The sequence below is a fragment of the Dromiciops gliroides genome, chromosome 3 (assembly GCF_019393635.1).
Source record: "Dromiciops gliroides isolate mDroGli1 chromosome 3, mDroGli1.pri, whole genome shotgun sequence".
Lineage (NCBI taxonomy): Eukaryota > Metazoa > Chordata > Mammalia > Microbiotheria > Microbiotheriidae > Dromiciops > Dromiciops gliroides.
Genome location: NC_057863.1, coordinates 618,258,712 through 618,396,264, shown reverse-complemented (window position 1 = coordinate 618,396,264; position 137,553 = coordinate 618,258,712). Strand labels below are relative to the sequence as shown.

At 42.2% G+C, this 137,553-nt stretch overlaps 1 protein-coding gene and 1 pseudogene across 3 annotated transcripts; both read right to left on the bottom strand.

Annotated features, from left to right (window-relative positions):
• Nucleotides 1-23,027: 23,027 nt before the first annotated feature.
• On the bottom strand, nt 23,028-129,682 carry FBXO42 (F-box protein 42). 3 transcript variants are annotated; one of them, XM_043995119.1, is made up of 11 exons: nt 129,449-129,682; nt 113,104-113,162; nt 86,404-86,670; nt 84,568-84,684; nt 68,624-68,758; nt 32,338-32,491; nt 31,231-31,341; nt 28,757-28,853; nt 28,037-28,093; nt 27,300-27,416; nt 23,028-25,029 (listed from the first exon to the last, which is right to left on the bottom strand). In XM_043995119.1, the coding sequence occupies exons 3-11, from the start codon at nt 86,651-86,653 to the stop codon at nt 23,914-23,916; spliced, it is 2,154 nt and encodes a 717-aa protein (XP_043851054.1). In that variant the 5' UTR covers nt 86,654-86,670; nt 113,104-113,162; nt 129,449-129,682; the 3' UTR covers nt 23,028-23,913. The 3 variants fall into 3 exon arrangements, with proteins under 3 accessions (XP_043851054.1, XP_043851053.1, XP_043851055.1); XM_043995118.1 differs by lacking the exon at nt 113,104-113,162; XM_043995120.1 differs by lacking the exons at nt 113,104-113,162; nt 129,449-129,682 and adding an exon at nt 97,592-97,601.
• Nucleotides 73,540-73,852, bottom strand: LOC122748987 (annotated as a pseudogene).
• Nucleotides 129,683-137,553: the final 7,871 nt, after the last annotated feature.

Below are 137,553 nucleotides of genomic sequence, written 5' to 3'. Positions count from 1 at the left end.
GACTTTAATTCTCCAAAATGTCTGGCGTTAGACCAATAACTACACCATCACAGTTGTCAGTGATGTTAATATCTTTCTTTATAGTTCTGTATATTCCTTGCCACCTCTTCTTAATCTCTTCTGTTTCTGTTAATTCCTACCATTTTTGTCTTTTATTATTCCCAATTTGGAATGAAACATCCCCTTGCTATCTCTAATTTTCTTGAAGAGATCTCTGGTCCTTTCCCACTCTATCGTTTTCTTCTATTTCTTTGCATTGTCTCATTTAAGAAAACTTTCTTATCTCTTCTTGCTATTCTCTGGAATTCTGCATTCAGTTGGGCCTATCTTTCCCTTTCCATCTTTCTTCAGCTATTTGTAAAGCCTCATCAAGACAGCCATTTTGCTTTTTTTGCTCTTCTTTTTCTTTGGGATGTTTTTTTGTTGCTGCTTCCTGCACCATAATGTGACCTCTGTCCATAGTTCTTTAGGCACTCTGTCTACCAGATCTATGCTTAAATCTATTCATCACTTCTTCTTCTTCTTCTTCTTCTTCTTCTTTTAGTGAGTCAATTGGGGTTAAGTGACTTGCCCAGGTCATACAGCTAGTAAGTGTTATGTGTCTGAGGCCAGATTTGAACTCAGGTCCTCCTGACTCCAGGGCCTGGTGCTCTATCCACTGCGCCACCTAGCTGCCCCCATCACTTCTACTCAATTCATAGAGATATTATTTAGGTCATACTTATATGGTCTAGAGTTTTTCCTACTTTTTGGGGGTAGGGCATGGGTAATGAGGGTTAAGTGACTTGCCCAAGGTCATACAGCTAGTAGTGTCAAGTGACTGAGGCCTGATTTGAACTCAGGTCCCCCTGAATCCAGGCCGGTGCTTTATTCACTGCACCACCTAGCTGCCCCCTATGATCAGTCTGATTTCATGGTGTCCACCTGTTGATGCCCAGACGTAGAGTCACCTTTTGGGCTGCTGAAAAAGAGTGTTTGCTATGATTAGGAGTTAGAGGTAAGTGAAAATAAAGGTGGAATTTGTATGTTGGGGATTAACTCATACAAATTCTTGGACCCCCTGAAATCTATTCCTAGATCCCTTAGGAAGTCTGTGGACTGAAGGTTAATAGCTCTTTCTCTAGGATTTGGACCTCTTTCCCATCTCTGAGCCCTCCATGGCAACTCCCTTTGAGAAGGCTAGCTAAAGGAAGCATCAGGCCAGGGCATCACAGAATCTGAGGGCTAGCCAGGATCTGTAAGCATCTTGAGTCCAACCCCTAACTAGACAGGAAAGTTCTGTAACATCCCTGACAAGTGGTCATCTGGCCTCTATTGAACTCCAATGATGAGGAATTCACCTCCTCCTGAGGCAACCTCACTCCATTTTCAGCCTAATCCCAGAATTCTAGCCCTTTCCCCCAACCACTAGCCAAGCACTCCCTGTCTATAGTTCCCTGTCCCCACTCCCCAATATCAGCTCCTGGTGGCTCTTCCATATCCCTTACCTCCTGAAGTATTGGTTGGAGCTGGTCACCCAGTGATCATGGACAACCCAATACCAATATGAGATAAGATTTCCCCCTTAAACTCAGAGCCATAAGTGGGAAATTTTGTGACTGGGGGCACAGGATATGTGAATGGATGATACTTGCCAGAGATTGCAGTCACAAAGGAGGTAGATTCCTAGGACAAAGTTGCTATCATCAAGGATGCGGCCAGATGGGGAGGAGCCGTGGGATGGAAAAAAGTTTACTTGGTGGCAATGCTGTCAGTACCCTGAAAATGTTCTCCCCTGGTTAAAAGCTCCATTTGACCCACCCTGGAACTTTCTGAGTTTCTCTCTATTCTGGGTGACTCCCTTCAAGAGACAGCCCGCCTGGACTGGGTTAACCACTTATCTATGCTAGTTAATCTTTTCACTCATCTCTTATGCAATCTCATACATCAGCAGTTCTCAAGCCCCCAAAACTAATCTCGGCCCCCCTCTCTCTCAACGCATGACCGGGTCTTGAGCTTTCTTGAAGGTATGCAACCTGAGCTCTGTCACCTCCCCATTTCTACGGGTTCTTATCCTCTTGCTGACCTCACCCATCTTCTCTTTCCCCTCCAACCTCAGGGGAAGAGGTGCCTCTCTCCTTGGCACAGCTACTCCCTCTCACCATATGTACCTTGGTTCCATTCCCTGCCATCTCTGTGACCCTGCTTCATAAATACCCCTTCTCACGTGGATTTCCAGAGGTCTTTCTATCAGGAATACTTACCTTCAACCTGCAAACATGTTCAGGTCTTCACTATAGAACAAAATGAACGAACGAACGAACGAATGAATGAATGAATGAATGAATGAATGAATGATTGAATGAATGAACAAATAAGTATGAATGAATGAATAAACAAATAATAGTTTCCTTTCACCCTAAGACACCCCCCCCAAACTTCAATCCTATTTTTTTTCTTTTGTTCACTGACATAATCTGATGGTCCTTCTTTACTACCCACTCACCCCAACACCTTGAAGTCTGACTTCTATCCCCACCACTCAACCAAACAGCTTTCTCCTGATCACTGCACAGAAATGGGTCTTCCCCAAGGGTCCACTCACGATCTCATTGCCAAATCCAAAGGTATTTTTTTTTAGTCATCCTCCATGACCCCTCTTCGTGATGTGACACAGTGGATTGTCCCCTCTTCCTTCATACCCTGCTCAAACTAGACATATAAGCTCTCAAGGTAAACATGTCCAGAATAAATAGAATTTCATTATCATCTCCCCACCACCACCAACCTTCCTTCTTCCCAACTTCACTATTATTGTCAAGGGCACCACCAGCCTCCCAGTTGCCCAGGATCATACCCTCAGTTCATCCTGTCTCTTTGTTTTCAAATCTTGCCCTTTTTAGTTTCACAAGATCTCTCTAGTTCAGGCCCTCATCATCTCTCACTCGAACTGTTATAACAGCCTTCTAACTGGCTCTCCTGCTCAGCTGCCAGGGTGATTTTTCTAGGTACTCGGACTGACCTCATCAATCCAACTTCCAACAAGAGTGGCTCTCTACTACCTCTAGGATTAAGTAGAAAATCCTCTGTTTAGCATTTAAAGCTCTGCTGCCCCCCGCCCCAGTCTTCTTATATTCTGCTTCCCTCCATGAACTGGCCTATACTAACACCATACTACTTCTCCCATCTCCTGACTGACTATCCCCTATGCCAGAGACACTCTGCTCCACTTCCCCTCTGCCCCTTGGAATCCCTGGGTTTAAGATAACTCAAGGGGGGGGGCCAGCTAAGTGGTGCAGTGGATATACAGCAGCCCTGGATTCAGAAGTACCTGGGTTCAAATCGCCTCTGACACTTGTGTAACGATTGAATAACGCCACCTGCTGGATTACTTACTGTAGAAGAGTTCTGCCCATGAGGGGAAGGTCTTTGAGGGCAAGACCAGAGTCAGGAGTGACGCGAGCTAGTGGGAGGAGGAAGGAAGAGTCTGGCGCTCAGTCTCCCTGCTCTTTCCTCTGGACTCTGGCGGAGAAGGGAGCTAGAAATGTGCTCTCCCTTTATATAGATAGGAATCTAGGCCTTTCTCTCTCTCTTTAACCAAATTCTTATTCTCCTTAATAAATGCTTAAAAGTCTACTCTTGCTTAAAGCTTATAATTTATTGCGACCACTCATGAGATATTTTAGACAGACTAGCTAGAATTTTACCCCTAAACACTTGACACTTACTAGCTGTGTGACCCTGGGCAAGTCACTTAACCCCCATTGCCCCGCAAAAAAAAAAAGATAACTCAAAGTCAGCTTCTAGATGAAACCTTTCTTGACTTCCTATTAGTGTTGAGGTACCGCCATCCTTCCAGTTACCAGCATAGGCATCATCCTGGATTCCTGATTTTTTCACACACACCCATATGCATGTTGTTGCCAAGGCTGCCCGATTTTTCCCTTTGGGCATCTCTCGAATACACCCCCTTCTGTCTCCTTACCCTGCCGCCCACTACTGGCCCTCAGCCCCTCATGCCTAAACTATTACAATAGCTGCTGGTCTGTCTGTCTGCCTCAGATCTCTCCCCTTCCTAATCCATCCTCCATTCAGCCACTAAAGTGATTTTGAAGGGGGGGGGGAGCAATGAAGGTTAGGTGGCTTGCCCAGGGTCACACAGCCAGTAAATGTCAAGTGTCTGAGGCCAGATTTGAACTCAGATCCTCCTGAATCCAGGCCCAGTGCTTCATCCACTGTGCCACCTAGCTGCCCCAACTAAAGTGATTTCCTGAAGCTCGGGTCCTACTACGTCATCCCCTATTCAATAAACTCCAGCAGCTTCCTGTTGCCTCCAGGATGGAATACAAACTGCCCTGTTTGGCCCTCAAAGCCCTTCACAATGTAGTCCCTTCCTAACTTTCCACTCTTTTTCTTTTTTTTTTTTTGGTGAGGCAATTGGGGTTAAGTGACTTGCCCAGGGTCACACAGTTAGTAAGTGTCAAGTGTCTGGGGTCAGATTTGAACTCAGATCCTCTGATCCAGGGCCCGTGCTCTATCCACTGAGCCACCTATCTGCCCCTCTTTCCACTCTTCTTACATCAGACTTCCCTCAGTGACTCTGGCCTCCTGGTTCACGGTGGAAGAAGAGTCTCTGGATCTCAAGCCAGAATTTTCTCTGCTGCCCTCCTTGGGAGGAACTCTCCTCATCTCCACCTCCCTGGTCTTCTCAGACTACTTTCAAATTGCAGCTAAAATCCCACTTCTTCAAGAAGGCTTTCCTAATCTGCCTTAATTCTAGCGCATTGTCTCTGCTGATGATCTCCTACTTGTCCTGTATAGCGCTTCTACAGAGCCTTGTACACGTTGTTTGCATGTTGTCTCACCCATTAGACTGTGAGCTCCTTGAGGGCAGGCGCTCTTTGTACCTTTCTTTTAAGGTATTGAACATACCTTGCTAAATTCTGGGGCTAGCTTTTTCACTTTTGTTGTTGTTCAGTCATTTTTTCAGTCATGTCTTGCTCTTGTAACCCCATTTTGGGGGCTTTCTTGGCAGCCATTTCCATTCCAGCTCATTTTACAGATGAAAAAACTGAGACAAACAGGGTCAAGTGACTTGCCCAGGGTCACACAGCCAGTAAGTGCCTGACACTGGATTGGAACTGATGAAGATGAATCTTCCTGAATCCAAGGCAACCCTCCATCCACTGCTCCACCTAGCTGGCCTGACTATTTCATAGTAGTCATTTAATAAATGCTTGTTGACTTGAGGTTACTGATCCCTGCCCCTAGCTGCTCGCACCCTCCCTCCCCAAACTACCAAGTATTCTTCTTCTACGCATTCTGAATATGCTTTTATGTATTCATGTCATCTCCCCATTAGAATGCAAGCTCTTTGAGGGCAGGAACTATCTTTCCTTTAGTCTCTGAATCCCCAGGCACATGGATAGAGAATTGGCCCTGAAGTTGTGAGGACCTTCATTCAAATCTTACCTCAGACACTTACTAGCTGTGTGACACTGGGCAAATCACTTAACCCCAATTGCCTTAAACATCCAGAGTCATCTCCAATTGTCCTGATATATATCTTGCCACTGGACCCAGATGGCTCTGGAGGAGAGAATGAGGTTGGTGACCTTGCATAGCCCTCCCTCACTTAAATCCAATTCAGTGCAAGTCATGATATCACTCTGATGTCACAGTCCTCTTCAAGAATAAAGGACAAATGGGGACAGCTAGGTGGCACAGTGGATAAAGCGCTGGCCCTGGATTCAGGAGGACCTGAGTTCAAATCCACCCTCAGACACTTGACTCTTACTGGCTATGTGACCCTGGGCAAGTCACTTCACCCTCATTGCCCTGCAAAAAAAGAGGAAAAAAAAGAATAAAGAATAAACAACAACAACACAATCCCCAGAGATTAGCCCAGTGCCCAGTTTATAGAAAACTCTCATCCATTGATTATTTGTCATCCTCTGAAGCTCTGACCTTAGTCTCCTGCTCCTCCTTCTTTATACCTGCCCCCTCCCCTTGGTGACCTCATCCACTTATGTGACCTGTTATCACCTTGCAGAGGACCCTCAAATCTGCCTCTCCCAAGACGTCCAGTCCCCTGTTTCTAACCCATCTGCTGCAAATCCTCTCAGCACCTCACACCAAGTAAGTTCACAACTAAATAATTTCCTTCCTTATCCTGCCTCTCTCCTCCCAGCACTTTTAACTTTGATTAATGACCCCACCCAGGTCCATAACCTCCGAGTCACCTTTGCCTTCTCCCTCCACCCCCAACTGAACAGCTGCCAAGCCCTATTGTTTCCACCACCACAATGATGCTTCACCCCTTCTCTCCCACTGTTACCGCCCTTGTTTTAGGTCCTCTTTTCACCTAAAGTGTTGCAACTGCTTCCTAACTAGTCTTTCTGCTTCCAGTCTAAGCCTTCTGAAGTCCACCCTCCAAATTGTTGTTCAAGTTATCTTCCAAAGGTAGTGAAGGCAGGGCTCTGATCAGGTCACTCGTCCTCTCCAAAGCTTTCTGGAGCTCCCTCTTGTCTATGGCATCTATTATAATATAAACGCTCCCTGGGTGTTCAGTCAATAAATATTTCTTAGGGGCAGTTAGGTGGCGCAGTGGATAAAGCACCGGCCCTGGATTCAGGAGTACCTGAGTTCAAATCCGACCTCAGACACTTGACACTTACTAGCTGTGTGACCCTGGGGCAAGTCACTTAACCCCCACTGCCCCGCAAAAAAAAAAAAAAAATTTCTTAAACCATTCACTATGTGCTAGGCACTGTGCTAAGTGCTGGGAATTGAAAGAAAGGTAAAAAAGCATGATTTCTGACCTAGAAGCTCACATTCTTTTTCATATGTGAGTCAACAGTCAATAAACATTTTTTAAGTTAAAAAAAAAAAGCATGCTTCAATCTATATCCAAACACTATCAGTTCTTTCTTTGGGGATGGATAGCATTTTTCATCTTAAGTCCTTAAGAGTTGTCTTGGATCGGTGTATTACTAAGAATAGCCAAGTCATTCACAGCTGATCATCTTACAATGTTGCTGTTACTTTATTGCTGTTACTTTGTACACAGTACATTTCACTTTGCATCAGCCCATCTAAGTCTTTCCAGGTTTTTCTAAGAGCATCCAGCTCTCATTTCTTATAGTACAATAGTGTTCCATCATAATCACATCCCACAATTGGTTCAGCCATTCCCCAGTTGATGGGAATTCCCTCAATTTCAAATTCTTTACCACCAGAAAAGAGCTGCTACAAATGTTTTTGTAATATTGGTCCTTTTCCTTTTTGATTTTGATCTCTTTTTGGATACAGACCTACTTGTGGTGTTGAAGAGGCCCACATTGTACTGGGAGAAAGACAACATACAAATTACTACTTCAAACAAGATCCACACTGTGTAAATAGAAGGTAACATCCAAGGGTGGAGGATGGAAGTGGATGTTTCAACTTTTTATCCTCAGGACTTAACACATAGTCTACACCTAAGAGATGGTTAATTGATCAATTCCTCTTCCCAGCAGTCAAGGCTTTACCCAATCTGTCTCCCAAATCTCTGTTCAAATGTTTCTCCTACAATTCTCCCTTCAGGTATTCTACAGACCTGGCAAAAGGAATTCTCAACCTACTCGGCTCCATTCTTTTATTCACCCCCCCCCCACCAGGCTTGGAAAAGCCTCCAAAGATCAACTCAGACGCCTTTCCCTCCTGTGAAAGTGACCACTTCCTCCTCGAACTTGTTTTTTGGGGGAGATTACAATGAAAAAATATTTTTAAAAAAAGATTGTCCAGTCTTAGCCAACATTCCATTCAGTGAAATTCCTACACAGCAAAAAAGGGGTTCTTTAAACCTGAGATTTGATCTGTAGTTCAAAACAGCTAGGTGGTACAGTGGATAGAATGTGGGAATTATAGTCAGAAGAAGAATTCAAATTCTGCCTCAGACACTTTTTAGCCGTGTGGCCTCGGCTTCCCCATTTGTCAAATGGGGATGATAATAGCCTCAATCTCCCAGGGTTATTGTGAAGATTAAATGAGATGATATTTGTAAAGTGCTTTGCCAACCTTATGTTGTTCAGTCATTTTTCAGTTGTGTCCAACTCTTTGTGACCCCATTTGAAGTTTTCTTGGTAGAGATACTGGAGTGGTTTACCATTTCCTCTCCAGCTCATTGTACAAATGAGGAAATTGAAGCAAACAGAGTAAAGTGACTTGCCCAGGGTCACACAGCTAGTAAGTGCCTGAGGCCAGATTTGATCTCAAGATGTCTTCCTGACTCCAGGGCCAGTACTCTGTGCACTCTGGCGCCATCTAGCTGCCCATGTAAAGTGCTTTACTAACCTTATAATGCTATGTAAATACTAGCATCTAAAAGCTTCACCTAGGGGCTCTTTAGTCCAATTCCAGCCTTCTTTCTGCTCCCCCATGCTGCATTTTTACCCCGTCTTCTCTCAGGACTTGGCATGAGATACCTTCTGTAACACAAAGGGTTGGCCCCTTAGGGGAGTATCCATCCTCCTGGGTCATAGAGGCCTTGGGAACTGTGCCTATGATGTGGTGGGGGGATTCTCACACCTGTGAGATGATGGATCCATTCAATTGTAAAAGCATAAAGATCTCTGAGGTTTACCCCCAACTGAGATGTTGTGACTCAATGGCCAGAGGAGGCCAGGGGAGAGTTAATGTCTCTCCCCTCAATGTGGCCTCTGAGAAACTCAGTTAGCAAAGGAGGAGAGGGGCAGCTAGGTGGTGCAGTGGATAAAGTACTGGCCTTGGATTCAGGAGGAACTGAGTTCAAATCCAGCCACAGACACTTGACACTTAATAGCTATGTGACCCTAGGCAAGTCACTTAACCCCAATTGCCTCACCAAAAAAAAGAAAGAAAGAAACCAGGAAAGGAGGAGAAGTAAAAGACTGGAGTCTAAGAATTCCTCTGTGGAGTGGGAAAGGCTTCAGCATGGCCAGGACCACCAAGAACTCCCATTTGCACCAGGGTTCCCTAGAATGGGACAAAGTCTTCCCATAGGCTTGCTGGGGGAGCCGTGGTGGCAGCCCAGATCAGAGTCTGCACGTCTATGGAGCCTTACCCAACCCTTCTGCTTCCTCCCTGACCTCTGTGTCATTCATTACTGCTCATTTTGGAGCCAGATGACCCAGATTCACACCCAACCTATGCCACTTACTACCTCTGTGACCCTAGGCAAGCCTCTTCATGACTCTAGACCTCATCCTCCTCTTCTGTAAAATGACAGAGTTGGGGCAGCTAGGTGGTGCAGTGGATAGAGCACTGGCCCTGCATTCAGAAGGACCTGAGTTCAAATCCAGCCTCAGACACATGACACTTACTAGCTGTGTGACCCTGGGCAAGTCACTTAATCCTTACTGCCCTGAAAAAAATAATAATAAAATAAAATAAAATGCCAAAGTTGGACTAGATGACCCCATGGTCCTTTCTAGCTCTAAACCTATGATCTTGTGATGGTGTGTGCTATGCCCCTGGAATCTGGAACCTCCCTGGCCTAAGCCAAAACAGCTCTTGTCTCGAAGAATGGGAATGGTAAGGAACAGATGGGTTCCCAGCCTAGAGTGTGGAAGAGCCAAGTGGACTTGGCCAAGACACCTAGGCTTTTACTAAAGATGGCTACACGGTCACTGCAGGGCAGGTACCCTGGGCCAGAAACTTCCCAAGTGCAAAGCAGTTTTCCCCAAATCTGGGGCTGCCATCAGCTTGGAGACAAGGCAAAATAAAGCCTTCTCTCTCCATTCCCTGATTTAGTATTTTTCAGATGGGAAGGATTCAAAAGTAGAAGGTTTGAGTTCTGATGCTAATCTTGGGCCAATCTCTTTATCTGTTGGATCTTTAACGTCCTTGTCAGTAAAATGGAAATAAAAGTCCCTGCCGGCTTCAGAGGAGAGTTCAAAGGAGACGATGTATGGGAGAGCCCCTTGCAAACTATAAAGCATCTCATGGGTGCAAGGGGATTTCTTTTACTATGAGATGCTGTAGTATAATGCTAATTGGGGTTTGTCCTCCATTCTCCAAGAGGACCACAACATCAGGGTGATATCATGACTTGAGTGAATTGAATTTAAGTGAGGTAGGGCTGTGCAAAATCACCAACCTCACTCCTCCAGCATCATTTGTATCCAGTGGCAGGATATACATTAGGACCACTGGAGATGGTCCCCGATGTTTGAAGCAAATTGAGGTTAAGTGACATGCCCAAGGTCATACTTAATGACCACTGTGCTGAAAGGAAAGAGAACTGGGTACTAGTCCTGGTTCTGCTACTGAATGATGCAATGGGCAGGTTCCTTCTCATCTCTGGTCCTAAGTTTCTCCTTCTGATAAAATATAAGCTCTTTCAGGACAGGGGGGCCTGATTCATTTTTCTCTTTCTATTCCCTGGTACACTAGCTTAGGGGCCATGCTAAGCGTTTAATAATTATTTGTTGATTGACCAAATCTTCCTCTGGAAGATCCCTTTCTCTGACATTATATGCCACTAACCTTCAACCATGATGGAGTGGTATGTGATGGATAGAGTACTGGGCTTGGAGCCCAGAGATGTCAGATCCAATCCTGTTTCAGATATTTACTGGCTGTGACTGTAGGTTAAAGCACAAGCTCTCCAAGCCTCAGTTGCCCCTTCTGGTGAATGGGGATAATCACACTGGCACACACAGTTACTATGAGAAAAGGCCAAAGCACCCAGGATTATTTTTTAATCAAATCTCAGCTAGGAGTGGAGTTTAAAACAGTTCTTGGGTGCCCCATGTGGCTGCTTTGAGAACTCCACCTGCCTGGCCATTGATGCTTTTTCTAGCTATTTCCTTTTTCCATCATCTAAATGTTTTGTTCCTTTTCCATATCAAAAATCAAGCTTAAAATGCTCATCAGGTGGGAAACGTGACCCAAATATTGCTCCTCCCCTTCCTTTTCTTATGGGCCGAAGTCATCAAGTGCCTGAAGACAAATGAGGATGGTTTCGATTTCTGAGGTTTGCCTCTGTGTGTGTGTGTGTGTGTGTGTGTGTGTGTGTGTGTGTGTGTGTGTGTCCCTGAGCAAATCACTGTGAGCAAAATATTTCCAGGTCACAGTTTCATACTCTGTAAAATGAGGGAGTTAGACTAGATTTCTAAGGTTACTCTAAGCTTGGATCCTGGGTGTAAAAGCTTTCTTTCTACCACCTCACATCTAAACCACTCAAGAGGTCTGGGCTGCAGGCAGGTGCACATTTGTATCAAGGACTTGGAGGAATAACTGTCGAGCTTAAATTTGCAGATACCACCAAATTAGGAAAGCTAGCCATTACCATAAGTGCTGGAATGTTGGACCGAATCAAATAATGTGACATCTAGCAAATGATAAGTTTTACATTTGGATTTTTAAAAATCAGCTTCACAAATATAGGTTGGGGGCGTTGTGGGGGAAGAGGCAGAGCTAAAGAAAAGGATTTATGGGTTTTACTGGGCTGCCAACTCAATGGGCTAAAGACACCTTAGGCTGCCGATTGACATTGATTGCCTCCAATGCTCTGGCTATATAGAAGTGCTAGGGGCTCTGCTAAGTACCGGGGATACAAGGAAAGGCAAAATAAACAGTCCCTCATAGTCTCGGGAGGGAGACAACATGCAAAGAATTCTGAGCAAACGAGCTCATTTTCTCACAGGATACACTGGAGATAATCAACAGAGGGCAGGTGCTAAGACTAAGTGAGATCAGGACAGGCTTCCTGTAGGAAGGGAGGATGTTAGCTGAGACTTGAAGGAAGAAGCCAGGGCTGCGAGGAGGTCGGAGATGAGGAGGGAGGGAGAGCATGCTAGGCATGGGCCATACCGGAGCGTCTTGTTAGGGGAACGGCCAGGAGGCCAGTGTCGCTGCATCTCACTGCAAAGCCCAGCGCCCTGGAACAAGGAGACAGAGATCCTATTGCAGCCTGTACCTTTCTCTGCATATGAAGTCATACACATGGAGTAAGTGGGCACCTCTGGGCACATTTTAAGAAGAAAGCTGATCAATTGGAGAGTGAAGAAGAGGGCAGTGAGGATGGCAAAGGGTCATATAACCATAGCTTATTGACTGACTGATGTGAAGATGAATCAGAGGGTCAAAGCAGGGAGAGGGAGGCCATGATACCTGTCTTCAAACCTTTGCAGGGTTGCTATGAGGAAGAGGAATTATATAGGCCAGAGAACAGGACAGGTAGCAATTCCAGATTTAAACTTGATGGAAGAGGGAAAAAACATTCATTAAAGCTACCTTAAAAATAGAATGGGAGGGGGCAGCTATGTGGCACTGCAGTGGATAGAGCACCGGCCCTGGATTCAGGAGGATCTGAGTTCAAAGCTGGCCTCAGACACTTGACACTTACTAGCTGTGTAACCCTGGACAAGTCACTTAACCCTCATTGCCCTGCCCTCCCCCCCAAAAAAATATAGGGTGGATTAGAGGACCTCTGAGGTCCTGTGGACCTTGTAAAAGGAGACCACCATGTAATCCTAGCATCTTCCTTCTTAATTATTTCCTACTTAACCTGACTATAGCTTGTTTTACATATAGATTTGCCTGTACATTGCCTCCCCCATTATATTCTAAGCTCTTGAAGGCAGAAATCATCTTTCAGCTCTTTTTTTCATACTGAGTGCTTAGCACTGTAATGATTGGAATGACGCCACCTACTGGAGACTTGCTGTGGAGAGCTCCACCATGAGGAAAATGCCTCAGAGGCATTGTGGCTTTTCCTTGGCGTCAGGAAATGACGTTTGCTCATGGGTGCTGTCTATCAAGTCTACCAGCCAATCAACTGGAGGAGCCTCCTATGGTCTGGGAGGAGACAGGAAGGAGGAAAGGGAGCCTGCGCAGAGAGGGTTGGCCTTTTGGCTTCCGTACTTGATGGTGGTGGCGGCAGAGGACTTCACAGGAAATTTGAGGAAAGATAGGAATGCTAGGCTGTTAGAATTCTGTTCTCAATCCTTTTCTTTCTATTTTCCAATAAACCGTTAAAAACCTAAACTCGTTTTATCAGTGATTTTTAGTCAGTTTCCCCCATACTGGGGGAACACATTAGAATCCACATTTAGAATCTTAAATTACACAGCACCATGCTTGGCACACAGTAGGTACTTAATAAATGCTTGGTACACAGTAGGCATTTAATAAATGTTTACTGATTGATTAAAAGAATGTGAGGCAGTTCTTATAGTGAGAATGAACTCCTGGGTTCTATAGGCCCAACATCCCAAGTTTGCCATTTTGTAGACTGGATATGAGGAGGTGAAGTGATTTACCCAACATCATAGGGCAAGGGCTCTTAACCTTTGTGTCATGGAGTTCCCCTTTGGAGATGTAATGGAGCCTATGGATCCCTTCTAAGAATCCTATTCTTTATGCCCAAAGGGCGATAAAGCTGTGCATACCCTTTGACCCAGCAATTCCACTTTTAGGTCTTTTTCCCAAAGAAATCATAGAAGGGGGAAAGGGACCCACATGTACAAAAATATTTATAGCTGCTCTTTACGTGGTGGCAAAGAATTGGAAGTTGAGGGGGTGCCCATCAATTGGGGAATGGCTGGACAAGTTGTGGTATATGAATACAATGGAATACTATTGTGCTGTAAGAAATGATGAGCTGGAGGAGTTCAGAGAAACCTGGAGGGTGTGAGCTGATGATGAGTGAGATGAGCAGAACCAGAAGAACATTGTACACAGTATCATCAACATTGAGTGTTGACCTACTGTGATGGACTATATTCTTCTCACCAATGCAATGGTACAGAAGGGTTCCAGGGAACTCATGATAGAAGAGGATCTCCAAATCCAAGAAAAAAAAAAAGAAAGAACTGTGGAGTATAGATGCTGATTGAACCATACTATTTCTTTTGTTTTGGGTGATGGTTTTTTTTTCTATTTTGAGGTTTTGCATCACCGCTCTGATTTTTTCTCTTGTAACAGGATTAATGCAGAAATAGGATTAACGTTATTATGTGTGTATATATATACATATATATATGTGTGTATATATATCTATATCTATATGTATATGTATATAGATATAACCTATATCAGATTACCTGCTGTCTAGGGGAGTGGGGAGGGAGGGAGGGAGGGAGAAAAATTTGAAATTGTAAGCTTGTATAAACATAAGTTGAGAACTATCTTTACATGTAATGGAAAAAATAAAATACCTTATACAAGAAAAAAATTAATTAATTAATTTTTTAAAAAGAATCCTATTCTTATTTTATTAATTAATCCATTCATTCATACATTAATTAATTTATTTTTTGTGGGACAATGAGGGTTGAGTGACTTGCCCAGGGTCACACAGCTAGTAAGTGTCAAGTGTCTGAGGCTGGATTTGAACTCGTGTCCTCTTGAATCCAGGGCTGGTGCTTTATCCACTGTGCCACCTAGCTGCCCATATATATATATATATATATATATATATTAGAGAGGCAATTGGGGGTTAAGTGACTTGCCCAGGGTCACACAGCTAATAAGTGTTAAGTGTCTTCCTTCCCCTCCCTCTTCTGTTACTGAATTTCTGGACTTCAAAACCATGTCCTGTGGATACACCCATTCCCTTACCACTTCTTCTACTCCCTCTTGTGTGTTGTTTATCCTCATCAGAATGCAAGCTCCTTGAGGGAAGGGAATTTTCTTTCTTTTTACTTGTTTCAAAAGTGCTGGGACTATGGCAAATGCTTAATAAACGCTTGTCCCCTTCCAGGGTATTTCTGCTCAATATTCTTTTTTCCCTCAATTCCATTTTCAAGGATAATTATTAAAATAAGTCTGTCTTGTCATATTAGCAGAGAAGAGCCTTGAATGAGCTTGGGGGACTGCTATGAAATTCAATGAGATTCTAAAATGCAAAAATGCTTGTTGCATTCTCTGATATCTGTAATCAGGGCAGAACCTTTACTAATTAGCTTTGGGACTAGGCATAAACAAACAAAATTAAGAAATTTACTAATTGTCCTCCCCTACTGTAACTGGGGTAGTTTTTTCCTTCAATGTTTTATTCATAGGTTTGCGTAGGTCATAGGATTTAAAACTGGAAAAAAATCAAAGATCCGTCTATAATCTAGTCCAATTTCCATATTTTTACATGAGTAAACAGGCCCAGAAAGCTGAGATTAGGGGTGCCTAAAATCATCCTCATGGTTAAGCAGTAACTGACAGGATTTTCTCTGTTCTATGTCTAGCTCCAGTACCAGGCAATTTGTCTTTGAACACAAATTCTACAGGGCAAGGATTGTCAATGTCATTCTTCCCCCTTCTGGTGCTGCATGAATTAAATGTTTACTAAGGGTTTTCTCACGTTAGCTCAGCACAATCTTTGCTCCCGAAGCCCACAGAAGGTTCACGACTGCACAGAACAGGAAGCCCAAGGATTTGATTAAACAAACCAGACCGACTTTGCCCCAGCTCTCAGCACAGAGAGGGGTGGCCCTCTTCCCACAACTGTTTTCCTTCCGTGCCTACAGAAAGCCCAAGGAACCCTTACTCCTACTGGCGTTTAGTGTCTTGATATGCCCCTGTTTAAAAAGCCTTGAGAGTGTGGCAGTTCCAGCATCTTCTAAAGACTCAGGCTTGCCCACTTCGCCTCTTGGAGAGGACAGATCCTTGAATAAAAACTGGCTGGTTTCCAAGTGGCTGGTTTTATAGTGTCTCATCAGCTATTTTTTACTTTTTTTTTTTTGCAGGACAATGAAGGTTAAGTGACTTGCCCAGGGTCATACAGCTAGTGTCAAGTGTCTGAGGCTGGATTTGAACTCAGGTCCTCCTGAATCCAGGGCCAGTGCATTATCTACTATGCCACCTAGCTGCCCCTTTTTTTAACAGAGAATGTCCTGAATTTCATTTGAAAGTCTTGAAATGAATATGCGATCACCAGTCATAGTTTTAGGGCCAGACACCTCTACCAGACCTGAGGATAGGCTAATCCTGGACTGGGAAGTCATGGTATCAACAAGAAGGCCATGTATGGTGGCAAGAGCCTTTAGTTTGGAGTCAAAAGGATTGGGCTTTGAGTCTCTGCTCTGATACCTCATGCGTTGGAAAGACTGGATTGGGGGTCAAAGGCCTTTTCTGACACCACCTGTGTATCCTGGAGCAAGGCACATTAGTTCTCTAGCCCTTGGTTTCTTCATCTGTAAAATGGGTGAGATGCCTCTAAGGTCTCTTTCAGCTCTAAAGCTGTGACCTCATCATTCCATTTGTGTGACCTTGGAAGTCACTTGAGGAATGCATGATGTAAGCTATGAAAGGAAGCATGAGCCATATGGTCATCACCAGTTTTTATAGCAAGCTCAAATCTAAGTTCAAATCAGGCCTCAGAGACTCTCTAGCTGGGTGACCCTGGACAAGTCACTTCACCCCTTGTTTTCCTTAGTTTCCTCATCTGTGAAATGAGCAGGAGAAGGAAATGACAAAGATACTCCAGTATCTCTGCCAAGAAGACCCCCTGAAAACACGACTAAAAAATGACTGAAAAGGGGCTTTCCCAACAACCACCTAGGATCCCAGTGCCAGGTTAAAGCACCAGAGAGGACAAAGAGTGAATAAGGGTTGGAGCTGGGACTCTTAACTCTTGATTTCAAACACGCTGCTCACTTCTGCATGCCTTCCCTCAGGTTTTGAGCACCATCCCGACCTAAACCATTGGAGAAGGAAGGGCTTGGCTTGGAATGTTCCAAGAGCACTCCTACACAAGGAGTCAGGGGGTGTGGGTTCTAGTTAGGCGGCTACAAGGTCTTTGCATAAGCCAACCTCTAAAGCCTCAGTTTCATTATCCATAAAATCAAAATGATACACAAGCATTGCCCACCTCACAGCTTTGGCTTGTGTTTGTTTTTTTAAGCTTTGTGTATTTCTTATTTATTTCTCTGGGTATGTTTTTCATGAGTAGAAGTTTCTTGAGGGCAGGGGTGGTTTTTATTTTTGTCTTTATCTCTAGCACTAAACAGTGCCTGGCACATAGTAGGTGTTTAAGGCTCCTCAGACTGAACTGCTGGTACTATCACATTGAACTCCTGTCTTCAAGAGTCTCCTGGGGTTGGGGGGGGGCAGCTAGGTGGCGCAGTGGATAGAGCACCAGCCCTGGATTCAGGAGGACCTGAGTTCAAATCCGACCTCAGACACTTGACACTAGCTGTGTGACCCTGGGCAAGTCACTTAACCCTCATTGCCCCACAAAAAAAAAAAAAAGACTACTGGAACAAAGGGAGCTTATCAAATACAGCTTATTACTGCAGTTTTGGAGTTGGAATGAAGCTTAGCAATCAAATCCAACCTCCTTATTTTATCTATTTATTTATTTACTTGTCTTGTGGGGCAATGAGGGTTAAGTGACTTACACAGCTAGTAAGTGTCAAGTGTCTGAGACTGGATTTTAACTCAAATCTTCCTGAATCCAGGGTCGGTGCTTTATCCACTGTGCCACCTAGCTGCCCCTTCCAAGCTCCTTATTTTAAATGAGGAAACTGTTAATGGGTTCACCTCATCTGTGTCCAGCTGCCATTTCCAGAATGGGAGCTGATCAAACACCTGATGGGGAGACAGTGTCTAGAGAAAGAGAGTACTGGGCTAGGAGTTAAGAGGATCTAGGTTCTGATTCTATCTCTGCCACTTACACATTGTGTGACCTGAGGGAGGCCCCCTTCCTCGTGTAAAATTGGGGGGGGGCCCTAGATGACTTCTACACACGTCTAGCTGACACTAAGCAGAAGAGAGCCACAGTCATTGCTTGGGGTGTGACAAAACCAGGAATTTATCAGCTGGAATGTTGGTGGGCTCTGATCAGCTCACCAAAATGGGAAGAGGCAAGACATTTGGGGCTTCTTTTGGTGACCTCTTGCCAGAGGTTCAAGACATCAGTTTCCCTCTCCCACCTAACCTGACTGTTCCTCTTACCACTTATTAGTCACCACTGCCTGGGAGCCTTTCTCTTCCTCCACCTCCTCACCTTCTGATTTCAACTCAAAAGTTCCCTCCCCTCTGGACCCTGAGAAGTGTGCCCACCTCTCTAACACAAGTAACAAACAATGACAAAATTATTTGTATGGCTACCCCATCCTCCCCTAGGCTGTGAGCTCAATTTTTGGAGATCTCCAGGGCCCAGGTCAGTGCTATCTGTATAATATGTACTTAAAATGACAACCAAACACTGGCTTGGATGCAAATAGAAAAAGAGAAGTGTGTGTGGGCGTGTGTGCATGCACGCATGTATGTGTGCACATGCACATGTTCAAGGGGAAGTAGGTAAAATATTGCATGCTAATTTCAGAACACTGTAACCAATACTTTCCACCAAAGTTTCAAGATATAATCACTATTTTTTTAGAAAAGGGTCTCTGGATGACTAATGTGGAAACATGTTTAACATGATTGTAATATATAACCTATATCAGATTGCTTGCTGGCTTTGGGAGGGAGGGAAGGGAAAAAAATTGGAACTCAAAAATATCTTTACATGTAATTGGAAAAAAATGTTTAATTAAAGTTTAAAAAAAAAAGAATTAGATGATCAAGTCAATGCTGGGGGAAAAAAGAAAAGTATCTCTGGGCTCAGTCCTTGGATATGCCCCCTTTCTCAACAGACACAGTGCTTCTGATCTTCTTAGGACTTTTTCCATCATATCCTGATATCTCCCTCCCCTTCCTTCTCTGTGTTGTCTGTCTACATTAGATTATAAGATCCTCAAGTGCAGAGATGGTCTTTAAAAACACACACACAACAATTCATATTTGCATCCCCAGTGCTTACTGCAGTGCCTGACACACAGTAGGTGCTTAGCGTTTACTGACTGACTCTCCCCTTCCACAGCCACCACCTTAGCTCAGGCCGTCATCCCTCTGTGTGGCCTACTGCACATCCCTTAAGTGGCAACCCTGCCTGCAGTAACTATTCCCATCCATCCTCCATAAAGGAGATTTTCCTAAAGCCCAGGTCTGCACACATTATTTCCTTTCTCAATAAATTACAGTAGCTCCCTGTTACTTCTGGGATCAATGACAAATTCCTCCATTGGGCATTTCCGGTTCTTCCCAAGCCACCGTGCCACTCTCACTGCACAGAACTCCCCGCTGGACATGCTGTAGTCCAAGCTGGTCTTTTACCATTTCTCACGCACAGGATGTACTGTCCCCCACACCTCGAAGTCGCACTTCCCTACTCTCTTCCCCTTCCTTCCTCTCAGAAGACCTAGTTGGCTTCAAAGACTCGGTTCTTTTTACCTGAAACCTTTCCCAATTCCCCCAGCTGCTATGCCCTCTTTACCAAAACCCCCTGTATCTGTTTGGTTAACATCTATACCTTAAGCTCCTTAAAAATAGGGATTGTTTCACTTTTGTTTTGTATTTAGCACCTAGAATCCTACAGATGCTTATTAGATGGTTTTTTCCACTTAATTTTGTTCTAGCTCAAACCCAGATAGAGAGAAGCACAGCACATCCTCATATCCAGGACCCTTGTTCTAATCCCTGCATCATCTCTCTCCGCACTGCCCTGAAGCTTGGAAGGGTGATTGTCATGGAGAGGGAGGGAGAGCTCACACCTCTCTTCCTCACCCCAGTAGACGAAAAGTTCCTTCAATTAACATAGTTGTGAAATAGGTGGAAATGACCTAACTTCAATTGCTCTCACAGTATCCAAAGCCCCCCCTCCTCCCCATTTTGTTTATAAATGATACAAAATGGTCTTTGGTTTTATGGGGACTGGGGAGCAAGGAAGAAATCCAGGACCCAATGGCCAGTCTAGTGGTGATGAGCCTGTCTGCTCTTGGGCAAGAGGTAGCATCAGGGAGGCAGAAGCCTCTGCTGACTGGAAGGATCTGCCAAATCTTCTGCCCCAGTAGCACCATCCAGAAGAACCGAGTCAACGCCATGCCATGAACAGAGGAGGGCCTTTTAATGTAATAACAATAAATGGAAACTATTCTCTCCATAGTTCCTTTTTATTTGTTAAATTGCTAAAAATTCATCAGGGGAAAACATGAACAAAAAAAATGAAACTGACACCGATTTAAATACCAATGAGATCATTCCTACACGTGTGTGCCTAAAATGACTATTCCAGGGTAAGTCATCTGGTACCCTGAGGTGAATGGGAGAACTCACACCAACCAGCTCTATCAGAGCTCAGACTGTATGCACAACAGGAGCCCTGGCTGGTGAGAAGGGAGTGAAATGGATAGAGAAGTCCATACTAACGGTTCTCTGCCCTTTTACAATGAACCACTGTGGGAGTCATTTACTGGTGACCATGCAGAACATGCCTTCTGCAACACATGGTGGGAGGGAGTGGGGGAAGGAGCAGAGCAGGAGACAGGAAGAGGGGAGTCCTGACTCCCTCTGATTTGGGCTGGGGAGCTGGTAAGAGACCACACATGATGCAAAGCAGGGTACATCACCATGCCCGGATCACCACAGGGACGAGGACTGATGGAACATCACTTGTAGGGTGAAGTAAAGGAGAAAAGCAGAAAGAGACCCAGAGAGCCAGGTAAGGGGAAGGCATTCATTCTCCACTGACTATTCAGAGGTCACTGACTCTTTAAGTGAATAAAACAAAATGTAGAAGTCTCTACCGCCATTCTTAGGTTACTTTTTATAGTTTCATCTTTTGTTGTAAACCTCAAGCATTCAAAAATGAAGTTATGCAAACAACAGAAGCCTGGGAGAATGCTAAGTCCAGCTTTGCCTTAAAAGGAAATAAAAACGGGGAGGGGAATCTTATTTCTATGTAGACATACTCTCCCCAAAGAGGCAAAACTCCCACTACCCCTATTTGGAAGAACAATGGAGATGTGCAACGAAACCTTCCCACCCTCCCCCCTCTTCCCCAAGCCCATGCTGCATATGTCACTCGGGATGAAAGAATCTTAAGTCCTGTCCACGGGAGGGTGGGAACATACTGAAAATTTTGCTACAGAGTCAATGAGGTGAATTTCAAAGTCAATGCAATGCCGGGAATCTTGAAGGCACTCTTGCAGGAATGGAAGGGGTTAAAGCTTCAAGTATAGCTTCAGATTTCTCTTAAATATTTAAATACTGATAAATATTCATTTTAAGTGCTCCTGAGGTGTGTTTAAAAATAAGTTTTGTCTCATTTTCTCAGTTGATCTTAAGACAAAATTGGCGCAGATAGTGTTGAGACAGAGTGACGGTGAAGTCTCATCTAGCGGAGACTCTGTCCAATGCACCATGGAAACACTCGCCTCGGCCCATCCACCTGAAGTGCCACACACACATGTGGCTTTCAAGTGGTCCTGAGGAGACAACCATCTTGGTTAGGTTGGCTTTCTGTCCACACTGTCCAGCTTGACGAGGCTCAAGTTTCTTGACCAGCCCCTGATGACACTTGGCAATGGTGCTGTTGGAGTTTGGTGGCAACAAGATGGAAGGAACATTAAGCAGGTGTCACCTAGCCAATACCAAGACTGACGTGTGGGGACAAGGAAGATGCCTTGAAGAGCTGTAAACAGATGCTGGGTTTTGTTTTGGATTGTGTGTGCAACACTGTATGCCCTCAGATCCCAAAGGAACCAAGATAACTTTCTGGGGCAGAAGGAATGAATACACACACACACACACACACACTCACTCACACACACACACACACACACACACACACACACACACACACTCACACATGCATGAGCACGCACACCCCTCTACCCCTCCTCTGTCTGCCTCCTCTCTGAGGATATAGGAGCAATAATGGCCAGTTATAAAGTTAACAGAGCAGAATTATGGGGTTTCTTTTAAAGGTGTGATTTCAACCCTTCATGGAGATTCCTGCCCTCCCCCACCCCACCCCACTCCACTCCTAATCTTCTAGATGCTTAATTATGTTTAGGAACTGGGTGTGGAGACAACTGCTCACAAACACAATTTCATGGATAAAGCTGCTCTCTATTAAGTAACCATGGCTAAATAACTATTATTCTAGTACATATTCGCAATCTGACTGGAGCCCCCATACAACCTAACAGTCCTTGCCAAATGGGAACTGGGAAAAGCCCCCTAAACAGGTTATCTAGGGGAGATGCATGCTGAGAGTTAATCAGTCAGATAATACAGTAAGTAGGCACGCGTGAGGGTTACTCAGTTTGGATGCAACAGCTTCTCAGACACACATGTCCCACTGATGGGAACCGGCTCCTAATGGGACTTGGCAACAGGAGAGCTTTTCTACCAGCACCAGACGTTACAGGTTGGGGGGTAGTGAGAAAGGAAGATTCTGCATACTGTACCATGAGGAAAGAGATAACCCCTTTTAATCAATTAAATTCCAAGGGTTAGATAAAAACCAAGCCCCCAGAACCAGCAGAAATCAAGTCTCTTTGATCACTTGCATTTGGGAAACTCTAACAAGATTAAAGGGGGAGGGAGCAACTCTTCATTTTTACAAATTCAGACTTGAAATGTTAAGGGGAAAAACACTTCTCCTTCCATCAGATGGTAAAAATCACTAATAATCACAATGAAGTGATCAGCCCAAAGCCTGCTGACAGCATGAGTTAAGTTTTTGCCAGTATTTTCTGGGTCCAGGCTATGGTTTGAGAGATTTCCTGAGTCTCTCATCCACCTGAGAACAATCTCTTCAGAAAGAGAGGAGAGAAGTGCCCAAGCTGTGCTTGCCTGGTGCTGGCGCTACCCGCAGGACTGTGTCGGACAGACTTCCTAACCACGGCAGAGTCAGCTTCACCAGACGCCATGACTTGACCTGAATCTCTCGTCTGATGGCACACCGGAAAACACAGCTGCATGAGAAGACCCAACAATTCCTGGGCAAAGAACCCTTTCCTATCCACCTAATAAGACAAACCCTTTCCAAGAAGGAAAAACATCTGCCCTTCTTACATCCTCTACAAATGTGGCTGCATCCCCTGATGCTCATTGGCAGGGAAAAAATATGTAGAAGACAGCAATTTTAAGGTGCTAAAAATATCTTGTGTCAAGCCTCTGATGATTCAAAGCATCTCTGAATCTTCCACAGGCTTGCTAAGGATGCTGGGAAAAGCTCAACACCCCCCCCACCCAATATTTCTGAGAAGTGCGTGATCATCTTAGGCTCCCAAGCCTCAATCTTACTTTCATCTGCAAAGTGTTGAAGGGCAGGGCTTTAAACAACCCCAAATATCCACATTTGCATAGAAATCCTACAAGAAGGAAAGGCAGATTCCACAAGACTGACATCTTAAGGGAGAGCGTGTTTAAGGAAGGGGATGTGGGTTTGGGCAGCTCCCAACCAAAGGTGCCAGAGATTTCACAAGCAGAAACCAGTGATTTAGCCCTGCTCCTTCCGACCAGGGCAGGCCCTGTGGCCTGAGCCCAAACACACCATTTCACGACAATCCTGGCACAAAGATATGGGACAACCGCCCCTCCTCACTGTCTCCTCCGTTTCTCACCATCATCCCTCTTTCCTACAGCCCCTGGAGGAGACCCTGGGTCTGGCCCTGCACACACTGACCTAGCGGGACATGAGCTCCCAGCCCTCCCTCATGCAGCTCTTTTTACCTGGGACCCTTCAGTTCTCTTGGAAGGGAACTGATAGCAGGTGACCTGTTCCCTAAATTCTTGGTCTAATTACCAGCAGAATAGAAAAAGGCAGCAGAGCCTCTGCTAAAACACAGCAACAACTTTATCGGAACCAGCACGGAGATTTCTGCCCTTTTGTAAACAGAGTTGGCTATAGAATATAGATAGAGATATAGATAAAGACATTTATATAATTTGTTTTTTAGATGGGGATCTGACCCTAGCCCAGAGCGAGCATTAGATTGGGAATTGGAGTTTTGGCTTGTGGGGCTATTGAATTCTTTGTTTGCCCAATTCACAGTTTGAATGCCTGCGTGACAGTGTAAAATTCAAAATTAAAAGCCACAGAAGGAAAAAGGTTGGAACCAAGTGTTTGCCATATTATCTTTTTGCTCGCACAAAGTACAAGGCATTTGTTTTGGGATAGTACTTCACATTCTGTTTCTTGTCCATGAGGCCACCAAAGATGATGAGCTCCCCCCTGCCCTGCACCACTGTGTGCAGACTGGTCTCGGGTGGGCCAACCACAGAATTGCTGTTAAATACTTTCCATTTGACACGCCCTTTCTCTTTCGTGTCTTTAATGTCTAGCACATACATCTGCATGGGCTTGCAGTTCATACTCTGGTACAAGGGCTTGCCAACGTTCAGAGACTGTGGTGGGTGGTGGCCCAAGCGCCGGGCGATGGGAGGTAAGGAGTGCCCGTCACCCTGGGCGGGTCCTGGGCGAGGGATGGGCACCGTCTCGACGCTGCTCATGCTCTGACTCCCTGGGGAGCCGGGGGAAGACACCAGCGGGGGACTCAGTGCTGCAGGGGCTGGTGGGCCCTTAGAGGAAAGGGCTTTGACAGCTTCTAGGCTCCGTCGCAGAGCACCCGGAGACACAGCTCCCGTAAGAGCGCTGGCCATGTGGGGAGGAGTGTGCACTCCATTGGTCTGTTCTGGAGGATTCCTCATGCTCCCCCCGACTGTCCTGGCATCCATGCCGTCCATCTGACTACTGCTGGAAGTGGGTTTTAGATCCCAATTCAAATCCATCGATCCCAACCTTAGGTCTTTCTGATCTGGCAGGGAGCCTCGCCGGGGTGCCAGTGAAAGCCCCATTTTGAGGTCATATCCCTCAGCTGATGATGGGGTACTTGGAGAGACTGCCTGAACAGGGCTGTCCAGGGAGGCCCCACCAACTGCTGCTGCTCCTGGGGATAAATTCCCACCATTGAGGACAGGTGAGCCATCACCCCTGGCAGGGGAAAGGCTCCCTTCCCGGGATCCTGATGGGGTCTGCCTCGGTGCCCTCGGGCGTAAGGTTCCCCAACGACCATTGACGCAAGGAGCTTCATCCATATTCCTTACTGGAGACTGGGAGCGGTATTCCCGGGTTTCAGGAACCAGAGCCGGTGGAGTGGCACTGATGGGAGATGGGCGGGAGTTCAGACTTGGGCTGAGTGGTGCTCTTCCACTGGGAGCCTGGCTGAAGACCACCACACACTGGCCCACCTGAAAGACAAAGAAATATTTATCGGCTCTGCTACTGCACCTAACAGGCTGACTCTGTGAAGATGAAAGTTAACAGGAATCAATGTGAGAGTCTACAGGAATTAAAAAATCCAGCCAACCAGCTGCAGAAGTGGAGGGCAGGGAAGTGTGGCTCAAGCACGCTAATCCTTTCTGCACCTCTCCCACCTAAAGCACAGTGACAAAGGCAGCTCACAGGGAACCTCAGCCAAGGCTACAAGACCATTCATTGCTCAGATGAAACCTAGGGGGAAATTTCAACAGACTTCAAGTTCAATGAGTCAACAGTCTGACCCAGACCCTGTCAGAGCGTCGGGAGCAGGGAAGGTGACCATCCCACTGTCTTCCACCAGGATTAGACTGTGTCTTCAATATCGTGCAGAGTTAAGGCACCACAAGGGAAATGGCCCCCAGACCATGTCATGGGAGAACTTGCTGAAAGAACTAGGGGTGTTTAGCTTGGAGAAGAAAGACACGATCACTGTCTTCAACTACTTGAAAGGTTATGGAAGGGAGTTATTAGGTTTTGCTTGGCCTCACAGGTCAGAATGAAGCGGGATATAAGGGGACATTCCCGAGAGCTTTCCAGAAGCTAAACAGGCAGCTTCAGAAGGCCCTGGGTCCATCTGGCACTGGTTAAAAATAGACAAGTACATAAGTGGAAGAGCACAGACACAGAAGAACCAGGAACAATGATATTTAATAAACCATTCTCCAATAAACTGGGAAACATAAAGTACTTAGGAAAGAACTCCCTACTTGATAAAAACTGTCAGGAAAAGTGAAAAGCAGTGTGGCTGAAACAGGCTTAGACCAACACAATACACTATAGTCTATGATACCCATTGTCTATAATATTTAACATTAAAATCATACCATTAAAATTAAAAGAAAAGCAGGTCATATACCTTTTACAGCTATGGGTCGGAGATATATTCTTAAGCAAACAAGGGAGAGAGGCAATTACAAAAGGTAAAAAAGATTACTTCAATTATATGAAACCGAAAAGCTTCTACACAAACAAAATTAATGTACCAAGAATGAGAAGGGAAGAAGCCAAACACAGAAAAAAATCTTTGTATCAGATCTGTTAGCTTATAGTTTGGCAATCTAGATAAAGAAACAACCCATCCCCCAATAGTCAAAGGCTAATAAACCGTTCTAAAAAGAATTTCAAACTATTGAACAACCATGTGAAAGAATCACTACTAGTGGAAGAAATGAAAATCTAAACAAGCCTGATACCCAGCAAACCGGCAAAAACGACAGAATACGGGAACAGACCGTGCTGGAGGAGCTGTGGGAAGACAGGCATGCTGTGCACTGTTGGCGTAGCCAGGAAGCAGCACTACCGACTGTAGTGGAGAAAAAATGTCATTACACAAACAGTGACCATGACTCAGAGACTCTACTAGCAGGTACAGACCCCAAGGAAATCACTGCTAAGAAGCTCCCGCATACACCAGAATATCAACGCAGCACTTTATGTGGTAGCAAACAACTGAGTGACAAAGCAGATGCTCTCAGAGTTGGAAAATTACTGTGCTTGAGAAATGACAACTACAAAGAAGTATGAAAAGATCTACATGGACCGATGCTGAGAAAAATCAGCAGAGCCAAGGAGACAATAGACACAACAATTACGACAATGTAAATGCAAACCCACTACCAAAAAACACCCCACCAAAAGTGAATGTTGCAAAACTATAAATAACAAAAAAGAGACGAGAAGAAACCTCTGATTTACTCCTTTGCAGAGATGGGAGGGCCATGAGTGTGGGACACTGTATGTATTTTCTGACTTGTCCAGCACTGATTAGTTTTGCTGATTTTTTTCTTTTTCCCTTTTTTATTCCGTTAAAAACATTCTTTGTAATTGGCCTTGCTCTGTGGGTGGGGAGGGAGAAGGAACACCAGGAGAAATTATGGTGACATCAATGAAGAGAATGTCCAAGAAGCCAGAGGGTTCTCTTTGATTGGGGGTATTGAAGCAGTACCAGGGATACTGTAGAAGAGAACCTTGTTATGCTATGGGTCAGGCCAGGCTAACTCTGAGGTCCCTTCCAGCTCTTTCATGAGTCAGAGTGAAATCAAAGCAGTGCCCGGTGGAGCTGGTACAGGCCTGGAGTCAGTGGCCGTCTATTCGCCTAGTGAGAAAGAGAGGCTACCAGATCACCTTGCCACGTCCCCCACAGACTTCTTCTAATGCCCAGAAAGCTCCTTCCCACACCTCAGTTCCTTCCTAGGCTTACCCGGCAGGCTGGGTGGCACCACAGCTCGGGGGCTCCATGGTCTTCATTCTCTACCCTGAGGGGTTGCCAGGTCCAGGGGCTGGAGTGCATGTGAAGTAACCAAGCGTCCTTAAAGAGCTGTAAGGAAAACCCCAGACAGGGCCACCACTCAGGCTTGATGTGTGATATTTCATGAAAAGGCACACAACACAGGGGACCCCCAGGGACACGGGGCTATGGGATAGGCCCTCTCAAAGAATAGACAAATTCTAGGTCAGAGACACCTAGTTTATGACTTGTGAACAAAAGATGATCAAAATGTCACATCTTGCCCAATTCAACAAATACTTGCAAAACACCTACTGTGTACAAGACACTGCTACGCAAGGCCTTTGTGAAATAAAGGGGGAGAAAGTCTCAAGGACGGGAGAAAAGAGCCAGGAACCCGATTCGTTACTAAAGTTCCCAACAATACCTACTCCTATTTCTCGAGTCCTTGCCGTTGCCCTATGGGCGAAGGAGCTGGGCCCCAAGCCATAGGCTTCCTGTCATGCCCAGGATGCCGATCCCAGCACCTTCGGTGCTCTCAGCCAATACCTCACTGCCTCTCAGCCGTCAGCGAGGCTCAGCTTTCCCAAAGGAACGCTAGGCCAAGGGAAGGGGAGGACAAAGCCCTCCCAGCGGCTTGGTGTTTAATAAGCACATTTCCAAGCAGCTTCCCAGGCAGCGGGCTCACAGGCAGTGCTCTCTGTACTTACTGCGTTCGGGCCACCACATCCTCCAAGGATCAGGATAGTTTCATCATCTACGACAATCTGGAAAAGCCAAAGGAAGGTGGAAAGAGAAGACATTTAAAATAGCCTTGTTGTCTGCTTTCAACCTGGCTGCTACGTCCTTAATACCCAAAGCACTCCCGAAATAGAGCATTCGACCATCCTGGCTGCTAAAAGCTCCCCATAATTATGAAAAGTCTAGCTACTTAATGTGAAAAGATTGCTGGCAATTCACTTGATATGTGAATCCCAGGACTTCAGAGTTGGAAAGGCCTCAGAGGCTATCTTAGTTAATGTGCAACTGAAAGGGATCTATCTGCTCTACAGTGTCCCTAACAAGGTCACTCAGCCTCTGCTCACCAAGTCCACTGAAGGGAAACCAGGAAATTTTCCCTTACAAAGAAGTGAAATATGCCTCCTTATAACCTTTTTTTGGGTGGGTCATATGTTAAATAGAAATGCAGGTCACATACAATGAAGCAGCTCTTGCCAAAAGAGATAAGTGAACCCAAGGCTTTGGGAGAGGCACAACTGATGCCCACTGTAATAAGCAAGATCCATTGGTAGCTAGAAATGTAATGCACACAGAAGAGCACAATGACTTCTCAGCAGAAGGCACATTATAATTGGGTGGTAGCAGCTTCAAGAGCCCCCCCCCCCCGCCCCACCACCCCTACTCCCAACCCAACTGTAACTACTAGGCACCTGAGACTGGCCCCCTCGAGGGTGGGGGCTGGGGCCAGAGACATTAGGCTTGGACCAGACCCACTGCTCCAGGTCAAGGACCCAAACATCATTGCTCCTAGAAGATAAGAACACAATCACCAGCTGATTAGACAAGATCATGGCTAGTGGAACAAGCAGGACAGACCCCCCTGAGCAAGCCTGTCACCCTGGTGAGTGTCTCTGCAGAGCACAGAAAGCCAGAGCTGACATCGTGTCTGGAGAACACACAAACAATCCCCGCACGTTTCGTCCCAGAGGTGAGACAAGAGGCTTAGAAGGAAGGGCATTGTTTTCCTGGTCACTCAGAGGCCTCTCAGTCCCCAGTCCAGTGCTCTCTCCATTACATGAAGCTGCCTCTTTCTGACATAAAATCTATTCACTAACTGATAGCCAAAGGAACTTATCCAAGAGCAGGGTCAATGATGATTCTCCATAAGAAGCTTTTGGAAGAGCCCAAACAATTTCTTTTCAAGGCAAAGGCCAGAAGAAAGAAAATGAAAACCACCAAACACCAGGCCCCATCTCCTTCTAGGAGCTCAAAGGACTCAATGACTTTTTCCTTAAGGAGGAAAAAAGAGAGAATTTCATAAAGACTACAGAAGACCAGATGGGCCTCCACACAACATGCTGGCATGAAACCTTCACAGGAACAATGGAGTAGAGGCTGGTCCACTACGAGCAGCAATTTCCATTTTATTATGAATAATCACCTCTAGAGTATCCTGTTTCATGAATTCAAAGGATCAGAGAATTAGAGCTAGAAGGAATGTTAGGGGTCATCTAAAACCCTCTTGTTTTACTGATGAGGAAACTGAGGCCCAGAGAGGTTAGGTGACTTGCCCATGGTCATGCTGGTAGCCAGTGGCAAGGCTAGAATTTGAACTCAGATCCTCTGACTCTGAACTCTCTCCATTGCATCACCCCGCCTTCCTCATTTAAATGTAAAATAACTTTCAATAAATTAAAACGACCTTCCTGAATACATAAGGGTAAGCTTGGCAACCTCTCCCTGGGTTAGTTCAACATATAAAGATGAGAATACACCTGTCTAGGGTGACATTTCTAGCCATCATGGGGTTTTCTAGAAAACCCTTTCTAGAATGGTTTTACTCCTGGAAATTTCACAACAGAATATCAGGCAGAGTTATTGAGGTGCTCCTGGGCTTGACAGCTACCGACAGAGAATGACATGGGTGGCTTCCACCGACTCTTGGTCCTAGACTATGCCCTCCCCACAGTAATAGGGAAGAGGAGACCCAGGAAGCCCTGATAAAGATGACACCTTCTAACCTGCCCTTGCTCCCAGTCTCCCTCCTGTCCTTCCCAACCAGCCTCACAGTCCTCCCTGACCATCAGCTGAGCTCCGACCTATCCTTTAAAGTTCCCTTCAAACTCTGCCCATCTCCAGGAAGCCTCCCCAGTCCCTCTTAGGTGACAAAACTGACCCTCACAAAGAAACCAATGGATTTAACCATAATACATCAGAGCAAATGATACTATCCAGGGCCGTGTCTCATCCTTGTACCCCCTGTACCCTTCCAGGAGAGGCTGTGCTTTTCCCCCAGTGCTGAGCACAGTGCTCTCTCTAGACCCAGTATGAACTTAGTAAATGAACTGAACTGTCCATAATCTGCATCCTATGGCCCTCTTGTACTTACTGCACAAAATCACAGCCTCCTCCTTTTACAGTGTAGGACACTGTGGCTCAGAGAAGGTTGTGCCCCAGTATCATCAACATTATGTGTTGATCAACTGTAATAGACTTGATTCTTCTCAGCAATACAATGGTCCAAGATAGTTCCAAAGGACTCATGATGGAAAATGCTCTCCAAATCCAGGAAAAAAAAGAACTGTGGAATATGGATATAGATTGAACCATACTATTTCTTTTGTTTTTGGTGCTGTTGTTTTTCTTTTTTGAGGCTTTTCCTTTTTGCTCTGATTCTTCTTTCACAGAAAGACTAATGCAGAAATGTGTTTAATGTGATTATACATATATAACCTATATCAGATTACCTGCTGTCTTGGGGAGGGGGGGAGAAAAATTTGAAACTAAAAATCCTATAAAAACAAATATTGAAAACTATTTGTACATGTAACTGGAAAATAATAAAATATTTTTATAATTTAAAAAAAAAGAGAGAGAGAGAAGGCTGTACCCTGGCCAGAGCCACACAGCTGGTAAATGACTTGGGGCCCATTCTTTGTGCTCCCAAAAGCAGCACTCTATGCACTGCCCTGCCTCACTGCCTCCACACACAAAGCTGAGATCAGCCACGCCTCTGAGGTCCAGCTACTTTCAGAACAGTGCAAAGAGAAGACTACCAGTACAGATCACTAACTGATGGAGAGGGATACAGACTATTTCAAGACAACATACTCTGGTGAGGGACAGGGGTACACCCTATGGTCTCTGGCAGGAACAGCTGAAGGAACAAGCCGTACATACTTACATTTGCCGGGATCCTAGGGAACCACCAAAGACAATCATCTTGTCCTCTATCACACAGGAGGAGTGGCCTGCCATAGGCGGCGGTCCATGTGTTGTCACTATGCAATTCCACCTATGGAAATATGACAGAAAGCCATCAGACTATCTGGTTTAAACACCAGAAGCCATTCATCTTCAGGGCAGACTATCGGCTTCCCAACTCCATGCTGCCTTATTCCTTAAACCTAAATCGACATTCTCATTGTAGGAGCTCACAGCAAACATCTCAATGCCTTCAAACTAGCTTGCCGGATGAGCCCTGCTGGATGAACAAAGAACAACTTCTCCTCATTTTCCCTTGATGAGCCAATCACACATTTAGCAATTATTCCTGTGCTCAGTAGTTGTTTCATTGTAGAGAAAGGGAATTGTTTTCATTTGGAAAGGAAAACATTTTCAAGCTGTTAAGAGTCTAGGAAAATACAGAAGGGGATAAGGACTCATCTGTTTTCAAACTGCCAGATTCTCAACATACAAGGCACTCCAAGAATAAGAGCAAACAAGGTCTTGGGACACGAACAGGGTTCTTATCACTTCACGCTGACTTTTTGACTACAAAAAATTTTTATTAATCTCAAAGGGCAAGTATAGATATGGGTCACTGTTCTCTTTTATTTTTCCATTTTTACTACATTTTGGTTTTCTATCACCTTCATTTATGAATATACTTCTTTCCCTCACCACCAAGCTAATTTTGTAACAGAGAATAAAGGGGGAGAGGGAGGAGTTCAGCAAAACTGACCAACACATCAGTGGACAATTCAATACAACATCCCTACCCACAGTCTTTGATCTCTTCCAAGAAGGGATGAATTCCATCTCTTCTTGGGGGATGGCACTGGTTCTGCCTTTATTCTGGCTACGTGCATAGCTGTACTCATTATGTCTACTGTTGTCCTGGTGCTGGCTGCCTTACTGCATTAGTTCATGTAAATATTCCCAAGCCCTTCTGATTTCTTAATATTCAGAATTTCTTATGATAAAGTAAATTCCAATATCAATTTGTTTAAGCCCTTCCTCATTGTAAAAGCTTTCAGAAAAAGAGGCTCCTGACCTCTGCAATGCTTACCAATTTTTAGAGGGAGAGTAAGTGTGTATTTCATCAAAGAACCTCTCAGGTTGGTGCAGAGGATAAGGGCTCGGCCGTGTCCAGCCCCCAAACAACACAAGCAAGTCCTTGTACACCACTAGAGTGGCTCCAGCTTTAGGGGAGGGATAAGAACCTAGAAGGAGTCAAAAACAGTTTGGTTAGAGAACAATGTCTTCTCATAAACAAAAGTGTTTGGGCTGTTTATGGATCATCATGCCCCTGAAGAGAGATTGAACTTATGCCACGAAGTCCAGAAAACAAGAACATGGAACCGAGTTTTGAAGTGCCAAGAGAAAATCAAACTGTATATCTTCATAATTACCCAAAGCTTGAAAGCAGATCTCATTTGTGGGCAAAACATCTGTCAGTCAGTGACAGGAAATTACTAGCTTTCTAACACAGGTCCTTAAATATACGTGTTTGGTACTAAGTAAAAAAACATAATTACCTCAAAACATTCAGTAACTTTTGTCTATGGAGGGTTGGAGTTAAAATGCTAACACAACCAGGTTTATTCACATCAGGAATGAGTTGGAAGCATAAGAGGTAAACATGCTGCATACTTTATTTTCAAGAAATAGAAAATATTTAATTAATCATCATGGGTATCCAGGATGGAACAGACCAGGAATACTTACGATCTGATATGGTTTCAAAGCAGTGCACCGCCTAACCTCCAAACACGAGAGAAATATGTGCAAATCGTTCACAAATTAATGTTAATGCTAAGCTACAATGTTCTACTAAGAGACTTTCATTATAGCCTGATCCTGAGCCAGCAGCAATGGACAAGACACTCAAGGGGTTCCTCATGTCACTTGGTCTGAGACTCAGATGAATTAGGTTCTCTTTATTTGTATTGATCTATTTCTCTGTGTGGTATTCTTGACAAGTGCCAAATGATTAGAAATCGGCTTAAGTTTCCCAAACTTTCAGTATAATGACTATCCCTTAAAAACAAAATCTTGCTGGGTTTTTTCTCCTTGAACTTATCAAACATGTTTGACCTTTGTAAGAATTAACAGAAAGCAATACTCTCTAAGGCAGAGATGTCATACTTTCTAAGGCCAGAAACAGATGAAAATGCACTTGGGAAATGTTTAACAAAATAAACAAATATATCAACACAACGCAGATAATGTTAATTTGGAGTTTTTGAAGTCACTATGGAGCCTCCAGGTCCTACTTGAGTTTGATACACTGATTTAAAACCGTTTCTTAGTTGGTTTTGATATAACTAACTGCCTAATTTGCTGTAACTGTCCAGTTAAGAATCCTCTAAATTAACACTTCAATTAAATTGCCTCCAAAGAATCAGACAAGTTGTGAAAAATGGGGAAAGGGTGACATGCTGTAGAAAAGAGACATCCTTCCCAATACATTATTCCAAGAGAAGCAACCTTTCACTCTCACCAGGTCCCTGAAACAAAGCCGGCTCCGGTCGTCTACCAAGCCGAGCTTCCTGCAACACTCTAAGATGTGGCCATTGTGGAGCCTTTCCTGATCAAAAGCTGCCCCAGACAATTTTGCCATGGTAATTAATGATCCATCCCATTGCTCCCACATCAAGCAACAACTTTTAAAAAGACTGGCGTGGGGCATCTCTAAGGTGCAATGCCCAATCCTAGGTACTACTAAGAAATCCTCAAACAAGCTTCCTGATGCTCTTCCAGCATCAGCCTGATCAGGCTCCTGAGAACTAATTTTTTATTTTTTAACCTGACTAGATATGGCTTTTCCCAACATCTCTGGAAAACCCAACATATAAATCTAATTGTATGATGGCTCTACACCCCCCCACCCCCACAGAAGACTTCATGTATGAACTACTTAAGAAGCCAGCCTAACGTCTTATATTTCACAATCAATTCCTACATACTGAGAAAGCTTATGGAAAATCAAAAGCATGGTAGTAACACAGGATTCCACATCTGGCGTACTGTATCTAAGTTTGGACATCACATTCTAGGAAGGACATTAAAACGGAAGCATCTTTGTTGGAGGGAGGACAGAACAGAGAAGGGATGGAAGCAAACACCATGCTGCCATGGTTGGAGAAAGCAGGGACATCTACCTGAAGAGGAGCATAATGACTGCCTTTAGTATTCAGAAGATTGTCACGTGGAATCACTCACCAAGCATTCAGGTAAGTGCTTTGTGGCAGGCACTGTGCTAGGTCCTGAACGATAGAAAGACAAGAGCGAAATAGTCCCTGCCTCAAATGGTGGACATTATATGGGAAGAGACAATAGTTTAGTACCTCTGGAGTACACACAAAATGAATAAAAGTTAGTTTTGAGAAGGAGGGCACTAGTGGTTGTGGGATCAGGAAAGACTTCATGCAGAAGGTGGGATTTGAGCTGAGTCTTTAAAAACAGAATTTCATGAGCTGGGGGAAGGTAGATTCCATGCATGGAGGACAATCGATGAAAAGGGGAAGAGACAAGAGCTGATGTTAATGTGTGCAGGCAGTGAGCAGGCCAGGCCAGGCCAGCTGGACTCCAGGTGTGTGACAAGATGCTGACCAGTCCCTGGAGAACAGACTGCAGGGTTCAAGCCAAAGTGAAGAGCGACAAAGGTTCGGGTCAAGTGTGCATTGAGGGGGCAGCTAGTGCGAAGTGGTTAAAGCGCTGCCCTGATTCAGGAGTACCTGAGTTCAAATCCAGCCTCAGACTCTTGACACTTACTAGCTGGTGTGACCCTGGGAAAGCCACTTAACCCCCATTGCCCGCAAAAAAACAAAAAACCAAAAAAACCAAGTGTGCATTAGAGGTCCCCCCCCCTCAATTCTAGAAGATTGAACTGGGAGGGAAGGGCAGTGGACAAAACAAAGTGAGAGTAACCAGCAGTCACAATTGGCTACTGCCACTGGAACAAACGGAAAGCTTAAAGCAAGCATCTCTCTCTCTCTCTCTCTCTCTCCTCTTCTCCTCTCTCTCCTCTCTCTCTCCTCTCTCTCTCTCTCAACACACACACACACACACACACAACACACACAAAGAAATACTGCCCTGGCCCCTACAATTTTTTCATCATTTATTTAAAAATTTATATCGAATATTAACAACAAATTTCATATCTGATCTAATACCCTCAGGGTCAAGATGGGGTCCCTTCCAACTCTACAATTCTTCTGAGCTCATCTTCACTCAAAGGGAACACACTGAAAATTCTAATTCTCAATGTTCTAACTACCATAAAGTGAACTGAATAGAAATTTTAAATGAGAACAAGTGTCATGGAAGGGAGGTGTGGTAGCAGATCACCTACTAGGCTGGACTGGTTTTTACCTAAAAGGCAGAGAGGCTATCCTGGAGACTTCACTATTCCAGAGGGATACAGTTAAATACCAATGTGGCTTCCTGATTGTCCATTAGCACAAAAGGCCCAGATGATGACGGATGTTCAATTGCTGTGTGAATCGAAATACCCTTCCACTCAGATGAGGGGAACTGCGTTTACCTGAACCTTGTTGCATCCCTGCTGAATATCCTTTCTGTGGTATTGTTAAATAAACTTCTTTTTATTAAATGTTAGTCTATGATGTCTCATTTTATTCCAATTCTGAGCCTAAAGCATCAGACTGGCCCAAGTAAGGCCTGGGTTCCAGAAAATAAGGGAAAAGTAAAGAATAATTAAGGTGTAGTTACAAATTAAAATTGCCAAAGGCTCTTTCTTATGTAAAATGTGTTCCCTTGCAATATTCTGGAATACATACTGCAAAATTAGACTGGTAGAAGAGCATTTAAGAATTCTGAATTTTAGGCTACTGTAAGAGGAAAGACCATAAAAGCACGAAAAAGCTCTGAAGAAAGTTGAAAAAAAAAATTTATATATATATAATATTGATGTTATATCAGTAATATATAGGATGCCAGCAGAACATCATGTGTACATACGTACACACACACACACACACAGGTAAAGCACTCCAGTATCTTTCCCAAGAAAACCCCAAACGGGGTCATGAAGAGCTGGACATGACTGAAAAGTGACTGAACAAAAAATATTCTAAAATATTTACATCAAATTTTTAAAAATAACAATATGGCAAAATAAGAAAAATATACATCACAGTCTCATTTTAATTATAAATGGCAAAAATATTTAATAAATGACTAATAACAGGAAAGCTCTGGAAAATCTGGACAGCATACTAACAGGCAGAGACCTTGTCATCAAATGCCCCACATAGTCAAAGCTATGGGTTTTTCCTAGTAGCAGTGTATGGATGGCTGTGAGAGTGGAATGGATACTTTCGATTGTGATGCTAGAGAAGACTTCTGAGAATTCCCTGGTCAGGCAGATCAAATCAGGTCAATACTTAAAGAAATTAATTCAGGATATTCACGGAAGGTCAAATAGTGAAGCTTGAATCTATTTACTCTTGGCCACATAAGGAGAAAATGAGACTTACTAGAAAAGACCCTGATGTTCGGAAAGACTGAAGGCAAAAGGAGAAGGGGATGGCAGAGGACAAGATGGATAGATAGGCTCATGGAAGCAACAAACATGAGCTTGGACAGACTTTGGAAGATGGTAGAGACAGGAGGCCCTGGTGTGCTGTGGTCCTTGGGTTACATCGAGTCAGGAATGACTAAACAATGACAAAAAAACAGAAATAGTACAGTTGTTCCAAAAATCTCAGTGCAGTTTTAAGCACCAAGATTTGGGGGACACCCAATATATCAGGGTCAATTTGACATAATCGTTATCCAATCCTCAAGTTTTACCTTTAAAATGAAAGAGATCTGAGAGAGAAAGTGAGTGAGTGAGTGAGTGAGTGAGTACTGGAAGTTAAGGGAGCAGCAAGTGGTTTGGGGTATGAGATTGTTTTTTTTATTAAAGAGAAATACATTTATACTACTATATGTCTCAACGAAACAGCAGGATTTTTCTGAAGAAAAAAATTCTGGTGCTTATACACAGATAATCATAACAATGGTGAGGTAGAGCACATAAAAATTCTTTGGAGCTTTGAATGTGAAAGGACATGGGTTGAAGCACTTTTAAAACCTTAAATGAGACAGACAAAAGCAAAGTGAACTAAATGTAATTAGACAGAATCTAGGTAGTTCTGATATTTTCTGTCGTTCAGTGACCTTGCTTAGTAACATTTGAGGATCAAATATGCTCTTTCCTCAAACTAGGACTGTCTGGTTATATTCTGGACTCTCTATACAAGTCTGCTACGTGACTTGCAAACTGAAGATGTCCTATAATAATCAACATGTGGCAATCTCACTAATCCACTCTGGGGATAAGGCTTTCCTCAAAACAAAAACCCTTTCTTAGGAGCAGGTAAAGTAGGTGATGAGGTCTCCCAGTCCGTCCTCAATCCCGAAACAGCAAGCCATCTCAATGCACGTTGCATTCCCCAAGAGTCTCTTCTGGTCCTGCAGGAGTGGGACAGCAGCACCTCTGACTTTACACTCTTGTTTCATGCCACTCCAAGTACTCGTCTCATCTGCCATCAGGGCATCAAAGTTATCTCAAATCTTCTTGTAAGTCTATGCTGGTCAAGCACCAGCTTTGGCAGACTGTATAAAACTAGAAAATGTCCTAGCATGGTTTCACATGATGTCTTTTCTGTCTTATCTTAAGACCAGACTAAGTTCAAGAGAGGTTTATCACCTTGCTGGCCATAGTGTGAGCCAATTAACAACCTCACCTGTTAAAAAAGAGCTTCTACCCAAAAGTCATAAAGGGAATATAAGCTGTATTCTAGACAGGTAACTCTACATGAGGAAAGTCCCTCTACTAATGTCAGATCATCCCCTGCTCTTGCCTATGAGCACTGAGAGGTTAATTTTTTTTAATCCATATATGTCAGAGGTGAAACTTGAACTCAGCTCTTCTTGACTCTTGAGGCTGTCTCTCACCCTGAACCAGGGATCAAGGAAATGCATAATACAGTCTATTTCCCACATGTGGTTTGGCAGCCATAGGACAAGAATACAGGTGTATCATATCTTATCCAATAGATTAATTAGTTCATAAAAATGAGAGTATGAATCAAATTATCAATTCCTACCTCCCTAAAGAATTACTTATAAAAATGTGACATTTCTCAGTGTTTGTTTAAAGCAAAGTGGATGGGCCGGGGCAGCTAGGTGGTGCAGTGGATAAAGCACCAGCCCTGGATTCAGGAGGACCTGGGTTCAAATCTGACCTTAGACACTCGACACTTACTAGCCATGTGACCCTGGGCAAGTCACTTAACCCTCATGGCCCAGCCAAAACCAAAAAAGATCACCTAGTCCTATATCCTCGCTCTGTGTATGAGAAAATGAAAGTACTCCTAAAGCAAAGCGGACGCGAGCAATGGATTTTAAGGTAGAAGCTCAATGATGAGCACGCCCTAAGTATCCTATACACACTGCTACCATTTCTACAAGTTAACAATGTCCCCAGAGGAAGAGGACAACAGAGCCCGCAGTGTAACTGAGTTAGGGTCGCCACTGTGGAGTAGTACTACTAGCACAACAACAAAGCACAGCTAATTACCAATTGCTCTTGTCCCAGCCTTGCAGACTCACAACAGCCCTGGGACACTGATTATGCAATGCTCTGAACAAATGAAATGATTGGTCCAAGGTCACACAGCAAATAAGTATCTGAAGTCTGATTTGAGCCCATGTCTCCTCATCTAGCACTCTTTTAATGGTCTCTGAATTACAGTTCCAAGGAACATCAATGGTCATCAATCAATCAGTAAACATTTATTAAGCTCAGGCACTGTGCCAAGCACTGGGGATACAAAAGGAGGCAAAAGACAGTCCCTTTCTTCACAGAGCTTACAGTCTAATGGGGGAGACAACGTGTAAGCAAATATATGCAAAGCAAGCTACATACAGGATAAATAGAAGATAATTAATGAAGTCACTAGAATTAAGAGGGAAGGCTTCTAGTTAAAGATGGGATTTGGGGCTAGAACTTAAAGAAATCCAGGGAGATCAGCAGCAGGAGGAGAGGGAAAGCACTCCAGGCAGGAGGGGTTGCCCAGAATCAAGATATGGAATGTCTTGTTTTGTGGAACAGTCAGGAGGCCGATGGCACAAGACTGAAGTAAAGTGTAAGAAGACCAGAAAGGGAGGAGGGGGCTGGGTTAGGAAGAGCTCTGAATGCCAAACAAAGTGTTTTATGTTTTTTCCTGGAGGCAGGACAGGATCAGACCTGTGCTTTAGGTTAATCTAACCTGAACCTAAACAGGAAACGTCATAGACCTACTCTTAAGCAGACATGCTATAGAACTGTTGTTGCCTGTCTTAATTTCAATACATGTCCTTGTTATTGTCTGTCAAAACTTCCATGCTTGAAGATGACCATGACATAGGAAGGTGATGTCATGACTTGCAATGAATTGAATTTAAGTGAGGGAGGGCTGTGCAAGGTCACCAACCTCATAATATAGAATATGATATTCTTGTAGGAGAAGCAAGGAAATTGTCAAGAAGGGAAATAGATGAACCAGGGTCTAATACTATGTACTATATATGTGTTTCTTTCTGGTCCTCAGAACCTGAGAGAACATTTAAATCAACTCATCCCTGAGCAGGAATTCCCTCAACTATACTACAGGCTACTAGTCATTCAACTTACACCTGAAGAATTCTAATTACTTACTGCCTTATGAACTCAGCCCTACACATAATGAGTTATTTAATGAGAGCTCTGGGGTGAAGATTAAATACTTTGGCAAATAAAAAGCACAGCATAACCATCATAATAATACGATGAAATTCAACTTCCATGCCCAAGCAATCCTATAAAAGGTCTTGTTAGGGAAATGGAATTGGCTAACCTTCAAAATGACAACACCACTGGATTTAAGGACAATATAATACATACATCAAAACAAAACAAAAAAATTAAGAATTATATACATATGTATATATGTTCACACACACATATATAAATAAACTCAATAATCTTTATCAAGGATCATGGATGAAAAAATAAAATCTTGTTTTATAGTAGAAAAGCCACATGAGCATATCCCCAGTAGAATAAATTATCTACATGTGCTCTATTTTCCAAAGTAACCAACATTTTCCTAATCTCACCCCAGATATAATGTGCTGATGTTATATTTCAAAACAGGACAAAAGCTAATGAGGCAGATTGGCACTCCACACAACAATCAATGTTCTAGAAAAATCACTTTTAGATTCTTTATTATTTTAGATTGTGTTTCAACGTGTCCCAAGATTTCTGCTTCTCCATGGAATCAGAGAAAGGATTCTCCACATGAACAGCTGTGGCAGGACAGTATTGGATGGCATTTCTAGAAAGTCGGATACGACTGTAAAGCAATTCTATATCCCACTTTGGTTTCTCTGCTATTCTCCTGCCATCTTGCATTCTCTCACACCTTGGGCCTCAAAAACCATCTGATGACAAGATAAAACAAACAGCCATCTGTGGTGGTATGGATACTATTTACATGGTTGGAGTTGTTCTTTGAGCCTTTCTATACATTTCATGTACTTAAATCACAAGAGTGCCAAATCTAAGTGGCAGGTGAAATGCTGAATCTTGACAAATTGCATCATTCTGCAAATGGCTTGTTCCCAAAACTAAGCGGAAACCCATTAACAGGAGAATGGCTGAAAGAGTTGGAAATAGAGGACTTCCGGGGCAGAGACAAGATGGCGGAGGAAAGAGTGAGCTCTCAAACTCGTGACGTGATCACTCCAAAAAATATCCAAATAATGCCATAGGAGAATTTCTGGAGCAGCAAGACCCACAGAAGAATGTACTGAAATCATCTTCCACCAAGAATGCCTTGGAAGGTCGGAAGGAGGGAGCTGCTGTGCTGAGACAGGAGTGGAGCCCAACCCCACAGTCACCCTGACACAGATCCAGTCCCAGAAAGGCCTCTCCAGAGGAAGAGACACCTCCCTCCCCCCACCCGAGTCTCTGAATCAGCTGCAGCGCCAGTGTTGTCTGGAACTAAGCTCACAGTCTGATGAGAGGGCTGAGCCCTTGGCAGGGGGGAGATTACATGGGTCTATGCTGGTGCTGAGGCAGAACTTCCGTTTTCATCCCTGCTGGGAACCAGGAGGTAGGCTTGAGTAGCAGTGGCTCAGGTGGGGGAGGGGCACAGAATCATCAGAGCTGACAACCACAACACACAAAGCTGGTTGATTAGAAAGTTGGTTTGGGGTCATCTACAGACCAAGGAATAGGCCAGGTGAGTGAAGAACCTGCTCCTCCTTAAATCATACCACCTAGGAACTTCTAAAGCTTGGGATAGTGCAGCCTGGAAACAGTGCCCCACTTAAAGGAGCTAAAAATAAAGTAAAAGGCAAGATGAGCAGACAGAGAAAGGTGAGGACCATAGAAAGTTTCTTCAGTAACAAGGAAGACCAAGGGGCAGCCTCAGAGGAAGATGTCAAAGTCAGGACCCCTACATCTAAAGCTTCCAAGAAAAATATGAATTGGTCTCAGGCCATAGAGGTGTTCAAAAAGGACTTTGAAGATAAAGTTAGAGAGATAGAGGAAAAAATGGAAAGAGAAATGAGGGTGATGCAGGAAAGACATGAGAAAAAAGTCAACAGCTTGCACAGCCAAACTGGCCAAATGGAGAGGTACAAAAGCTCTCTGATGAAAATAACTGCCTAAGAATTAGGACTGAACAAATGGAAGCTAGTGACTTTATGAGAAACCAAGACACAATAAAGCAAATCCAAATGAATGAAAAACTAGAGGGCAATGTGAAATTATCTTCTTGAAAAACTGCTGACCTGAAAAATAGGTCCAGGAGAGATAATTTGAAAATTATTGGTCTACCTGAAAGCCATGATCAAGGAAATAGCTTAGACAACATCTTCCAAGAAATTGTCAGGGAAAATTGCCCTGATATTCTAGAAGCAGAAGGTAAAATAGAAATTGAAAGAATCCACTGATCACCTCCTGAAAGAGATCCCAAAAGGAAAACTCCTGAAATGACTGAACAATAACAAAAACAGAATTTATTATTTTGCCCCTCAAATTTGCCCCTTCCAAATGTCCCTTTTATTTCTTTTTCTTTCTTTTTTTTGGCAGGGCAATGAGGGGTTAAGTTACTTGCCCAGAGTCATACAGCTAGTAAGTGTCAAGTGTCTGAGGCTGGATTTGAACTCAGGTTCTCCTGAATCCAGGGCCGGTGCTCTGTCCACTGCACCACCTAGCTGCCCCAAGACTATAGGTGTTAAAAGAGAGTGACTTCTGCAACATAAAGCAACTAAGAATCACTGAAAACCCTGAACAATGAATGTGTCATATGAGGTCCAGCTCAATTGCATTACATAATAATTTCCTGGCCTCCAAACTGAGATAAGACAACATAAAATATGGTACAGAGTAAAGCAGAGATGTCAAGCTCAAATAGAAATGAATGCCAGTCACTAATTTCTTTTTTTTTTGGTGAGGCAATTGGGGTTAAGTGACTTGCCCAGGGTCACACAGCTAGTAAGTGTTAAGTGTCTGAGGTCGGATTTGAACTCAGGTCCTCCTGACTCCAAGACCAGAGCTCTATACACTGCGCCATCTAGCTGCCCCTCACTCACTAAATTCTACCTAAGAAACTCTGTGCACCCCACACTGACTTAGAAAACTACAAATTAACCTTATCTATGTTTTATTGCATTTTAAAATCTATTTTGTTAACTCTTTCCCAATTCTATTTTAATCTGGTCCAGACAGAGTGTTATCTGTAGTGTAAAAAACATTAGATTTGGGTTTAGAAGACCTAGGTTTGAATTCTGGCTCTAAGCCTTTATTCCTCATTTGTAAAATGATGAAATTGTTTTTGTTTTTGTTTTTTTGCAGGGCAATGGAGGTTAAGTGACTTGCCCAGGGTCACACAGCTGGTATGTGTCAAGTGTGTGAGGCCGGATTTGAACTCAGGTCCTCCTGAATCCAGGGCTGGTGCTTTATCCACTGCGCCACCTAGCTGCCCCAAAATGATGAAATTGAGTTAGAGCATTTCTAAGTTTCCTTCAAACTTTAAATCTTTTGAAAAATTCCTTCAATCTATATTATTGGGAATAGTAAATCATTAGAAGGAACGCTGTCCTTTTATCTCCTGGCAACAGCCAAAGGAACATGTAGCAAAGTTCCTTTCCCTCCATCCTCTGCCCTGGGCTGTTGGCAGTTTCCATCTAACTGTATGGATCCAGCAAATACCAGCTCAGTGCTTACTAGTGGAATGAACAGGGATGAGTCGCACAGTTTAGAGTCACTCCTGTGTCCTTTGCCTTTCATATCTGAAGGCTAGGCTAGACAGACTCGATGACTGTCCAACTCCTAGGCCCTGTGATTCTGGGCTCACCCACACAGGAGCAACTCCCTGGATTCTTCATTTCTAAACATAGTAAGTGGATGTCCTCGGGCTCTCACAAATGTGAGCACTTTACCTGTGCAGATCATCTGTGCCTTCTCCTTCCAAACGCTTCCTGTGCACAGCTTCTTACACTATGCTCACTGGAAGCCTTCTTCAGAGTCTCCATGTTGTATGTAGACAAAAGAAATACTCAGCAATGCCACCTACAGGTTCTGGCTCTATGAGGACATCAGCCCCTCTTCTAGTCATCCCTCCTCACACACATCATGTAGCATTCTACTGACCCATGGCTCAACTGCATTTGTCATTCTTCTGAGATCACTGTGCTTCACAGCTTATAGCCATATGAAGTACCCAGATGAATACATGTGCTAAGAAGATAGGGCTTTTATGGCAAAAAGGAATAAATCACATTAAATATCTTTGCAATTTGCAATTTTTAAGGTAATCAATAACCAAGACTGGCCTGCTCACTTTCTCTTCAGGCCACTGGAGATCCATTTCATATAACAAAGTCAGAGATGTCCTAAGGTAGTGAAGTCATATTTATTTAAACTGAGAAGGGTAAATTAAGGCGCCCCCCTCTATTATAGTTTTTGCTATTTCTTCCTGTAATTCATTTAACTTTTCCTTTAAGAATTTAGATACAACACCATTTGATGTCTATATTTAGTACCTCTATTTTCAAACTGTTGATTATCTTTCCCTATAGTTCCTTCCTAGTTCTTGTCTCTTCCCATCCTTTCCTCAACAGCTCTCAAATGGTTTTTATAAATCTTTTTTTGTTTGTTTGTTTGTTTTTTTTGGTGGGGCAATGAGGGTTAAGTGACTTGCACAGGGTCACACAGCTAGTAAGTATCAAGTGTCTGAGGCAGGATTTGAACTCAGGTCCTCCTGGATCCAGGGCCAATGCTTTATCCACTGTGCCACCTAGCTGCCCCCTGAAATGGTTTTAAAAATATTTTTTAACACCTTTTTTAATTCTTGCTTTAACTCTTCTGGGAATTCTTGTTAGATTTTTCTCAAACTGCATTTTTCTTTGAGTCTTTGCTAGTATATGTTTTTAAGTAAGTCCCTTTGTCTATATTTATGTCCTGAACTTCAGTGTCACCATACTAGTTTTTTATGGTCAGGTTCTTTTCTTGTTTGCTTTTTCTTCCAACCTACTTCTTGACTTTGGACTTATTGTTAGTGTTGGGCTGCCCATACTTCTTGTATGAGCGGGAAGCAGGATATCTGGACTGAGCTTCTATCCTCTTACATCTTTCTGCTGCAGCTCTAGATGGGAGCCTGCAATATTTCACTCTCCACCAAAGTGGTACAATCTCGGTGGAGATCTATTTACTGAGCTGGTCGGAGCTGTACAAGTAGTTTTGAGTCTACTGGCTTGTTTCTGGTTGGAAGTTTTAGCAGGCTGCTGCTCAACTCAGCCATCACTGGTCTGCTGGAAGGCTCTTCAGCTTCAAAGCAACTAAGATACTGGCTCTCCTATGGTCTGAAACAGTGCATCCTGCTCCAGGGATCACAGCCGCCCAACACAGCTTCTGTTTGGTTCCCAGAACTTGTCCCATGTTCAGTGTGCAGCTAAGGTCAGCAACCCTCTCCACCCAGACCCCAGCACTGGGAGGTAGGTGACCAACCTGCCAGATAGTACATGTTCCTCCACCCAGAGCTTGCTCAGGAATCTTTCTGGTACTTTGCCTTGGCTCTCTCTCAGTCTTTAGACAGTAGAATGCTCATTGCTGTAGCCACACACTCCTAGCCAAACCCCCTCTGCAGAGTCTGCAGACTTCTCTATCGATTTTCCTAAGCCACCATGGGCTGGAGAAATAACTGCTATGAATTCTAGGCTTTTCTATTCAGAATTCAGTCTGGTGCATTCTCTAGATCACTGTCAAGGAGGCTGGGAGATCTAGACTCTAATGCTTCCTTCCATCATCTTAGTTCCACCTCTCCATGTGTGTTCCAAAAGCATATCCCAATAAAAGGTTGATTTTTTAGTCTGAAAACTATGATATCTTAATGAGGCTTCAAAAACATCCTTTACTTATTCCTATACTAATTCATTTTATAACGGTGATTTGAATAGTGTCAATGAACATTATTTGAAAGTTTCTTGAGGTTGGAGCTATATGGGTCACTAAAAAAAAAAGTCCATTTTCTTTGTGGGGTTTTAACCCATGTCAATGCCTGTATTTTAGAAGAAATGCAATAGACCAGGATTTAAAAGTTTTTCTAGGATATAAATCAGTTTAATTAAATAAGCCACTGTCTCTTCTGTGTCATTCATAATTCATTGGGAATGTGACAGAGATAAGGGTGAGTGATAGAGGTGAAATGCTGATAGAACTGAGGCTGTGTCTCAGGAAGGTTTTTCCCCAAGAATTAGATTTTGTGAAATGTTATAATGATAGATAGTTTGAATTAGCTAACCTGGGACAGCAACAGTTCAGAGGTAAGAAAGTAAATAATTCTGAGAAAGCATTTTCCAGAATACATTTGTATCAGAATTTGAAAACATGGTGGAAAAGGCAACAGCAGAGGGCATAAGAGAAAAATGCTTCTAGTTCCTGGGGAATTAAATGCTCGTTAAGACACAACTCAGAAATCAAGAATTCTTAAGGAAAAACTCTAACACAGTTACAATTTAGCTATTTAATATGAGGGTGCATATAAGTGCATAAAATGAGTCCCTGTCTTCAAGGAGTTCACAGTCTAATGGGGGAAACAATATGCAAATAATTATGCACAAACAAGTTCTATATAGGACAATAGGAAATAATCAAGAGAGGGAATGGCCCGGAATTAGGAGCAATTGAAAAAGGTTTCATGCAGAAGATGGGATTCAGAAAAGGCAAAAGATAGAGATGAAGAGGGAGAACACTCCAGGCATGGGGAAAAGCCAGTGGAAACGCCTCGAGTCCTGTTCAAGGAACATCAAAAGGAGGCCAGTGCGACAAGCTAGCAGAGTAAATGACAGGAGAAGGATCGTGGGGGCCAGAAGGTAAAGCAGAGAGTATAAAAACCCTGGAAGGAGTGGGGGAGGGGGCAGACTATTAAGGGGAAATGACATGGTCAAACCTGTACTTCAGGAAAATGACTTTGACAAGGGAGTGGAGAATGGGCTATAGCAGACAGGAGGCTACTGTAGTACCCAGGCATGAAGACATGGAGGCCTGTACCAGGGGATGGCAATATGAGAGGAGATAAGAGGATATATTAGAGAGAAGGTTTTGTTGGGTTTGTTTTTTAATCGCCAAATGCTCTTGGAATGACTGCTTACCTGGATCTCTTTCCAAGCTTTCTTTAAACTAATTTTATACCTCATGATCTCTTTTTGCTTTATTAGGCAATACTGCTCATAATGATTCATCATTCATTTTAAGACCACAAATGTTCTAAAGTGGCTTTGCCTTTGGCCATCATCTCTGTCTACTTGGCAAATCAATCAAATAATTACTAATACACTTTCTGAGCTCTTTTGGTCTTGCAGCAATAGATCTACATCATTAAATTTCTGTATAAAAGTATTATAATCAGTGTACTTTGTTTCTAACAAGCATTTCCCATTTTTCATTTCTGGTCATTAAAATACACACATACATATTTGACCAATTACATGTTAAAACAATTTTTTTTTAACATTTTTAAAAAAGGGGCAGCTAGGTGGCGCAGTGGATAATGCACTGGCCCTGGATTCAGGAGGACATGAGTTCAAATCTGACCTCAGACACTTAACACTTACTAGCTGTGTGACCCTGGGCAAGTCACTTAACCCCAATTGCCTCACCAAAAAAAAATTTTTTTTTTTAAGTATTGAGTTCTAAATTCTATCCTTCCCTCCCCCCTCCCAGATACAGTAAGCAATCAGATATAGGTTATACATGTGCTATTATGTAAAACATTTCCATTAGTCATTTTATATAAGAAGACTTGAACAAAAGAAAACGAATGAAAAAAAAATAAAAGTGAAAAACAGCACACTTCAGTCTGTATTCAAACAAGATCAGTTTTTTCCCTGAAGGCAGATAATATGCTTTATCATTAGTCCTTTGGGTTTTTCTTGGATCATTGTATTGCTCAGAATAGCTAAGTCATTCACAGTTCTTCATAGAACAATATTCCTGTTGTGTATAATATTCTCCTGGTTCTGCTCATTTCACTTTGTATCAGTTATATAAGTCTTTCCAGGTTTTTCTGAAGTCACCCTGCTTGTCATTTCTTTTAATACAATAAAATTTCACTACAATAAGATACCATGGCTTGCTCAGCCATTCCTCAGTTGATGGGCATCTCTCTGATCATTAAATTCTTATGCTCCTAAATAAATATTTAAAAGCCTAAACTCTTGCTAAATTTATCAGTGATTTTAGCCAGCTTCCTCCCAAGACTTGGGGGGGCGCAGATTAGAACCCACAATTTAGATTTTAAACAACACACCTTAGATTTCCAATTAGTTGTTTGGTCACTTTTTTTGGGGGGGGGGGTGGGGGGGGAGAGGCAGTTGGGGTTAAGTGACTTGCCCAGAGTCACACAGCCAGTAAGTGTTAAGTGTCTGAGGCCACATTTGAACTCAGGTCCTCCTGACTCCAAGACCGGAGCTCTATACGCTGTGCCATCTAGCTACCCCCTGTTTGGTCACTTTTTAAAAAATAGTTCAAAATTTATTCCATGCCATATATTTTTCTCATTATTCTTCTTTCTCTTTGCTTTTTGCTAATTCTGATCTTTACCCTGACAATTTAGTGGTCATGCTGTACAAAGACAATGGAACCAGGAATAATACCAAATCAGATATTATTCTTTTCTTGTCTTAAAAGAAAATGTTTCATTTTTCTGAAGTTATTTGGTGCCTGCCTGATTCTTTTCTCAAAGAACATGTTCATGACACAAAGGTACGAGTTTTCTGGGTAGTCGACAAGTCTTTGGTTGCTAGTACTTTTTTTCTTGAATCATGCTCTCCCTATGTGCTTCTCTTCATCTTTTCCCACTTTTTCCCTGAAGTCATGAGGTATCAGAATATATGGAGGCCTTGGAGAAAGAAGGAAGTGGCAGTGAAATTGTGGGATGTGTCCAGGACTGTGCTAGAGCCAGAGTGAGTCTGCTCTCAAGAGCCAAATGTTAATTTTTCAGGATGAGCATTTACAACTCACAAATCAGGGCTTGGTGCATTGTTTTGTCGATTGTCTAGGCTTAAGAAAGGGATAGAGAGGGGCAATTAGGTGGCACAAGGGATAAAGCACTGGCTCTGGATTCAGGAAGACCTGAGTTCAAATCCACCCTCAGACAATTGACACTTACTAGCTGTGTCACCCTGGGCAAGTCACTTAACCCTCATTGCCCCCCCCCCCAAAGTGATAGAGAATAGTAATAATGCAGATTGAGCTTAAGTGTGTTGTGCATACAACCCCTGCCCCCAGAGTCTATCACTAAACATTTACCAGCACATCCCCATATGTATCATCAGTGTTCCTAAGAGAGGCAAAGGAGCTGCAGAGTTGATTTTATCATACATCTAAAAGCAAAATGAAACATTTACGTCTTGGGTCCAGTGTCAGTTTTCAGCCAACTTGTATTATAATAATGATAAGTATTGCAAAAAGTCCACCATGAACTAACTTTAGTTTATGTACCAACACTGGTTGTTGAGGATGAAGAGGAAGAGAAATTTTATGAACTCAACAAGACCTTACAAAGCTCTAGAGATATGAACTAATGTTATTAGTCTCATTTTGCAGAAAGGAAATCCAAAGCAAATCAAAGGAGAACTCTGGTTTTTGGGGGGTTTTTTTGGATTTCCAAGTCCTAGTTTAAGGAAGAACTTCATTTAACTCCGTCTAATGCCACTAAGAATGTGCAAGGGACAGCTAGGTGGTGCAGTGAATAGAGCACTGGCCCTGGGAGGACCTGAGTTCAAATCTCACCTCAGACACTTACTAGCTGTATGACCCCAGGCATGTCACTTAACCCCAATCACCTTAAACTTCCGGGGCCATCTCCAATCGTCCTGATAATGTATCTTGCCATTAGACCCAGATGGCTCTGGAGGTAAGAGTGAGTTGGTGACCTTGCACAGCCCTTCCTCACTTAAATCTAATTCACTGCAAGTAATGACATCACCCCAATGTCATGGTTCTCTTCAAGAAATGAAGGACAAAAACAAGAATAAAAATGTGCAAAGAAAAAAGGATCTCTTTTTCGTCACCTGGGAGAGAGACTTAGTCTGATGAACAATGGATTGCCCAAAATGGGAGGAGACAAACACTTTGAGATCCAGCCCTCAGCAAAACTACCAGCAGAAGAGAGGGAGTCAGAAAGTAAGCAATAGAGAAAAAATAAAGGGAGAAAAAAGACTGAAATTACCAAAGATCTCAAGAAGAAGAAAACTCAAAGACCTTCAGCTTAAGCAGATAGAGTAATAGGAAAGCCTTCAACAGCAAGAGGAAATATGAGTTCCAGATCTAGAAAATGAGTTCAGGCATCTATGAATAAATACTACAAAAGAAAGGAAAACAATACTTGATGAGACAGAGGACCCTGTGGAATCTGAGAAGAGTATGGAATTGCTGTTTATGAGTGGTTCAAAAGAGAAATGAGAATTATGAGAGAATTTATGGCCTGGATAACAAAAATAATGGGCAGAATGGAAAAACTTGAATCTGTTATGGCAAGTGTCACCAAAGAAAGAAAAGTGATTGGGAATGCAAATATACAGAAGTGAAGGTCAGTCTAGAAGAGAAGCAAACCCCAATAATATTAAAATAAAATATGCTCTCAGTCCAAGTAAAATATACTAATCTCAAAGACAGGATGTATAGGAAAACTTAAGGATCACAGGTCTCCCAGAAGATGACAAGTCAAAAAACCCGAACAGTAGAATGCAAGAAAAAATATGAGAACTGTCCAAAACTTCTAAACACAGTTATTGGTGCCAAAGTCCTTGGCACTGTCAAATGATGCAGGATTAGGAATGGATACAGCTTTGTAAGTGGAAATAACATCAAAGAAGATGAATTAACCCCTTATATGGTTCACTGCTACACCCTCAGAACCAGAGGACAGACCCTTTCTATCTGACTTGCAGGCAAAAACCTCCTCCATATATTGTCTCTCCTATTAGACGCAACTCCTACTAGAAATCAGAGCTTGCCTTTCTATTTGTATCTCCGGTGTTTAGCACAGTGCTTTATATAGAATGTTTTTCATTCATTCATTTACCTTGTATAATCTGATAATTTATTAATTATAGCTTTTGGGGGCTTTTATGTATACACAAAGAAAGTGTTAAAAAAAAAGTTTGCAGAATTGAATGAGAACTGCTTAGAAGTGAAAACAATGGTGCTGATCTTGGGTTTCAGGCAAGGGTTCAAGGAAAAGTCCCTCTTTTCCTAAAAGGCCCAACTCAGTTGCTACCTCCTCCATAATCCTTCGCTGTCTCTGACCTCTCTACCATCCCAATTCCTCACAGCCCTTTGCCCCACCCCCCCCTCTCTCCCCCTCCCTCCCTCCCTCCCTCCTTCCTCTCTCCCCCTCTCCCTCTCCCTCTGTAGAATAGTTATTTGTATATAGACAACCCTCCCCCCTGTGTGGTAAGTTCCTTAGGGGCAGGGACTCTGCTGTGTTTCCATCTTCTTTCCCCAGTGACTAACATTGGGCCTCACACACGACAGTCACTTAATAAATGTTTGCTGAGTAAAAAGTCAGTCAGTCCTATTCAGTGGAGAATGAGCCAAGATAAGCATTATGTAGTTCGATCTTGTTACCCTGCCTATTTGGCTCTGCTCAGTTTATCCAAACTACTCAGCGGAGACACCACATAAGAGCATGCTGTCACATGCTCACCACACTGAAAAGTTATTCCTGCTCTCAGGAAAAGGTAGGGCACAGAATGGCACTGACTGTAAACTATCAGACAAGATTAGAGTGCTTGGTTTTGCTTAATTGTTTTGGGGTTTTCTGCAAGAAGGGAGAGTCCTATGGGGTCAGAGGAGATACTGGATAATGACTATGGTATGAAAAACAGAAGACATCCACAAAACTAATTTTTTAAACAACAGAAACCCAGACATGTTGGAAAGGGTCCAGTGTCAGTTTTCAAAAGAGAATGTCTGCAAGGGATAAAGGGCTAGGCCCAAAGTCAGAGAAACCTGAGTTTAAACCCAGCCTCAGACACTTGGTAGCCATGTGACACTGGGCAAGTCACTCACCCTCTGCCTGTTTTTTCATCTTTAAATCAGTGCTAATAATAGCACCTAACTGCCACAGTTGTTATGAGGATCAAATGAAAAAATATTTGCAAAGTGCTTTGTAAACCTTAAAGGGCTATATAAATACTATCAATCACCGCAATCATCACCATTTGGAAACTGGCTCCATTTCCACTCAGGGCAAAGGGCCCAATATATCTCCTTGGTCATAGATTTATACTGTTCCGGGTTCCAGTAAGTGGGGATATGTGGGAAAATCCGCTAAGAGGAGCAACAGTAAAGAGAGAGGGCAAGGATAAGTAGGATACATGCATATTTTAGAAGGGAGATAACACAACAAAGAACACAAACATTATGTTTTTAGTTTAAATCAAGTCCTGTGTCTTTGCTACATATGGCACTACACAAAAGCATTGCTAAAGCCAAGGTCCTCACTGAATATCAAGAAACATAGGATTTCCAGGCATACCACCTTAGGGAAAACAAATCATTTGTGTTTAATATTAAGTAAAAGCAAAACCACAACACATTTGAAAGCTTTCTTCTTAGGGATCAGAGACAATTTCATTATTCAAATCCTGATCCATTGATCAGTACAAAATACACAGATCAGACATTTCCAGTTGTGTAGCTTCACAAACTTACTGTTCCCTTAAGGCTTTCTAAAGGCAGAAGATGACATTTCTAATCTTTATCTAACTTCCATGGAAGCAAAAGATTATCCAAATCTGTATAGCTCCTTTCCTTCCAGCAGGAATTAAACTGCGGGGGGGGGGGGGATGAGAATTCTACCCCCTTCCAAAAGTTCCAACATCTCAAATTGCAATATTAACTAATTGCCACAGTTATTCATGCTGTAACTGCTCCCTAAAGAATTCAAATGGTGCGAGTAAATGGGCAATGCTTCACACAGCAATGGGGCTGTGGATAATTAAGGACTTTTCGGAATTAAGGAAAGGGGGTTATCAGATTTATCCATTCCAGCTACTCATTACCCTAAAGATGTGCAAGCCCAGAAAGTAGAAATAGTGTTAGGCTACAGTGACTTCAAATATAAAAACGGATTTGTGGGGAATGGACTCTGTATACTCATGAATAAATCAATCCAACCCATACTCCCACCAGAAGACTGATGAAATATTGGACTTGCTGGTCTGTTTTATTCATAGTATTGAGAGGCATATTTCCTCACAGGAGAAAAGAAAAATTAAATGTCAAAAAAGTGTTGAGCACCATTCCAGGGAAGGGTTTGGGCAAACAATATACGGGAAATTTAGATTTATGATTCCCAGAGTAGCTCTAGCGGCCATAAAGCATGTTTACAGTGAATCCCAATTACAGAGATCTTGAGGAACTAAAACTGCCTTAAAAGAACAGGGGCCACTCAGCTCTGATTTATGGAGCAGCATCCACAGAGGGGCTTCCCAAGCCTCTGTTGGCAGAAGCATTTTGTAGCCGAGTGCATGTGAAAACCTTTTCATCCTCAAGACTCTTCCTCTTGTGTAGTCCTGGGAAGCAGCAAGGACACCACAGGCCCACAGTGAGGAGGGGGAGATGCCAGACCTGAAACTCTTCTCCGGAGCCCAAGGAAGTCCTCAGCCTTTCTGGTGTCCCAATTGCAGGCTTACCTTGCAATTCAATTCAATTCAATATAGGTTTAGAAAGCACATCCTCTGTGCAAAGCACAGTGTCAGGCATTACCAGGCCTGGGAGGCGTGGTGGCTGAAGGCAGCCACAAGGAAATGAGAGCTTTGCTTCTATTGACATAGTCATTTCCCAGTTAGTTAAAAAACATCTCAGCCACATCAGCTTATTTGAGCCTCACAAAATTCCTGTGAGGCAGCTAATAATGGCATCAGTTCTCTCTGTTTCACCGATGAAGAAACTGAGATCTCAGGAGGGACAGGAACCTGCAGAGTCACAATCCAGAAGCCCTGAGACTCAGGCCCTCAGCCTCCCACTGCTCTTTATATCTTGCTGCTCCCCAGTTCTTCCCTGTACAGTTAGCCCAGGCCCCCAGCCTCCATTTCAATGAGGTTCCCAGCTGACTCTCCCCCTCAGGGGTGACAAAGTAGGTCCTAAAGAATCCTGGCCCTGAAGCCACAAAGACCTGGGTTCCAGTCCCGCCTGCCCACCCCCACCCCCCACCCCCCACTCCCCAGAATTGTGTGCGTGTCTGTCACCCAGTGGTAAAAGGCAAACCCTCCTGCTTATACTTCACCACCTCTTGCCTGCAGAAAGGGAAGCTGTTCTCACCACCAAGAAGCTAAGAAAGTTCTCTCCTGCAGATGTCGAGAACAGGACAGCTTCCTGGCTTACACAGCTTGGCAAACCTCAAGTCCCCCACTCCCGCAAGTCTGAGCATGTTACACGCTGCCACCCCCACCCCCTTCAATGAATGAGCCTCCAGGACCATAGATAAAGCTGCCTCTTCCTACCTTCCAGTCTTCTTACACCTTATTCCCCTCCCTATCCTCTTTGATCCAGCAACAGTGGCCTCCTCACTGTTCCTGGAACAAGATGTTCCCCTCTGAACTGCTGTTGTTGCCCATAGCTGGACCTCCGCCCCCCCCCCCCCCCCCCGCCTCCTGGCTCAAACCCCACCTTCATCAGGAAACCTCTCCTGATGCCCCTCAATGCTAGCGCCTTCTTTTGTTGATAATCTCCAATTTATCCTGTCTATTTCTTGTCTGGCCATCATTGTTTGGGTGCTGAGCTCCTGGAGGCCAGGGCCTGCCTTCTGCCTTTCTCTACTCCCAACACATAAGGCCAGTGCTTGGCACACAGGAGGCACTACCTACAAGATGGCCGCCAGTGGAAAGAACACCGACCCATATCCTCCCCCCATCCTGACTACCTGTGTGACCTGGGCCAGTTCACTGACTTGGCCTCTCAAGTCCATCACGGCTCTAAAATGATGATCCTATGAAGAAGAGCTGACAAGTGGAACATTTGCCAATTCACAGACACATTCACCAGGGGGCACCGTGAATATGATGCAAAGGGAGAGAGACTTTTCTAACCCTGTGGCAGTACTAGAAAGTAGCCACTGAGAACGTTAAAGCGAGCAAATGAATTATCAGATTCTTTCCCAAACCCTTCAGATGTGCAGGTCTGGGAACCACCCTCTTGTTCCATCCTTCTTTCCTCCTCATAGATTTTCTAAGCATAGTCCAGGTGGGCAACTCAAACTGATGGACCCCTTTCTATTCTCAAGCTCTCTGGGACCTGAGGTGAATGGCTAAGGGGCAGAACTACAAGAACCACTGAGACAAAGGCTCAGCATATAGCCCGGTGACACCATTTTACTTTGAGCAATGATAATACACATGAAGGCCCCTGCTATTCATGAAAACAGAAGTAGAGTCTAAGCTCTCATGCTGGCTGTGTGTGAGCTTGGGCCAGGTGTCTGGTGTATCGGCTGGAAGCGGGGGCGGGGTTGGGCTAGATGGTTCCTAAGGCCCTTTCCAGGCCATAGCCTCATGACAGCATTGGAAAGAGTCCTGGATCTAGATCAAGAAGGCCTAGGTTCTAGGCCCAGCTTTGCTGCTTATTTAACCAAAGCAACACAATAGTCCCTATTGTTCTGGGCAGCCATTTCCTTATTTGTAAAATGTGGGTACTTATGAACTTGTTTTATAAGGATTTCTCCCAAGTGAAAAAGCAGAAGTGACAGACAGTAGAGTCAGAATTTTAAAGTTCCTAAGGTAAATCTGCTTGCCCTGATGCAGATGGGCCCAGGTTAGCATCTGCTACAGGCTCTGAATATAAGAGGGCATGTTTTAAGGCTGGGGAGGCAAGATTGGCATCTCTTATTACAAAGGGAGGGAAAGCAAAAAGGAAAAGCCACACATATTGTAAAGGAAACTAGCTTCTCTTGCATGTAAGAGCCAATACCCATATCTAGTTTAGGAAGACAGAACAAAACAGCCAATCCAGAATGTGCAAAGTATCAGGAATACTGCTTGTGTAAAAGGAGAACATGGCAAAAAACACAAAGCCCCAGAACTTTTCTCCAGAAGAAGAAATAATCTACCCCCAAATGAAAGCAGATAGCCGATGAACCAATAAAATGATCAATACTGTCAAAGTCCTGATCAAATAGAGACACCTAGTAGGTTTGGCTGCTATTTCTCCTGTAAGTGATAAGCTCTGGAAAAACTCTGAGAAGCTGGTTTCTCACCAATTTTTTGGAGAATGTAAACGTAGGTATGGTTGGATTATAGCCAAATAGGACTGACCTTCAAAGTGCTCATGAACAATACACAAAATTGGTGAATTGCACAGGGGGCATTCCTATGTGGTTACTGGGGAGGGAAGGCTGAGGTCAGAAGGGATGAACTGAAGACATCTTCCATCTCAGCCCTAAAGATAACACTCTCTAAAGATTTTTTTCTTCCTTTCCCAGCTGGAAAGGCACATTTTAGAGCATAAAATTAAACTATTAAATCTAAGCATCATTTGGAAATACACCGGAATAAGATACCATATAAAATGAAGTTTGCTGTGGTCATAAAACATGAGTTTGCTGTTAAGGGGAAGTTATGACTACCTAGAACAAATAGAATTAGATGGCTTGATGGTTTTATAGCAGCAGGAGAAACACAGAACCAGAGTCTTCTTGCTAAGGTGATAGGGAAAGATTATCACAGCTTTGGGATCCCAAAGCGAAGGGGTCTAAGTGAAAGCCATTCCCAATTCTCAGCGCAGGTCTAGGCTTTCATCGGAGAGCTGGGGGACACTTTACAGGCATGCAACAAAAAAGATGTGAAAATTAGACTATGAAAAAGTGTTAAAAGGATGTTAGGTTTCACTAATTTTAGTAAAGGGAATAAAAGGGAGCAGGGGAAAGAACACTAGCCTGAAATTTAAAGACGGGAAGGTTGCAGTTCAGCAATGACCTTTAAGTCATTTAACCTGAGTCTCAGTTTCCTATATTTGTAAAATAGGGTTACTGCTACCTGCACTCTCTATAAGTAATAACAAAATCAATGAGCACTATAAATATAAGGTATCATTAATATTTTAATAGTATATGATAAAATATATTATAAACTATAAGCTCCCTGAGGGCAGAGACACTTTCTTGTTTTTGTTTATTTATCTCCAGACTCAGGGGCAGCACCGTCCCTGGATTCAGGAGTACCTGAGTTCAAATCCGACCTCAGACACTTGACACTTACCAGCTGTGTGACCCTGGGCAAGTCACTTAACCCTCACTGCCCTGCAAAAATAAAATAAAATAAAATATTTATCTCCAGATTCTCAATCTTTATCCAGAGCCATAATGAAAGCCTTTTCCAGTATCATAGAACCTACCAGTTAATTAAAATTAGATCGCTAACTTGGAGAACAAAGAATTCTGGAGTTTAAAGGCATCTTAGATGTTATTTCATTTAACTCTTTTATTAGGAAAACTGGAAAGCATATGCCCAAGGTCACACAGTAAGCTTGGAGTAAAAGTTGACAAGTAGAATTTCATCTAGATGATTTTCCCTCCCTTGAGTGAACTGCTCTATAAGAAAGGTGCTGAACCAGAAATAAACACTGCATGAATTGGGAGGGAGAGGGGAAGGAAGGGAGAGGGTTGGAGGGAGGGAGGGAAGGAATCAAATCTTGAGAATGAAGGCTCACAATGAAAACTTTGGTAGGAAAGCTGACTCTTCCTTCTCCCAGGACTAGTTAACTTAGATGAATGATAGCTTAAGCTTTGAGTCTTTGCTTGATATTTACAGACTTATCTTACTATTTACAGAACACTCTGTGGACAGCTTTAAACTTAAATTAGTTCCCCTTTTGAGAAAAAACTAAAGGCCAAATTTTTTTGATTGGAAAAACCTAACAAGTTGTTCATTTCATTTCCCTCCCCACCTTTTTTTTTGCCCAGAGTCACGCAGCTAGTTAAGTGTCAAGTGTCTGAGGCCAGATTTGAACTCAGGTACTCCTGCATCCAGGGCTAGTGCTTTATCCACTACGCCACCTAGCTGCCCCCAAGTTGTTCATTTCAAATGGAGGTGTCAAATGTTCACTTAGGAACTTAATCATTTTCAATAATAAAAATGTTTAGCATGAAGGAAAATTATTGATTGTCAATCAAATGCCCAGAACTAGCCTCAGAATGGAGAAAGAGTAATGAATGGTTTTGGCAGCATCACTTTTTGAGGCTTTCACATATTCTATTCTCTATAACCCTTTAGGCTGAATCTAAACAAAATATTTATTTACCTCAGTGGGAAAATAAGAGAAAAGGAGAAAGGAGAAGATATGATGAGGGCGACACAACTGCTTACACAATCATTTGACAGCCAAATGCATAATGTTGGGAAAAAGTCCAGACCTTCACAGACAACATTTTCCAGCATGAAATTAGATTATCTTTGCATAGCTACAAGTGTTATTAATGCTAATAAAATTATCCACCCTTCTCAAAATACACCCCTGGTACTTGACAGTCCTGACTGCCCAGTTCACGAAATGTTTTCCCTTCAGAAACTGACTGTGATTATTCTATCTTTTTGTATTACAAATCCAGGTAGAAAAAACTGGGCCACATACTTAGGTTTTGAATGAACTAATATGAGCATAGATTTGAGGAGTCAGACCCAAGCTTTGAACTTCTGTGATTCTGAATCAATTTTTCTGAAATCTGTCTAGGTTCAAAAATAATTCTTTTGGACAAATCAAATAGCCGCGGCTTTACCTGTATCCTCAAATAAACTCTCATGTGTGCTGCCAAGGCAAAGTTAATGATTAAATAACTGTGGACTCAAAGTGCAAGATAAGTATTAGGATTTACTTTTGAAGACAGAAATAAAAATAACCATCATCTAAATGAAAGTATACAAATATCTGCAGGTAGGTTTTGTTTTGTTGTTTTTGGTGAGACAATTGGGGTTAAGTGACTTGCCCAGGGTCACACAGCCAGTAAGTGTTAAGTGTCTGAGGCTGGATTTGAACTCAGGTCCTCCTGACTCCAGGGCCAGTGCTCTATCCACTGCACCACCTAGCTGCCCCTTCCAGGTAGGTTTTAATGATGTGTTTGATTTCTACTTTCCTGGGTTATAAAACTGAAAATTACAACTTTTCTATAATTGAAGCAGTACATCTCTAAGTTGGAAGGGACCTCATAAGGGATCTAGTCCAAACTGCACCTTTTCTAAGTCGTAACCAGTGTAGCCAAGTCAGAGGCTCTGATTGCTATTTCTCCTGCAAGGGATAAGATGTGGAAATGAACAAGCTGTTGAGACACCAAAGTCAAAAGGACGAGGGTTTCCCGCCGATACTCTTGTAAGTAATCCTTATAAATTCATTCATTCACTAAACGTCTAACTTCCACACAGCTGCCACAGGTTTTTACTGAAGAATAGGTCTGGCTATGTTACCCTGTCCCCCCTCAAACTCCAGAGGCTCCCTAGTTCCAACAGGCTCAAACTGAGACTTGTTTTTTAAACCATTGAAGATTCGAAGAATGTGCTGAAATCATCTTCTAACCAAGAACGGCTTGGAAGGTCAGAAGGAGGGAGCTACTGTGCTAACACAGGAGTAGAGCCCAACCCCACAGTCACCCTGACACAGATCCAGTCCCAGGAAGGCCTCACCAGAGAAGCAGACCCCCAGAGTCTCTGAATCAACTGAAGCGCCAATGTTGTCTGGAACTAAGCTCACAGTCTGGTGAGTGGGCTGAGCCCTGGGCAGGGGGGAGACTACAGGGATCTATGCTGGTACTGAAACCATTGAAGATTCTCCACAACCTGGCCCATTCCTCCCTTTCCAGTCTTCTCACATTTTATTTCCTTCCACGTCCTCTAACAATGCAGTGTCACAGTCTTCCTGGCTGCTGCTCACAGAGACATCCCATCTCCTACCTCCAAGCCTTTGCCCTCGTTGTCCCCATCAGCTGGGATGCCCTCCCTCCTCACCTTGGCTTCTTAGAATTCCTGGTTTCCTTTAAGACTCAGCTCAAAAATCATCTTTTGCAAAAGCTGTTTCCCAAATCTCCAGGTGCTGGCTTTCTCTTCTAAGGTTACCTCTCCTCTATCCTCTCTGGAGACAGATATAAAAACAGACAGACAGATCTTATATGTGCCTCTTTATTTAGATGTAAGATTTTTTTTTGAGGGTAAATGTTTTTGCCTTAACACAATGCCTGATACTTGATAAAAAGCACTTAACAAATGCTTATTGATCTACCGATGTGTTGTATTCCTAGCATGTCAAATACTATATGAGGACCTGAGGGAGCTAATGTTTAAGTAAGAGAGACCCTACCCTCGTGAACCCTACATGCTGGGATAAGACACCAAATCACAACTCTAAGAAACTGAGGGGGGAACAACTGATACTAAAATAACATTTAAGGTTTGCAAATCTTCGATGTAAGCTTTGCACAAGATTACCTCATCATAAGCTCATAACAGTGAGCTGAGTGCTATACAGATGAGTAAACTGAGGCTGAATTGAAGCAATTTGTCCTGGGCCACAGAGCTACTGTGAGTCTCCTAGGATCTGAAATCATGTCTCCCTGTTCTAGTCACTGTGCTGTCCTGCCCGCTCTTGTCATTCATAAGCAAGGAGATTCATTTAGCATTTATTAAGTAACCACACTGAGCTGGGTGCTTGGGAATGGAATGAGCAGCCCTAGGCCAAGGGTGCAAGGGACTCAAGGGTCACGGACAGAGGAAAGCTGAACTGGGAATCTACAAAGTTGGCCAGAGCAAGGCTGATGGCCTGGGGAAAAAGGAGGATGCTGAAGAATAACTTCAGGAGAGATAAAAGGACACAGGGAAAGCCATAGAAGGCCAGGAGGTTATACACGGAGGAATTTCAGTTATAGGTCACAGAGGTGTACGTGGCTGGGATGAAGATCATGGGGAGATAAGGGGGTTGACAAAATGGGAAGTTGGGTATCAGACCCTAAATTATGAACCTAATTCCAATTATATCAGCATTTCTACAGGAAAAAAACAAACTCCAGTGTTAGCCTGTCCTATTCTGAATCAAATATAAATTCCCCTGTTTGGCTTTCAAAGCACTTTGTAATCTACCTCCATCCCATATCTTTCCAGTCTTCTCATCCTTTAAATCCTGCCGCCCAAGTCCTCTTGGACAACATCCTCTTGCTTGTTCCTTGGACAAGACCTGGGCACTTCTCTTGACTTTGGGCATCTTTTCTGGTTGTCCTGCATGCCCGGAATACCCTCTCTTTATCTCCGCCTCCTGACTTCCCTGTCTTCCTTCAAATCCCAGCTATAATCCCACCTTCTATAGGAAACCTCTCCCAATTCCTCTTAATTCCAGTCCCTTCCCTTTGTTTATTCTTTCCAATTAACCTGCCCTTACAGTTTGTCTGTACATAGCTGTTTGCATGCAGGATCCCCCCTTAGACCTAGATGCAGGGGCTGTCATTGGCCTTGCTTTTTATCTCCAGTGATTAGCACAATGCCTCACTGTTTAGATTAATTAACAGATGCTTAATCAATGTTTACAGACTCACAAATCAGATTTGACTCGCACTGTTTCCTGTAACACAATCTACTCTAAGTATATCAACTGTGGCAAGGAGATCTGAGAGTTGATTGTGTTACCTGAATGGACACCGGTGCTCCCTTTGGGAGTCAGATTAGCCCCTTCAAACCTCCAGACCCAAAGGCCATGGGCCTGTGACAGATGAAATCTGAAGTAACTGGGGGAAAGGCTCCAACTTCCAAGCATATCAATCCATTGAGCAGTGCAAGGCAACTGTATAACAAATCGGGACCAGAGCTCCTAAGCTTGGCACAGGGGAGGCAGATTTTTCTGCATAAGAAGAAAACAAGAGAAGATAAGCCAGGGCACAAGATTAAGTACTCTGCTTTCGAATTGGAGGAAAGATGGGGGCCTTTCCAAATTGGGAGGGGAAGAGTGAAAAGGTACAATTCCTGAAATCAGAAAAAGAGGTACCCTAATCCCCTCAAGTGTCCATATTCGATCCAAAAACCGAGGACACACGGTCACTTACTGACCAGTACGGGTACACAAGATGCATGACTGTGAGCAAACTCCTTGCATCCATCTTCAGATTTGAGCGCGTTTCTCACCAGCATAGCCTGGGTCCTTAGCTGAGGTTCTCTAAGCAGCAGGTAGAGGTGGTCCAGCTTCCCAGCTACACAGGGCTACTAGTTTCAAACAATGCAATAAAATTTTCTCATAATTCCCATAATTGAATGAAGTCTTCCCACAAGACAGAAATTGGACTAGACTCCTAACTGAATAGAAAGGGAAATAAGCCAGAACCAGAACAGAGTCACCAGATAGAGTCCCTGTGGTTCACTCAATCCCCATAATTCCCCAATGGGTCACGGTCGAATTGGACCAACATCTTGTAACGATTGGAGTGACACCACTTGCTAGAGAGTTACTGTAGGAAAGCTCTGCCATGAGGAGAAGGCGTCTGAGGGCAAGCCATGAGGCCTTTCTTTGGTGTCAGGAAGTGATGTTTGCTCGTGGGTGCTATCAATCAAGGCTACCAGCCAATTAGCTTGGAGCTGTGTGTGTGTGTGCATGTGGATAGGATGTTCCCAGTTTCACAGGAGGCTTCTGGGAGGAAGATGGAAGCATTGGGTCTTTTTTGTTCCTGATCTCACCATGGCAGGTCGGATGACAGGGTCTCTTAGAAATAGTTAGATTTTTACCTTTCTCTCTGATCGTTAGATCCTAATGCTCTTTAATAAATCCTTAAATACTCTTGCTAAAACTTCTAATTTATTGGCAACCACTCATTAGATATTTTAGACAGTATAGCTAGAATTTTAGCCCCTTACAGTCTGATTAAGTCTTGAAACACACAGCACTTAGGCACAGAAAACTCAGCTTCCAGCCCCATTTCCCCTTCACCACCACTTACTAGCTATGCAACCTCAGGTAAATTATTGAACTTCTACAGATTTCAGCTATCTAATTCAGTCCATAAAGCAGCCCAAGAACTAGATCAGATGAATTCTTATGGTTCATTTCTGTTCTGAGATCTATGACTCCCCCACATAATACAGTATCACAGTGCAAGAGCTGAAATACTAACTTTTCTTGGTAGATCCATTAGTTATATCCCAGCAAGAACTAACATTGTATTTGAAGAATGACCAGATATAACATAGATCGTAGATTTAGTGCTAGAAATTACCTCACAACAACAACAACAACAAAAACCCCAAAATTTTAGGGGGAGCTAGGTGGCACAATGGATAAAGCCCTGGCCCTGGAGTCAGGAGGACCTGAGTTCAAAACCAGCCTCAGACACTTGACACTTACTGGCTGTGTGACCCTGGGCAAGTCATTTAACCCTCATTGCCCCACAACAAAAAACAAAAGCAGAAATTACCTCAGAGTCATTCAGTCTAACTCCACTGCTGTACAAAAAGAAAACTGAGATTCAAAAAGGTTAAGGGACTTGACTAAGGTCACATAGATACTAAATGGCTCAGACTCCAAACCCACCCAGAACTTTTTTCCAGTAAGACCTGGAAGTCCCAGCTATTTTACATATCAGCCACAAGACACTGAGCAAGTCATCAAACCCTGTGTGGCAGTCTGAACTAAGAAATTTGTTTTCATCTAAACTCATTTCCTTACTCAATCCTTCCATTTTCTGGCCATCTTTGAGACTTAGGCTCCCTTACGTGATGACAACACAACCCTAGCCAGCTTCCGGTACTGACTGTACTTACATTCACACTCCTGACTCACAGGTCATTGGGGGGAGTCACAACCCTTGTTTTCCTTGACTACTTCCAGACTTTCCCTCTATGACCATCACTGGCAGCAAGTTCTCTTCCTTTTAGGCATAAGCTATCCACACCACACCACGCAGCCACAGCCACTATCCATTGTCCCACAGGGCATTCCCCTTCAGTACTCAGTAAGTTAAATGCCTGGCTCACAGTCCCCACAACCACAATTACCGCCCTCCAAATAGAAGATTTTCATCTGCATAGTTATACTTTCCAATTCCCCTAACACTCCAGTTCCTTAATCTAGTCAATTCCCATTCTCTTGTTCTTCAGCTCCAGAGACAGTCATACCCTTCATCTTGCCATCCCCCACAAGCATTCTACTTTCATGCTGTAAACGATGAAATTCCTTTATCTGATCATTGCCTCCTGTCACATTCTATCTTTCTTTTTGCCCAACAGCCCCTAAACCTGTTCTTCAACCTCACCGTGACCTCCAAACCTCTCAGTTCTTTCCCAGGCCATCACCCATGGACTGGCTCCACTCCACTTTCTTCCCTATCTCAATCTCTTGGTAAATCACTTCAAATCTATACTATCTCTACATTCAAATTCTTTCCCCCTTTGTCCTATCACCTAAACTAGTTTGGATCATTCCCATCACTCACCTCCTTCTCTCCCATTCATATGTCATTGAAGGGAACTGGAGAAAAACCATGAAACCCTGCTGATTTGGTCCACTACAAATTGATGCCACCTAATCTGAATCGGGCCTTCCCTCACTCCAACAAAGCAATCCTTTTATACCTCCTGAATCAATCTGTTTGAAGAAGTGGAAATGCAAACTCATCTCACTGGCCATTTCAAACCTTTTTGGCAAACCTCAAGACTCCCATGACAGCTCCCTCCTTTCCCCTTCTTAGCTGAGGACCTCCATTTAAAAATACTTTAAAAATTGAAGCCATTTGCCAAGAGCTCCCTCTTCTCTTTTTCCTCTATACTCTATTAGTGATCTCATCTACTCCCTAGGACTCAATTATCATCTCTATGTAGATGATTCCCAAATCTCTGCAATCCTAATTTCTCTTCTGAGCTCCAATCACACATCGCCCTTTGGTCTTCTGGCCATCTCAAATGCAGTATGTCCACAAGAAAACTCATCTCTCTTCCCTCCCTCCCTCCCTTCAGCTTTTGCCCTCTCCCCAATTTCCTTATCACCCCTGAGGGTGCTGCCATACTTCTAGTCATTCAGCCTAAGAACCTTGGGGTCACTGTCACTCATCTTGACTCGACCTACACAAACTTGTCAAATACCCCCTACTCAATAAAGCTCTCTACCCAACAGAAGCTTCCTACCGCCTCCCAGATTAAATATAAAGTGTTGTATCTGGCATTGAAAGCACTGGTATCTTCCAACCTTACCAGTCTTCCTATGCTTCACCCCACCATGCACATGATGGTCCAGGTAAGAAGGTCTGCTTGCTGTTCCTTCTATGTGACACTCCCATGTTCAGACTCCACACATCTGAACTGGCTGAAATGCTCCAACTCTTCGCTCCTGACTCCGAGCTTCAAGACCCAGGAGGAGGCCTTTCCTGCTACCCCCTTACTACTAGTCTGTTACCGATGAGATGACTTTCAATTTTATACTATCTACATTTATAGCTATTGCATGCAATCTCCCCTATCAATGAATGCAAGATCCTTTTAAAAGCAGTGAGTGTGTTTTTGTCTTTCTTTGTATTCCCAGAATTAAGCACAGTATCTGGAACATATCAAACACTTAATGCCTGCTGACTAATTTTGAGAATCAAGTGATAATGTGAAAATGTTTCATGCATGGAAAAGTTATCATATTTTAAATCTGTATTAGCATCATTGGTCTAGTTCTTACCTTTTCTGACAAAGTTCAGATTACAAAAATGACTTTATATTTAGTGTTCTCTGAATGATATTGAGTTGGGGAAAAAATGATTGCTTTTTGTGCCTGAATACAAATCTAGGGGTGTCATCTCATCTTCTCTAGTCTCATTGAAAGCACTTTTGAGATAACTCCAGCAGGACTACAGGGATTAATTGAATCCTGTTCCCACAAAATCCTCATCTTCTCTGCTTGATCTTTATAATTTGGAAACTTTTCATTCCCATAGTTTGGAAATTAAGAATAGTTGGTAGGATATCAAAAATGAGTTTCGGGGCAGCTAGGTGGCGCAGTGGATAAAGCACCAGCCCTGGATTCAGGAGTACCTGAGTTCAAATCCGACCTCAGACACTTAACACTTACTAGCTGTGTGGCCCTGGACAAGTCACTTAACCCCCATTGCCCTGCAACCAAAAAAAAAAAGTTTCTTAGATTTTAATGGATCTGTTATGTCCAGGCAGTTGGGGCAATGGTTCTGACTGTGATAATTTTCCATTTCCAATACAGTTAACTTAAGGCATTCTCAAAGATAGAGCATGGTTTTTATTTGTAATATGGGAATTTATCAAGAATAGAAGCTACTGCTACATAATTTTAGCTATCTGATCATGTCTTTCTAGATACCCAATAAATGCTAAAGTTTTTTCAACCTACAATGATATGTTATATAATTTTATTGCACAGTCTGCATTCTTATTATTTCATTCTCATCTTTTTCAATGGGATGCTGCTAAGATTATTGTTATTATCTCATCATTCTCCTTGTTCTTCCACATACCCAATACCAAATTAATCCCCCTCTCTGGGCCTCAAAGATTATCGGGTCCAACTCCTTCATTGGACAGATGATGAAACCCCTCCAGCTTCCACACCCTGTGAATGTATGAGCTAATAAAGCAGTTGGTGGTAGTAATATCTCTACTAAGACTTTGTGTTTCTCACCAAAGGAGCCCACTCCTTGTTTAGATGTCAACTCCACTAAACAAACCTGGCTTTTGAAGACGAAGTACTAACTGCATCTCCTGGAAGACACGGAGGGAAAGGTACTCAACTAACCAGCACGAGAAGACCTGTGGGAGTCCCCTCCCCACCCTTAGCACCAAACCCAGTGAGTCACACTCACCACGAGCAGATCAACAACTATGTTTTGTTCAGAAAGAGTCGCTGACGTCTCAGGTCAGAATTGATTTTGGTCAGCACTCATGACAACATGCAGAAACATCTCCTCAGGGAATCTTCCCATGGGATTGCTGCCTCAATGATATTCTCACAGGCCTATCTCCAAAGAGTCCTACTGATTATAAAAGAAGACATGTCAAAGGTTTCTTTAGGGAATGGAGGGTCTAAAAGTAGATGAAGAAATGGCAGCAAAGAGTGACAGGGAGGAAGAACAGAAGGAAGAGAGGGAAGGAGGAAAAATGGAAGAGAGAGGTGAGAAAGGAAAAAGAGGAAGGACATGAGCATTTATTAAGCACCTAGCGTGTGCCAGGCCCTGTGCTAAGCGCTTTGCAAACATTACCTCGTTTGATCCTCACAACAACCCTGGGAAGGAGGTGCTATCATGTTCCCCACTGTACAGTTGAGCAAACTAAGGCAGACAGGGATCAAATGACTTGCCCAGGATCACAGAGTTAAAATCATTGCACTGATTTTAATTTACTTCCTAAATGAATGCCTAGAAAAGGAGTCCCAACTGATTTCTTCTGAAGCATCTCCTCATTGTGCGGTGTGCTTCTGTACCCTGATCTAATGATTCCCTCAATCTCTAAACTACAGGCAGGAAAGCACACATCCTCCACTTAAACTTGCCACTCCTCATGAACCTTTCACATTTCTATGAGTGACGACATCATCCAGGCACCCAGCCCCCTGGACTCATCTCCCACAGAACCATCCAATCAGCACAAGCTCTGACGATTCCCCTTCTCCATTCACATGACCATCAGCCTGGTTCGAGTCTCAGTCACCTCACATCAGGCCTGGATTAGTCTCCCTGCTTCCAGTTTCTCTTCTCTGATCCACAGTTTTCCAAATGATGGCTTTTCTAATGCCCAAAACTGATCACAATGCATCCCAACTCAAAACCAAATAGCGTCCAATACACTGGTGACTCAAATCAAAGGTAATATGCACATTATTACAGGCTCCTTCCCTAGCTTCCTTACCTAATAGGCTCCTCATATTTCCTTGAGTACTTTGCCTGGAACGCCCCCTTTCCCCTTTCACAAGCCCCCTCATATTAAACTTTCTCATGTTCTTTTTTTTGGTAGTAGTCAGAGTGGGGGTGTAATAGACAAAGTACTGGGTTTAGAGATTGAGGGGCTGGGTTCAAATCCTAGCTCTGCCACTGACCACTCATCTAGCAATTTGGGCAATCACATAATCTCCCTGTACCTGAGTTTCCTCATCTAAAAACTGAGGAGAGTGGACTAGATGGCCCCATGTTCCCACAGGTCCTCTAACTTCTTAAGAGAAAGGACCAGGCCCTTCTCATCCTTGTTCTCCCAGCGCCTAGCACAGTGCCTTGCTTACAGGCATCATCTGAGAGATGGTTAGCGAATGGAATAAAACATTAAACTAACTGACCTTCAAGCCAAAAGAGGGGAAAGACCGAGTCCTTCCTAGAACTCTTGGCCCAGAGGGGCTCAGAGGCAGGGATTTGCCTGCTGTGAAATATTCCCACACTCAGGCTCTTAAAGAGAGACAAGCAGAAACAAGTCCCACTACACTCCCCAAATATCTGGGCCAGTAACAACAAAAGATATTCAGAGATCTTAGCCCCGGGACAATAACACCTGACAGCCAGCTAGGGTTCTCACGGCTCTGTGTCAGTCCTTATTTGAAGCCTAGCACAAAGCAGCAATACATACCTAGAGGAGACCTTGAGAAAACAACAAGACTGTGTTCACACAGCAGCCTAGAAGTCCTGGCAAAGCACCAGCATTAAGGATAAAACTGTGAACTTATCAATACAAGGGACTCAGCAGGCATTCTTTCCTGGACAAAGCTGCTTCTAAGGAAAAACTCCTCGAGAGCCTCAACATGCCAGAATGCCAAAGGAGGTCACCAGGAGTGATAGCAAATTCCCTGTATCTTCTCTCACCTGAAGCCAGAGGTCGGATCCACTCTTTACTATTGAGATCAAGCCTCCAGAGGTCATTGAAGGCAGCATTGCAGCTGCTCTGGGTACAGCCTCCAAAAACATACATGGATTGATTAGCATCATAGTAACACGCACCTAGAAAGAAAGAAGAGAGAAAAAAGATAAGAAAATGTGACTTCTCCCTTAAGCCCCACAAGGAGCCAGCCTTGAAGTGGGGTTCAAGGACAGGATTGAGATTCTAAAGCTAATTCTAAAATTCTACCCAGAAAAAGAAAACAGATACCCTCCACGTCATCTTTAGCTAGAGTACAAATGGACACACAAATTTTCTAGGGAAGTGGATCAAAAATCACCAAGTACCTCCTGCTCAGGGACTCTCAGGCCACATGAATTCTAATGACTTCCCACTATTGAAAACTCAAGAGCTTCACAAACACATCCAAACTGTTTAACCACCAAGCCAACTTGTACGGCGATTCCTGAAACAGATAGCCACTACCACAGAGGGAACATCAGAACATCAGTACTGACCAGTAATGCTGAGGGCTGCAGTAGTATAATTTTTCAGAGTACCTTACACAAGAGCAATGGCTTCCAAAGATAGCATTTTGTATGCACCTTCTGACTGGCCAGGAAAAAGTACAAAAAGATGAGAGTCCATGAATGTCAGATCAGAAAACACCAAAAACATCATCTAGTCCAATATCCTCATGTTAAAAATGAGGGACATGAGCCAGGAGGGAAGGCAGGGCAATGTGGTAAAAGTTGGATCTGAGGTCAAAAGCTCCTGGGCTGGCACTCAAATCTGTGACTTTCTTTCTTTCTTTTTTTTTTTTGGTAGGGCAATTGGGGTTAAGTGACTTACCCAGGGTCACACAGCTAGTAAGTGTCAAGTGTCTGAGGCCGGATTTGAACTCAGGTCCCCCTGACTCCAGGTCCAGTGTTCTATCCACTGGGCCACTTAGCTGCCCCTTCGAATCTATGACTTCCAATAAACCACTTCCCTTTCTGGGGCCATTTCATCAAATATAAAATGTGGGACTAAGGCCCTTGGTGAAGTGGCAAGAGCACTGAACTTCAACCTGACTTCAGTCCTGGTTCTACCACCTCCATCCTTTGTGATCTTTTGGTGCAAGTTTCTCAATGTCTCTAGGCTGCAGGAGACTCTTCTACAAAATGAGAGAGATGGACTAGATAGCCTCCGAGATCCCTTCCAATCTAACTCGATTTTCCTAGACGAAGATGGAAGCATCATCTTTTTTAAAATCTTTCTTTGAAAAACTATAGGGGCAGCTAGGTGGCACAGTGGATGGAGCACCGGCCCTGGAGTCAGGAGTACCTGAGTTTGGGTCCGGCCTCAGACACTTGACACTTGCTGGCTGTGTGACCCTGGGTAAGTCACTTGGCCCCAATTGCCTCACTAAAAAAAAAAAAGAAAAGAAAAAAAAAGAAAAAATATAGACCCGGATACCTCAAATTATTAAGGAGAAGAATCAGCGTTGCCAGGGTGTCCCAGAATCAGGCCAGTTGAAAGTGTTTGGAGGGGCAGCTAGGTGGCACAGTGGATAGAGCACCGGCCCTGGATTCAGGAGGACCTGAGTTCAAATCTGGCCTCAGACACTTAACACTTACTAGCTGTGTGACCCTGGGCAAGTCACTTAACTCCAACTGCCTCACCCAAAAAAAAAAAAAAAAGTGTTTGGAAACCACAGGGCAGTGGGATGCTAAAGAGCAGGTGGTAGAGAGTTGGTTCAGAAAGCCACAAATGCCCTGGGAAGGTTCTAAGTCAGCCTAGCCTATTTACTAGGCCTTAGCAGACACCAATGGAGCCCAAAGACCAGGGCATTTCCAATAACTAGCTCAGTGACCACTGACTTCCTAAACCTATTTCCTCCTCTATTAAATGTGGTTAATAATACTTGCCTAAGGACAGCATGGCATAATGGATAAAAGACCAACTTTGAAAGTCAAGAATACCTGGCTTTAAGTCCTGGTTCTGAAACACATGGTCTCTGTAACCATAGACCAATTAACTTATTTTTAGTGGCCCAGACATTTTCTACAACTGAAAGAGATAGAGGGTGCTGCTAATCTGCATTATTTGAGGGCTTTTCCACAATAGGAGTTGCCTTTACTAGTAAAAGCACAGTACATCACCTGGAACCGCCTCAAAAAACAAAAAAAGCATTAAAAAAAACCTTGTACCCCACCCTCCAAGGAAGCCATAGATAAGAAGAAAATCCCTATATAATCAAAACATTTATATGGGCACTTCTTTGTGACAGAAAAACACTGGAAACAAAAATAATGATCGATTAGGGAATAGTGCATGAATATAATAGACCCTGACTACCGTATGAAATGCTGAGTATGATGGATACTGAGAAGTATAAGAAGATCACATGAACTGAAGCAGAATGAGGTCAACAGAATGCAGAAAACAACATAAAAGAAGATCACAACAATGTAAATGGAAGGAACAACCACATACACATACCCAAAACATCAAATGGAATGATGCAAGATTATAAAGAATAAGCACGACTTAAAAGCCAAGCTATGAGATTTTCCCAACCCACACCTTCATGGAAGGAGAGGTCCAGAAGTGTTACACATTTTTCAAAGTAGATCAATTATGCTAATTCCCCCCCCCCTTTTTGTCTTTAAAAAAATCACTTTAACAAGATGGCTCTCTGGAAGGGAGGATAGAGAGGGATTGTTAGGGGCAGTTATGATGATGTTAAAATGTCATCAACAGAAACTTTTTTAAAATCTGCTATCTTCCTCACAGAACTGCAAACACTTCATAAACATTAATGTACTACAGAAATGACAACACTTATTTTTATTAGCATTGAAAAGAAAAGTCTTTATAGCAGATGTTAAGTAAGCCCCATCTACAACTATAAACTACATATAACAAAAAAGAAGAAAACAGGAGTATAAGCTTTCCCTGAGCTATTTCTTCTTTTTCTCAAGAAGAGTATAGGGCATAAACCTCTTTCTTCCCTCCCTGTTCTCTCACCCACATCACCAGGGAAATAAAAAATGTGGAATGTAACTAGGTCAGAACAGTCGGGGGTGAATAAAAGGAAAGGGGGAAGGGAAGAAAACAGGAGACTCAATAGGCTAGCCCTATGGTTTCAATGACCAGAAAGAAACCTTCTTTGGACAGAACCTGTTTAGCAAGTCACTCCTTCTAAGACTTATTGGGAACTCTAGCACCATTTATTCAACTTTAGCAAAAGAAAAGGCATTCTATTGATTTTTACTTACCAAATGCCACTGCCATAATTCTTTACCTACATGAATGACCCCCTTCCTAACACAACCCATCCACTGGATCCCTTCAGTAATTCTTGAACTAGTAAGGCAAGCCAGTACACTCGGATGAATTAGAGGCAATAAAACAGTGTGTTTAGTCACACACACAACCTCACTCAGCAGGGGAAGTAGTTAAAACCTTTATCATTTGAGAAGTCTCCCATTTTGTCTGGCCTGTAGCTTGCCATGTAGATCAATTATAATGTAAGAGCAATTAGGGATCAGTGCTCTTCAATGAACCATGAAGAAGGAACCTTGGATTTGTAGGTATGAAACATTATCTGGTCATCCCCAGATCCAGTTCTCAGACTTGATCTGTCTTCTGAACATTGGACCCATATTTCCAACGGCCCTAGGGCATTTCAATCTGGATGTCTCAGACACCCCAAACTCAACAGGTCATCATTCCCTCAGCCCCAAACCTGCTTCCTCCTTCTGATTTGGCTATTTCTCTCTGTAGCACTGTCATTCACTCAATTTCCTACCCTAGAAAGTTGGGGGTCATTATCCTCCCTTTTCATATCTGGTTTGTTGTTAGTGTTAGGTTGTTTCAGACGTGTCTGACTCTACATGACCCCATTTGGGGGGTTTCTTAGCAAAGTTACTGGGGGGATTTGCCATTTCCTTCTCCAGCTCATTTTACAGATGAGGAAATTGAGGCAAGCAGGCTGAAGTAACTTGCCCAGGGTCACACAGCTAGTATCTGAAACCAAATTTGAACTCATGAAATCTAAGCCACTGCACCCCCCAGCTGCCCCTCATATCTAGTTACCAGGTACTACTGAAGAATGAATGAACATTTATTAAGCACTTACTATGTGCCAAGCATAGTGCTAAGCTACTGAATACAAAAACAAATGTGAAAACACTTCCTCAAGAAGTTTATATTCTAATTTAAATTCTAATGAGGAAGACAAACACATATAAGGGAGCAATGGTCAGGGATGGGTGTTTTGGGTTAGAAAACCAAGGATTAATAGACTCATGAAGGAGCAATGGCAATATAGCATAGTAATGATTTCATGATGGCTTCAGAAGTAGAAAGGAGGAGTGGGAGGAGAGAAAAGTAAAGAACGGCTGGAGCAGCCTGAAACAATGGACTACACACTCACCAACCAGGGCCTTGAGAGACACAGGGATGAAAAGGTTAAATCCTCTAGGACACAGATTTTGGTCCATGCAGCAAGACAAGGTGAAAGAAAAAGGTAGGGAGCTCCCTAACATCTTTGGGATTGCATTCTTCCATCTACATACCAGGTCTTTGTCACTACTCTTTCTTCTCCAAGGAGCAGTCATCTGTCCTCTCCCAACCACCCCACCCCCATCCAGCTGCTGACAGAAAAATCTTGATTATGCATAGATCTCTTTATGTCATTCTTGTGCTTCCCTCCTAAGAAAAGTTCATTCTCCTGTGCCCATTGTTCCAGGCCTCCTACCATCTGGTGGTGCTACCCTGTGTTTCCAGCCTTATCCGAAGACTCTCTTTTTTTTTTCCCCCACATTATCTCCTTGTTTTATTTAGAAGTCTAGGCATATCTGTTCCATGAACAACAAAAGATAAATCAAACACTCAAGATGCTAAGAACTGGTCTTCAAACATTATATCCAACGATGCCACCCTTGCCTATGATCTTGCCAACGTAAAAGCACATGCACACCTCAGTGGCCACCAAACTATTTAGCAGAGCTTCCTTAACTGTGAGATTTCTGAAGCTACCAGTTCGAGCTGATGTGATTATTTTTCTCAGGCTCTCAATGGCTCTGGGGATTCTCAGTAGGACTTGGAGGAACCAGCTCAACCTTGGCATAGTGCCAAAATGTGACCAATCGAGGCTTCGAATAAGTTGCAGCAGCGTTTAGCAGGACCGGGGCCTTCTCAGTGGCATTGCGGATCAGCTGGGCCATGGCAGGGGCGAACGGAGAAGCACACGGCTGGTCTGGACCGACCCTCACTCAGTCCCGCCGCAGGCTCTCGGCTGAATGTCACCCTCTGGAAGGCCGAAGACTCTCTTTTATACATCCCAGGCACCAACCAAACCATCCCCTGAACATATTATGTGTTCTCCTCAGGGCCACTGTCCCCTCTATCTAGAGCAAGAGTTCTTAACCTTTTCTACGTCAAAGAGGCCTCTTTGGCCGTCTGCGGAAGCCCATACATGAACCCTTTCCCAGAATCATGTTTTTAAATTGTTTTTGTTTTTTGTGGGGCAATGAAGGTTAAGTGACTTGCCCAAGGTCACACAGCTAGTAAGAGTCAAGTATCTGAGGTGGGCTGGTGCTTTGTCCACTGCACCACCTAGCTGCCCCCAAGAATTATGTTTTTAAATGCAGAAAATAAAATAGGATTACTTCTTTATATAACATAGTTATTCTATATTCAAATGTAGTTTCTATTTATTATGTAAAATATATATATATAATGGATAATGTGGGGCCTGGAGTCAGCCTTAGACTACTTTATGCAACTTTGGACAAGTCACTTAACCTCTGTTAGTCTCAGTTTCCTTATCTGTAAAATGAGGATAATAATAGCACCTATCTTCCAGGGCCATTTTTGTGGATCAAATGAGATATTTGTAAAAGTGTTTAGCATAGTGGCTGGCACACAGTAGGTGCTATATAAATGTTAGTTATCATCATGTATATTGTAACTTCCCCACCTAACTAGACTGTAAACTCCACAAGGGTGGCGCCAGGCCCTGGTTACTTTTCTATCTCTTTAACCACCTGGTCCAATGCAATCTAAATACAAGAGGTCTTTAAATAAATGTTTATTGAATGGAACCCACCAAGAATGACTTTAGGGGGGCAGCTAGGTGGCACAGTGGATAAAGCACCAGCCCTGGATTCAGGAAGACCTAAGTTCAAATCCAGCCTCAGACACTTGACACTTGCTAGCTGTGTGACCTTGGGCAAGTCACTTAACCCTCATTGCCCGCAAAAACAAAAAAGAAAGAAAGAAATTAAAATAAATAAATTTTTAAATGACTGTAAACAATAAAATCCTAGCAGTTCCTCTCATAGTGATGTAATTGTTAATTATTAGTAGCAATAAAATTAGAAAGCATTGGATAGATACATTTCAATCTCTACTAACAGGGCTAGGATCCTAGTGGCTTGAATCTTTATCGCCATAACTAAGCCTGACAATAAGATAAGATCATTTTAACTCAGACCAATTAGTACCTTGAACAAAAGGCACTCATTTTCCCATGGTAATTCTAATGAAATTTGAATATAGCTCTCCCAAATGGCTCAGCAGTCTTTTCATAGCCTGGAAAACTTTCATGGGTATCTCCAATATCACAACATTTAACACAAACTCATCATTTCTCAAATTAAAAAACTGTTCATTTTTTGTCTCCTTTCCCACCTCAAAGATCAACTCTTTGGCTTAATCCTTCAAACAGCAAGAAAGTACGGAGTCTTTCTTTTTCCAAGAGGCGGCAAACATTCTTCTCTTTTTGGACCAGAAACCCAGCCAGCCAGCCAGGCCCCATGACGTCCTTCCAGCGTGTATTTTTAATCTTATATGAAAATAAAGCAGCCAGCATTTTCCTGACTCTCTGAGCAAACAAAGGTTTCTGGAAGAGGAAGGCACAGCCCAATGAATATGAGGACTAATGGGATTGAAATAGCAAACTTCACATACTGTATTTTCAATGACCAGCAGCCACCCATCAACAAAGTTAAAAGAGGAAGAAAGCCGTTTGTAACAGCTATGTTTACAACTCAAATAGAACAGAATGAGAATCTGAGAGCCATCAATAACAAGCTTAACTATTTATAGGAAATAAGTAAACATTAATAGTGTTATACTTCATTTAAAAAAAAAACACAACACAACACAACAAAACCCTAAAATACTACTTAGGAAGTAAAAGGCCTGCCAAAATTTAAATGGGTCTTCCTAACAATCTCAGTGCTAAAATCATCATACTGACTGATCAAAAAACGAAGTGTGAGGGGCAGCTAGGTAGTGTAGTAGATAAAAGCACAGGCCCTGGATTCAGGAAGACCTGAGTTCAAATCCAGCCTCAGACACAACACTTACTAGCTGTGTGACCCTGGGCAAGTCACTTAACCCCAATTGCCTCACCAAAAAAAAAAGAAACTGGGTCCACACAATAAAGATTATTTTATTTAAAAAAATGAAGTGTGAAAATTCAAAGCTGCTCACCTAAATAGAACATTTCTCCTTTCAAATTTCTATCCCAAGATCTGACCTCTGGCACATGTGATAAAGAATTTCTACATGATAGCACAATATGGGCATGTCATTTAGCATGATGTAAGGAAAGAATGACGGATCTGCAGTCTGAGGACCTGGATTCAAGTACTGCCTGAGGTACTCGGGGCAAGTCATTTGGCTTCTTGAAATCTCTTCCCTCATCTGACCCTCGGAGTCCTGTCTAATACAAAATAAGTGTAACCCACAAAGGCATGTACACTGTACCAAGGAACAGTTTCCAAGGATAAACCAGAAAGGCAAAGAGAAAGTCTGATCCACTCGATGTACCCTTTTCAGCAAGTGCACATCTTGTTTCCAACAGATTCTTTTCAGAATGAACCCTGGTTTCCTCAAGTATCATGATAACTGCAAAGGGCAATCGCCAACAATTCCCTCTCAAGAATGTATCCAGGGGCAGCTGGGTGGCCCAGCGGATAGAGCACTGGCCCTGGAGTCAGGAGGACCTGAGTTCAAAGCCAGCCTCAGACACTTAACACTTACTAGCTGTGTGACCTTGGGCAAGTCACTTAACCCCAATTGCCTCACCAAAAAACAAACAAGAATGTATCCAAAGATCCATGTGATTATTCATACTGCAAAGTCTGTTCTATAGTGATTCCATACATGTCTAATGCCTTTATAATGAACTAAATTTAACTCTCCTCTAATCTCTATCTTCTGCTCAGGTATTCTATATGAATACAGAATAAATTCACTGAATGAATAAAAATTATACACACTGACTTTTGCCACTCAGGATGCTAAATCCCTTGTTTTCCCCAGGTCTGCACACAAATGTCTTCAGGCATTTGTCCCCCATTCCAAGAATATGAAGTCCTCATGAGCCTTGCACTCAGGCATACACATCAGGATAATTTATTACAAATTTGGAATGACAATGGAAAGAGGCAAGGTTAATGATCCAGTGTGGCCCTGTTGGTTACTGCAAGAGCCCATTGCTTAGTGAATGAATGAACAAATATGTAAAACCTGAACCCTCCAATTTCTTTCAAAGCAAGAGAAGTTGTAGAATTAACAGGTCTCTGAACCAATTTGGGCATCGCTCCTTTATTCAAGGACATCATGATTAGTTATGCCCTGTGCTGCTCACAAAGAAGCACTAAAAAGGCCTCTTTCCAAAATAACAGAAGGGTCCCTCTAAGTCAAAGGACCACAAAGCTTCTTTTCTGAACAATGATCTGAAATTGTTGGGTGGGTGTAGTTACTAATCACCCATTCTTCCACACATTACAATGACCACTCATGCAACAAGGAGCAGGGGAAACAAACCCAGTAAAAGATCATTTATGGCATCTCCACCCCACCAGCATCAGAAAAGGGAAGAGCAGGGCCATGGGCCATAGTACGAAACAAAGGCCACATGAGATGAAGCCAATAAGCTAGAAAACTTATCTATGACAAACCTTTAGAGCAGACACTATCACTATTATTAGGTTAGCCGTTTCCCCTAAACACTGGTAGTTTTCTTACCCTGAATTTACCAAAGCCTTCTTATAAATGTTTTCAACACCACTTTGGGGGGGGGGAATGTGTCACGCAAAGAGCACAACACTAGGAGCCAGAAGAACAGGACTTGGGTCCCCAGCTCTGCCCCTTCCTAGCTGTGACACTCTGGGCAAGTCACTTAAGGCACTGGACTCAGTTTCCCCTTCTGTTCGATTAGGAAGTTGGAGTAGCTGACTTCTCAGGGTACTTTCGGCCATGGTATTCCACAATTCTCTCAGTTTCACAAACTTCCTCTCAACTTGTCCTAAAACTATCTCTTTGAGGCTTTCAGGGCAGACTTTCAGGTCTCAGATTCTGGAACTTTGTACACAAGGCCATGTTCACCACCACCAAATCCTTCAGAGTCTGACCCGCTTTGCTTGGCTCAGATTCGCCCACTTGTCTCCTCCCAAAGTTATGCTTTTTTTCTAGCCTCTCCTCCTAAGAAAACTCCCTGGGACCCTTGATCACGGCAGCTGCCTTCCTTTAAGGCAGGGCTCTGTGAGTTTGGCTTTTAAAAAACATTCTGTTTATTTCTATTATCAACATGGTTGGTGTCCTTTGTCATCCTGCATATTTTGTTTTATACATTTAAGAACACGATTCTGTGGGAGAGTCCCTGGGCTTCGCCAGACTGCCCCAGGGGGTGGGGGGTATTACCCCCAAAGTCTGGCGCTGCTCTAGCTCCACATCAGTCTGTAGGGACCTGACCGGGGCAGAGTGCCAGAAGCCTAGAAGACACAGGGCCTTTGTATAATTAGAGTAACAGCTGGCACTTATAGAGTCCTTTAAGGCTGGTAAAGTGCTTCATAAATGTGTGTTTGTCTTAACCTCACAACACTGGGAAGCAGGTGCTATCATTATAGCCAATTTGCAGATAAGGAAACTGAGGCTGAGAGAGGTTAAGTGACTTGCCCAGGATCACACAGCTCAGCAGCATCTGAGGCAGGCCTGAAACTCTTGTCTTCTTGACTCTAGGTCCAACACTATCCATGGCATCGCCCGGCTGGTAGCAATGTTGTTACTGAGGCCCTGGAAGATAACCAAGAGTTGACCAGCTGGTCTGACTGAAGCAACACAGCAGGCTGCTGTCTTTAGAGCCAAGACTTAAAGAATGTCTAGTCCAACCCAATCATTTCTCCAGAACTGAGGCCCAGAGAGTGGGGACTGATGTGACAAAGGTCACATAGCCTCTCTCGAGGATATAGCTCCTACATTTCTCTCTTAGTTTATAAGTTTACAAGATGAACAGTGCTGAAAGCATAGTTATTTCCCCCTAAATACATGGGACATTTATAACTGATTGCTCAAGAAGCTATGAATTGATCCAATTGTTCCAGAACACAATCTGGAATCGTACAAAAAAAAATACGAGGAAGTTAATAATAAGGAAAACCCCATTGTACAAAGGTTCATATCACATTATTTATGATAATAAAGTGTAGAATGGCTGAACAAATTGTGGTATACAAATAGAATGGAATATTGTTATATTGCTATATACATTATATTGTTATATTATTATATTGCTATAAGGAATGATATGCATGTAGAATTCAGAAAGAAACATTTTTATGACATGATGCTGAGCAGACAAAGCAGGGCCAAAAGAACATGCTATAAAATTATTGCTACGAGGTCAATAAGGTCAACATGAAGAAGCAACGAAACTCTGGCTGACACAGGGACCAGCATGAGTACTAAGTACCAAAGTTAAAGAGCACATCCTTCTTCTCTGTAGTTATCAATAACCAAACTTTTCTCAGGGAATGTACTTTGTAAATGTTGGGGGGGTTTTGGTTGGGTTTTTTTTTAGGGGGGGGGGGACACATGTTGCTTGGAAGAATCTGTTGCATACCAAAAAATGTACCACCAGACTGCTATTTTATAAAATGCATGTGACCTTAGCTAAGTCATTTCCCCTCTCTGGGCCTTAGTTTCTTAACCTATAAAATAGGGGAACTGGCCCAGGATTTCTAAGGGTTCTCCCCATTCTGAAATGGCTTCATTTTCTAACTCTCATTTACAGTCAAGCTCATGGGCTCAGTTCTGGCCACGTTCTAGACGTCTTCTTGCCATTTCTCCCTACTGGCCTGGCATCTTATTTCAATGGCGCCATTAACAAGCCAGAGTATTTCATTGTACGTTCCATCTTCCAAATCACATATAAAAAGTTTACATGGTACTGTTTCCAGCATGAATCCCTAGATGATAACAGAGTTAATCTTTCTCCAACTAAAGAAGTACCTGTCTCCATGATTACTTCCCAGCTGATTGATTACACTCTGAGTTTTACTGCCTGTTTTATCTGTGGGAAAAGCCTCTCCCTTGACTCGAGAGAGTGTTTTGGCTTTTTTTCTAAAGAAGCCTTTGATATGGAACCTTATCGAAAGCACTCTGAAGAGTCCAAACTCCACTGCTTCTCCCTTTAGTTACACAATTATTGACTATCTCCTAGAACTTGAGATGGTTAACACTTACCAAAAAAATCTATGCCCTTTGCCTCAATAGGTTATGCTTAAGCTTATCACTGATTCTATTGTTTTTAATTATAGGTTCTAGAAGCTTGTCCAATATGAAAGTGAGATCCACTGATCTGAAATTCCTAGGATTCCCCTGAAGCTCTTCTCCTAGAAGAAAGGAGGCACACTTACTCAGTCCCTCTGACCGACTGGTTTACATATCCTGCTTGCAAGTCTCCTAATTTTCCCTTTTAGATCTTTAACTTCCACTAAAGTCCTATTCTAGGGGGCAGCTGGGTGGCACAGTGGATAAAGTACCAGCCCTGGATTCAGAAGGACCTAAGTTCAAATTCAGCCTCAGACACTTGACACTTACTAGCTGTGTGACCCTGGGCAAGTCAATTAACCCTCATTGCCCCACCAAAAAAAAAAAAAAAAAGTCCTATTCTAAGGTGTCCCAGTGGTATGGAGGAGACTCTGGGCTCTCAAAGATTATGCCAATGAAATGCAAGTCTTGGCAGGTCCTACCAAGCTGGAGAGATATAAGCATGAGCACCACAAGAGACTTCTTGAAGTATAAGTTCCTTCAAAACTCTTAAATGGGGAGCAGCTAGGTGGCACAGTGGATAAAGCACCAGCCCTGGATTCAGGAGGACCTGAGTTCAAATCTAGCCTCAGACACTTGACACTTGCTAGCTGTGTGACCTTGGGCAAGTCACTTAACCCTCACTGCCCCGCAAAAAACCAACAACACACACACAAACAAAAAAAAAAAACCTCTTACATAGCAGCCAATCTGATCTGGTGATTTATTTAGATCTAATTAATGTATCATGTCTAAAACAGGCTGCATGCTCACCACTGTTAGAGGTATAGATTTACCTAAAAGGACAACCCTTCAGCAGCATTAGCAGCAGTAACAGCAATATTTGCATAGTTCTTTACAAACTCTTTCTATTATCCCACCTGATCCTCACAACAGTTCTGGGAGGTAGATGCTATTATTATCCCATTTTACAGATGAAGAAAGTGAGGCAGACAGAGGTGAAGTGAATGGCCCAGGGTCACACAGGTAGGGAGTGTCTGAGGCCGGACTTGAACTCATGCTTTCCTGACTACACGTCCAACAGTCTACCCACTAAGCCACTGAGCTCACTAAAGACTGAGGGAAAGACTGATTTTGTCTCTGACTTTTTCATCATCTTGCATAAGCCATGTCTGGTTCTCTAACTGGATTCCCATCTTTGCTTTCCCTAAGAATATCTTATTTGCTGGTTTGGGGAACCCTTGAAAAGCATTCCTCATATCCACTTTCTGCCCACCTCATTTCAGGGTCAGCCCTGACTAGTCACCAGAGAGGCTAAAAAGGCAAATGATACCAGAAGGGAATCAGGACACCTGGGGTCAAATGAAAACCCAGACTCTTGCTGGATGAGAACATTTGGAGAAATTCACCCCGGCCAGTCTCACCTTCCTCATCTGTAAATTAGGATCAATAAGATTTGCACTACCTGCCTCCCAGCGTCATTGGAAGGAAAGCTCTGAAGAAACATGAAGTCTGTTATTTCCTATTCTCACTCTGTTAGCACTTCTCCCAACAGTGTCTTTTACTGCAACTAAAAATCCCCCAAATATTCATTTCTATCTTATCCTAACTTTTGTCTTCTTATTGTTTAGGAAAAAACTGAAAAGTCTCCTGTGAATTATGGAAAATACCAAGGCTTCATAACTAATACCTACATTTCCTTTTCAAAATATTGGTGCAACAACCTAATGGATCTCTTCTTTTCCCCTCTCCCATAATAAAACTGAACTTCCATTGTGAGAGAGTACCCACATACACTTCCTCCATTAGTAAATAAAGCTCTGGCTTTGAAGTCAGGACATCACATATGATATGTGTGACCTTGGACAAGGTAGGACTCAAGAACTCGTAGGGTCTAGCCCTAAATCTAAGATCCTACTCTCAACTAAGTCTGTTCTGTCTCCTTTCTTTTATTTTTTTTTGTTGTTGTTGTTGTGAGGCAATAGGGGTTAAGTGACTTGTCCAGGGTCACACAGCTAGTAATTGTTAAGTGTCTGAGGCTGGATTTGAACTCGGGTCCTCCTGAATCCAGGGCCGGTGCTCTATCCACTGCGCCACCTAGCTGCCCCCATTCTGTCTCCTTTCTAACCAATACCCAGCACAGTCTGAAGCAATGACAAAGTAGGGCACTGCTAGAGGAATACATCCAAATTACTAGGGTCCTGGCAGCCAAGCCGCATGAGAGCAGCCGAAGAAGAGAAGACTAAAAAGGAGCATGCCAGTTGTCTTGAGGCATCTGAAGGACTGTCATGAGAAAGAGAACATCTGCTTCTCTCCAAGGGCAGAACTCAGAACCACGGAGAAGCTGCTGAGAGGCAAACTTCAGCCTGACATAAGGGAAATGCTGCAGTTGTCCAAAAGCAGAAAGAACTGTTCTCTAGGTGGTACGTACCACATTACTGGATATTTTCCAGCAAAAACTGAATGTTCACCACCAGTCCGGAATGTTACAAAGGTTATTCCTGCTCAGACTAAATGACTGCTGAAGTCCTTCCCAGTTGTGAGATTATTTAAGGACCACAGACTGTTTATTTAGCTGTTCTTTCTACCCAGCCCTTCTGCTCCACTCAACATTTGACAGGCCTTCTCCCCCAAGCGCTACCAAACTTCTGTCCAATACCTTGGAAGGTTTCAGAATGGGGGGGGGGGGGGGGCACCAGGGGAAGGCTACTCAAGGAAAAGGGAGTGCGAGAAGTTTCACAATGGGACCTCACAAAGCTACGCAATGTTTCTTCGTGGGTCATCTTCAAAATTAGACCTATATTGTCAAGCTCACATATATTTCCATCCTTGCCAAACATTTCTGCATTCTACATTCACTTAATAAATCATGACTGAAGGGTATGAATCACTTAGGATTCCAGAAGACTCATATCCTAAAATGCACTAAATTCATTTACATAGTTAAGACAAAATACTGTTCCCAGAAGAGTCAGTAACTAACCGGGCCAAAACAAGAATGGGACAGAGAAGGAACACAGAACACTTGACCCCATTTCTTTTAGCAGCTTCACCTAATTTTTTCATTAATTAAATATTTATTCAAAATAGTAACACAGCTCCATCTCCCCTGAAAAAAACCCCACATCAATTGCAGATATAATTATCTGAGTGGGTACCTAAAGGTTCATTAGCCTTCACTAGAATAACTGCATTCAAAGTCTGTTAAAAACACACATCCAGGGGCAGCTAGGTGGCACAGTGGATAGAGCACTGGCCCTGGAGTCAGGAGGACCTGAGTTCAAATCCGGCCTCAGACACAACACAACACTTACTAGCTGTGTGACCGTGGGCAAGTCACTTAACCCCAAGCGCCTCACTAAAAAAATAAAAATAAAAACACACATCCACACAAAGCAACCTCTTTCCCCCAAAGCATACTGCAGCACTGAAGCTCTAAAAATGAATATCGTTATCACTCTTATAAAAATACCAGAGTCTATACGCATACTCAGCAGATGCTTAGGAAATGGTCAAGATTTCAATCATGTTGTTTCCACTATAGCTCTCTGCCAGCAGGGTTCACAAATACTAACTTATACAACTTGAGGCTTCCTAACACTTCTCTATTCCTGTCTAGTCTGTAGTACAAGCACTATCGAAGTTTTATAAGCAGACAACAGAGTTTTGAGAATCTCCTAACTAATCAGCTCTGGTCCATAAAGTACCATTCTAGTATCCTTCCTTATTTATGGCCTCTCTAGTTCAGATTTGCTTTACACAATTTTTTTAAAAATCACCCACACAAGGGGACAGCTAGGTGGCACAATGGATAAAGCTCCGGCCCTGGATTCAGAAGGACCTGAGTTCAAATCCGACCTCAGACACTTGACACTTACTAGCTGTGTTACCTGGGCAAGTCACTTAACCTTCATTGCCCCGCAAAAAAAAAAAAAAAAAAATCACCCACTCTTCTCTTTGAAGCCAAAAGTTTAACATTGATTCTATTATATTCAGCACTTGTTTCTATGTATAATTACCATAATGACAATATTAAATGTTTTTCATATAAAAAAGCTCCAAAATATCCTCAAGTATGCTCTTTATCTTTTCTCAATCTTTATAACAGGAGATACTTAAAATGCTAAACAACAGAACCTTAAGCTCTTCAGAAGACAAGTACTAGGGGAATCCCAGGAGCAAATAGAGCACATCACTGGAGCAAGGAAACTCAGGCATGTGTCCCTTTTTCACTCTCAACAAAAATGACAAATTCTCCTTTGATGTGCTCCTCACTATAAACAAAACCTATAAGCAGAGGTGGTCTCTGGACCAATGCTACGATAAATTCTAGGAAAGGAAGCACTAGCCTCTCCTTTTTTGGTTAAGGACTTACTATGTGAGAACCGCTGAGTGATTGGGGTTCCGGGGTAGGGGTAAGTTCGACTCTCCCATTGAATGTTTCCTTCCTGTACAGCCTTAATAAAGCCATGATAACACTGGTGGGCCACACCTGTAGAAAAATGAAGGGAAACACTTCAGTGAATGGATAACATGACTTAGAAATCAAAGATCATAATGAATAATAGAATTGTAGAGTGACCAAGACCAATGACCATTTAGCTGAACTTCCTCTTTTCTACAGATAAGAAACTGGACCCAGAAAACTTGAGTGATTTCCCAAGTTCATAGTTAGTGAGAGATGGGACTAAGTCCAAAATGTGCAGACCCTCTTTATCATTAAAGCTGAGCAGTGATAGCGTTGTAAGGGAACACACACATACTACCTTTTTTTTTAGGCAGGTCACATTTTCCATCTCTATTGAGGACGAATCTAGAGAAAATATGTTGAAACTAGATTTGTTGGAGATGAGAATGTAAACCCTAGACTTGAAGACAGCAGATTTCAAAGTGTTCAGTGGAAAGTAGGAGCCTTAGTCTGAGAATCTAAAAGAGAAGATGGTTCAAGAGGGATAGGATTTCAAAAACAAAAGCTTGATATCCATGGCATCGGTTAGGGACTAGGACCTCTCAGGTCCTTTGCAACTTGGAAATACTCTAATTCTCTCCATGTGCACAAGAAGGGGACCAAGTCAGAAACTGTGACACCCTCCTGAACTCAAAAGGACAAGAGGGCAGCTGACCTCAGTCTTTAGTAGTCAGATCATATGACTGTTAAGATGATGTGAGTCTCAGAACAATCTTCCCACTTCAAAGAAGGAGAAAAATAACTGCCGTCAATACTGGATTTCAAAGCGTCACATTGTTCTGAGAGGTTAAAGGTTTGACAAACATGACAACTGAAGGCTCTGTGGCCCTAGAGAGCCCCTCTCCCCCGTCCCTGGATGGGACATGATCTAAGGATGGCTTAGGACTTTCTGATACTCCTCTTTTTGAAAAAAGTAATAACAAACATTTTTATTTCAAGTTTTGAGTTCCAAATTCTATCCCTCCTTCCTCCTCTCCATCCCCTCCCCTCTCTCTGAGGTGGTAAGCAATCAGATACAGGACACACAAGGTGCAACTGCATAAAAGCACTCCTTTAAGAGCAGTCTCCCACAACAAGGCTAGCTGCCATGTTCACATCGGAAAGGAAGGCTTTGACACATGACACTGACCTGGTTCAATGCTCATTCATCTGATGTACACTTAGTATCCTGACTTGATAGGCCAAGATGGAACAAAGGGGCCCAAACAATGATACAAAGAAAGCTAGCTGGAGGAGTGGGAGGGAGGCAGGGAGTGGGGAGAAGAGGAACAACAATCACTCATAACAATCATGCCCCAGAGAATTGGACGTGCATGAAATTCTCTTTCCCAGTGATCAGACTGTTAAGAATAGTCTATGTTTAATGTGACAGTGTCAGATTTATCCCTAACTTTCCCTGCTGAAGAACTCAATTGACCAGATCCAGTCTCTTCCCCTCTCTGGGTCTGTTTCCTCATCTTTAAGGCAGTTGGATTCAGGGCCTCTAAGGCCTCTTCCAGCCCTCTATCTATTTGGGTCTCAAGTACCACCCAGACAAACTCAGAATGAACTGTTCACAGGCCTAGCTTCCAGATGGAAAGGAAGTGTTGGACTCTGCTTATCTCTTAATAGAAATAGCGACAATGACCCTGAGGAGGCCAGATAAATGAAAGTGAGGGAGAGGGAGCCTCTGAAGCTGAAATTCTGAAATGAAAGAGATTTTCAAAGAAGTGAGGAGCACATTTTCGGTGGCACAGGCCATACCTTTAATAAGTCGGTACCACTGTTTGCAGACAAGAGCTGAGGTTTTGTGCTCCTGATATGGTGAGAGGAAAGACAGGATGTACTCCAGAACCTCTTCAGGCAGTTCAGACATAGACCTGTTATGTCTGGTCTCCTCAATCTCCAGTTCAGGGTGGGGCTCCTCATCTTGCTCCATTGTCCCCTCCACCCCTGCTTCTTCTTGGTCCACGGCCATGAAGCTGTCATCCTCACTGTCCGAGGAACTGGCCATGGCATTCCCCTTGACGGCTGCAGAAGGAGAGGGAGAAGAGTTAGTTGAACACACAGCAGGACTCTGTCACAGCTCTGATGTGGGGCCTAGTCACACCTTTGAAGCCAGTCTTATTTAAAACAGTTTCCCCCACACCCCCACCCCACCAACTTATTTGCCATATGCAATCGGAATCTGAAATTCTAGGAATCAAAGAATCACTGACGATTCCTAAGTGGACTTATCTCTACTAAAAATCAATCATTCCAGGTCAAATGAGACTTTAGTGCCTGACACAATTCTCCAGCAACACTTCTAAGGAAAGGACTTAAAATGGAGGCCTCAAAGGAATCATCCTCCACCTTTCCTTGGCTGGAGCCAATGATCCAGGATCTTAAATGAAGAAAGATCAATAAGCATCCCATACACAACACCTAGAGCCTATGTGGGGAGAGGGTATGGAGATGACATCCAGCATTCTGCCTTTTGCCCAGACTCCCTCACATTATACAAGTACACCAAATGTAGCAGCCTGTGTTACTGCCTCTAATATAAACAAAACATGTGGACCACAAAATATCCCAATCACAAAATCATAAGATGTAGAGATAGAACTTAGCAACCATCTAGTACATTCTACTCATCTTACACATGAGGAAAATAAATAAAGCCCAGAAAAATTCATAGAGGTAGCATGTCAATTATAGAGGTAGAATTCAAACCCAATCCCAATTACAGAGAAGATTTGACTCCAAAGCTAATACTCTTCCCATTACACCACACTATGTCTAAGCAATATTTATTTACTGAAACCAGATGAAGACTTCTAAAGACAACAGTATGTCAAGTAATCTTTCTTTTTAGTCTTAAAAAAATTCCTTTTTTATTATTCTTTTTTTAATAATAAATATTTTTATTTAAAGTTTTGAGTTCCAAATTCTATCCCTCCTTCCCTGAGGCAGTAAGAATTCAGATATAGGTGCAATTATGTAAAACATTACATATTAGTCATTTTGTACAAAAAAAACTTGACTAGTTAAGTCATTCACAGTTCTTCATCAAACAGTATTGCTCTCACTGTGCACACTGTTCTCCTGGTTCTGCTCACTTCACTATACATCAGTTCATACAAGTCTTTCCAAGCCTTTTTGAAATCATCCTGCTTGTCATTTCTTATAGCACAATACTATTCCATCACAATCATATATCACAGCTTGTTTAGCAATTCCCCAATTAATGGGCATTTCTTTGATTTCCAATTCTTAGCCACCACAGAAAGAGCTGCTATAGATATTTTTGTACAAATAGGTCTTTTTCTCTTTTGGGTGACATCTTTGGGGTATAAGCCTAGCAGTGGTATTACTGGATCAAAGGGTATGCACAGTTCTATAGACGTTTGAGCATAGTTTCAAATTGCTCTCCAGAATGGTTGGATCAGCTCATAACTCCACCAACAGTGGATTAGTGTAACAGGTTTCTAACATCACCTCTAACTTCCAATATTTTCCTTTTTTGTTATATTTACCACTCTGATAGGTGTGAGGTGATGCCTCAGAGTTGTTTTAATTTGCATTTCTCTGATCAATAGTGATCTAGAGCATTTTTTCATATTGTCAAGTAATTTTTCTACCTTGCTAACATACTCTTGTAATGCACAAAGTGCATGAAACTACAAAAAGGGTCAGGAACGTGACCTAGATGGTTCCTTTAAGAATGGTGTCTGCTGGGGGCAGCTAGGTGGAGCAGTAGATAAAAGCACAAGCCCTGGATTCAGGAGTACCTGAATTCAAATCCAGACTCAGACACTTGACAGTTACTAGCTGTGTGACCCTGGGCAAGTCACTTAACCCTCATTGCCCCACCCACCCCACCCCCACAAAAAAAGGTGTCTGTTTATCTAATTCTCCCAATTTCCTAACTCTCAAACTACCACACTGAACAAGAAACCCGTTTTATTTTTCCTTACATTTGAAGATCTTTCTAACAATATGCATCTTTAGTAGTTGAAGTAAAGGCAGCATCTACTTGTCTCACTGTGGGCCTTGTTACACTATTGCAGATCAAGACATGAAAGGATCATGATGTATGCAAAGTACATACATACAAGAATGAAATTCCCATTCATTGTGTAAAACCTGCTCCTAATCAAAAGAAAACCCTTTAAAATACCCTTCCAATAAAAGAGATTAGAGATTTTTCATGATCAATTTCTGGTTTTTATTTTTGTTTTTTTTTTAGTGAGGCAATTGGGGTTAAGTGACTTGCCCGGGGTCACACAGCTAGTAAGTGTTCAGTGTCTGAGGCCAGATTTGAACTCAGGTACTCCTGAATCCAGGGCCAGTGCTCTATCCACTGCGCCACCTAGCTGCCCCCATTATCAGTTTCTGAAGTAGCAATGCAATAGGTTGGGACGATCATGGGATATGGAGTCCAAGGATCCATATTTAAATTCTAATTCTACTACTCACATGAGTGACCATAGGCAAGTCACTTCCTCGCTCTGGGTCGGTTTCCTGATCTATAAAATGATGGGTTTTGGACTGGAAATAATCACTAAGGTCTCATTCAGGTCACAAGCCAATAATTTACTGATTCTCACATTTTGATACAGTTCCTAAGTTACTATGCTACCTGAATGATCCATATAAAGTCAATGATTTGTAATAAAAAATTCTCTATGATTTTCACCTGAGCACCAAAGCACGGTGCAAAGGGCAGAGAATTTGAAGTCAGAGGACCTAAGTTTGAATCCTGAGGCTGCCACTTATTACCTGAACCTTGGAAAAGTCACTTAAACTTTTGAAGCCTGTTTCCCCATTTCTAAAATGAGACAGTTGAAAGAGATGAGCTCTAAGGGCCTTTCTAGCTCCAAATCCATGATACTATGACCTCAGCTTGAAAGAATTTTATCTCATAAGACCTAAAGTTTTAAGTAAACCTCAAAGATATGTCGTGGCTCTAGAATTTTTTTTTAACATTTTTTGTGTCATGGGCTTTTTAGGACTCCAATTTTTAAATGTATAAAATAAAAAGGATTACGGTGGAACCCAATTATATTTAAGTAGAAAACAATAAGAAGTTCATGTGCCAGAGGCAGCCAGGTGGCACAGTGGATAGAGCACTGGCCCTGGATTCAGGAGAACCTGAGTTCAAATCCGACCTCAGACACTTAACACTTAACTAGCTGTGTGACCCTGGGCAAGTCACTTAACCCTCATTTCCCTGCAAAAAAAGAAAAAGAAGTTCATGGGCCCCATAAGAAGCCCTGCTCTAAAAAGGGCAATTTTTTCTCCATTTATGTAAAATTATTCATTAAGTCTTACACACAGCTGCCACACTAAGAATGCTGAAATGGGTCCAAATGCATTACTCTAAAATCATACACTCGCCACTGATCTTCAGAGCTCCATTTTGACTCCACTGATTCAGCCATGAAATTCTCTTACTCTCAGAATATATAGAAAATTTGAACCTTTCAGTTATGAAATTTTTTGTTTTTCTACAAATTATACAAGAAGTAGCTAATGAAAAATATCATTGCATTTTAGAACCTTAACTGATAAACTGATGCATGTGATCATGTGATTTTCATGCCAAGTTGAACAGTTTTCTTGTCTCTTGCCCTATCCCTTCTAAGGCAGAGGCAGACAGACAAAGCTGTGGCCTAAAATCCCACAAAAGATATTAATCATTTTTAATTACAAAAAAAATCAGTTTCTACTATTGTTACCAACATCTTACTAAACGTGTGTTTTGATATCTGTTCCAAAAAATCTAAAATTTGGAGTTCTAACAAGGAAAGCCATGATGAAAGCTCATGAAAAAGTCTGAACTTTCTAGTGCTACATCGCTAACAACTGTTTTGGAAAACATCTTCCACAAGAAGTGACTACTACTTTGGAATAGTTCTAAATTATTAAAAAGTTTTTCCTCATATCAAGCCTAAATTTACAATCTGGATTCCTTGGTTCCCAGTAAATATTCTTTTCACTACACAATGCCTCTAAAATATCTACATACATTAGAATTGTAGAAAAGCCCCCTCTGAAGGGAGGTAGGTGACAGATGCACCATGTATACAAATGAGTATGATTCAAGGTAGTATGTGATGAAGGCAAAGATGAGATCCAGAAAAAAATAGCCTAAGAAAATTTGAAGAGATTACTTTCAGTTAAGGGTCTCAGGGAAGGCTTCACAGAAGACGTGTTACCTGAACTGAGGCTTAAAGGAAGAGAAAAAGAATTTCAACAAAGAAATTCTGTAAGCTAGAGGAGTTCAAAGGAAAGAGAGGTCACTTACAGCCAGAAGGATCAAGAAAATACTACATGAAGAGGACATCTAAGCAGGGTTTTGAAGAAGGTATAGGATTTCAGACAGAAGAGGAGACAGAAGCAAATTCTCCAAAAGGAGGGAATTTTTTTTAAAGGAGAAACATTCCAAAGATTCTTAAATTGAAAACCACTCTGCTATGAACCCCCTGCCACTTAGAGCACAGCTGTTCTTCATGGAGTAAAAGGGTAAGAGACACATTCCCTTAGCAGGTGTTTCACCAAATGCACAGACTGTTTCATGTATCATCTATGTTAACAGAAGCACTCAAAATCTGGAGGCTGCTTAGCTCCTAACAGTCAATGTTATGACAAAGGGAATCTGGAAATAGAACAATTTGGCATAACTTCTGTTACTATTAGCAAACTGCTAGCTACTTAGTAGACACAGAAATGTATCTATAAGCTTTTCATTTTTAATAACAGAAATCAACCATAGTTGAGCACTTATAAATGGCTAGAATTCCAATTTGCTGCCTCTGGTGGGCAGTCCTATTATAAATATAAAGCAGAATCTATGTCCCAATCTATGCTACTGGATGCTAGTTCTTGGTTGATTATTAGCTAGATAGCATTTTACACAAAGGATTATTGTTATTTTCCCACAGCTATGGATCAAAATTTCTATCTTGCGTCTTTGTCTCAGCTGCTGCCAGGAAAGGTGTGATTTTGGACAGAAGTCAGTAGTGCTCACAGCCAATAAGCCACCCAACCTGAAGCCACTTCAAACTCTACATCGCCATCTGCTTTGTCCTATCACCATTCGTCTTTGAAAACCTCAGCTGATTACTGCTATTACTCCACTTCTATTCATAAATTGAATGAAAAAAGAATAAATTTCTCAATTTCACTGATGAGACACATTACAAATCCATCTTCATCCAACCTCAACTGAACCCTCACTGCAACCAAGCCTCCCCCACCTCATCTTCACCATTCCCACCTACCTCAGCTGAGGACCTCACCTCTTACTTTACTGGAAAAAAAAAAAGTGAGATTATTTGACATGGGCTTTCCCTTCTCCCATTCCCTCAAACTTTTTAACCCCCCCCCGACATCCTCTTCTCTCCTCCTTTCCCCCCAGTCTTTGATAGAAGTAATTGTTCTTCTTGCCAAAGTCCAACCTCTCTATGTGCACTTCCTCTCCCCTCCCCTCCCCTCCCCAGGTCTTCTGCAGTTCAATCATCCCGAATCTTTCATCTCTCTCATCAACTAATTCCTTCTCTACTTCTTTAAAACATCCCTAACTCTCCCCTGTTTTTTGAAAACCTTCACTAGATCACATGTTTCAAATCGTGGATCCAAAATCTCTCCAAACTCCTTAAAAAGTCCACTCATTCTCCATTTTCTCTCCTTAACCCTCTGCAATCAGTTTTTTCTTTCATCCCTCAACTGAAACTGATCTCTCTAAAGTTAGCAATGATCTTTTTTTTTTTTTAGTGAGGCAATTGGGGTTAAGTGACTTGCCCAGGGTCACACAGCTAGTAAGTGTTAAGTGTCTGAGGCCAGATTTGAACTCAGGTACTCCTGACTCCAGGGCCGGTGCTCTATCCACTGCACCACCTAGCTGCCCTTAGCAATGATCTTTTAATGTTAAATGTGGTTGTTTCTTCTTGAGCCTGGTCTTTCTCCACCTGTCTGCTGCTTTTGATACTATTTAACACCCTCCTCATGCACACTTTCTCCTCTCTGGGTTCACCTCCTATCTATCTGAACCACTCCTTTCCAATCTCCTTTGCTGCCTGATCATCTACACTGCAATCTTAGGCTCTGTCTCAGCTTCTTCTCCTCTTCTACACAAGACATTCTTAACCTTTGTACCATGGATCTTTTTGAAATTCTGGTGAAGTTTAGGAACCCCTACTCAGAATTATGTTTTTAAATGCATAAAATAAAACAAAATTACAAAAGAAATCAATTATATTAGATAATTTTTCAAATTCTTTTTAAAGTTCATGGACTGAGGATGGAACAAAGGTGGCAGATTAGGGGCAGCCACCCAGCTGAACTCTCAACATTCCCCTCCAAACTACAGTTAAATAATTCCTCAAAACAAATTTTGGATCAGCAGAGCCAACAAAAAGTTAGTATGGAATATTTTTCTGGCCTAAAAAAAACACTTAAGAGGTAAACAAGAGAAGGCAGTAACACTGGGATGGAGGTCTGGTAGAGATCTGCTTGGAGCCTATACCAATAAAGAAATATGTTGGGGGGGGGGGGGCGGCTAGGTTGCACAGTAGATAAAGCGCCAGCCCTGGATTCAGGAGTACCTGAGTTCAAATTCGGCCTCAGACACTTGACACTTATTAGCTGTGTGACCCTGGGCAAGTCACTTATCCCCCATTGCCCCACCCAAAAAAAATTATATATTAAAAAAAAGAAAGAAAAAAATATGTTGGGAAAATGAGAAAAACAACAGCAACAAAATAATTTGAACATAAAAAGTTACTATGGTGGCCCAGAAGACCAAGGCAAACTCAGAAGACAACAATGTCAAAACAGCTACCCAAAAAAACCCCAAAGGAAAATGCTAACTGTACCCAATACCAACAAGAATTCCTGGAAGAGGGGGCAGCTAGGTGGTCCAGTGGATAAAGCACCAGCCCTGGATTCAGGAGGACCTGAGTTCAAATCTGACTTCAGACACTTGACACTTACTAGCTGTGTGACCCTGGACAAGTCACTTAACCCTCATTGCCCCACAAAAAAACCCAAAACAAAACAAAGAATTCCTGGAAGAGTTAAGGAAAGAAGTGAGTGGTAGAGGAAAAATTAGGAAAAGAAATGAGAGTGATGCAAGAAACAAAAATGGTAATTAATTAGCTTGGTAAGAGAGGCACAAAAAAATACTGGAGAAAATGACACCTTAAAAACAGGAACTGGCCAAATGGTTAAAAGAGGCACAAAAATTCACTTGAAAAAAAAACTCTTTAAAGAGCAAAATAGATCAAATGTAAAAGGGTTACAAAGATACACTGAAGAAAATATTCCTTAAAAATTAGAATTAGGCAAATGACAACTAATGATTCCATGAGACATCAAGAAACAATACAAAATCAAAAGAATGAAAAAATTGAAGAAAATGTGAAATATTTCATCAGAAAAACAAATGACCTAGAAAATAGATCAAGGAGAGATAATTTCAAATGAATGAATAAATGAAATGACTAGACTATCTGAAAGTCATGATCAAAGCAAGTATCTAGACATAATATTTCAAGAAATTATCAAAGAAAACTGTGCTGAGGGTAAAATAGAAATTTAAAGAATCTATCTGAAAGATCATCTCCTAAAAGAGATCCCAAAATGAAAACCCACAGGAATATTATGGCCAAATTCTAGAACTCCTAGATCAAAGAGAAAATACTTTAGGCAGCCAGAGAGAAACCATTCAAAATTTGTGGATCAAAAAAGATTTAGGGAGCAGCTAGATGGCGCAGTGGATAAAGCACCAGTCCTGGATTCAGGAATACCTGAGTTCAAATCCGGCCTCAAGCACTTGACGCTTACTAGCTGCGTGACTCTGGGCAAGTCGCTTAACCCTCACTGCCCTGCAAAAACAACAAACAAACAAACAAGATTTAGTGGTTTCCACATTAAAGGAAGAGAGGGCTTGGAATGATAATTCTAGAAGCCAGTGAAGCTAGAATTACAACCAAGAATCACCTACCCAGCAAAACTGAGTGTAATCCTTCAGGCGGCAAAATGGATATTTAATGAAATAGAGGACTTTCAAGCATTCCTGATGAAAAGACCAGAGCTGGGGAATGGCTGAACAAACTGTGGAATGAGATTATGATGGAAAACTATTGTGCTATAAGAAATGATGAGCAGGATGCTATCAGAAAAACCTGGAAAGACTTACATGGGGCGGCTAGGTGGCGCAGTGGATAAAGCACCGGCCCTGGATTCAGGAGTTCCTGAGTTCAAATCCGGCCTCAGACACTTGCCACTTACTAGCTGTGTGACCTTGGGCAAGTCACTTAACCCCCATCGCCCCGCAAAAAAAAAAAAAGAAAAGAAAAGAAAAGAAAGACTTACATGAGCTGATACAAAGTGAAATGTACTGTATACAAAATAACAGCAATATTGTAAGATGATCTGCTGTGAATGACAGTTATTTTCAGCAATACAATGATCAAAGACAACTCTGAAGGACTTATGAAAAATGCAATCCATCTAGAGGGAAAGAACTGATAGTATCTGAATACAGATTAAAGCATAATTTTTTGTTCTTTTTTCTAAAAATTTTTTTGTCTGTTTTCTTTCATAACCTGACTAATGTGGAAATGTTTTGCATGACAACACCTGTATAACATACTGAATTGCTTAAATTCTTAAAGGGGGGTGGGGAGGGAGGAAGAGAATTTGGAACACAAAGTTTTTTAAATTTATGTTAAAGTTTGTTTTTACATATAATTTGGGGGAAAAAATTAAAATTCTAAAAATTTAAAAAGACCAGAGCTGAATAGAAATGTTGACATTCAAACAAAAGACTCAAAATAAGTATTAACAGCTAACACAAAAGAATAATCAAGGGGCTCAAAGAAGTTAAACTACATACATTCCTATTTGGGAAAATGATACATATAACTCCTAAGAACTTTATCAGTTAAAAAGAGTTTACATAAACAGAGGGTATGGGTGTAGGTCAATTATGTTGGAATGGTCTGCCAAAAAAATGAAGGAGGGAGGGGCAGTTACGTGGCACAGTGGATAGAGCACTGGCCCTGGATTCAGGAGGACCTGAGTTCAAATCCAGCCTCAGACACTTAACACTTACTAGCTGTGTGACCCTGGGCAAGTCACTTAACCCCAATTGTCCCCCCCAAAAAAAATTAGTGTTTCCTATTAAAAAAAAATGTAGGAGGGAGAAAGAGGTATGCACAGGGAGAAGGGAGAGGTAGCATGAGGTAAATTTTCTAACATGAAAGACATACAAGAAAGAGCTTTTACAACAAAGGGGGAAATGGGGCGGGGGCTAGTGGTGGCAGGGAATGCCTCACTCTCATTGGAATCAGTTCAAAGAAGGATGTATATGTCTGTTTGTGTGTGTATTTATGTATATATGTATGCACACACACATTCAGTTGTGTATAAAAATGTAACGTACCCAACAGGGAAATAGGTGGGAAAGGGAATGGGGTGGGGGGTGGAGAGGGGAGGTAAAGGGGAAGGTGGATTAAGGGAGGCAGTGGTAGAAGCAAAATATACTCTTTAGGAGGGATAGTCCTCCTACCACATACCCCTGCAGCTTGAAACCCAGGAGTCATCCTCAAGTTCTCATTCTCTGCCACCACCCATAGCCAACTGGTTACCAAAGATACTGATTCTACCTTAACAATATCTCTGATCCACACCCCCTTCTTTCCTATGACCCCACTACCACCCTGGGGCAGGCCCTCAGCACCTCATGCCTGACATGTTCCAGCAGCCTACTGGCTGATCTCCCTGCCTCAAGTCTCTCCTCACTCCAGCCCATCCTCCAATCAGCTGTTAGACTGATCTTCACAAATCACAGGTGTGCCTGTATCACACCCTAATACTGGTGGCTCCCCATCACCTCCAGGATCAAATATCAAATTCTCTGACACTCAGAGTTCTTCATAGCCTGGCCTCCTTCCTCCCTTCCACAACTCCTCAATGCAATGACACTGATTTCCTTGCTGTACGCATTCTCCTCTCCTGACTGAGTACTTTCACTGGCTGTTCCCATGCTAGCAATGCTCCCCCCACCCCCACCGCCCCCATGCCAGCAATACTCTCCTGTTTCTTCTTTACATTTTTAGGAAAAATAAATAACTTTCTAGTTCAAAAGAGAAACTTTGTCCAAGTACTTCTTCCCTTCTTTAGAGACTCTTTCTGACAATAATGGAAGAGACAACTTTGTCTTCAACAGATAAAAACAAAAATCACAAATATTTCTAATTTTCCCACCTTGAACTGATCCTGCGTCTTCCCGCCCCCCCAAAAAGAAGAGGTAACAGGTGCAAAAATGTTGCGTGTGCTGTAAAATGTGGTGATAGGGTCAGCTCCTTTAGTTAAACTGGTTTTCTTTGCTATAAGGAAGGGTTGGGGGTAGTGTTTAATGGGAATATCTAAAAATGACTACTGGAAAACAGTCTGATGACTTTTTTTTTAAATCTCTATATTTTCACTTAAACCTTTTGTGGGGGGGTTTATCTGGGGACACAATCTATCTTTGTAAAATATATGTCCAGCTCACTTAACCAACCAAGGAGGTCATTCACCTGCTGTCTTCCCATTAGCCTCCCTTCATGTGGCCTTCTCTCTGGAGTTCACACTGACTATCCTAATAAAAACATGCTGTCCTTCACACACTAAGCTAGAGCTCATATTCTACCACACTCTTACTGAGACCTATTTGGCAAATATTTCTGAAAAGGTTTTTTCTATATATCAAAGTAACTGACTTGCAGACTGGCCTCATAAGTGCTGCCTTAACCAAATGAATTATCTATAGAAACTGGAAAATAAGGGATCCGGAAATCACACAAAAGTCCTAGAGGAAAAGGGACACCTAGCCACTGAGTCTTCTATACTAAAATACATTAGGGGGGGCGGCTAGGTAGCACAGTGGATAGAGCACCGGCCCTGGAGTCAGGAGTACCTGAGTTCAAATCCGGGCTCAGACACTTAACACTTACTAGCTGTGTGACCCTGGGCAAGTCACTTAACCCCCACTGCCCCACAAAAAATAATAATAATAATAAAATAAAATACATTAGGCGCAATTGTGACAAGTAAATACCAGAATTTAGGGATAATTCCAATTATTTCCTTATGGGAATTCGCAAATGGCCACCTGGCTAAATGGAAAACTTTCTAAATAGTGGCTGGTCACTGAGAGAAACCAGGCAAGAGAGAGACCAAAACCACAAATGTTAGGAAATCTGGTCAGGATCAGAATAAAAAGACATTATTCGTCTAAGGTGCCATCCACGGCTGAACAAGTTGGAGTATATATGAATGTAATGGAATTCTACTGTGCTGTAAGAAATGATGAGCAGGATGGTTTCAGAAAAACCTGGAAAGACTTAAGTGGACTGATGCTGAGTGAAGTGAGCAGAACCAGGAGAACATTGTACATAGTGACAGCAACATTGTGTGATGATCAGCTGTGACAGACTTTGCTTTTCTCAGCAATATAATGATCCAAGACATTTCCAAAGGATTCATGATGGGAAATGCTCTCCACATCCAGAAAAAATAACTGTGGAATCTGAATGAAGACTGAACCATACTATTTTTACTTTTTCCTTTTTTCTTTCTTGAGGTTTTCCCCTTTTGTTCTGATTCTTCTTTCACAATATGACTAAAGTGGAAATATGTTTAAAGTAATTGTACAAATATAACTTATATCAGATTGCTTAGTGTCTTCAGGAGGGGGGAGGGAAGGAAGGGAGAAAAAATTTGGAACTCAAAATCTTTAAAAAGACATGTTGAAAACTATTCATACATTTAATGGAAAAAAATAAAATATTACTAAGGATTAAAAATAATAAATTAAAATTAAAAAGTAAGGTGTCATTCACCTCTAAAAATCCTCTATTCTTATGATCCATACCACTAAGACAAAATTTTTAAATCCAACTATCAAAATCCCAAATTTATTGTGTAAAACAGAATATCCACAGCTCTCAACCATTCTAAGAAAATCCTGAGATTCAGTCTGTGGTCTACAACAGTTTTGATTTGACAGATCATAACTTTAATTTTCCAGTTTTAATGATAACATTCACCTCTCCTTACCATCCATACAACATTCTTCAAATGGAAAATGTTCCAAAATTATTTATTTACCCATGTCCCAAAACCCAAAAGGGATAGAAAGAGATTTCTATAACTTAACACTTAGCAAGTCATTCTCCCTGTTGGTGTACAATGAAGTTAGGTCCAAGTCTGGTTTTATAACGTACCCCGCCAAAATAAATAAATAAATAGATAGATAGATAGATAGATAGATAGATAGATAGATAGATAGATAGATTGCTTGAATGAGACTCCTATATAAAGTCCATTCCCTCAACCTTGGACAAATATAACTTTTTGTGAACCTATGCCAGAAAATGCAAAAGATCTGATCAGGGCACTTTAAGACCATGTCTCCACTTTAACCTCTTCTCTCTGCTGACAGTGCCACCTCTCTAGAGCAGGCCTGAATCACTTCACACCTGGGTGATTGCAATAACGTGCTGGTAGGTCTGCCTGCCTCAAGTCTCTCCCTATTCAGCTACAAAATTGGTTTTCTTAAAATTGAAACCCTGATCATGTCACCCCACCCCCATCAAACTCCAATAGCTCCCTATCATCTCCAAGATCAAATGCAAAATCCTGTCTTACTATGTGGCACATAGTAAGCACCTAATAAATGTTTCTTGACTGACTGAATTTTCATATAATCTTCAAGTTAGTTTTTGAGCATTCTTTTGCTCTCTCTATACAGACTGTTTTGTAGATTTAGCTGGCAGACATAACATTTAGCAAATATGTTGCTATAAATCTCTTGCTTATAAATAGCTCTTCCACTTAGTTGCATACAACTATAATTACTTATTAATATTTATACAGCTTCAGTGCTCTGAAATATCAAGACAGGCAGTGTGTAAAGGAGCTGTGTGACACTACTACATGAAAACCAAGAAGGGAAGCCTACAATTAAGCCCCAGCATGCAGCCCCTGCTTTGTTCTCACAACTCACATATATATCACCAAGAAAACTATCTTACTATTCAACAACTCACTATCAACTTCCTGCAGTAATTTGCTAAAACCCAAACCTAATACATTGATCAAGAACTCTTTAAGTCCTTATACAAAAATACCCCTTAATGAAAATAATTAATACAGTCCCATAAAATACACAAGGGGGGTGGGGGAAAGTTAACTACAACAACGAAGCTGTTGGGACACAACTGCACCCATCATTTTAAAAGATTTGGAGAAAGTATAGAATATTAAATATTGATCACTGGAGACTTCTCAATACATATAAAATTTGATCTCTGCTGCTTTTATTAGCATTCTACTTTTGAAAAAATCCATTAAAATGGGTTTTTACCCTTCATTTCCAAAAAACATTACCAAAAAATTTTATTTGTTCTGGGATTACTAAACTGAGCAGTAATAAAGAAAAAAGAGATTGGGTGATAGAAGAACAGATGAAAGTAAGATTTTCTACCCTTTGGCATACTGCAGTAAATAAGGTCACATGTACTGCTTTGCTTGGTCTTAAATGATACTGAACTGACAAATTAATTTTGGTTTTTTTGTGGGGTTTTTTGGTTGGGCAATGAGGGTTAAGTGACTTGCCCAAGGTCACACAGCTAGTAAGTGTCAAGTGTCTGAGGCTAGATTTGAACTCAGGTACTCCTGAATCCAGGGCCAGTGCTCTATCCACTGCACCACCTAGCTGCCCAAATGTTTTTGTTTTGGTTTTTGGTTTTCGGTTGGACAAATTAATTTTGAAAAGGTCCTCCTTCAGATCAACACAAAGTTATATTCTTCATTTTTTTCATGAAAGCTAACTGAGGCATAGAGGAAAGAAGACTGAATTTGGACTGAGAAGGCTTGGATTCAAATCCTGACTCTCTCTTCCTAGATGTTGCAACTCACCACCTCCTAGGGCCTCACTGTAAAAGAATGTTAATAATCAAGAGGTACTAAGAAATCTATTTCTTAGTGTTATTTTCTGAAGCCTATAAATATGGCCAGGCCTCCCCTTTCATTGCCCCCATGATTAGGTAACATTATCATACTATTTCTCCTCTCCTTTTCATAGCCAAACTACTATAAAGGGCAGTCTCTACTTCACTGCTTTCATTTCCTCACCTCCCACTCATTTCTCCAACTCATTCAATCAATCTTCCAAACCCACTATACTCCTCTTCTTTTTTTTTTTTTTTTTTTTGCGGGGCAATGAGGGTTAAGTGACTTGCCCAGGGTCACACAGTTAGTAAGTGTGAACTGTCTGAGGCCGGATTTGAACTCAGGTACTCCTGAACCCAGGGCCAGTGCTTTATCCACTGCGCCACCTAGCTGCCCCTACACTCTTCTTAAACTCCTCTCCCCAAGGTTACCAACTATCTTAACTGCTAAAGCCTTTTCCATCTTTACTATCCTTTCTCTCAACCATGCCCTCCTCCTTAGGCTTCCACGTTCTCCTCCCATCTCTCCGCCCCTAACCCTTTGATACATTATCATTCTCCTCTTACCCACTAACTGTGTCACCCCCACTGAAAATTCTCTCCTAGGCCTTCTTCTCTCTTACACTCTCTCTTCACTGATGAGTTCATCAGCTACCATGAATTTAATTTATTTCTATGTAAGTGACAAACAAATTTATATACCATCTTTCTCCTGAATTCCAGACAGCATTACCAGCTTGCCACCTCAATGTCACTGCAGGCAGGTCCAATGCATAATTATGTCCAAAACCTCCTTTTTTTTATGGCACCAACCTTCCAGTGACCTTGCTTCACAATCTTGGCATCAGCCTTAACTATTCCCTTTCCCTCATCTCCTGTATCAGAATCCATTGCCAAATCGTGTTAACACTACTGTTGCAACATCTCTTGCATCTGTCTCTTCTCCCCATGAATACAACTTTCTACCCACTCTTGCTCAGGCCTTCATTTCCTCTTCACCTGGACTATTGCAAAGCCTCCCAATGTATTTTCTCCCCAATCCATCCTCAACACAGTAGCCAAATTGAGGGGCAGCTAGATGGCATAGTGGACAGAGCACCGGCCCTGGATTCAGGAGTACCTGAGTTCAAATCCAACTTAACACTTACTAGCTGTGTGACCCTGGGCAGGTCACTTAACCCCAATTGCCTCACTAAAAAAAACAACTCACTTATTTAGAAAATCTTGGGGCAGCTAGGTGGCACAGTAGATAAGGCACCAGCCCTGGATTCTGAAGGACCTGAGTTCAAATGTGGCCTTAGACACAACACTTACTAGCTGTGTGACCCTGGACAAGTCACTTAACCCTCACTGCCCCACCCAAAAAAAAAATCTTTAGTGACTTTCTATTGTATCTAGGATAAAATACAAAATCTTCAACCAAACACTTAAAGACCTCCACAAATCTGGAATCCTTCTACCTTTCTGGCCTTATTTCATATTACGCCACTCTCCACAATCTCCTGCTCCAGTCAATCTGGCCTGCTGGCTGTTATCACTATATGACACTGCCTATCAATTCCCTCTTTTTGCATAAATTGTCCCTGGTATCCAGAACACATTCTCTCCTTACCTCCACATCGCAGTTACCCTAACTATGCCAAGGGTGACACCTCTTACAGGATATCTCTCCTGATCTTCCCGATTGTGATTGCTTCCTCCTTTGGGGTTTACTCTGAATTTATTTATGTTTATAGTATGTCTCCCAGTAAAACGTAAGCTCCATGAGAAGAGAAATTGTTTTTTCCATCTTTATATCCACAGCACTTGGCACAGTGCCTTGTAGATAAGTTACTTAGTAAAACTTTATTGAAGTGAATTCTTATACACATTAACTTGACAGACCGAGAATAACCTTCTACATCAATTCGTTCCTAAGAAATATATTTTGGAGTGTTACATCATGCTTTGGTTAGTCCAGAGCTTCTTAAACTTTTTCCACTCATGACCCCTTTTCACCCAAGAAATTTTTACACAACCCTGAATATATAGGTATATAAAATAGGTATACATAACCTTTTATTGTTGCTCAAGGTCACAACAAAGTGCTAAATGACAGAGACAGATTTAAGTCCTGATTCCAAATTCTCTCTATTGCCCCAAAAGGTGGTTAAGAAGTTTTGATACTTATGAACACCTCGGCTCCAATTTGACAAGTAGGTATTTAAGGGAAGTCTCAGGAGTTGTAAACTCAAATTCTCATCTCCATCAAAATGACCAGATTTCAATGAATAATGTAACAAACTCTATACTGTGTGGTACAAAAATATACCAGAAATTTCAGCAAACAGTATTTCTGTTCATCTCTACTGATGAGTAAAAACTAACTTCAAGCCTGAGAAAGACTGAAAGGCAATAAAAGAGAGTGGATCTAATTAGTTGCTGCTGCTGTTTGTTCTTCAGTCTCAAAAGTGGATCAAGCAGATATCATGACTTGCAATGAATTGGATTTAAGTGAGGAAGGGCTGTGCAAGGTCACCAGCCTCACTCTCTCTTCCAGTGCCATCTGGGTCCAATAGCAACATATATATTATCAGGACTGGAAATGAACCCAGTTGTTTAAGGCACTCAGAGTTAAATGACTTGCCAGGGTCACACAGCTAGTAAGTGTCTGAGGTGAAATTTGAACTCAGGACCACCCAACCTCAGGGCCAGTGCTCTATCACTGTACCACCTAGCTGCTTAATTAGATGCTGCTACCAAGCTGAAAGAAAAAACCAGTATCCCTTTTAAATTGATTCTAAAGTTATGACTAATATCTTTCCAGGTCTTTGCTGGTAATGTGAAGGGAAAAGCCATTAGTGTAGTCTATTCTAAACAACCTATTTTAATATAACCTTTATAGCAACCCACATATAAAAACAGCACCAGATATAAAAATAAGTTCCCCTCCCCCACCAAACCAGTGTTCCACATTGCTATTCTAGGTTACAACTTAACGAATTCTAAAATTAAGTGCTCTCTGAGATACTGCAACCAAACTGATACAAAGAGTCACAAAGTTGCTCACCCATTTGGACACTGTAAATATAGAAGGAAGACTATATCCCTCGGCTTTTAGCTGCTATCTTTTCCCTTGTAACTTGTATCGAGCTGCAGTGAGGAATAGTGAACTAGAATCTCAAGCAGTAGAAATCAGAAAGAAGTCCACTAGACAAGAGTGTATTCAGGACCACTAGAGAATACTCCATGCCAGAAGACCGTCAGGAGCAAGAATGCACATAATGGGGGCAGCTAGATGGCGCAATGGATAGCGCACCGGCCCTGGATTCAGGAGGACCTGAGTTCAAATCCGGCCTCAGACACTTAACACTTACTAGCTGTGTGACCTTGGGCAAGTCACTTAACCCCAATTGCCTTACTAAAAAAAAAATGCACATAATGCCTCTTTGGACAAAAGCTGTCATATACAGCTTCAGATGAGGCCAACTGGATCCCTCAAGCTGTGAAAACAAGAAACACTTTCAACATATTCTAATAGGTCCTGTAGGGGGCTGGAGTCACGCTGTGTGTCTTGCCTTTCCAGTTCCCTCTCACTACAGCTCTGAATAAACATATAAGCACCTTACTCCAAAAGAATTAATTGAATCCTGTTTCCACAGATCAGGGCATGACAAAAGAAAACACAGTTGTCCAACGGTACTACATTTATCAGGGACAAGACTTCAAAAAATCCATAGAGAAAATGGCTGCTGCAAGAATCCTCACCATTACGAAGCTCCAAGAGCAGCCAACGTACCCTCTTCTAATCTTTGTCCCCTAACTAGGGTCCTTAACAAAAATCTGAATTGAACTTAATATGGAAAACGTAGTTCTGGAGAAATACCAAGAAGTGCAGTAGTCTACAGAAGCTGGAAATGATTCATTTCCACCTCTTCAAATAAACGATATTAAAAGCTGTTTTAAAATGAAAAATCATTTTAATTAACATAAAAAGCTCCAGGATTTCAAGTTACACTTTTCTGAGATTACTTCATTATGAAATAAAATATTCAACTGCTGCTACCTTTATGAACAAATCAAAGGTTATGCTAAAGACAGAAGAACAGATTCTGTTTTTCCTTCTATTCCTATCACTGTTAAAGTAAAATCCTTTTGAAATAGCTACCAGTAAGTGAAAATGTGTTTGTGTTTGACAGCGTTTATTAATTTCACAGCAGGAAGTCAGCTTCATTAAACCCTTTTATTTATTAAAGAATAAAACAGTCAAAAAATTAAATGAGACTCATCGTGATGCTTTCAATAGGCTCAAAAAATTAAGCACTGTTATTCTGAACAAGTCAGCAGGATATAACAAGGTGCTAGCAGTGCTTTGTACACTGTAGGCATTTCATCAACATTGACGCAAGAATGATAATTAGGGTCCATCTGATATTGATTCCAATAACCAGTATATCCCTGTTAAAGAGAATGAGACCCAAAATAGGACTTCCCCTTATTGGTTCCTCTGCATTTTGAAGGATGAAATTTTCACTCAGGCAAATCAAGAAGTTACAGGCTACACTGCCTTTGACAGAGAGAAAAAGAACTCCAGAAAATGTCTGGATAACTGAAACACCACCACCCCATCACTACTATCTCATTCCTTTTGTGGAAATGTGTTCTGTTTGTATAAAGGAACTTACTATCTACTTAAAGATGAGGAATTTGGGAAACTCCTGTACTATGCAATATATTCCAATTATATTATATCATTATATTCTAAATGAAATATACTACATTGTAAGGGGCAGCTAGGTGGCACAGTGGATAGAACACCAGCCATGGAGTCAGGAGGACCTGAGTTCAAATCCAGCCTCAGACACTTGACACTTACTACCTATGTGACCCTGGGCAAGTCACTTAACCCCAATTCCCTCACCAAAAAAAGAAAGAAAAGAAAAGAAAGAGAGAGAGAGAGAGAGAGAGAGAGAGAAAGAAAGAAAGAAAGAAAGAAAGAAAGAAAGAAAGAAAGAAAGAAAGAAAGAAAGAAAGAAAGAAAGAAAGAAAGAAAACAATTATACACCTCAAGCTCTCTGATGAAAATAATTGCCTAAGAATTAGGATTGAACAAATGGAAGCCAGTGACTTTATGAGAAACCAAAACACAAAGCAAATCCAAATTAATAAAAAAAAAAATAGAGGGCAATGTGAAATATCTTTTGGGTAAATAAGGTACATCTATCCAGAGTCATGTTCCAGTCATCTGTTTTATCTCACCATATCTCAGTGAATTTATGTTCCTGTATTAGGACCTCTGGCTACTCTTCCAAGTTGCCTAAATATCAGGAATTTGTATACAGATATTTAACATCATGGGTTTTTACTATCAATTCCTTTCTTGAATTTTGTTTCCTTTCATTATATGACAAATACAAATACTTCAAAGATAATTTGATCTCCTATAGATTTACCTTCATGACAGGAACTTGCAGCAAATGTTTCAATAAAGTCATTCTAGTATCAAACAACTGGAAACATCTGGCCCAACAAGTGGGGAACAGTTACATAAATTACAGTGCATGAATGTATGCTTTAAGAAATAACAAATATGATGACTACAGAGAAGCACAGAAAGACTTACATGACCTGACAAAAAGCAAGGTGAGCAGAGACAGGAAAAAATAGACATAATGACTGCAATGGAAATGGAAAAAACCACCACAAAACAGTAGAAAATGAATGCTATGACATGAGAAAGCAATACAGCTAAAAAGAAGAGACATGGAAAGAGAGCTCAACCATCATTTGCACAAGTCTGGGGTAGCGGGCAGTCCCCAGAGGAAGAAATAACAATTTTTGTCAATCTATTGCTTGGTTTTGTTCATTCTTTTTCTTTTACTAAAAAGGTCTTTTTGTTCTAAGGAATGGCTTTTTTGGGATAGGGGAGAGTAGGAAGAGAGAGGGAAACCTAGGTGACAAAAACAAAAGATGTCAATAAAAACCTATTTTTTAAAAAACAAATAAATTATAATTAGCAATCACAGTGCTAGAGAAGACACAAGAAAATATGCCAACTTTCTTTCATTAAAGATAGGGGGGCTGTGGATATGGAATGCTAGATACAATGCTAGAAGCAGTTGGAATGTCAGTTGGTTTTGCTTGATCTTTTTTTCCTTTCTGTTACATTTGAAGGAGCAGTGGGTAATGGGGGGGGGGTGCCAATTAGAAGTGGCAAGTAAAAAGAAAAGGAATCAGTAAATTGTCTATTTTTCCCCAAAACACTATATGGCAGTATCTTAATACTGAATGATATTGCCTACTTTTTAAAATCCTAGGGGCGGCTAGGTGGCGCAGTGGATAAAGCACAGGCCCTGGATTCAGGAGTACCTGAGTTCAAATCCAGCCTCAGACACTTGACACTTACTAGCTGTGTGACCCTGGGCAAGTCACTTAACCCCCATTGCCCAGCAAAAAAAAAAAAAAAAATTCCTATGAGATTCTTTGATAGATCACATAAGATCATATTTTAAGATGGGGGGAGGGGGGAGCTAGGTGATGTAGTGGATAAAGCATCAGCCCTGGATTCAGGAGGACCTGAGTTCAAATCCAGCCTCAGACACTTGACACTTAACTAGCTGTATGACCTTGGACAAGTCACTTAACCCTCATTGCCCCGCCCCCACCAAAAAAATCTAGATGGGAACTTACCAGTCTTCTAGTCTCTGATGACTCACAAAGATAACTTTGTTTCACAATGCTCCACATATGAATATCAATCAAGGCATAAAATGGGGAGATATGTTACCATAGAGCCAAGTTCCAGGAGTGGGAGAAATTCTCCTTATGCTCCTATTTGCAGGTGACATAATGATGACTTCATAAAGTTCCACAATACTACTGGGCCTTCATAAAAGTAACAGCCAAGCAAAATCGATCAGTTTAGCAATATATTGGGGGGGGGGGGAGAGACAAGCACACAAACCCCAGATTACAACATGCCTATCAGAGCATATCACATGGAAAAGCACTACAGAGGGTGAGCCAGGCCCAGAATTGGAACGTATCAGCTAGATCACATTTGGGAAACCATATAGGGCTTTTACTGATCCTAAGCTGCCTCTGCTGCTGCAAAAGTTCATCCTTTTAACACAATATTATCTCCAGAATGCCACCTAGACACAATTCATGGCACACTGCAACCTCAGATGAATCAAAATTGCAAGATACCAAAGATCCAAGGAAAGATGCACATTGGCTATAAGTAAGCTGCTGTTTACCAACAACGGACCTATGTGTGCAAAGTAGTGTAAGAGGCATCAAAGAACACAGGATCCTAGATTTGGAGCGGGAAGAGAACTCAGAAACCTCAAGCATACTGACTGGTGCTCAGTGGAGAATTTATGAAAATGCAAGGATTGCACGGAAGAAGGTGTAAACAAAGCCACAATCTATGTCAGTGATGGAGGAAGTGCCCACATCAAGCACAAGTGCTGAAAGTAAGTCTTGAAACTGAACATTTCTCTGGGCTAATTTCTCACCCGCTATTGTTTCACTGGAGAGAGGAACTTTCCCCTTTATTTTCCCCCAATGTTCACAATAAAAGGATAAAGATACTGTGTCAACTTTCATCAATACTCTGACTTTTACAATGTCCACAATATCTTACATAGGACTTCAGGACACCTGAAACTCTATTTCTGAGTGGGCTTTTTTTTTTTAAGGAGTAAAGGGAAATCATCCTAACAAAATATTTGTCGGTTGGCTTAAGAAATGACTACTTCCTATCTCAAAGAATTATATGGTCTTACTTAGCATATGCCCAAAAGCATCTGGAAAGAAAGAAAACTATTCCTTACCAATATAAGGTTTTCAGTAAACTAAAACCAGAGAATGAAACAAACACCTCCAGATGTTTAAAAACAAAACACAAGTTATGTGTTACACATATTAAGAAACAGAACTAATCCAACAGGCTTCTGATTAATCATCCTTTACTAACATCAAACTATGCACAATCTGACATATACTGAGATGACACCATTGAAACTCCAATCACTAAACTCAATTCGTTGGGCCAAAATTTTTCAATAGTACTCTAACAAGTACTGACACTGTTTGAGGAATTCCTGAGCCCCCTCTACTGGTTTTGCAGTTATACTGACTCCAAAACTAAGTAAAGAGCTAAGTTAGCTACAAAAATGATGAACAATATTAAAATAACATGCATACTTTTCCATGTAAAACACTGATCTCTGAACTTCATACCTCCCAAAAAAATAAGACTCAACAAAAGATAAAAAGCAAAATAAAATGTTTTTAAATCTTTCTTCTAATTGAAACAGAAACAAACAGCAAAATTAGAAGACCACCAAAGGAGTTTCTATTGCAAGTAATTCCAGAAACTGGGAACTGACAAAAAGATATGACCAGTTCCCCTTTGTTTTTGCTTGTAGTAGATGAATTTCAAGGTTTGGGTAAACATAGAGAATTTTTTAATTGTTTATCTCTTCCTTAACATTCGTCTCTAAGGTACTAACAATTTTCCTTTAAAAATGATTTAGCTAAATTATATCAATAAATCTATTAAATTTATTTTAAAAGATGAGCCCTCATTTCAGAGGAAATATTAGGATCATTACAACAACTGTGCAAAAGAAAAAAATAACCCAGGAGATATTTATTTCTTTTGGTTTGCCCCCTACATGAGAATAAATGGGAATCTCTAATTTTACATTCAGTAGTAACACTGAAAAATTAACAACTTTTTCCATAAACATTACAACAAAGTAATTCTTCCTTCATTAAAAAAATGACAGCTCATTATCAATGTTAAAAGACATTATTACTTTCTGTGAAGAATACATAAATTGTATCTGCAGAATACACTTGTAAGAAGGGTTGTCTGAGTGCTCCTTAATGTCTTTTTTCTTTAAAAAAAACAATGTTGCAAATTCATAGTATGTTCTGTCTTTCCTTTTAAAAGTAAACACAGAGCTGAAGGCCTTTTTTAAAGGAATGGGCTTTGTTGCCTACCATTCATTCAAATATTTGCTGAAAAACTGAGATTAAAAAAATTGTTTTGGGGCAGCTAGGTGGTGCAGTAGATAGAGCACCAGCCCTGGGATCAGGAGTACCTGAGTTCAAATCCAGCCTCAGACACTTAACACTTACTAGCTGTGTGACCCTGGGCAAGTCACTTAACCCCAATTGCCTCACTAAAAAAATTTAAATTTAAATTTAAAAAAAATTTTTTTTTTGTTTTAAGCTTTGGGGCCCAGCAAAACATGCACTACACTGAAATTGCAACTGGTCATATCAAGGAAGAAGGAGAAAGAGCCAAAAATCACAATGGGAACAAGCAAATTGATCTTCTATGTGGGAAGTTAAAAGGAAAGAAAACAAGGGTCGAGGCAATTGCCAATTAAGGAAGCCAAGTTTAAAAAGCAATGAAGTAATCATGAAATGAAAAATAAAAAACATGCCAATACAATCAGAGGAAGGGCAAATTTTTAATTCTAAGTCAAAGCCATGAACAAAAATTCCGGGTGACAAGTCTTCAAGTCAAGACTACAAGACCTAGCAATAGTGTAAGATGATCTGCTGTGAATTACTTGGTTATTTTCAGCAATGCAAAGATCCAAGAGAACTCTGAAAAACTTATAGAAATTGCAATCCATCTACAGAGAAAGAACTGATGGTATCTGAAAACAGATTGAAGCATAATTTTTTGGATAGTTTTTTAATTTGAAGTTTTGTTTTTGTCTGTTTTCTTTCACAACCTGGCTAATGTGGAGATGTTTTGCATGACTACCCATGTATAACTTATATTGAATCACTTCAGTTCAGGGCGGGGGAGGGAGGGAAGAAGTTGGAACACAAAATTTTTTTTTAATTGATGTTAAAATTTGTTTTTACATGTAATTTGGAAAAAAATAAAATTCTAAAGACCACAGCAAAATTCTGAAGTTAAATCTTAGCTAATCAGTATACAACATGACTGCAATTCAACAAATATTTATAAAATACCTACTAAAGACAAAATACTGGAGTTGTGAAGATAAAACAAGGAAAATATCCCAGACAGCTAGCTAGAAGCTGCTCTTTGCCTCAACATGCTGACATGAAGCTAGAAGTACACTTCCTTCAGACACTGACTCATGATACATGCTTCAGCATTCTCCAGATGCCCAGAGCACAACTATTCCCTATTGGACTCACTGGCAGATGGACCAACCCTTGCTGATTCAACTGTTCTCTTGATCTCCACAAGTCACAACTCTGCAAGTGCATCTATCATATTTCTATAGGTCTTTAAGGCCTACAGAGCGCTTTCTTAGAACGATTCAATTCTGTGAGGCAGACGGTGCATATTATTTTTATTTTAAGGATGAGAAAACTCAACCTCAAAGATATTAAGGAATCAACACAAGATCATACAGATTGCTTCAGACCTAAGATTTGAACTTAGGTCTCTAGATGCTGAACCCAACCAGTCAGCAAGCATTTATTAATCACCTATTACATACATGCCAGGAGCTGTGCTAAGTACTGAAAATACAAACAGAAAAACAGTCCTGCCCTCAAAAAGCTTGCATTATGAGGGAAGAAACATATACATGAACACAGAAGACATACAAATCAAATACAAAGTACCCTTGGAAGGGGAAAACACTAGCAGTTCACTGTTATTTGCACTAAGACAATACAAAATCATTCTCACTACTATTGTGGTAGTCATAATACTGTGATGGCAAAGCAGCAGCAGCTCCTAGCTTTTTAACATTTTAAAAACAAACTGATTTCCAAAAATCACCTATCTTCAGTAATCTCCAAGGTAGAGGCATGATCAGCAGTGGGAGGGTGAGAAGGGCTACAATCCACCTTCCCAAGAGGTAATAAATTTACCTAGTATAGTCTAACACTTCTCTCCTAACTTTACACACACACACACACACACACACACACACACACACACACACACACACACACACACACACACACCTACACCTCTTCCTCAACCTTACCTATTCCTGGTTGTCTCTCCGAGTTTCCCCCCTTCCAATGTTACATGCTATCTACTGTGTGTGTTTGTTTGGTGAGAACGTATACACAACATACACACACACACACACACACACACACACACACACACATACACTAAAATGTGCATCTTGTCTTCCCTGTTAGAATGTAAGCTCCTTGAGGTCAGTACTATTGACATGGTTCTCTACATCCATCCAAGGCACTTAAAACCTTATTCCCACCCCACACTTGCCCAGATGACATTGGGGCAATTCCACCCCTACAGAGCACACACAACTCATTTCTCACCCCCCCCCTTCCTATCAGCAGATGTTCCCTGGCTCTGTACTTAGTAGTGACAAGTGATTAAGAGTTCCTTAGTAATTCTGGGTGGGAGAGTAAATACCATGTGTGCGCTTAGCACAATGTTTGGCACACAGTAGGCACTGAATAAATGTTTGTTGATTGGATGAATATATGAGAAGCGCAGGCATGGATGTGTTACAGATCTCCTTACATTATTTTCCTGCCCCACCTTTCTCCTGAACTTCCCTATTTCTGTTGAGGACATCATCGTCCTTCCAGTTACCCAGTCTCACAACAAGAGGGTCATCCCAGACTGCTCACTGTCAGTCAGTATCTCTCCACTCCCACAGCCAGCATCCCACTCCAAAATATCCTGTCAAGGTGATCTTCCTCAAGCCCAGGACTAATCTTGTCACTGTTAGTGGCTTCTGAATACTTCAAAACCCAGATTTCAATTTCTTCCTTTAGCACTTAATGTTATTCACGATCTGACCCCAAACCTTCCTTTTCAAGCTCAACAGGTGGCATTCCCTTCCTCACATGCTATGGGCCAGATAAAATCAACTAAAATATCCAGATATGAATAAGACATTAAGAGATGATTTGGGGGAATTATGGGGATTGAATGAACCACGCTGACTCCATCTAGTGACTCAGTTCTGGTTCTAGCTCAGTTTCCTTTCTATTCAATTATAGGTCTAGTCCAATTTCTGTCCTGTGAGAAAACTTGTGGGAAAAAATTGTGGGAATTGAGAGAGAACTTTATTTCACTGTTTGAACCCAGGCCTTCATGGCTGGGAAGGTATTGCTTAGAGATTCTTCACTAAGGTCCTGGGTTATGCTGACCAAAATCCCAGTGAGAACCAAAAACCGATGCAAGGAGTTTTCTTTTCTTTTTTTTTTTTTTAGTGAGGCAATTGGGGGGGAAGTGACTTGCCCAGGGTCACACAGCTAGTAAGTAAGTGTCAAGTGTCTGAGGCCGGATTTGAGCTCAGGTCCTCCTGACCCCAGGGCCGGTGCTCTAACCACTGCACCACCTAGCTGCCCCCAGTTATTTTCTTTTAATGCATAAAAATCTGTTTCCCTGTAATCAGGGGTCTAGAGCCAAGCTGAGGAGGTCTGGTCCCAAGCTGTAACTCCAATGACATGCTCGTCTTAATAAACTGATATGCTCAGAAGCTCAAACCTTTGTTTCCTCGGTTACTTCAGATTTCAGCCATCACAGATGTCTCCCATTAAGCGTAACTGCATAGAGAAAATCACAAATAATTCACTTTTTGCCTGTTTTTGCATTGTATATGATGAATGTCTAGAGATACATTACTTGCTAAAAAGCTATTGTTTTTTGTGATTGTTATATTGTCTGTCTTTCAATTTAAAAGTACCCCAAAAAGGAAGAAATTTTCCTGCTTGATCAAATTAACTAAATTACTAACACTTATTATTTAAGTTTTACTCTATTCCTCCAGTCCAGGCAAAGGATTTTTTAAAATAAAAAAAATATTAAATCACATTATTCAATAAATAGGATTTTTGTGCTGTTTATAAATAAAAATTTTAAAATATTGTTTGTCATCTTTAGCTTATCCTTTCTTAATTTCTATTCTGTAATGTATGTTTTATGACAAATATTAGTATAATAGTACATAGATAATTTATAAATATATAGTATGTGCATGCTCAAAAATTTTATTGCTGATATGGATGAACAATCAAAACAATTTGCAGACTATTGTTTTAAGACAGACATTGCAAATTCCAGGTCAAGGTCTAAGTCTGGCAAGGCAATTTGCTAAAAATCTTACCAAATCTGGCCTTTTATTTCCACTTTCTCTATTCTTAATAGACATACAAAGCTTTAGGACAAGAATTTTTTTTATGGTCTAATTGAAAAAAAAGAGTCTCCTAGGCATCAGCGACATTTCTAATTTCTAATTTCTAATTTCACATGCTGTGAAATTAGCAGTCTTGGGACACAGTGCTGAAGAATCAAAATGTGTATGGATTAGATACTCAGGCATAATATCTTTTATAGGGAAGTTCTGAGTAAATGGTGTCCTCCAGAGGAAGGAGAATTCAGCACTCTGGATTTAATGTAATCACCACCTGAATTTTCCAAAAGTCAAAAGGCTTTTTGTACTTAGCTATCAGAAAAAGACAATCTATTTAACCCTAGCTCTTAAAAGTTCACACTCCTTACTAAACAAGGTGTCTCTGCATTTATATGGAATTATCAGTAACGATTACATTAATACTTCCGAGCTATAGAATGTCAATGTTATAGGTAAAACACTCCCATGGCACAGGTCAGGACCCCCTCTGTCCTTCAGGAGTCAAGGCCAAAAACTTCATCACCCAGGAATGATGATAATTTCTTTTGTGTCTCTGTACCTGCAAATGAAGTTATGCTCATTCTAGACATTAACTCATATAGTAGTTATCTGAAATGATAACTATCAAGCTGATAGTTTTCTATTATTGGAGAGTCACTCACATAACCTGGGATATCAAGCCAACCCCAGCCATGCCTCATTTCCCCCTGGCCATCTTCAGGACTTACAGAGACCACAAATGGAACTTAACCCATTTAGTTTTAGAACTCCTACCCTACAACCCTGTGCTTGCTAAATGGATGAATGACCCTTTATTTCTAGCAAGTCCTAGCCGGGCTTCACGTGCTACCCTAGCCCTCACCTTCTTGCCATCTACCCTGTACACATATACTCATACACTCCTGAATCAGGATACCATGAAGGCCTGGGCCAGGAGTTCAGGAATTGTATGGGTTAAGTCCCCTGACAAAATCTCTGGAGGTCTTTGGCTCACACAATAGGATGGAGAGCAAAAAGATGATCAGGGTAGAATACCACTACGATAAAGTCTGCTCCATGCCTTTTTAGACACTGCTTGCCTATTTTTATATCCAAATTAATGGAGCCCAATCAGCCCTTCCTTCAAAACACATCTCTTTCTATTTATATGCCTACCACTTAGTTCAGGTGCTCATCAAGAGCCCTGGCAGTGCCAGCTTCGTCACTCTCTATGGAGCCGTGAGTAAAGCCGCTTCTCTCTTTCACTGTGTTATACATTATGTACCACAATACAGATGACTACTTCCTAGTAATCCCAGCATATGGCTAAAACTTTGAGGCTTGTAAAGCACTTTACAAATGTTATATCATCAGGACAATCCTAGAAAGTGCTATGGTTATCATCCCTGTTTTACAACTGAGCAAACTGAAACAAACTCACCCAGGCAGCAAATATGTGAGACCTGATGTGAAGTCAATCTTCCTGACTCCAGGTCATCTCCATTTAAACCCAAGGCCTCCCACCTGAACCAAATTAAAATGTAATTGTAAGGACTTACATGAACCAATGCAAAGTGAAATGAGCAGAACCAGGAGAACACTGTATACAGTAACAGCAACATGGTGCAATGATCAGCTGTGAGGGATTCAGCTCTTCTCAGCAACACAACAATCCAAGACAATCCCAAAGGAACTCACAATAAAGCATGCTGTCCACTTCCAGAGAAATGACTGATGCTGACTGAATACAGACTGAGGCATACTATTTTTTACTTCCTTTCTCTTTTTGAGTCTTCTTGTACAAAATGACTAACATGGAAATGTTTTACATGAGTACACATGTATAAACTATAATAGATTGCTTATCATCTCGGGGAGGAAGAGATAGAATTGGGAACTCAAAAGGTTAAAAAAGTGTTTAAACATGTAATTGGATGAAAATATTATTTTAAAATGTAACTGGGGTTACATTTGAACTCAGCCGCCCCCGAGTCAATACACTCTGATTCATCCACAAGTAGCTTACTACAATCTAACAGAGGAGATAAATACAAAATAGATGAAATGTAACACTGAAGGCAGAAAAGAAGCATGGGAACAAGGGGGGAACATTTCATGCAGAGAGTGGAGCTGAATTGAACAGAAAACCAGGGATTCCAAGAGGTGCAAGTGAGGAGGGAGCACATGCTTGGCATAGCTAACAGCCAGTACAAAGGCAGAGGGAGAGATGCTATGTGAAGAACTGCAAAAAGGCCAGTATCCCCAGACCACTAAGCACATGGAAGACATGCCAGAGGAGCTTATATTTGATCTCAGAAGTAACAGAGAGCTATGGGAGTTATACTGAGTTGGGAGGAGGTGACATGGTCAGACCTGTACTTTAGGAAGATCTGTTTGGCAGCTGGATAATGGATGAATCAGAGTGTATTGACTCGGGGGCGGCTAGGTGGCGCAGTGGATAGAGCACCAGCCCTGGATTCAGGAGTTCCTGAGTTCAAATCCGGCCTCAGACACTTGACACTTACTGGCTGTGTGACCCTGGGCAAGTCACTTAACCCCCATTGCCCCACCAAAAAAAAAAAAAAACAGAGTGTATTGACTTGAGGCAGGGAGAGACCAATCAGGAAGCTACTAAAGTAGTTTAGGCGGGAGGTCATAGCAGTGTGAAAGGAAACAAGTGAGCACATGAAAGCAACGTTGCAGAGATCAAAATGACAAGATTTGGTAACTGACTGGCTATGTGGGGTGAGTGAAAGGAGTTGAGTTCACAATACCAAAGCTGTGAAAATAGATGACTAGAAGGACCAGGAAGCCCATCACTTCAGAAATGGGAAAGCTCTGAAGAGGAACAGGTTCGGGCAAAAGAGGTGTTTTGAATAAAATGAGTTAGAGATGCTGACAGGACATCCAGACTGAAATGTCCAACAGCCAGTTGGTGATGTGGCACTGGAGCTCTGGAGAGAGGCTAGAGCTGGATACATAGTCCTGGGAGTCATCTACACAGAGAAAAGAACTGATCCCAGAGAGCTGATGTGGGTACCAAGCAAGTGACTGTAAAGACAAAAAAGGAGATGGGAGCCAAGACCAATATCCCACATTTAGATCTTGCAAAGGATATTAATAAGAAGTAATCAGGGGCGGCTAGGTGGCGCAGTGGATAAAGCACCAGCCCTGGATTCAGGAGTACCTGAGTTCAAATCCGGCCTCAGACACTTGACTTACTAGCTGTGTGACCCTGGGCAAGTCACTTAACTCCCATTGCCCAGAAAAAAAAAACTGAATTAAAGGGCAGCTAGGTGGCGCAGTGGATAAAGCACTGGCCCTGGATTCAGGAGTACCTGAATTCAAATCCAGCCTCAGACACTTGACACTAGCTGTGTGACCCTGGGCAAGTCACTTAACCCCCATTGCCCAGCAAAAAAAAAAAAAAAAAAAAGAAGAAGCAATCAGACAGGTAGGAGCAAAAGCAGTTATGAATACCCAGAACCAAAAAAGGCTTGTCAGTAATATCAAATGCTCCAACAAAGTTATCAAAGATGAGAATGGGTTTTTTAAGTCATAGGATTTAGCATTTCAATAACTGGTAACTCTCAGCTTCAGCTGAATGATTAAGTCAGAAGCCAGACTGCAGAAGATTGAGAAATGAAAGTAGAAGTAGATGCAGCAAATACAGACAGCTTTTTCAGGGTGTTTGGCTGAGAAAGTGAGAGAGCCAGGACAATACCTTTATGGGATAAAAGAATTTGATAAGGGTTTTTAAAGGATGGTGAACACTTGAACACGTGTGTAGAAAGCAGGGATGGGGGAGACTGGAGATTAGAGAAAGACCTGAGAGCTAGAGAAGATAGGAGAGGGTGGGATCCAGAGTTACCTCTTCAGAGACTGTAGAAAAGTGGAATATACTGAGTAATGTCAAGAGATTGTGAGATAATGAGAAGAGGGAAGTCATGGTCACTGGGCTCTATTTTCTTGGTAAAGTATGGCTGGAGGTCCTCAGCTGAAGGGGTAGAGATAGCAGATGCTACTGGGGGCTTGAAGAGAGAAGGGAATATCAGACCAACACTCCTGTTTTACACATGAGGAAACTGATGCCCCAAAAGAGTAAGCAACATGCCTAAGGTCAGGGGGGCTAAGTGGCAGAGCAGGGATTTGAACGCAGGTCCTCTGACTCCAGATATAGCAGCACTATTCCCACCATACCACACCATCCTGTCTCCAAAAAACTGAGGAGGCAGATGATGGAAGTAACATAGACATGAGTGGTGATAAGACAAAGGAGCAAGGGAGGGAAGAATAACGGATAACATAGAGCTGAACTCTGCAGCTTGTATAGAGTGCTGGACCTGCAGTCAGGAAGACCTGAGTTCAAATCCAGCCTTAGACACTCACTAGCTGTGTGACCCTGCGCAGGTCACTTTACCCTGTTTGCCTCAGTTTCCTCATATGTAAAATGAGCTGGAGAAGGAAATGGCAAATCACTCCAATATCTCTGCAAGAAAACTCCAAATGGGTTCACCAAGAGTCAGACACAACTGTAACAACCAAATGACAATAGAACTAAACTAGTTCACTAAGCATCTAGCCTGGGAAGAGAGAAGAGAGTGCATCCATAGCAGGGATACATATATGACGGCTATAATGAATACATGTTATATGGAAGGGGATTATATTTGTTCTGGTTGGCCCCAGAAGGGAAGACTAAGAAATGAGTGGAAGCTACCAAGGTTGATTTACGCTTGACACAGGGAGAAACTTGCAGAGAGAGGCACTGAAAAGTAGACTGGGCTTCCTCTTCTGGTGGTACCTCCTAACATTAAGGAGCACGCTGTCCCAGTTCTGCTAAGTTTAACTGTGTGGCTTTAAGCCTCAGTCTCCTCATCCATAAAATGAAGAGCCTGGACTAGAGAACTTCTACAGTCACTTTCAGCCCCAAGTCTGTGATACTAGAATGTTCTCTGTGGTGTTTGTTGAATTAGTGTAATTGTTATGGGCTAAAATCTAAGGCCTTTTACAAACCCTGTATGCTTCCTGACTTCTCTAAGGCCTTTGACCTCTCTTCCAGGATACTCCCTCCTAGATTTTTGTGACCCAGACTCCTCCTGGTTCTTCTACCTGTGACCACTCTTCAGTCGCTTTTCTGGGTCTTCTTGCAGGTCATGCCCACTAACCATGGAGATCCCCAAAGGCTCAGTCCCGGGCCCTCTTCTCTTTTCCTTCTAGAGTATCTCACTTGGTGATCTCAGCAGCTCCCAGGCATTCAATTATCATCTCTGTCTAGATGATTCCCAGATTTATACATACTTCCCTAAATTCTCTTCTACGTATCATCAGCTGCCTCTTGTACATCTTAAACAGGCTGTCCTGGAGGTGTCTCAAACTCAACATGTCCAAAACAGAACTCCTTATAGTCTTTCTCCACAAACTCTTTGGTCTTCCAAACATCCCTATTATTATAGAGAGTATCCCCATCCTTCCAGGTGCTCAGGCTCACAACCTCAGTGTCATCCTTGACCCTTCTACCTTTCCAGCATTCTTACACTTACTCCCCTCTCTGTATTCTGATCCAGGGGCACAGGCCAACGTGCCCTTCCTTCCTGCCAGTACTCCATCTCCTGATCTTGTGCTTTTCCAGTGGCTATCCCTTTAGCCAGGAATGTTCTCCCTCACCTCTGTCTCTTGGCTTCTCTGGATTCTTTTGATACCTAGTTCAACCCGACCATCTGCAGGAGGCCCTTCCTAGTTCCACTTCCTCAACCCGCCTGCCAGTGACTTCCCTCAGACACTGCCTTTCATCTGCACTGAACGTATCTATGGAGCACTGTTGGCACGATGTTTCCCCTGTTAGAATGGGAGCTCCTAGAGAGCAGGGACTGCACTTCTGCCTTTCCTTATATCCCCACTGCTTAACAGTGCCTGGCACACAGTAGGTGCTTAACGTGCTTGCTGACTGACTTTGTTAGGAAGATTTTCCTGACTTCAAGCCCATATTTGTCTCATTGCAATTTTCACTGCTGTTCCGAGTTGTGTCCTTCAGGGACAAACTAAACAAGTCCAATCCCACCCGCATAAGACAGCACTTTAAAAAGCCAAAGACAGGGGCAGCTAGGTGGCCCAGTGGATAGAGCACCAGCCCTGGATTCAGGAGTACCTGAGTTCAAATCCAACCTCAGACACTTAACACTAGCTGTGTGACCCTGGGCAAGTCACTTAACCCCAATTGCCTCACCCCCCCCCAAAAAAAAGCTAAAGACAGGGGCAGCTAGGTGGCACAGTGGATAGAGCACCAGCCCTGGATTCAAGAGTACCTGAGTTCAAATCCAACCTCAGACACTTAACACTTACTAGCTGTGTGACCCTGGGCAAGTCACTTAACCCCAATTGCCTCACCCCCGCCCCAAAAAAAAGCCAAAGACAGGGGCAGCTAGGTGGCACAGTGGATAGAGCACCAGCCCTGGATTCAAGAGTACCTGAGTTCAAATCCAACCTCAGACACTTAACACTTACTAGCTGTGTGACCCTGGGCAAGTCACTTAACCCCAATTGCCTCACCCCCCCCCAAAAAAAAGCCAAAGACAGGGGCAGCTAGGTGGCACAGTGGATAGAGCACCAGCCCTGGATTCAAGAGTACCTGAGTTCAAATCCAACCTCAGACACTTAACACTTACTAGCTGTGTGACCCTGGGCAAGTCACTTAACCCCAATTGCCTCACCCCCCCAAAAAAAAAAGCCAAAGACAGGGGCAGCTAGGTGGCACAGTGGATAGAGCACCAGCCCTGGAGTCAGGAGTACCTGAGTTCAAATCCAGCCTCAGACACTTAACACTTACTAACTGTGTGACCCTGGGCAAGTCACTTAACCCCAATTGCCTCACTAAAAATAAAAAAAATTTTAAAAACCCAAAGACAGCTCTCCTGGCACCTTTCTCCAGCCAGGCTAAACATTCCTAGTTCTTCAATTGCTCCTCATGACATGGACTGAATGCCCTTTACCGCTCCCATTTCCCTCCTTGTGGACACTCTCTACCTTGTCAATGTGACACCAGAACTGAGCACAGCACTATGGATGTGGTCTGATTAGAGGAGGCATAGAGAAGTGCTGTTACCTCCTTGGGGCCTGCCTTTCTCTCTCTCTCTTTTTTTAAATGATGGGGGGGGGGGGGAGTCAGGAGGACCTGAGTAAAAATCTGGCCTCGGACACTTAACCCTTACTGTGTGACCTGGGCAAGTCACTTAACCCCAGTCGCCTCAACAAAAAAATGTTTTTTTAAATGATCATCTTTTTTATTTTATTATTGTTCTTGCGGGGCAAGACTTGCCCAGGGTCACACAGCTAGTAAGCGTTAAGTGCCTGAGCCGGATTTGAACTCAGGTCCTCCTGAATCCAGAGCCAGTGCTTTATCCACTGTGCCACCTAGCGGCCTGTCATCCATCCCGTCCCCCCCCCCCTTTCTCTTAATGTGACAACCCAAGGTCACATTAACTTTTCTTTTTGCTACATCATACTATTTTCTATCTATAAAGCCCCATAAGAGCTGTTTAACTTTTTGCTAATTAATTTTTATACAATGGCTAACTGAATTAATATTTTCCATCTACATTTGAATGGCATAGTCATAAAAGGATGGTTTTAAATAGCATTTCAAAAACATGCTGGTATGCAAATTAATATAAGGAATGATTATTGCTTATTAGAAACTGATCAGTGTTCTAAAGAGTGAGTGTTTTACAAAAGTGGTACTTTTCAGAAAAAGTCAGAGACTTTTTACAATTTTAGTGATGGTTATTTCGAAGTAAATTTTATCTTGGTGTAGCAGAAAAAGCAATAAGTCAGGAAGTTTGGGTTCTAGTGAAAGTTCTGTCAATAATTAGCCTCTTAATCTTCAGTAAGTCACTTTCAGTCACTCCTTGGATTTGTTTCCCTATCTCTAAAATGAGGGAGTTGGTCTAGATAATCTTTAAGATTTCTTCAAGGTCTATAACTCTTCTCTAGATAAAATATGCACTTTAAAAAATCTAAGCATATTCATTAAGATTGAGAACAACAAATAATATCTTTTGGATGGTCATTTGCTTCACTTATCCTAAAAACAAAGCACAAATTGACATTAGATTATACTAATACAGGTCTCAGGGCAGCTAGGTGGTACAGTGGATAGAGTGCTTGCTGGGCCTGGAGTCAGGCAGACTCATCTTCCTGAGTTCAAATCCTGCCTCTGACACTTCTGGGCAAGTCACTTCACCTTGTCTGAAACTGTCCCACCTTTGTGTCTTCTGAAATTTTGTTAGCATTCTACCTGTACATTAACACAGACCATTCATTGATAAACCCGTTGAAAAGCACAGGGCGAAGCATAAAGATTCCCTTCCAAGTTAACAACAATTCATTAAACTCTTTTTTGAGCTATTCTTAATCCATGTAACTCTACTGTCAGCTAGTCCACATTTCCATCTAAAATCCCAGTATGCCATGTCTGTTGCAGTCCCCTGACGGATCAGGCTGGTGGTCCTGTTGAAATAGGAAATCAGGGCAGCTAGGTGGCACAGTGGATAGAGCACCGGCCCTAGAGTCAGGAGTACCTGGGTTCAAATCCAGCCTCAGACACTTCACACTTACTAGCTGTGTGACCCTGGGCAAGTCACTTAACCCCAATTGCCTCACAAAAAAAAAAAAAAAAAGAAAGAAATAGGAAATCAGGTTACTTTAGAACAGATGTATCAATGTAGACACAAAGGTGGGAGAGACAGTTAAAGAACTGAATGTCAAAATAAAAATCCAAAAAAGATTCTGATAGGCTCAACAACAGAGCAGTCACAAACAACCTTGTGTGACATTGAACAGCTATGTACAGTGTTCAGAAAGGGGAGCATTCACTACTCATATACTGCACCTCTAGTGCAGAACAGAGTGGCACCACTGCAAAACCAAAAGTAGACTTGTGTGTGCCATTATGGGCACCCATTACAAGAACACAATAACAACAAGGGAGGGCAAATCCAGAGAAGAGGGACTGGGATGGTAAAGAGACCAATGGGAGAGGTCCATAAAAAGAAAGGAAATGGAATTTAACCCGGAGAAGACTCACCCAGATATGAAAATCTCTTCAAACACATGAAGGAAAAATAAAATAAAAATAAAACAAAAAAACAAACATATGAAGGACTCTCACATGAAAAAGAGATTAGATCTGTTCTGTTTGGCCCAAGGAGCAACAAGAGAATTTGCAAAGATGGAATTTCAGCTTAACTTAAAGAAAACGTCTAATGATTAGGACTACCTAAAAATTGAATAGGCTATATTAGAAGAAATGGTTTCCCCATTCCTACAGCTCTTCCAGGAGAGGATGAATGATATTTTCAGAAGTTGCAAAAGAGATTTTTTTTTACATAGGAAAACCTCTCAGGTCACTTCTAACTATGATCCTGGGAACATAATAGTTTTTAAATTGGTGACTATCTGTAGCAAAGGAGTGGAGAGAACTGGGGTGAGGAGTGGGTCACCAAAAGGAAAGTTCAAAGGAAAAGCAACAATTAGAAGACATCACAGTAGGTCAAACACTTGCTCTCTTAAGCACAGACACAAAAAACATCTATATAGAAAGATGCTATTATCTTCAAGAGAAAACCAAGGATGTAACCCTGCAGAAAACACTATAATCACAGTACTGTGTTTCTTGGAAAGAAACAGAAAAATCACTGATTAAAAATGATATCAGTGGGGGGGCGGCTAGGTGGCGCAGTGGATAAAGCACCGGCCCTGGATTCAAGAGTTCCTGAGTTCAAATCTGGCCTCAGACACTTGACACTTACTGGCTGTGTCACCCTGGGCAAGTCACTTAACCCCCATTGCCCCCCCCCAAAAAAAAGATATCAGTGGCAGCTAGGTGGCGCAGTGGATAGAGCACCGGCCCTGGATTCAGAAGGACCTAAGTTCAAATCCGACCTCAGACACAACACTAGCTGTGTGACCCTGGGCAAGTCACTTAACCCCAATTGCCTCACCCCAAAAAAACAAAAAGATATAAAAGAAGTAAATAATTATTTTCTTGCAAACCTAGCAGATTATTTTTTTTAATCAAAATTAAATAAATGTTACTAATAAGAACATCCCAGCATTAATCCTTCTCCAGGCTGTGTTCTAGATATATATTTCACTGGGAATGCATATAGCATGGAAAAAAAAAATCAAACATTCTAAAGGTGATTAAGCTGTAAAAAGAGTTAAGATCCAGAAGGAGGGGACAGATAGGTGGCACAGTGGATAAAGCATTGGCCCTGGCTTCAGGAAGACCTGAGTTCAAATTTGCCCTCAGACATTTGACACTAGCTGTGTGACCTTGGGCAAGTCACTCAACCCTCACTACCCCCCCCAAAAAAGATCCAGAAGGAAATGCAAAAGTCAGGACATTTTGAAATGAAAGCATGCAAAATATTAAACACCCTAAGAATATATTATTATCCAAATCAAAGAATTTTTATATCTTTATAGAAACTGGAATTATTTCAATTCAATAGCCGACTAGAAAAAGACAGATGAATTACTGTCTCATCTAAACTTCAGAATAGTCAAAAAAAGTCTTATAAATGGTTCATGGCTTGTGGAAATAATGATTAAGTCTCTCATTAAAAAAAACCCTCTAAATCTTCTTAAATTGGATGATAACGACAACCAACCACCTCTAGTGCAGAACAGAGTGGCACCACTGCAAAACCAAAAGAAATGCAGGAGCAAAAAAAATTTCAAAAATGAAGCTCCAGGACAAATTGAATTCAGGGAAAACTGTAAATTCAAATCAAATTCAACAGCTTCCCATTAAGTATGAGTCAGAAAATGCAAAATCAAGACTACAAGGGCACCAATAACTTATAAATTTTACAAGACATGGAGGAATGTCACAAGAGACTATTTTTAAAATAGGTTGAAATGCGAGCTAATACTGAACAATTTTAAAGTATGACTTAATCATCTGCAACTCACTGCCCTCTACATGTAGTAAACTGCCATGTTAGTTTTAAAAAATGAAAATTTTCCTTTCTCTATCAAAAACTTCACCAAACCCTCAAAAAACATTATTCACAGTCAGGGCAAGGACTGGGTCAGATGGTCTTTATGGTCTCTTCTGGCTCTGAATGTAATATCTTTGGAACCTCAAAATTTGGAGTACTGCGCTATAAATTCTGAATGTTCAATTAACACATGACTAAACTTAACCCTAAAATGCATAAAGCATCTTTGTAAGGAAAATCTGTTCTGCAATTGATATCACAAGTCACCAAGGTAAAGCCAATTATCAGGAACAGCTGCTTACACTGAAGACACTGCCCTGTACTTCCTAAGTTCAAAAGTTCTTTCTTCACACACAAGACTCTGGACCATCTTAGAGGAGTGGATTTCTACTCTCCATTACACACAGAAAAGAGACTAGATAAAGGCACATCTATTTTTAACTAAAGCAGAATTACACTCCACTCTTCAATAAATGCAGCCAAATAAACACACACAGTGAGCTTCTTAGACTGGATCACCTCAGGATGCAGTCATCCAAGCCATGTTAACTGTGGCAATGGCAATGCTTATGTTTGCTGTCTTGGTATAAGACTTACTCTAAGAAACCTCCCTTACATTCTTAAACTGCAAAAGTCTTAAGCAGGAAAGGGTCACAACGATGAATGAATACAAGAGAAAATAAATCATGTGATAAAATACCAAAAGGTTTAATTAACAATTTTTTTTAAATACCTTCTACTTTTAAAGAAGTTACCTCCGGGGGCAGATAGGTTGGCGCGGTGGATAGAGCACTGGCCCTGGATTCAGGAGGACCTGAGTTCAAATCCAGCCCTCAGACACTTGACACTTACTAGCTATGTGACCCTGGGCAAGTCACTTAACCCCAACTGCCTCACCAAAAAAAAAAAAAAAAAAAGAACAGGTCTTGGGGCAGCTAGGTGGTGCAGTGGATAAAGCACTGGCCTTGGACTCAGGAGGACCTGAGTTCAAATCCAGCCTCAGACACTTGACACTTACTAGCTATGTGACCCTGGGCAAGTCACTTAATCCTCATTGCCCCACAAAAAATAAATAAAGTCTACAGATCTGAGTTCTACTCCCAGTTCTGCCTGGATGACCTGGGTCACATCACTTAGCCTGTCAGAACATAGATAAATCTTCTTGTCCATAAAATGAAGGATTGGGTCAGCTGGTCTATGGTCTCTTCTAGCTCTGAGGGTAATATCTTTGGAATCTCAAAATGTCGGGTACAGCTCCATGTGCTAGTCCCTGTGAATAACTGCCAGGATATGGGGCCTCCTGGCCATTCCATGAAAGACACTACCTCTCTCAGCTCTAGGAATTTTCTCAGAGTATACTTCCCATGTCTGGAATGCTCTCCCTCCTTCACTGTGACTAATGACTTCCCTGGCTTCCTTAAAGTCCCAACTAAAATCCCACCTTCTACAGGAAGCTTTCCCCAAATCCTTGTAATTTCAATGCTTTGCCTCTTTTAATTATAATCTATTTATCCTGTATATGGGTTGAACTATATGTGTTTGTTTGCATGTTGTCTCCCACGTTAGACTGTAAGCTCCTTGAGGGGAGGGGCTATCTTTTGCCTCTCTTTATATTCCAAGAGCTTAGTACAGTACCTGGCACAGAGTAGATGATTAATAAATGTTTACTGAATGAAAGAATGAATGAAAAAGTGTAGATCAGCTACTCATCATAACTTAAGAGTCTCAGGAAGTTGCCTAGGATGCTTCTAAGTTGGGAGTCTAGCCTTTGGGCATACAACTAGAATGTATTAGAAGCAGTATTTGAACCCTCGTCTTCCAGACCCCAAGGTCAAACCTGTTTCCACTACACCCGTTTCTGTTCAGTAGTTTCAGTCATGTCCAACTCTTCACGACCTCATTTGGGGTTTTCTTGGCAAAGATACTGGAATTGTTTACCATTTACTTCTCCAGCTCATTTTATAGATGAGAAATTGAGGCAAACAGAGTTAAGTGATTTGTCCAGGGTCACAGACACAGCTAGTAAGTGTCTGAACCTGGATTTGAACTCAGGAAGATTAATCTTCCTGACTCCAAGGCCAGGGCTCTCTCCACTGCCCCACCTAACTGCACTCTCCACTACACCAAGCTTCCTCAGGCTTTGTTGGCATTCTCCTTGCTTTTTACCCAGGGTTATATAGATCACACCCTGAGCTCTAAAGAAACAAGGAGGCACTCTGCCTTTTGTTCTATATCAATTAAGATTTTATCTTCTTGTCTAAGTAACAAATGGCTGATTCCCTTAAAATGAATTTTCCTGCTCATTTTCCTTTCCCAACTTGGAGTCTAGAGAAGATACAGAAGAAAAAACATTTCCTCCCCAAAGCTGGAATGCTAGAGAAAGAATGAAGCTCTATGGGTGACATGAAGTTGCACCAGAACCTGATGTTTCAGCACAGCAATGCAATATTCTCAGCAAATCAGCATAACATTAAAACAACCACATTGGTTTGTCTTGCTGCATTCAGGTATTCTCTTAGGAACAATAAACCCCTAAGAATATCCAGCTCTCCATGGAAAAGACTTCAGTTTTTGAAAGAAGAAAATCAATGTTAACTGGCATTCAACCTAAAAAACGGTCATTCTGACAATCAAAAATATGTTGAAGCAACATACCCACCCGTTAATACGAATAAATTATAGAATTGTCATAATTAATCTGTACTTCGAACAGAAAACAAAGTTACAGAGTATAAAATGATACAACACAAAACAAGACCCCAAAGTTGAATCAGTCTATACAAATGACTACACTGAAAAGTTAAGAATTTGACAGAACAGCCACCACTGCTAACCACAAAACTTGCACTGTCATTTTTTTAAATGTTAATTCTAAATAATCTATATTTTTCAAAAACTCTTTTGCTCCTTTGGACACTTGATTTTCTCATTCCTAGAGAATTTAAGTCAATAATTTAGACTGGACTAAATATGTATTGATATCATCATGTTTTAACATTTTGCCACAGCAAAATTCCAGCCTTCCAGCCCAAAACACCACTTCTAAGTGAAATGACAGGTAAGACTCCAGAATCAATTTCACTATACAACTATAGGCACACAACTAGACCCCATTAGTACTGGGGAGGAGGCTGTTCCCCAAAAGCAATATTAAACACAATACAATATTACCACAAATAAGCGAGAAAGATCCTGACCCACTGAAAGTTGATCTCCATCTGGAGCAGCCAGTATTCTATCAGGGGAAAGTTAAATCCAAAAACTACCCCAATTAAAGAAAATAAAAGGATATTTCCCTAACATCAGGCAAATCTAAAGACTTAGCAGACAAAGAAAAGGGTTAATCCTCGAACAGCATCAAAGGACACTCACAAAGTGAACTTCAGTTAAAACAGAAGCTCTCAACATTCCTAGACACAAGACAAGCAGGACCTTTCAACTGTTATTTCTGCATCTCCCTAATTAGTTCCCACCCTTCAGCACCACGTCACAGAAACAACCTTTCCACTACCCCAAACCCTCGCCCTTTTCTTTAACCAAGGAGAGCTCCAGGTCCCATTTCTTTCCAATGAGAATGAAAAACACTCTTAAAGGGGCTATCTCTAAAAAAAGTTCGTGGGATCCAAGGTTTTGGGCTGAGCGGGACCTTAGAGGTCAAAAGCCTTTCAAGAGGCTTTCAAAACTTTTGAACCCTTTTTCTTAGTGCTACTAGCTTGGAGTGCCAGTCCTTCGTCCCAGAGCCAATGGGGGGGGGGGGGGGAAGGGGGAGGAAGGAGAATCAGGGGCACTCAAATTAGGGGGTGCCTTCATCTTCTCCCGCACAGAAGGTAACTGCGACCCGGTGCCGGCTAGCCATTTTGTGTGTGCAGATGCATTCCCCCCCCCCTCCCCTTTTCCTTCATCATTTTGTCCAGAGATGAGGCGGGGAGGGGGGAGCCGCGGAAGGAATGATCCCTGATCATTGGGAGAGTCACTCCCAATACTAAGGGGCACTTACACCTTTAGAGGGGGAAGTCCGAGGAGGGGGCTACAGGCACAGCAGGGGCGGACACATCTTCAAAGAGGAAAGGGAGGGGCTGGGCTTAGAGAGCCTCAGCACCTTCGGAGGGGAGGGACACTAGTGAGAGAATGCAAGGGGGCTACCGCCTTCAGAGGGGAGGCTGGAGAGCCTGGGCTGGGGGAGGGGAGAGAGGTTAAGACCCTCAGAGAGCAGACAGGAGAGGTAGGTTTGAACCCTCAAAGAGATGACTAGGGAGGAGGGGGAAAGGGGATTGCACCGTCACAGAGAAGACTGGAAAGAAGGGGGGGGGTGCAGCCTCAAAAAGGGGACTGGAGAGGGGAAGGGGGGGTTGCACTCTCAGAAGGGGAGACTAGAGAAGGGAAGTGGGGGGGCAGGTTTGCACCTTCAGGAGGAAGCATCCAAGGGGAGGATGGAGAGGGGGTTTGCACCCTCCGAGGGAAGGCTGGGGAGGTGGGATGGGGGGCTCCCACCCCGGGAGAGGGAGCTCGGGAGGCGGGCCGCACCCCAGGAGGGGCGGCAGGCAGGGGTCTGGGGGCGAGCGGGCCCGGGGGCCCCGCACCCCAGGAGAGGCTGGGCAGGGTCTCCCCCACTGAGGGGTGGGATGGGGGGGAGGGTCCGCTGGCCCGAGGCTCGCTCTGCTCTCGTCAGCCAGGCCCCAGGGAGCCGGCGAGTCCCCGGGGCGGGGAGCGGCCTCACCTGGCCTGGCCACCGCCCGCTCTCGCCTTCGCTCCGCGGCCGCTGCCGCGCGGACGGACGGACGGACTGACGGACCGGGGGAGGACAGAAGGGGAGGAGGGCGCCGCGCTGTGCCGGGCCTCGGGCCGGGCGTCTCCCGCTGCCGCCGCCTCACGGCCGCCGAGTCCCCGAACTCCCCGGAGCCGCCATCTTTCTCCACTCAACGCCTCTGTAGCCGCCGCCGCTACCGCTACCGCCGCCGCCGCCGCCGCCACCACCACCACCGCCGCCGCCGCCGCCGCTCCGGCCCGGGGAAGACAGCGAGACCGCGCATGCGTCAAGAGCCGCCCGGGGAAGGCCGGGCGGGCACGGCGCGGCGCGCGCACGCACTCACGCACGGACGTACGAAGGCACGAGGCCCGGGAGAGCCCGCCTCGCGTGGGGAGGCGGGGCTCCGAGGGAGGCGCCATGTGGAGAAGGGAAAAGGGAGACTAGAGTGAGGTCAGGAGGGAAAGCTAGGCCTGAGACCTTCTTCCCGTCGTCCCTTGCCTTTATTATTGTTGTTCTTTATTTAGGAAGGAGTGAGACTGGCCTGGAGAGGTAGAGAGAGGAGAGCCAGCCCGGGAAATCCGAAACCCTCACCCCTTTGGAGTTCAGTTTCCTCAGCTGTCAAACAAAGGGGTTGGACTTCATTAGAGGACCTTAGGGCCCGGTCCAGCTGCTCTAGATCTGGGATCCGATGAAATGAGCCGAGCTGTGGGCGTATCCCAGTGACCAAAATGATGAACCGAATCATTGACCTTCACCCACGATGATAAACACACACAAACACTGCCTGCCGCTCCATTAATAACGATAGCAATTCTTCGTATGGGAGAGTAATCATAATACCTGACATCTCACCTACTGTGCGCCAGGAACTATGCTTCATGGTTATTATCTCAGTTAACAATAATAATGATAATAGCGAATATTTATATAGCACCTACTATGTGCCAGGCATATTACAATTATCTCCGTTAATAATAATCGCGGGGGGGGGGCAGCTAGGTGGTGCAGTGGATAGAGCACCGACCCTGGAATCAGGAGGACATGAGTTCAAATGTGACCTCAGACATTTAACACTTACTAGCTGTGTGACCCTAGGCAAGTCACTTAACCCCAATTGCCTCACCAAAAAAAGCAACCCCCCAAAAAAATAATAATCGCTGGGGGCAGCTAGGTGGCCCAGTGGATAAAGCACCGGCCCTGGATTCAAGAGGACCTGAGTTCAAATGTGACCTCAGACACTTGACACTTATTAGCTGTGTGACCTTGAGCAAGTCACTTAACCCTCATTGCCCCACAAAAAAAAATTATAATAATAATAACTGACATTTTTAAATAGCACCTACTATGTGCTAGGCACTGTGTTAAGAGCTTTGCAATGATTACCTCAGTTAACAATAATTATAATAGCTAATATTTGTATAGCACTTACTATCTGTGAGGATACAGAAGAAGAAACTGAGGCAGACAGATTGACTTGTGTAGGGTCACACAGCTAGTGTCTGAGGCCAGATTTGAAGGTACTTAGGTCTTCCTGACTGGGAGTCCAATACTCTATCCACCCTAGTGGTAGCTGCCTCTGAGCTGTCTACTAAGTACTTTCCTCACAGCAATCCTATAAGGGAAGTCGTACAAGTATTATTAATCCCATTATTATTGTTACTGTTGTTGATATTGTTTATTATTAATATAATTCCAGTGACTTACAAAAGAACACAAAGGTAGTAAGTACTTGAACCAGGATATGAACCCAGAACTACTGATTCCAAGGTCAACATGACATAGAAAGAATGCCGAACTGAGAATCAAAAAGACCTGGGTCTAATTTCTTCTCCTTAGTAAATTTCTTTTCTTTTCTTTTCTTTCTTTCTTTTTTTGCAGAGCTGTGAGGGTTAAGTGACTTGCCCAGGGTCACACAGCTAATAAGTGTCAAGTGTCTGAGGTCACATTTGAACTCAGGTCCTCTTGAATCCAGGGCCAGTGCTTTATCCACTGAGCCACCTAGCTGCCCCCAGCGATTATTATTTTTTGGGGGGTTGTTTTGGTTTGGTTTTTTTTGGTGAGGCAATTGGGGGTAAGTGACTTGCCTAGGGTCACACAGCTAGTAAGTGTTAAGTGTCTGAGGCCGGATTTGAACTCAGGTCCTGTTGAATCCAGGGCCAGTGCTTTATCTACTGCACCACCTAGCTGCCCCCTCCTTAGTAAATTTCTACAGCTCCCTATTATCTCCTGGATCAAATTTAAATTCCTCTCTTTGACATCTAAAGCTTTTCACAAACTTTCTCAAACCTACCTGTTTAGCCTCATTATACATTATTCCCCTTCCTGTACTCTACAGTCAGCCAGACTAACCTTCTTGCTGTCCCTCACACAAGACCCTCCATCTCCCATCTCTGCACTTTTGCAATGACTGTCTCCCATGCCTGGAATACCCTCTCCCTTCCACCTCTCAGAATTCATTATGCAGTCTTCTGTGTGAAGTCTTTCCTGGTCTCCTTTTAATCCTCTCCACCAAAAAAGTGCTTTATATCTCTATGTTCTTATATATTTAGGTGTTGTCTCTCCCTTTAAAATGTAAACCCCTTGAGGGCAGAAACTTTCTTCTTTTTTTTTTTTTTTAGTGAGGCAATTGGGGTTAAGTGACTTGCCCAGGGTCACACAGCTAGTAAGTGTTAAGTGTCTGAGGCCAGATTTGAACTCAGGTACTCCTGACTCCAGGGCTGGTGCTCTATCCACTGCGCCACCTAGCCGCCCCTAGAAACTTTCTTTTTCACCTTTGAATTCCTACTTCCTAGATTATTTCCTGACAAGTAGCAGGAGCTTTATAAATGTTTATTAATAGGTTGATTGATTATTTTGAAACCCTGTCTCAAACTTACTAGCTGTGTGACACTGGGACAGGAACTAGACCTTGGTCAACCTCAGTTTACCTCCTCTATAAAATCAGTTTTATAACCCCTCACAAGTTTATTACAGGATCAAACTTTAAATCAATCTCTCTGTCTCTCTCTCCCTCTCTCTCTCTTTCCCTCTATCTCTGAAGAAATACTTTGAAAGTTATATAGTCAAATTATTATATATGTAATATAACATGCAATATATATTATATACTTTTCAAAAGTTCAATTTAATTAATTTAATTTAGAAAGTAATTAATTTAGAAATTAATTAATTTAGAAATTCACAGTTTCATTTACTATCCTTTCAGTTCTACTCTATATAGAAATGCTCGTTTTATTTGGTGTCCATCAAGGTCAGAATAAAAGTAAAATTCAATGAAAATGTTAATGAATGAATGAATGAATGTCTCCTCTTAAAGGATCATAGATTTAAAACTGGAAGAGACTTTGGAAGCCACCTTGTCCAGCCCTCATTTTACAGTTGAGGAAACCAAGGACCAGACACAATAAGTGACTTGTCCAAGGTCATGCAGGTAGTAAATAACAGAGCTGGCACTTGAATACTAGCCTCCAAGTTCAGGAGTCCTTTCATGGCAGCATGCTTCCATTGAAACCCTTCCTTCCAAAGCCTTACATTGTACTTTAGTGTGTAACATGGGGTATTAAAGCTCTTTGCATCCTCTCCAGATCAGCCCCAAGACTATAAGCCATCTGAGGACAAAGACCATTTGTCTGAAGTTTGCATCTTACCCAGCACAAGGCTTTTCATAAATCACTCATGTAATAATCATTGAATGGGGGACAGGTAGGTGGTACAGTGGATAAAGCACTGGCCCTGGATTCAGGAGGACCTGAGTTCAAATCCAGCCTCAGACACTTGACACTTACTATCTGTGTGACCCTGGGCAAGTCACTTAACCCTCATTGACCTGCAAAAAAAAAAAAAGTATCCTTTCTGACAATAACCATTGAATGAATGAATGAGTAGATATTACTGAACCAAGACCAGAATTCCTATCTTCTGAGTCAAAATCAGCATTCTCTAGTCTTCACCAGACTGTCTTCCCTTGAATTGTGTTCCCTTCTATGGAACCCTTTTTAGAAAGGACACTTAAGTTGAAGAGTGTCCAGACAAAAGCAATCAAGGCCTTGCAGGGTCAGGCTCAGACCATATAAAACTCGTTGACAAGACAAGACTAGTGCTATTAAACCTGGCTAAAGGAAGACATGAGTAAGCAGATACATATTGAATTGAATAGAGATTGGCCTTGGAATCAGGAAAACCTAAATTCAAATCCTGCCTCTGACACATGCTAGCAGTGTGACCTTAGGCAAGTCACCGTCTTCCCCAATTTCCTCATCTGTAAATAATAATAACACTTCCCAGGGTTGTTGGGATGATCAAATACATTAACACGTGTAAAATAGTTTGCAAACCATGGAAGATGAGGAAGATAAGGATGGTAATGATGATGATAAAACTTATGGTACTTTGCTGAGCTATTGTGAAGAAAATTCTTTGTCAGCTATAAGGTAGTCAATAAATATTATCTATTATTGTTGTTGCAATAATCAACATCATGGGTTTATTGTAAGGAAATCTCTTTAAAGTACTATATAAATATAGTTTACTATAAAAAATGATGAGCAAGATGCTATCAGAAAAATATGGAAAGACTTACATGAGCTGATACAAAGCGAAATGTACTGTATACAAAATAACAGCAGTATCATAAGATGATCTGCTATGAATGACTTAGTTATTTTCAACAATACAATAATCCAAAACAACTCTGAAGGACTTATGAAAAATACAATCCATCTACAGAGAAAGAACTGATGGTATCTGGATACAGATTGAAGGGGCAGCTAGGTGGTATAGTGGATAGAACACTGGCTCTAGATTCAGAAGGACCTGAGTTCAAATCCAGCCTCAGGCACTTGACACTTACTAGCTATGTGACCCTGGGCAAGTCACTTAATCCCAATTGCCTCACCAAAAAAAAAAAAAAAAAAGAGCAGCTACAGATTGGAGCATAATTTTTTTGTTAGTACCTTTTTCTAAAGTTTTTTTTGTCTGTTTTCTTTCACAACCTAATATGGAAATGTTTTGCATGACTACACATATATAACTTATATTGAATTGCTTGAATTCCTAAGGAGGGGTGAGAAGGGAGGGAGGAAGAGAATTTGAAACACAAAGTTTTAAAAATCGATGTTAAAATTTGTTTTTACATGTAATTTGGGAAAAATAAAATTCTAAATAAATAAAAAATACTAATAAAATAAAATATTTTGCGAACCTTAAAGCTCTATATAAGTGCAAGGCAGCATTATCTTCATCACCATCACCACCATCATCATTATTGTATGTCTTCTAGTATTCTAAGGGTTGTCCCATGAAAGAGGGCTTATATTGATTCTACTTATCCCCCACCCCCACCCAGGGCAAAACCTGGAGCAATGAAGCAATGGAAGGATTTAAGGAGAAATGGATTTAAGTTTTGGTGTCAGGAAAAAACTTCCTAACATTTGGAGCTGCCCAAAAGCTTGGGATCTATCAGAAATGCTCGTAGCCACAACTTTTCCCCTCTCTTTTGAAGTCCTACGTTTCACTTCTTACATTCATTAGTCTTTAAATGAGGCAGCTTGGTGATTTGGGGTCCCTGGAATCAGGAAGGATGGAGGGCTGTCAATCCTGCCTCTGATACCTAAGAGCTTTGGGAGTCACTCAAAAAGCAATGCCTGTCGTGCCAGCCTCACAAGGATGTTGTGAGGCTGTGAGATGGGTGTGAAATGTGTAACTGACTGTAAGGTGCTAGATAAATGTCAGCTACTGTTATCAATAGTTCAACAGCCATCCATTCCACACCTACTCAGCTCTAAGGAGAGTTTGTAGAACGTTGAAACACAAGCTCATGCAATGGAAAAACCAACACAGGTTATATTTATTTCCCTATGAGATTTGTTCTCACCTTTGTATCACCTCCAAGGTTGTTTTTACAACTGTATTTGTCAATAAAAACATCTGTTAATCAATGCATCCACAAGCATTTATTAAATATCTACCATGTGCCAGATACTGTGCTAGGAGATACCAGTACAAAGGTAAAAAAAAATAAAAATAAACAGGAGGGGCAGCTAGATGGCACAGTGGATAAAGCACTGGCCTTGGATTCAGGAGGACCTGAGTTCAAATCCACTCTCAGACACTTGACACTTACTAGCTGTGTGACCCTGGGCAAGTCACTTAACCCTCACTGCCCTGCAAAACAAATAAACAAAAAATAAAAATAAATAAATAAACAGGAAACAGCCCCTACCCTCAAAGAGCTTACATTATACAGGCAACTTGTATTTCAGGTCCAAAGGTTGAAGGCCAGCTCCCAATCCCTGGGTGTGTGGAATGAGAAGTTTCAGGTCCGATTGTCCTCTCTGATTGAGTGTCTGTCTGTAATACTATCATTTGTTGTCATTGAATCATTTCAGTTATGTCTGACTCTTCGTGACCCCATCTGGGGTTTTCTTGGCAAAGATATAGGATTGGTTTGCTGTTTCCCTCTGCAGTTCATTTTACAGATAAGGAAACTGAAGCAAACAGTGACTTGTGATTTGCCCAGGTTCACACAGCTAGTATCTGAGGCTGGATTTGAACTCAAGTACTCCTGACTTTAGGCTCTCCACTTCACCATCTAACTGCCCATGACACTATCATTAGTTCTAGAATATACACTCCTAGACCCAGACACTGTCCTAACTTCTTCCAGAGTAGAGACTCATTCTTATCTTTGAACTGATATCATACAGCATATTGTCTAGCACATAGTAGGTATTAAATGAATGCACATGGGTTAGCTGATTAATCTCCAGCTTGGCTGCAGAGTAATGAATTTTTCAGCCACAGCAATCCTCAAAACCCATTTTATAAGTCACAGAGTTAACTTCTAGAGACTAGTATGTTGAGCAACAATGTTCTTGTGGGGGTATGGTGTGACTATAAACCACGAAATAACAGTTAGAAAAGACCTAAAGTTGAGGGTCACCTAAAGAACAATGAAGGGTGACTGTAAAAATCATTCAGTAGGGTGGATAAAGCACCAGCCCTGGATTCAAGAAGATCTGAGTTCAAATCTGGCCTCAGACACTTGACACCTACTAGCTGTGTGACCCTGGGCAAGTCACTTAACCCTCATTGCCCTGTTAAAAAAAATTTTAAATCATTCAGTAGAATGGAAGTAAAAAATGGCATCAGAAACACAGATGACCACCACCCCCCCCAAAATGGGCCTATTGCTTGCTGAGAACTACAAAGTCATGGTCTATCTAGTCTATGTATATAAAATCAAGAGAATTAGGGATATTATCCAAGAATGTTAGGTGGGCCCCTAAAAGAGGCAATGTAGGGATGGCATGATACAGTGGAGAGAACATTACTCTTAAAGTCAGAGGATCTGGGTTCGAGTCATTTCTCTGATGCATACTAGCTGGATGACCTTGGGCAAGTCCCTTATACTCTGGGAACCTCAGTTTTCTCATAAAATGAGGAGATTAGACCAAATGTCTTCTAAGTGAGGTCCATCCTAGCTTCAAATTTATGATTTTAGGATTTCTGGGAAATCACAGAGAAGAAAGGCACAGGTTGGGCAAGCATGGATGCATTACAGTTTGTACATTCTGAAGGAATGCCCACACTGATTCATAGATTTACTGTTCTGGCTCAAAGCTCTACAACCTAAATTTAACACAGTTACAAGAAGCTCATCTCCCTCTACTGGCCATGCAGAAGAACTGCATGAAGGGGACCAAGATTGAGCAAAACCAGAAACACTGAAGGTCTCTAAAAATGGAAGATCACATCTGTCCGAAACCCATGGCCCAAAGGCTTACATGGACCTGGATCAATCTTGGTGGCTATCCCAGATAACATATTGCTCTTTGATTAATTAAGTTCCCACCCATAGTTTACTCTGGGGTAATATAGAATATCCCATTTTGAACTCCACATATATGGGTAAAGAATTGTAGTTCCTATATAAGTACTCAAGGTAATTATGCATAAATAGGATACTAATAGTTTTTATTCCACCCCCACATAAAATGCTAAAACACATGCAAGGGCTTATAACAGTCTGTAAACAATGTAGCAAAACATCTGAAGAAAAAAAAAAAGAACAACAA

Excerpts from the sequence above, each read along its gene's own strand:
- FBXO42 (XM_043995119.1), bottom strand. The coding sequence starts at position 86,653 with ATGGCCAGTTCCTCGGACAGTGAGGATGACAGCTTCATGGCCGTGGAC. Across the intron at positions 84,685-86,403 it reads GTGGTACCGACTTATTAAAG|GTGTGGCCCACCAGTGTTAT; the intron begins GTATGGCCTGTG and ends ATTTTTCTACAG. Across the intron at positions 27,417-28,036 it reads GATGTGGTGGCCCGAACGCA|CTCTTTAAGGACGCTTGGTT; the intron begins GTAAGTACAGAG and ends TTTTCCTTACAG.